Below are 144,179 nucleotides of genomic sequence, written 5' to 3'. Positions count from 1 at the left end.
CATCAAACCAACTGCAAACTACCACAACTTCTCTTACGCAAAACCGGTCCCCCTGACTCCCACCCCACTGCTCCCTCTCTCTGGAGCACTGTGGAATGCCCGCTCTGTCTGCAACAAGCTCTATTTTATCCACGAACGCTTTACCTCTCGTCATCTCTCCTTCCTGGGCATCACAGAGACATGGCTAACACCCCCTGACACTGCCTCCCCTGCTGCGCTGTGTTACGGTGGCCTCCACTTCACCCACACTCCTCACCCTGGAAACAGACATGGTGGAGGAGTGGGTCTTCTCCTCTCTAACAACTGCACCTTTAGCCCTACTCCTCCTCTTCCCTCCCTTCTTTTGAAGTCCACTCTGTCCGCATTTACTCTCCCTCCAACCTCCAAGTGGCTGCGATATACCGACCTCTGGGCCCGATCACCGCCTTTATTGACCAATTCTCCACCTGGCTCCTTTACTTTCTCTCTGCTGACATTCCCACAATCATCATGGGCGATTTCAACATCCCCACTGACACTCGCCAGTCAACAGCATCCAAACTCCTGTCGCTTACTTCATCCTTTGGACTTACTCAGTGGTCCTCCTCAGCCACCCACACAGACGGACACACACTAGACCTGATCTTCACCCGACTCTGCTCCCTATCTAACCTCACAACCTCCCCCCTACCCCTATCTGACCACCATCTACTCACATTTTCATCCCTGTCCTCCCCACCTGTCACCCATGTCCATCAACTAGCACACCCCCGCAGAAACCTTGCACATCTAGAAACTCACACACTCTCTGACTCTGCTCTACCACTGACATCCATATCCTTACTCCATGACACAGACAGCGCCACCGCTTTCTACAATGCCACGCTCGCATCAGCAATTGACTCGGTCGCCCCTCTTGTGCATGGCAGAGCGCGACGAGTCAACAGGCAACCCTGGCACAACAACCTCACTAAACAGCTTCGACAAGCGTGCAGGGTTGCGGAGCGGCGTTGGAAGAAAACACATACTCAAGATGACTTCACTCTATTCAAACAAGCAACATTTGTATTCAAGTCAGCACTCACCTCTGATAAACAGGCCTACTTCACAACCCTCATATCCTCTGACTCGCCCCCTGGGCCGTGGGGCACTCGGATCCAGGCAATAGGGAAACGGTGGGAGTAGTAGTGGCAACCCGGATCCGTGGCTCAGGGTGGTCAGGCCAGTGGTAGTCCGTTATGTGCTGATGTTTATGTCCTACTACGCCACCCGTGGATTGCGGTTATTAGGAACCGCCGCTGCATGCAGACCGCTGGGGCTGATGAGGTGTGCAGCTAGGGTAGCGTGACTCCCCACGGGAAGAGTGCGGCCCCAGGGCAGTATAATGGATGTTGGGAGTGATGGTAGTGAGAGTCCCAGTGCTGGTAGTGCTGGAGGAGCAAGGAGCACACAGACAACAGGTTGCAGTCCAGGGTCTTTACTAAAACAGGTAAATTGACCCACAAACAGTCCCGGCTAGGAGGGGACCTGGATGTCTGAGAGCAACGGGGAAATTGGCCCTGGTCAGGGTGAGGGTGTAGGCCTACCGTGCTTTCTGTGCTCCTTCTGGCTATCTCCTCGTTATAGGGTAACAGCCCACGGTTCCAAGCTTTCCGTGTATTCTCGCCTGTATGGCCTGCGACGTGGGTTCCTTTCTGCTCCCAGCCTTGTATGGCTTTACTGGTCCCTTCGGTTGTGGCAGGGCCTCCAGGCTTCTTAGGCCAAGGAATATACAGTCCCTTGCGGACTGGTTCTCTGCTGGGGGATGTGGAATCCTTCCAGCCTCAGACACCAAAGTCTGGTAGATTAAGTCTGTTATCTGCCAAGACAAGCTCTCTTCGCCTCTTTTCTCTGGCTTGTGGCTCTCCTCCTGCCACACTTCCTCTTAGGTGCAATACAAAACTGTCTGTCCCTGCTCTGCTGAGACACGTCTCAGTCCTGAGACAGGTCATCTGGTCCTCCCTAACCCTGCCCTCAGTACCAGCTTTTATAGGGGCAGCCAGCTCCCCCTACTGGCCTGAGACAGGAGGCATTGCATGCTAATGTTCCCCTGACTAGAGAACCTCCCCCTTGCTCTCAGACACAGCTTTATTACACTTTGTGGCATCCAGGCCAGGGTGACACATTCCCCCCTAGTGAAATTTAGTACTCCGGGACTAAACAGTAAACAAAGACAATATGCATAACAATAAAATATTAATAGACAGATAACGCACAAATTGAGTTCTTAAGGTCACAGTGTGGTCTGTGACCGGGTGTCCATATCACCAGCACAACGGGAAGCCTTAACCAGGTGGGGGTCTGTCCTACCCCAAGTCCTTCACAGTCTTAGTTCATTCCTGGGTTAAGCTCCGAACGCAGTCCATACAAGGTCCCGGTTATAAAAAATGTCCATACCTGTGAGTCCTTACGGTAGCTGCAAGAAACTGAAACACACTATTAATAAACATGCAGGTAACTTGGCAAACATGTCAACATTTTGCAACAGGGTTATTTACAATTTTAGTACACTCTATATTCTCCAGCGAGTGGGTATCTGCCCCTTTGTGCTATTGGTTGACCTACGTAGCCCACTGTCTGGTGGTGGACCAACCTGGCATTCCCCACTAGCGTTAGGGGTACAGCTACCAGCTGGGTGTACAGGTAGGGCAGGCAGCTGTCTGCGGGTCCTTTGGCTTACCGCAGGCATGGCAGGCTCACTGTCAGCAGAGGGTTGACTCTCCTGGGCTGCTGGTACAGGCTCTTCTGCCTCTGGAACTGCTTGCTCCTCTTCACCTTCCGGCTCTGGTGTTGGTTGTTGCTGTGCCGGTTGCAGGAAATGCAGGACGGGTACCACTATGGCATCATTTATGCGAGTCCAGGACTGAGGGAACTCTCCAAGAACGATGCTGATCATTTCTTCCTTGTACTCTGCGGGTTCAAGGTCACTCTGATCCTCTTCTGCACTACGGAGTTGCTCGGGGCACCTTTTGAGGTGGTCTCTGGAGACGACACTAGTGGTTTCTCCTCCGTCCTTGGTGATTACGCACACCTTTGGGTTGTGGTGGTCAGACTGCAGTACGGTGTAGGGTTCCCTTTCCCACTGGTCGTCCAACTTATGTAGCCTTCTTTTTCGCTTTAGGACTTGCTCACCAGGTTCTAGGGGACCAGCAGGGGCGTGTTGATTGAAGAGTTTTTCTTGCCTCTCTCTCACCTGGGCCAGGCTCTTCTCCACACTCTCCTGTACCTTCTTGTACTGCAGTTGCCTTTCCGTATCCCAGTCCGCATCCGGGGAGGTGTCCTCAGGTATTAGGACTCCCATGTCCAGGTCTACGGGCAGCTTACCTGGTCTAGCTCGCATCAGATAAGCCGGGGTGCAGTTTGTAGCATTCACCGGGATATTGTTGCATAGGTCTATCAGGTCTGGCAGTTTTTCTGGCCACAGGCTGCGTTCCTCCAGGGGCAACGTCTTCAGGAGATCAATAACTATATTGTTCATCTTCTCACACATCCCGTTGGTTTGGGGGTGGTAAGGCGTTGTACGAATCTTCTTACAGCCATAGAGGTTGCAGAACTCCTGGAAGATTTCAGCCTCGAACGCTGGACCCTGGTCTGTCAGGACCTGTTCCGGATACCCGTGTGGATGGCAGAAATATTGCTGGAAGGCTCTGGCCGCTGTTTGGGCTGTCAAGTCCTTTACCGGGACCACCACTAGAAAACGGGAATAGTGGTCCACGATTGTCAGGGCATAGATGTATCCTGACCGACTGGGAGCCAATTTGACATGGTCCAGAGCTACCAGCTCAAGAGGCTGCATGGTGACGATGGGCCTCAAGGGTGTCTTCTGGCTGGTGCGGTCCTTCCTCCTCAGGTGACAAGGGCCACAGTCTCTGCACCACTTTTCTACAGCTCCTCTCATGCCGACCCAAAAGAACCTTCCTCTTAGCAGGAACTCCAGTTTCTTCCAACCGAAGTGCCCCGCTCTGTCATGGTAAGCCCCCAGGACCATAGCTGCATCCCGCCTTGGGACCACGACTTGCCAGGTCAGCTCGTGCGTCCGGTGGTTGACAATCCTTCTGCACAACTTGCCTTCGTAGAGGAACAGCTTGCTCTTCTCTTTCCATAGCTGCTTGGCTTCCTCTGGGGCATCCGGATCCATGCGGGCGTCTTCCTGGGTCAGCAGATCTTTCACCAGGCGGATGGCAGGGTCACTATCTTGGGTCTCGGCCCAGCTGTGGTGAGGTAGGGGATTGATCATCACGGTTGTTAGATCCTCCTCCTTCACGCGGTGGGCGTATTGAGCGGCTCCATACCGGTGAAACGCGGGGAGTTCTACCTCCTCCAGCTCTTCTGGGTCTTCGTCACCTTCAGGTAAGTGAGGCATCCTCGATAGGGCATCAGCGTTGGCATTGGTTTTGCCGGCCCGGTACTTGATCACGAAGTCATAGTTGGAGAGACGGGCCATCCACCGCTGTTCTAGGGCACCCAGTCTTGCATTGTCCAGGTGTGTCAACGGGTTGTTGTCCGTGTACACGGTGAACTATGCGGAGGCCAGGTAATGCTTGAAGCGTTCCGTCACGGCCCACACCACCGCCAAGAATTCTAGCTTGAAGGAGCTGTAATTCTCCGGGTTCCTCTCGGTGGGCCTCAGCTTCCGGCTGGCGTACGCGATCACCCTTTCTCTGCCCTGTTGGTTTTGGGACAGTACGGCTCCCAGTCCCACATTACTGGCATCTGTGTGGAGAATGAAAGGCTGGCCATAATCAGGGTAGGCCAAGATCTCGTCCCCTGTGAGGGCCATCTTTAGCTGGCGGAAGGACTCCTCTTCCGCTTTATCCCACTTGAAGGGCGGCTTTTGGCTCCTGGACTTAGACTGTCCGATCAGGAGGTCCTGAATAGGAGCTGCCATCTTGGTGAACCCGGGGATGAACCTTCGGTAGTAGCCTACCAACCCGAGAAACTGTCTCACCTCTTTGATGTTCGAGGGGCTTGGCCAGCTCTTGATTGCCGTGACCTTGTCAGGGTCGGAGGCCACTCCTTCCGCGCTTACCACGTGCCCTTGGTACTGGACCTTTGGTTTCAGCAGGTGACACTTCGATGGTTTTACCTTCAGGCCATAGCCTGCCAGGGCTTCGAACACCTCGGCCAGGTGCTTTAGATGGTCCTCGTAGGTTTTCGAATAGACGATCACGTCGTCCAGGTAAAGGAGGACCGTCTCGAAGTTTCGGTGCCCTAGACAGCATTCCATCAGCCGCTGGAAGGTCCCTGGTGCGTTGCAGAGCCCGAAAGGCATACAGTTGAACTCACTCAGTCCCATCGGGTGGTGAAGGCGGTCTTCTCCTTGTCAGCCTCTGCCACAGGAACCTGCCAGTACCCGCTAGTAAGGTCCAAAGTAGAAAAGAAGTTAGCTGATTTTAGTGCGGCTAAAGACTCCTCTATTCTAGGCAGCGGATATGCATCTTTGTGGGTGATATGGTTGATTTGTCTATAGTCCACGCACATTCTCATGGTGCCGTCCTTCTTTTTCACCAGAACCAAGGGGGCTGCCCAGGGGCTACAGCTGTCTCTAATGACCCCAGCTTCTTTCATCTCTCTTAGCATGCCCTTTGCGTTCTGATAAAGTGCAGGGGGTACAGGTCTGTGCCTCTCTTTTATTGGTGGGTGGCTCCCTGTGGGGATGTGGTGTTCTATCCCCTTTAATCTGCCGAAGTCTAGCGGGTGCTTACTAAAGACTCTCTCATACTCCTGTACCACCCGGTAGACTCCTTGTTTTTGGTGCAGGGGAGTGGAGTCAGCACCCACGTGGAGTTTCTGGCACCAGTCCTCCTTTTGTTTCTGGGAGCCATTACCCTCCACCTGTGGAGATGGAGGCAAGGGTTCCACGGCCCTGATAGCTTTGTGTTCGACAACAAACAGTTTGGCGAGTGTAGCGTACCTGGGTAAGTGTACTTCCCTCTCCCCAACGTTGAGTATGCGGACGGGCACCCTCCCATGACGGACATCAACCACCCCCCGGGCTGTCAAAATGGTGGGCCTGCTGTCTGAGTATACGGGTTCTACCATGGCTTGGTAGTCTCTACCTCTCAACCCGATTGCAGTCCGACACCAGATCATCATTTAACTTTTGGGAGGCAATTTTCAATTACGTTAGTACCCACAGTTATTTTAGGGTGACTTTCACGACGGTCAATGTCCACAATAATCACTCCCTGTGCCGGCAGTTCAACTTTACCAATTTTAATGGTCATCTCCTTGAACCCCATCTGCGGCACGGGTAAGCCATTACTGGCGATGATGCTCAAGTTACTGTCTGGATACCGTGTGATATCAGCATCAGTCCAATACTGCTTAAAAAGTACATAAGGGATAGTGGTTACTTGTGACCCAGTATCCAGCAAGGCGCTCATGGGGATACCATCCAGCACCACGGGTAAAACCGGGCGCCCCCCAACGTACTTATTGCGCCAATTGTAAGGGCCTGGTGATCTTATGCCTGGGGGTTGGCCCTCTGCCCCAGGTTGGACCCGTTTAAATTACAGTACCTCAAAATGTGTCCGGGCTGGTTGCATCGACGGCAAATGGGCTGTCCATCCTCTGCGTAGCGGTCTGTGGGCCTCCCTCGGAATGACGAGATCCTCCTCTGTCGACGCCACGGGACATCCTCCGGACTTGAAGCCAGCTCGATGGGTCTTGACGGGTCCACTTGCAACGCCTGGACGGTCCTGGTCAACGCCGCGATGTTCCTGGTCAGCTCCTGGACTTGGTGGTGCAGGTCTTTCGACGGGGCTTGGTTCAGGGCCTGTGCATCAGCCCCCACGGGGTCCATAGAGGAGGGCGCCGCCTCCTGGTGGTAGGTGAGAGCAGGGCGCCGGGGGTTTATAGCGCCACTGGTTGCAGATTCACGGAGCACCCTTATGGCCCTGTCCTTAAATTGGGCAAAGGTCAGGTCGGGGTTCTGAAAGAACATGAGGCGCAGTTGGGCCCTGTGGGCGCTAGACAGCAGACCTTCTATGAATTGTTCTGTTAGCAGCTTATCCGTTTCCTGCACACTGCCAGGGTCAGTTTGTTGAATAGCCCTCAAGGCTTCCTGCAGATTTAGGGCATAGTCTCTGATGCTGTCCTGTGCCCGCTGCTTACATCCATAGAACCTCATTTTAATCTCGGCGGAGGTACGTGTGTCAAAGGTACCCCGCAGCCGGGCCAGAATACCCTTCACAGTCCTTTTCTCCTCAGTGGGCCATGATTTTACCTCCCTCTGGGCTGCGCCAGTTAACTGCCCTTTTAATATGCTGACCTTCTGTTCCTCTGTCAGGGGGTAAACGTGGAACAAACTGTATAGTCTTTCCTTGAAGTCAGTTAGGGCATGGGGCTCCCCTAAGTATTTGGGCAGCCAGGCCGCTCCAGGGATGTAGGGCAGGGAAAAGGGCATCACCGCTGCTGCAGCTGCGTTGGTGGTAGTGGGCGCCTCTGTGTCCGACATCTTCCTCCCCCCTAGTTAAGCGTGGCCTACCTTCCGACGATCCTCTTCTGTAGGCCGCGGCTCCGCTACTGTTGCTCTGGACGAGGACCTGGCGTCGCATCCTGATGATGTCAGCGTCGCTCTCTCTCCCTTCCAGGACCTTGCGCAGCGTCGGTGCGTGGGGCGGAGCTTCGGATCTCGCGCGGTTTTGACGTCCACGCCCCTCTTCTTCCCGCGCGGCGTCCTGAAGATGGCATCCGATGGTGGGAAGCAGCTGCGGATGGCGGGAAGATGGCAGAAGACGGCGGGAAACGGTCCAAGATGGCGTCTGATGGCGGGAATCGGCTCCGGATGGCGGGAATCGGCTCCGGATGGCGGGAAACTTCGCTACAGGTAAGTTACAAAAGTCTTTTTCAGGCACGAAGTACCCGGTGGTTGCGGGCACGAAATCCTGCCGACTACGCCAAAGCTGACTCGCCCCCTGGGCCGTGGGGCACTCGGATCCAGGCAATAGGGAAACGGTGGGAGTAGTAGTGGCAACCCGGATCCGTGGCTCAGGGTGGTCAGGCCAGTGGTAGTCCGTTATGTGCTGATGTTTATGTCCGACTACGCCACCCGTGGATTGCGGTTATTAGGAACCGCCGCTGCATGCAGACCGCTGGGGCTGATGAGGTGTGCAGCTAGGGCAGTGTGACTCCCCACGGGAAGAGTGCGGCCCCAGGGCAGTATAATGGATGTTGGGAGTGATTGTAGTGAGAGTCCCAGTGCTGGTAGTTCTGGAGGAGCAAGGAGCACACAGACAACAGGTTGCAGTCCAGGGTCTTTACTAAAACAGGTAAATTGACCCACAAACAGTCCCGGCTAGGAGGCGACCTGGAGGTCTGAGAGCAACGGGGAAATTGGCCCTGGTCAGGGTGAGGGTGTAGGCCTACCGTGCTTTCTGTGCTCCTTCTGGCTATCTCCTCGTTATAGGGTAGCATTGTAAGAAACTCATTGATGGTTACAGGAAGCGGCTGTTCGCAGTTATTTTGGCTAAAGGTTGTGTAACCAAGTATTAGGCTGAGGGTGCCAATACTTTTGTCCGGCCAATTTTTGGAGTTTTGTGTGAAATGATCAATGATTTCATTTTTGCTTCATTCTCTTTTGTGTTTTTTCCTTGCAAGAAAATTAAATGAAGATAATAAGACCAAAGAATTTGTGATTGCAATCATTTTCAGGAAGAAACTGAGTATTATCTGACAGAATTGCAGGGGTGTCAATACTTTTGGCCAGCACTGTATGTATGCTAATGCCAGCACATATGTAGCGATAAGCTGAGCCAATTTTATTGTGATAAAGTATGAATATTAGAAACCCATGTAAGATGATGTGATGAGGTAATAAAGAGAAATCTGCTTTGATGCTCAATATATCAGCATGGCTCTTCCGTGCACATATTTGGATTTTGCAATTTAATTTGGAACAGACACAACGTCTCAGAACATCCCACATTATCTGGAGACAGCAGCGCCCTATGATGGTCCGATGGGAAGTGTGTAATTCTTTTATTTGTCTTGATCTGGCTCCTTTCAGCTGATTTATGACTGAAGACCACATCAAAGTTGAGCGTGAAAAGAAACAAAGAGCCCGTAAAAGCCTAACCGGTGCAAAAATTTGATAAAATCCAATTGTAAAAATTATTTTTAGCACCAAATACATGCATTTAAGTTAAAAAAATGGCCAGAAAGGTGAACAGCCCCTTTAAAGAGTCTAAATTTAAGACTGGTCCAAATAGTTATTTGTGAGTCAAAAAGTTCCTAGTAATAGATAAATATTTCCAAGGTCCCGCCCAGTTGTCTTTTGCTGGACTTTTGGGGCGTATTTGTGTCAAAACCTAGACCATCGAAGAATCCTCTGTTTCTCTATAACTTGGATATTTTGAGACCTTTTGTCCTCAGTAGGATTCCTTGTTGTGCGTTGGTTATCAGGCCAGGATCTTGGCCCACCGGAGGACCTTCCGATTTAGATTACCCTAATAATATCCTACTGTATTTTTAGCATTTGCTGCTTTTTACCAGACACTTTGTTGTATTATTTTATCTGCTGGTAGCCAAGGTTTACTTGCTACATTACTCTCAATATCTCATCCTCCTAAATAATAATGCCCCATGGGGCCAGCACACAATATGGCGTCTCCTACGCTATCAAATGCAAAGGTCTTTTTATTATTTAGCCGCCACCTCTAGAGGAGATTGTTTGTTTAAGTTGTTATGGGATTTGTAGGCATTTTGACTTTGAAGTGTCACACATCTGTCAGAATCAATTTCTCGGCCCGCGCTAACCTTTTTCCTTTGAGTTTTGTTTCCTGTGAATATTCTAACAAAACATTATAAGATTAAAAGGTAATGATGAGTCGTCAGAGAGAAAAATCAGTGTTACCTGGAGCAGAGGAGACAGCATGTCAAATATGACACTTAAAGGGAAAATGAACCTTATTTCTAAAATCAAATATCCATATTACTCATCTTTCCTCAACCAGGCAGCCATTTCCCACTGACGGCTGCAGCTTTCCTGCTTCCAGTCTCTGATCTCCGACCAAAGCAAGTTACAATAACAACTGGTGCTCTGAAGTTGGGAACACAGGTTTTTTTCTGGAAGGACACAATTTGACACTTTTGTCATTATTTTTGACCTTTGCTTTGACCTTAAGTCTGCCTGTGCATTTCTTCATTGTGTCCCTTTGGATTTATCACCTGGCACTTGCACTCTGACATCCTTGTTTTGCCCACTGGCCGACCCTCTGATCATAGTACATCTTTCAATCAATTTCTTACTAATCACTCTCTTGCAGACAACCCTTGCCTTCGTTCATGACTTTGCTTCTTCAACTTTAGATATTCACATAACCATTACACCACCAATTGGTGACTACTGTTGGCAGGGCCGCCATCAGGACATTGCTGCCCTTACTGGTGTTTGGGGCCCTGTAAGCAGAAGTAAAGAGGGGAGCCCAAACCCCCCCTTTCTTGCTTCTGCTCACGGGGCCCCAGGGTATAATAAAGCATCATGCACCGGCGTGCCGCCACCATCAGCGCACATTTCGGTGCAGGGAGCTTTCCTTGAGTTCTACGCCCATCAAAACTGAATGGCTGCTCCAGGTTAGTCCCTCCGCCTCTTCTGTGATGTGCTGCTGACTGCGCTTGTATGCGATGATGTCATTGCATACACATCAGTATGTACGCGCGCCACTCGCCAGGATACAAGAAGTGGAACTGTGCATGCAGGGGATCGTATGAGAGGTAAGTATGAAAAACATTTTATTTTATTAAATTAATTAAATGAGTGTGGGAGGAGCAAATGATGATGAATTGAGCATGTGGGACGGGGACAGGGGATGGTCATTGATAATGTATTGATGTGGGGGAGCATAAATAATAACAAATTGGTGGTGGGGGACAGGGGACAGCAAATGAGAAATTGAAGGTGGGGGTGAGGAAAGCAAATGAGGAATTGAAGATGGGGAGAGCAAATGATGAATTGAAGGTGGGGGTGGGGAGAGCAAATAATGATGAATTGAGGGTGGGGGACAGCAAATGATGAGGAATTGAGGGTGGTGTAGTGAAAATAATGGTTTATTGAGGGTGGGGGTATTAAACCATGATACATTGAGTCTTGAGGATGGAGACAGTAAATGATAATAAATGGAGGGTGGGGGGGCAACAAATGATGATGAATTGGGAGTGGGGTGCAGCAAATAATGATAAATTGAGGGTGGGGAAGAGTAAATGATGTATTGAGTGTGGGGGAGACCAAATAATGATGAATTGAGGGTGAGGGAGAGCAGTTAATAATTAATAGAGGGTGTGGGTAAGAGAGAGAGAGGACATGACATAATGAATTTGGGAGGATGTGGGCATGTAAATATAATGAATCGGGGGAGCAGGAGGTACACAGTAGGGGGCGTTGAGGATGCTGGAGTGTGACTGGTATTGAATTGGAGAAAAGAGTTCAGGTTCTAATTAATTTATTTATTTATTGGGTGGGGAAAATGGCTATTTATAGTTAGTCGGGGCACAGTGATGGATTACAATTTATATTTGGAATGGTGGGTTGCATAATAACTAATTATATATTAATGGTGGGTGCACAACTGTATTCAGCTGCGTAGTGTAGCAGTTGAGAAAAAAAGTGGGCAATATGCTCTAGAAGTAGTGCTCTAGATAACTGTGTTATTTTCTGTAGAAACTAGTCCTGGCTGGAAAAAGTGATAGCGGTCTGTGTTGGATGAAGAATAAAAGTGAAGATGAAGGACTTCAACTAGAAATGTCACCAGTGAGTCAGTGTGTTACCTGTACACTGACACTATATACTGTATACTATATACAGAGCACTTGTTTATAATGTCACTGGAGATCATTGTATTAACTGTACACTATACACTCCATATAGAGCTTCTGTGTATAATGTCACTGATGATCACTGAATTACCTGTACACTATACACTATATTCAGAGCTTCTGTGTATAATGTCACTGTTGATCCCTGTATTACCTGTACACTGACACTATATACAGAGCTCCTGTGTATAATGTCAGTGGTGATCACTATATTACCTGTACACTGACTCTATATACAGAGCTCCTGTGCATAATGTCACCGGTGATCACTGTATTATCTGTACAATGACACTATATACAGAGCTCCTGTGTATAATGTCACTGTTGATCCCTGCATTACCTGTACACTATACACTATATACAGAGCTCCTGTGTATAATGGCACTGGTGATCACTGTATTACCTGTACACTGACACTATATACAGAGCTCCTGTGTATAATGTCACTGTTGATCCCTGCATTACCTGTACACTGACACTATATATAGAGCTCCTGTGTATAATGTCACTGTTGATCCCTGCATTACCTGTACACTATACACTATATACAGAGCTCCTGTGTATAATGTCACTGGTGAACACTGTATTACCTGTACACTGACACTGTATACAGAGCTCCTGTGTATAATGTCACTGTTGATCCCTGCATTACCTGTACACTATACACTATATACAGACCTCCTGTGTATAATGTCACTGGTGATCACTTTATTACCTGTTCACTGACACTATATACAGTATAGAGCTCCTTTGTATAATAGCACTGGTGATCCCTATTTTACTGTACACTATACAATATATGCAGAGATCCTGTGTATAATGTCACTAGTGATCACTGTATTACCTGTACAATATACACTATATGCAGAGCTCCTGTGTATAATGCCTCTGGTGATCGCTGTATTACCTGAACTCTGACACTATATACAGAGCTTTTGTGTATAATGTCACTGGTGATCACTGTATTACTTGTACACTGACACTATTTACAGAGCTCCTGTGTATAATAGCACTGGTGATCCCTATTTTACTGTATACTCTACAATATATACAGAGGTCCTGTGTATAATGGCACTGGTGATCCTTGCATTACCTGTACACTGACATGATATACAGAGCTCCTGTGTATAATGTTTCTGGTGATCGCTGTATTACCTGAACTCTGACACTATATACAGAGCTTTTGTGTATAATGTCACCGGTGATCACTGTATTACTTGTACACTGACACTATTTACAGAGCTCCTGTGTATAATAGCACTGGTAATCCCTGTATTACCTGTACACTATACAGTGTATATTATGAACGGAGCTACTGTGTATAATGGCACTTAATATTGTTGTTTTTTTTATTAATGATCAATATTGTAGTATTCGGTCACTGTGTGGTGCTAATATGTGGTCTGGTTATGGTGTGGCAGTATTTTTTCTTTCTATGCGGCATTATTTGGTCATTATGTGGTGGTAATATGTGGTCTGGTCACGGTGTGGTGGTATTTCTCCTTTGTATGTGGTATTATTCGTTCACTATGTGGTGGTAATATGTGGTCTGGTCATGGTGTGTCTGTATTTATCCCTTGTATGTAATATTATTTGGTCACTATGTGGTGGTAATAAAAAATCTGTTAGCCAAAACAAAAGCTGATGGCTATGTATGTGATATGATGTTTGATGGAAACTGTTAATGTGTGATTGGTGAGAACATGGCGCAGAAGTGGAGTTTTTCCAAGAGTGTGTGGTGGGACTGTGGAAGGTTTGAGGGGTGGAGGCAGAGCTGGGGTGGAGCCTGGGTGGAGTCTCAAGGGGGACAAAAATTTTGCCAGTATTGAGCCCTGATATTCTTGATGGCAGCCATGATTGTTGGGACCAGTACATCGGAATCCATCTCATAAAATGATGGCATCACATATCACTCAAATACAGTCAAGGCCGAAATTGCTGGCGCCCTTGACATTTTTCCAGAAAATTAAGTATTTTTCCCAGAAAATCATTGCAATTTCACATGTTTTGTTATACACATGCTTATTTATTTTGTGTGTATTGAAACAACACAAAAAAACTGAGAAAAAAAGGCAAATAAACATGTGTATAGCAAAACATACAGTACAGACCAAAAGTTTGGACACACCTTCTCATTTAAAGATTTTTCTGTATTTTCATGACTATGAAAATTGTACATTCACACTGAAGGCATCAAAACTATGAATTAACACATGTGGAATTATATACTTAACAAAAAAGTGTGAAACAACTGAAAATATGTCTTATATTCTAGGTTCTTCAAAGTAGCCACCTTTTGCTTTGATGACTGCTTTGCACACTCATGGCATTCTCTTGATGAGTTTCAAGAGGTAGTCACCGGAAATGGTCTTCCAACAATCTTGAAGGAGTTCCCAGAGATGCTTAGCACTTGTTGGCCCTTTTGCCTTCACTCTGCGGTCCAGCTCACTCCAAACCATCTCGATTGGGTTCAGGTCTGGTGACTGTGGAGGCCAGGTCATCTGGCGTAGCACCCCATCACTCTCCTTCTTGGTCAAATAGCCCTTACACAGCCTGGAGGTGTGTTTGGGGTCATTGTCCTGTTGAAAAATAAATGATGGTCCAACTAAACGCAAACTGGATGGAATAGCATGCCGCTGCAAGATGCTGTGGAAGCCATGCTGGTTCAGTATGCCTTCAATTTTGAATAAATCCCCAACAGTGTCACCAGAAAAGCACCCCCACACCATCACACCTCCTCCTCCATGCTTCACGGTGGGAACCAGGCATGTAGAGTCCATCCGTTCACCTTTTCTGCGTCGCACAAAGACACGGTGGTTGGAACCAAAGATCTCAAATTTGGACTCATCAGACCAAAGCACCGATTTCCACTGGTCTAATGTCCATTCCTTGTGTTCTTTAGCCCAAACAAGTCTCTTCTGTTTGTTGCCTGTCCTTAGCAGTGATTTCCTAGCAGCTATTTTACCATGAAGGCCTGCTGCACAAAGTCTCCTCTTAAAAGTTGTTGTAGAGATGTGTCTGCTGCTAGAACTCTGTGTGGCATTGACCTGGTCTCTAATATGAGCTGCTGTTAACCTGCGATTTCTGAGGCTGGTGACTCGGATAAACTTATCCTCAGAAGCAGAGGTGACTATTGGTCTTCCTTTCCTGGGGCGGTCCTCATGTGAGCCAGTTTCTTTGTAGCGCTTGATGGTTTTGGCAACTGCACTTGGGGACACTTTCAAAGTTTTCCCAATTTTTCGGACTGACAGACCTTCATTTCTTAAAGTAATGATGGCCACTCGTTTTTCTTTACTTAGCTGCTTTTTTCTTGCCATAATACAAATTCTAACAGTCTATTCAGTAGGACTATCAGCTGTGTATCCACCTGACTTCTGCACAACACAACTGATGGTCCCAACCCCATTTATAAGGCAAGAAATTCCACTTATTAAACCTGACAGGGCACACCTGTGAAGTGAAAACCATTTCCAGTGACTACCTCTTGAAGCTCATCAAGAGAATGCCAAGAGTGTGCAAAGCAGCCATCAAAGCAAAAGGTTGCTACTTTGAAGAACCTAGAATATAAGACATATTTTCAGCTGTTTCACACTTTTTTGTTAAGTATATAATTCCACATGTGTTAATTCATAGTTTTGATGCCTTCAGTGTGAATGTACAATTTTCAAAGTCATGAAAATACAGAAAAATTTTTAAATGAGAAGGTGTGTCCAAACTTTTGGTCTGTACTGTATGTCAGTGCTATAATTTTCTGGGAGAAATACTTCATTTTCTGGAACAATTCCAAGAGTACCAAAACTTTCGACCATGACTGTAACACTGTATATGGGGGCTGTGGGAGAATCATATTGTGTGTGGGAGCTGTGAGGACATAATACTGTATGTGAGGGCTGTTGGAACATGATACTGTTTGTGGGGGCTGTGGGGACATAATTCTGCATGTAAGGGCTGTGGGGACATCATAATGTGTGTGGGGGCTGTTGGGACATAATACTGTATGTGGGGGCTGTGAGAGAATCATGCTGTGCATGGGTGACTGTGGGGACATAATATTGTATGTGGGGGCTGTGTAAGAATCATACAGTGCATGGGGCACTTTAAGGGCATTATTCTGTGTTGGAAGATATGTTAGGTATTATACTGTGTTTGGGAACTATGAGGAGTATGGTGTTGGGTTGGAGGTTACTGTTGGGGCATTAACTGTGATGGCATCATTGTGGCATTATCATAATGTGTGGGCATCATACTGTGCATGTGGGGTGTTTTGAGGGCAATCCATAATCAGGGCTTTACTGTTAGAGTATCATGCTGTGTACGGGGGTATTTTTGGGGCATCATGTTTGGGGACAATACAAGGGGTGAGAACACTAAGGGGCTTGAATAGGGGATGTATTTTTGTGTATATGCAATATATGTCCCTCTTTCTGTTGTTAAATTGTTAAAGGGTGTGAAGTATGCCCTACTGTGACTGTACCTATGCACCATGAATCCTCCTATGCTATCAAATATTTATATATTTTTTTGGGGGGGAGGGATGGGGCAATGAGTTTTATGTACGCCCAGGGCCGCCATCAGGGCATTACTGCCATTACTGCTGTATGGGGCCCTCTCTTTGTTTCTGCTTACTGAGCCGCTTAAGGTCAACAGTTTGGCGCATGATGCACCCGGCAGACGGAAATGAGCGCTGTACCTTTAATCCGCTGCCAGATCATGTCACATGCTACATGCTCATCTTCAATCCGGAGCAGAGCAGCAGCGTGCCACATGTGTTGTGGGGACGGCGGCGGGCGGTCAGGTAAGGCAGTGTGCGTGTGTTGTGCTGTGCTGCTGAAGGGATGCTGTCAAGGGAGGGGAGGCTGATGAGGGGACGCTGATGAGGGAGGGGAGGCTGATGAGGGGATGCTGATGAGGGAGGGGGGCTGCTGAGGGGATGCTGATGAAGGAGGGGGGCTGCTGAGGGGACGCTGATGAAGGAGGGCAGGCTGCTGAGGGTACGCTGATGAGGGAGGGCAGGCTGCTGAGTGGACACTGAAGAGGGAGAGCAGGCTGCTGGGTGGACGCTAAAGAGGGAGGGGAGGCTGATGAGGGGATGCTGATGAGGGAGGGGGGCTGCTGAGGGGACACTGATGAGGGAGGGCAGGCTGCTGAGGGTATGCTGATGAGGGAGGGCAGGCTGCTGAGTGGACGCTGAAGAGGGAGGGGAGGCTGATGAGGGGATGCTGATGAGGGAGGGCAGGCTGCTGGGTGGACGCTAAAGAGGGAGGGGAGACTGATGAGGGGATGCTGATGAGGGAGGGGGGGGCTGCTGAGGGGACACTGATGAGGGAGGGCAGGCTGCTGAGGGTATGCTGATGAGGGAGGGCAGGCTGCTGAGTGGACGCTGAAGAGGGAGGGGAGGCTGATGAGGGGATGCTGATGAGGGAGGGGAGGCTGATGAGGGGATGCTGATGAGGGAGGGGGGCTGCTGGGGGGATGCTGATGAGGGAGGGCAGGCTGCTGAGGGGATGCTGATGAGGGAGGGCAGGCTGCTGAAGGGACGCTGATGAGGCAGGGCAGGCTGCTGAGGGGATGCTGTCGAGGGAGGGGAGGCTGATGAGGGAACGCTGATGAGGGAGGGGAGGCTGATGAGGGGATGCTGATGAGGGAGGGGAGGCTGATGAGGGATGCTGATGAGGGAGGGGGGCTGCTGAGGGGATGCTGATGAGGGAGGGCAGGCTGCTGAGGGGATGCTGATGAGGAAGGGCAGGCTGCTGAAGGGACGCTGACGAGGGAGGGAAGGCTGCTGAGGGGATGCTGTCGAGGGAGGGGAGGCTGCTGAGTGGACGCTGATGAGGGAGGGGAGGCTGATGATGGGACACTGATGAGGGAGGGGAGGCTGATGAGGGGATGCTGATGAGGGAGTGGAGGCTGATGAGGGAAGCTGATGAAGGTAGGCTGATGAGGGGACACTGATGAGCTGTACCTATGCACCATGAATCCTCCTATGCTATCAAATATTTATATATTTTTTGGGGGGGGAGGGATGGGGCAATGAGTTTTATGTACGCCCAGGGCCGCCATCAGGGCATTACTGCCATAACTGCTGTATGGGGCCCTCTCTTTGCTTCTGCTTACTGAGCCTCTTAAGGTCAACAGTTCGGCGCCTGATGCACCCGGCGGACGGAATTGAGCGCTGTACCTTTAATCCGCTGCCGGATCATGAGACATGCTGCATGCTCATCTTCAATCTGGAGCAGAGCAGCAGCGTGCCACATGTGTTGTGGGGACGGCGGTGGGTGGTCAGGTAAGGAAGTGTGTGTGTGTTGTGCTGTGCTGCTGAAGGGATGCTGTCAAGGGAGGGGAGGCTGATGAGGGAGGGGATGCTGATGAGAGGATGCTGATGAGGGAGAAGAGGCTGATGAAGGGACACTGATGAGGGAGGGGGGCTGATGAGGGGACCCTGATGAGGGGAGGGGGGCTGATGAGGGGACCCTGATGAGGGGACGCTGATGAGGGATGGGAGGCTGCTGAAGGGACGCGATGAAGGAGGGGAGGCTGCTGAGGGGACGCTGATGAGGGAGTGGAAGTTGCTGATGGGACACTGATGAGGGAGGGGAGGCTGATGAGGGGACGCTGATGAGAGAGGGGAGGCTGATGAGGGTATGCTGATGAAGGAGGGGGGCTGCTGAGAGGACACTGATGAGGGAGGGCAGGTTGCTGAGGGGACGCTGATGAGGGAGGGCAGGCTGCTGAGGATACTGATGAGGGAGGGGACACTGATGAGACAGCGGACGCTGGTGAGGGAGGGGAGGCTGCTGGGGGAATGCTGGTGAGGGAGGGGAGGCTGCTGAGGGGACGCTGGTGAGGTAGGGGAGGCTGTTTAGGGGATGCTGATGAGGGAGGGGAGGCTGCTGAGGGGACGCTGGTGAGGGAGGGGAGGCTGGTGAGGGAGGGGACGCTGGCAAAGGGGAGGCTGCAGAGGGGATGCAGAGCGGGGGTGTCAATTTTGTTTCAAGAGGTAATCAACCTCTGCAGACAGGTAGGCATGAGTAGTTGAGGGGGCCCACCCCCTCCCCACTCCCTCCCCCCTTGAATACTTGATAAATGAATACTTGATAATTCTTTTATATTATCACTTTTTGAGTTATCATGTTTTGAGGTGTATTTGTATTTATATTCTAGAATTTATAGGTTTTTAATGAATACCAATAAAGATATTTTTAGTAGTGTATAATTGGTGAATATACATATGCAATAATATAGCCTGTTTACATTTATTAATTTGGTGATCGCAGGCTGCGGTGGCGGTGGGCAGGCTGAGGTGGCGGCGGTGGGCAGGTGGCAGCGGTGGGCAAGCTGAGGCGACTATTAGATTCTTCTTGACTGGGCAGCGGGTGCGGCGGCACTACTGGCTATATGAGTTGCTAATAGTGTTGAGTGAGCACTAAAATGCTCGGATGCTCGAAGCTCGGGCCGAGCTCACTGTGATACTCGGGTGCTCGACCCGAGCAACGAGCCCAATGTTAGTCTATGGGAGACCCGAGCATTTTTGCGGCAGCACCCCCGGCAGTCTTTTAAAAGCCTAACAAGTGCCCAAAACGATAGTGGCAGTGCTCAAATTACATGGGGACAGCATGCGGATCGCCCCAGGAAGCATTTCTGACTCCCAATTCACTGTTGTCAACAACGTGGTCAGAGGTATTAAGCCACTGTTAAGGGCTCACAATAAAACGTTCGAAAACTAAACTGAAACTGCTTTCCTGTGAAATATGTTAAGGAAGTTCATTTCCAGGGTAAAGACTTGTGTATAAGGTAAAATAAATAACCCCCAAAAAAATACTCCTCCACACCTTGGGCTATGTTCACAAGTAGCATTTTTTATGCGTTTTTGCACTTTTGTATTGCTTTCAACGGTGACAAATGCATTCACCGGGAAATGTCATTTTAACGTTTTACAACCTTATCTGGCTATGTGCTGTGTGAAACATGCATACAGTGCTGAAAAGACATGGGAACAGCATGGGGAAGACCCCTGGAAGCATCTCTGACACCCAGGTCACTGCCTAAAAGTGTGCCCATCAGAAGTCATCCTTGCCGCATCAGAAGATGCAGACTTGCAACTATCCCCCTGCAAGTTCTTATCCCAGGGCAGTGTTCAATTGTACCTCCCACATTCCTTGCAATGCAAGCGCAAATATGCAGCCAACCACCCACCCACCCCCAGGCTGCAATACCATACTGCTTGCTTGCTTGCACTTGAAATTGGGCCTTTTAGGCATGTGGAGGCGGAATCTGGCCACCACGTCATGGCTGCGTTGGCGGCCTGGTATCCATACTCAGTCCCCAGCCGCCCGGCGGCTGGGTGTCCACACTCGGTCCCCAGCAACCTGGGGGCAGCCGGGTGTCCATAAATGGTCCCCAGCCACCCCTATTTCTCCATGGAACATCCCCCCACACACTTTTCTTAGCCCGGCCTGCTTTAGGGCAGCATTGGACGAGCCCACCAGAGAACCAGACTCCTCCGGTGGGCCCTGGCTTCTCCATCAGGGGAGTTGAGAGTGCCAAGGTGAGGACCATGATGATGATAGAAGTTAGCATCTGCTTTGTTTTCTTGGAATGCAAGCGCATGTATGTAGTAGCAGCTAGGACTGAGGTGGTCGGCGTTTTGGCGCATATCCTTCCTCCTCCGAGGATTGCTGGATGTTTTCCTGCTACTATCCCAGTTCTATGACTCCCGTTAAAACAAAGCCTCAGGTGATAAATGATGGATGAGGTAGTGGCAAAGGAGAAAGAGCAGGAGGAACAGGGACCATTCACATCAATATCAGGCTAGTCAACCACATATGTCTTGTAGGATATGTTTCTGTAAAAAAAGGAGCTGTTCGGCTACACAGTTATAGGGCATACAGTGAGTGCAATGCCTACCAAAAATTTTGAGGCACTCCAATGCCCCTTGGTAATGACATGGAGGTCAGAGGGCCTTAACTAAACCGTTTTTTCCATTTATAGCAACTGGGTCTCCTGTGCACTGCTGGCCTAAGCAGTGAATGGAAGGCTTACCAAAAATTATGAGGAACTGCAATGCCCCTTGAAACAGACGTGGATTACAGCGTACTAAAAACCTTCTACCCATTATTGGGGAGTGGGTCTCCCTTAGTTTTCGCCTTTGCATTGAAAAGCAAAAGCTGACTAAAATTAGGAGGAAATGCAATGCTCGTTGGAGGAGTCATGGAGGTTAGAGATAATTAAAAACAACATTTCAATGCCCCTTGGAAGGGCTGTGGAGTTCAGAGTGGCTTAAGAAGACGCTTTTAATGTCCCTTTGAAGATACGTGGAGGTCACAGCAGCTTAACAAGATGGTTTTAATGCCCCTCGGAAAAGACATGCAGGTCCCAGTAGCTTAACAAGACGGTTTGAATGCCCCTTGGAAGAGACGTGGAGGTCACAGTAGCTTAACAAGACGGTTTAAATGCCCCTTACAAGAGCCATACAGTGCAGCATCTTAAAAACATTATTCCCATTATTGGGGAGTGTGTCTCCCATAGTGTTTACTTATGCCTTCCAAGCAAAACCTGCCAAAATTTAGGACGGAGGAACTTGCAATGCCCCTTACAAGAGCCATGCAGTACAGCATATTACAAACATTATTCCCATTATTGGGGAGTGTGTCTCCCATAGTCTTTGCTTATGCATTCCAAGCAAAAGCTGCCAAAAATTAGGAGGAAATGCAATGCCCGTTCGAAGAGTCGTGGAGGTTAGAGTTAATTAAAAACAACATTTCAGTGCCCCTTGGAAGAGCCGTGGAGTCCAGAGTGGTTTAACAAGACGCTTTTAATGCCCCTCAGAAGAGACGTGGAGGTCCCAGTAGCTTAACAAGACAGTTTTAATGCCCCTCGGAAAAATGGTGGAGGTCCCAGTAGCTTAAAAAGACGCTTTTAATGCCCCTCAGAAGAGAAGTGGAGGTCCCAGTTGCTTAACAAGACACTTTTAATGCCCCTCGGAAAAGTGTTGGAGGTCGCAGTAGCTTAACAGGATGCTTTTAATGCCCCTCAGAAGAGACGTGGAGGTCCCAGTAGCTTAACAAGACTCTTTTAATGCCCCTTGGAAAAGTGGTGGAGGTCGCAGTAGCTTAACAAGACGCTTTTAATGCCCCTCAGAAGAGACGTGGAGGCCCCAGTAGCTTAACAAGACCCTTTTAATGCCACTCAGAAGAGACGTGGAGGTCCCAGTAGCTTAACAAGATGCTTTTAATGTCCCTCAGAAGAGACGTGGAGGTCCCAGTAGCTTAACAAGATGCTTTTAATGCCACTCAGAAGAGACGTGGAGGTCCCAGTAGCTTAACAAGACGCTTTTAATGCCCCTCAGAAGAGACGTGAAGGTCGCAGTAGCTTAACAAGACGATTTTAATGCCCCTCAGAAGAGACGTGGAGATCCCAGTAGCTTAACTAGACACTTTTAATGCCCCTTGGAAAAGTGGTGGAGGTCGCAGTAGCTTAACAAGACGCTTTTAATGCCCCTCAAAAGAGACATGGAGGTCCCAGTAGCTTAACAAGATGCTTTTAATGCCCCTAGGAAAAGTGGTGGAGGTCGCAGTAGCTTAACAAGACGCTTTTAATGCCCCTCAGAAGAGACGTGGAGGTCCCAGTAGCTTAACAAGACACTTTTAATGCCCCTCAGAAGAGACGTGGAGGTCCCAGTAGCTTAACAAGACGCTTTTAATGCCCCTCAGAAGAGACGTGGAGGTCGCAGTAGCTTAACAAGACGGTATTAATGCCCTTCAGAAGAGACGTGGAGGTCGCAGTAGCTTAGCAAGATGGTTTTAATGCCCCTCAGAAGAGATGTGGATGTCCCAGTAGCTTAACAAGACGCTTTTAATGCCCCTGGGAAAAGTGGTGGAGGTCGCAGTAGCTTAACAAGGCGGTATTAATGCCCCTCAGAAGAGACGTGGAGGTCCCAGTAGCTTAACAAGACGGTATTAATACCCCTCAGGAGAGACGTGGAGGTCACAGTAGCTTAACAAGACGGTTTTAATGCCCCTCGGAAAAGTGGTGGATGTCCCAGTAGCTTAACAAGACGCTTTTTATGCCCCTCAGAAGAGACGTGGCGGTCCCAGTAGCTTAACAAGACGCTTTTAATGCCCCTCAGAAGAGACGTGGAGGTCGCAGTAGCTTAACAAGACGGTATTAATGCCCTTCAGAAGAGATGTGGAGGTCGCAGTAGCTTAGCAAGATGGTTTTAATGCCCCTCAGAAGAGATGTGGAGGTCCCAGTAGCTTAACAAGACGCTTTTAATGCCCCTCGGAAAAGTGGTGGAGGTCGCAGTAGCTTAACAAGGCGGTATTAATGCACCTCAGAAGAGACGTGGAGGTCCCAGTTGCTTAACAAGACGGTATTAATGCCCCTCAGGAGAGACGTGGAGGTCACAGTAGCTTAACAAGACGGTTTTAATGCCCCTCGGAAAAGTGGTGGATGTCCCAGTAGCTTAACAAGACGCTTTTAATGCCCCTCAGAAGAGACGTGGAGGTCCCAGTAGCTTAACAAGACGCTTTTAATGCCGCTCAGAAGAGACGTGGAGGTTGCAGTAGCTTAATAAGACGGTTGTAATGCCCCTCAGAAGAGACGTGGAGGTCCCAGCAGCTTAACAAGACGCTTTTAATGCCCCTCGGAAAAGTGGTTGAGGTCGCAGTAGCTTAACAAGACGCTTTTCATGCCTCTCAGAAGAGACGTGGAGGTCCCAGTAGCTTAACAAGACGGTTTTAATGCCCCTCGGAAAAGTGATAGAGGTCCCAGTAGCTTAACAAGACGCTTTTAATGCCCCTCAGAAGAGACGTGGAGGTCCCAGTAGCTTAACAATATGTTTTTAATGCCCCTCGGTAAAGTGGTGGAGGTCGCAGTAGCTTTACAAGACGCTTTTAATGCCCCTCGGAAAAGTGGTGGAGGTAGCAGTAACTTAACAAGATGCTTTTAATGCCCCTTACAAGAGCTATACAGTACAGCATCTTAAAAATATTATTCCCATTATTGGGGAGTGGGTCTCCCACAGTCTTTGCTTATGCCTTCCAAGCAAAAGCTGACAAAAATAAGGACGGAGGAACTTTCAATAATGGCAACACGGACCACTGTCACCCTGGTGGTATAGTGGTGGTGGAGGCTGAGGATAAGGAGAAGAACATAAAACAGCCGAAATGAGGAAGCGTATACCCATGTGTCGGTGTGAAGAGGTGCATGTGAATACACCTCCCGAAAAAACACAGTGGATTTGACTTTATGTTACTCTGCTGTCATTTGGTGGTGATGAGAAGTCTGGCCCAATCCGGCCCTTGTTCATTTTGATAAGGGTCAGCTTGTCAGCATTGTCAGTTGACAGGCGAGTGCACTTATCAGTTATAATTCCCCCAGCGGCACTAAAAACAAGCTCCGATAACACGCTAGCGGCAGGGCAGGCCAGGACCTCCAAGGCGCACAGAGCGAGTTCATTCCAAGTGTCCAGCTTGGGATACCCAATAATTAAATGGCACAGAGGAATCACGGAGGATGCTGGTACGGTCGGCAAGGTACTCCCTCACCATCTTTTGAAACTTTCCACTCCTTGTGAGAGTACCCCGCGCCTCAGGGCCTGTAAACTGGGCGTGTCTCAGAAAACTGTCCCAGAACATTGACAGTGTTCCCCTGCCTCTGCTGGATTGGAGTTGCCTCTCTCTCGCTTGTACGCCTTGGTTGGTCAACTAACTGTGACCTCTGCCGCTAGCGTGTTCAGATGGGAACTTTTTTAACAGTTCTGCAGCAAGGGCCTTCTAGTACTGCCCCAATTTTGTAGACCTCTCCACCTCAGAGTGAAAATTCTCCTTGTAGCGGGGGTCTAAAAGTGTCACCAACCAGTAATGACTGTCACCCAACATTTTGACAACGCGAGGGTCACGGTTAAGGCAGCGTAACATAAAGTCAGCCATGCGTGCCAGACTGGTAACGGGCTAGACTTCCGTGTCCTCACCAAGATGATGACTGACCATGCTCTCCTTCTCCTCCTCCTCCCCCCTGTCATCAGGCCACCCACGCTGAACCGACGGTATGACAGTTGTACAGATACTACCGTCTACAACGCATGATACAAGCTCCTGTTCTTCCTCCTCCTCCTCCTCTCCCTCATTGTCCCCCAATGCACGTTGGGATGAGATGAGGCAGGGCTGTGTGTAATCGACCGCTACGGCTTCTTGATCCATCTCATCATACTCTGGATGCAATGCCTCCTCTTTAATTCTCTGCAGATAGCGTTGCAAAAGACAGACAAGTGGAATGCTGACGCTAATGATGGCGTCATCGCCACTCACCATCTGGGTGGACTCCTCAAAGTTTGTCAAGATGGTACAGATGTCAGACATCCAGGTCCACTCCTGAGGTCTTATGTGTGGAGTCTGACCTGAATATCGACGGCCTTGTTGCAGCTGGTACTCCACAACTGCTCTCTTCTGCTCACAAATCCTTTGCAACATGTGAAGGGTAGAGTTCCAATGTGTGGGGACATCACACACCAGTCGGTGTGACGGAAGCTGCAAACGTTGCTGCAACACAGCAAGGGCGGCGGAAGCTGTAGCCAACTTCCGAAAATGAGCTGACAGGCGGCGTACTTTGACGAGCAGATCTGGCAACTCGGGGTACGATTTAAGAAACCGCTGAACCACGAGGTTAAGCACATGAGCCAGGCATGGTACGTGTGTGATCTCGCCTCGCCTCAGAGCCGCCACCAGGTTACGGCCATTGTTACACACGACCATTCCTGGATGTAGGTTCAGCGCTCTCAGCCACAGATCTGCCTGCTCTTTCACAGCTGTCCACAACTCACAAGCAGTGTGAGGTTTCTCACCTTAGCTTATGAGTTTCAGCACAGCCTGTTGCTGCTTGGCTGAGGCAGTACTGCAGTGCTTCCAGCTTGTAACTGATGTGGTGATATCTGAGATGGAGGCTGAACATGAGGAGGAGGAGGAGGATGATGCGCAGGAGCTGTACGCTGTGGGGGCAACTTTGACTGACATAGGGCCCGCAATCCTCAGTGTGGGGAGGATGTGTTCCGTCCCAAGGTCCGACTGGGTCCCGGCTTCCGCTATGTTTACCCAGTGTGCCGTCAGGGAGATGTACCGTCCCTGGCCACAAGCACTTGTCCACATGTCCGTTGTCAGGTGGACTCTCCTACTAACTGCGTTGTTGAGAGCACAGCAGATGTTTTGGGACACGTGCTTGTGTAGTGCGGGGATGGCACACCGGGCAAAATAGTGTCGGCTGGGGACCGAGTACCGAGGGACGGCCAACGCCATAAGGTTGCGGAAGGATTCCGTCTCCACCAGCCTAAAAGGCAGCATTTCCAACGCAAGCAGTCGTGAAATGTGCGAATTTAGGACTGTGGCCTGTGGGGCGTTAGCTGCGAATTTGCTCTTTCGTTCAAAGGTCTGGGATATGGACAATTGAACGCTGCGGTGGGACGTGGACGTTGATGCAGTTTCTTGAGAAACTGCCATAACAAGTGAAGACTGAGAGGAGGGGGCATCTTTGCGTGCAGTATGGACAGGGGATTGCCTTGCACACACAACACAGGGTTCTATTGCACGCACAACAGCGGAAGAAGTAGTGGTGACACCCGCTGACACTGGTCGTGGACCCTGGGTTCGCCCCACACAGTCGGGTGCTTTGCTGGTGGTCAGGCTGGTAGTTTTGTCACCCCTGCTGATGCTGGCATGGCAGGTGGTACAAATGGCCTTTTTGGGGTTATCAGCAGAGTCTTTAAAAAAATTCCAGACTCTGGAAGACCTACCGCTTGTACTGGCAACATCCCTCGTGTTAGTGTTATGTTGAATGGTTGCCTGCCTTCTGTGTGCGGCCACCACACTGCTTCTTCCTGCCTGTTGGGGTACTCTGCCTCCCTCCCCCTGTGTGCTGCTGGCCTCACTCTGCATGTCCTCCTGCTACGTTGGGTCAGTTACTAGATCATCCACCACCTCCTCCTCTTCCATTTACGCACCACGATCCTCCTCCTCACTTCCTGGCAATTGCGTCTCGTCATCGTCCACCTCTTGTGACAAATTGCCAGCGTCGACTTCCTGTGGCCGTGGCTCTTCAAATATTTGGGCATCGCTACATGGGATCTCCTCTTCCACCACTTCAAGCGGAGCAGGCGAGGGGCGCAAATCTGGAAATGGACCAGTGAACAGCTCTTCAGAGTGTCCAAGTGTGGGATCAGTTGCTGTCTGACGACACTCGGCATGGTGGGAGGAAAGAGCATCAAGGTGAGGAGGAGTATGCGGTCGAGACTCACGGCTACTAATAGTCGTCCGTGTGGAAGACAGGCCAGAGGTGGTGGTGCCCAGGTGACTGGAAGTATTATCTGCTATCCAATTAATAATCTGTTCACACTGATCAGTTCGCAATACTGGTGTTGTTCTGTGCTTTCCTAGTAATTCGGTCAAGAAGTGGGAGCGAGAAGATGTGGTTGTTGGTTGTGGCACATTTTCACCGTGGCCACGGCCCCGTCCTCTGCACGCACCATCACCAGAACGTCCACTTCCACGTCCCTTGCCACGCGCCTTGCCCATTGTAAAGGAAGTAAAATAGCTTACATTCACACTATCAATGGAAAAAGGGTAATAAAAAGTAGATTAGAACCATGGAAGAGGAAAACCACAGTTCTATTTCTCTGGCCTACACCCGACTCTTTTAAACGAACTGAACAATCAGGGAGAAACTATCACTGTTTTTCTTTATGGAAAAAAATACCAAAAGCTGAATAATAGAGATTTCTTACCGTGAAACAGCAAAACTACAGTTATAATTTTCTGGTGTATACCAGACTTTTTTAACCCCTTTACAGCCCATGACGTATTAATACGCGTCAGTGCCCTGGGCTTTAAGAGCCTGACCTGTATTAGTACGTCATCGCGATCGAGCTCGCACACAGGCTGTGCGGGCGCGATCACCGCCAGGTGTCAGCTGATTGTCACAGCTGACACCCGGTACTATGTGCAGGGAGCGGTCCCACACCGCTCACAGCACATTAACCCCCGCAATGCTGCGATCGAAGTCGATCGCAGCATTGCGGCGGCAAGGGGAGGTGATCGGTATACTCACCTCCTCTTCCGGCCTCCAGCGCTGTCTGCCACGGCTTCCCGGGTGTTGCCATGATGACCCAATGTCGTCATGACAACATCCGGGTCACCAGACAGCAGGAAGATTGTTTGGACATGCGCAGTGCATCTCCAAACTATCTTCTCCTTGTCCAGCGCTGACTGCCTGCATGGCACAGGGATCAGAATAAAAAAAGTGAAAGTCCCATAGTGGGACAAAGTAAAAAAGTAAAAAAACTCCCAGAAAGTGAAAAAAAAAAAATTGTAAAAATATAAAAAAAAAATAATCCACTAAAAATAAAAATATAATGTACCCATCAATAAATATTATTAAGAAAAAACAAACAAACAATAAAAGTACACATATTTGGTATTGCCGCGTCCGTAACGACCGGGCCTATAAAACTGTTCCACTAGTTAACCCCTTCAGTGAACATGGTAAAAAAATAAAAAAAAAACCCAAAGCAAAAAACAATGCTTTATCATCATACTGCCAAACAAAAAATGGAATAACACGCGATTAAAAAGACGAATATAAATAAAAATGGTATCGCTGAAAACGTCATCTCTTTCCGCAAAAAACAAGCCACCATACTGCTCCATCATCCGAAAAATCAAAAAGTTACAGCTCTCAGAATAAAGCGATGCAAAAAAATAATTTTTTCTATAAAATAGTTTTTATTGTGTAAAAGCGCCAAAACATAAAAAACGATATAAATGTGGTACCGCTGTAAACGTACTGACCTGAAGAATAAAGCTGCCTTATCAATTTTACCACACCCAGAGCAGAATAAAAAAATGTAAAAAAACACAATTCCTGAATTGTTGGTTTTTGTTTATTCTGCCTCCCAAAAGCTGGAATAGAAAGCGATCAAAAAATGTCACATGCCTGAAAATGGCACCAATAAAAACGTCAACTCATCCCGCAAAAAACAAGCCATCACATGACTCTGTCGTCCAAAATATGGCGATGCAAAAACTAGATTTTACAAAATATGTGTCTTTTAGTGTGTGACAGCTGTCAATCATAAAAACCCGATATGATTCTGGTATCGCTGTAATCGCACCGACCCGAAGAATAAAGTAATCTCATCACTTATACTGCACGAGGAACGGCGTAAAAAATAAACGCTAGGGCTGGGGTTGGGGTTGTGCTAATGTTAGGGTTGGGGTTGTTGTTTTTTTTCAAAAGTAAAAAAAAAAAAAAAAGATGACGATATGGCAACTAGTGTTGAACGCAAGTGCTCGCTACTTGAGTTTGCATCGGGTGCTCGGGTATGCACTGAGTATCGCGGGTGCTCGAGTCTCCACCCCATATGCTTCGCGGCCAAAAAAACCTCGCTGGGATTGCCTGCCATGCACGAGCAATCCCAGCATGTTTTTTTGGGGGTGAAACATGCGGGCGGGGACTCGAGCATTTCACTTGAGCATCCGTGATACATGGTGCATACCTGAGTACCCGATGCAAACTCAAGTAGCGAGCACTTGCGCTCAAAAGTAATGACAACTTATTCAATATGATGACCAAATGTTATCAAATTCTGTGTCGTACCTCTGGCTTCAAAATGTTCACTATACCCCTTAATAAATTCCTTGAGGGGTATAGTTTCCAAAATGGGGTCCCTTGTGGGGGAGCTCCACTGTTTAGGCACATCAGGGGCTCTCCAAACGCGACATGGTGTCCGCTAACAAATTTAATGGAAAATCGGCTCAAATTGTTAGCGGACACCATGTTGTGTTTGGAGAGCCCCTGTGTGCCTAAACATTGGAGCTCCCCCACAAGTGACCCCATTTTGGAAACTAGACCACCCAAGGCACCTATCTAGATGCATAGTGCGCACTTGGAACCCCCAGGTGCTTCATAAATTGATTCGTAAAAATGAAAAAGTGTTTTTTTTTCCACTTACCCCTGCGAAAATAAAAAAAATTGGGTCTAAAGTAACATTTTTGTGAAAAAAGTTAAATGTTCATTTTTTTCTCCCTCATTCCAAAAATTCCTGTGAAGCACCTGAAGGGTTAATAAAGTTCTTGAATGTGGTTTTGAGCACCTTGACGGGTACAGTTTTTAGAATGGTGTCACTTTTGGGTATTTTCTGTCATAAAGACCTCTCAAAGTGACTTCAAATGTGATGTGGTCCCTAAAAAAATGTTTTTGTAAATTTTGTTGGAAAAATGAGAAATCGCTGGTCAACTTTTAACCCTTATAGCTCCGTAACAAAAAAAAATGTTGGTTCCAAAATTGTGCTGATGTAAAGTAGACATGTGGGAAATGTTATTTATTAACTCTTTTGTGTGACATATCTCTCTTATTTAAGGGCATAAAAATTCTAATTTTGAAAATTGCTAAATTTTCTAAAATTTCGACAAATTTCTGTTTTTTTCACAAATAAACACAAGTGATATCGTAGAAATTTTACCACAATCATGAAGTACAATATGTCACGAAAAAACAGTCTCAGAATCAGGGGGATCCGTTGAAGCGTTCCAGAGTAATTACCTCATAAATTGACAGTGGTCAGAATTGTAAAAATTGGCCTGGTCATTAACGTGCAAACCACCCTCGGGGGTAAAGGGGTTAAATATATATATTTGCGGCTGAACAGTGAGCGACACACTCAAACTGTTTTTTTTAGATACAAATGGCCCAAAAGTGGATAATACAGAGGTTTGACCAGTGGAACTGCAAAACCACACTTGTATTTCTCGTGTCTACACCAGACTATTTTCAACAGATATATTTGTGTCTGAACAATCAGGAGACACTATTATTTATTTTTTAAAGCAAAAAATGCCAAAAGCAGGATAATAGAGATTTTTTACCGTGGAACAGCAAAACCACAGTTATAATTTACTGGTGTATACCAGACTTTTTTAAATATATATATTTGCAGCTGAACAGTAAGCGACACACTCAAACTGTTTTTTTTAGATACAAATGGCCCAAAAGTGGATAATACAGAGGTTTGACCAGTGGAACTGCAAAACCACACTTGTATTTCTCGTGCCTACACCAGACTATTTTCAACAGATATATTTGTGTCTGAACAATCAGGAGACACTATTATTTATTTTTTAAAGCAAAAAATGCCAAAAGCAGGATAATAGAGATTTTTTACCGTGGAACAGCAAAACCACAGTTATAATTTACTGGTGTATACCAGACTTTTTTAAATATATATATTTGCAGCTGAACAGTAAGCGACACACTCAAACTGTTTTTTTTAGATACAAATGGCCCAAAAGTGGATAATACAGAGGTTTGAACCGTGGAACTGCAAAACCACACTTGTGTTTCTCGGGCCTACACCAGACTATTTTCAACAGATATATTTGTGTCTGAATAATCAGGAGACACTATTATTTATTTTTTGCGGCAAAAAATGCCAAAAGCAGGATAATAGAGATTTTTTACCATGGAACAGCAAAACCACACTTCTGTCTCTCTGGCCTACACCAGACTATTTTCAACAGATATATTTGTGCCTGAAAAATCAGAGACACGCTTTTTTGGGGGGGGGGGGGGGGCACCAAAAGGTTAATAAGACGGGTATTTGTACATTGTAAAGGAGGAAAAAAAAAGAGGATTTAGATGAAAAAAAAAAGATCTTTCCTTGCCCCCGAGACCTGGAGCTAAGTCCAGCAATTTCAGCAACAGGAGCACACAGGACTGTAATGCAGCGTTTTCTGGTATAACCACTGCGTCTCCTATACAGCCTGCCTGCCTGGTATCTGGGATGGATATTAGTCCTGAGAAGGACTGTTTGTTTGATCTGGCAGCCTTTACAGACCCTACACTAACTATTTCGCAGGATATATCTCTCCCTAAATTAGCAGCGCTGTCCCTACACTGTCTGATCCGGAGCGACTGTGTCCAAGGAAAGACATATTGGAGCTAGAGAGGGTACAAAGGAGGACGACTAAGGTAATAAAGGGAATGGAGGGACTAGAATACCCAGAGAGGTTGTCAAAATTAGGCCTATTTACGTTGGAAAAGAGAAGGCTTAGGGGAGACCTCATAAACATGTATAAATACATCAGGGGGCAGTACAGAGATCTCTCCCATGACCTGTTTATACCAAGGATCGTGACAAAGACGAGGGGGCACACTATGCGTCTGGAGGAAAGGAGGTTCCTGCACCAGCATAGAAGGGGATTCTTTACGGTCAGAGCCGTGAGACTCTGGAACTCTCTGGGAGAGGAAGTGGTGATGTCCAACTCACTTAATGAGTTCAAGAGAGGCCTGGACGCCTTTCTTGAGAACAATAAAATTACATCTTATGCTTAGTGATAGTTAATTAATAAAGGGATTTAATCTGACTGCCAGATTGGTGTCGGGAAGTGAATTTTTCCTCAATGATGTAAATTGGCCTATACCGCATGTTTTTTTTTTGCCTTAACCTGGATCAACGCTGCGGATTAGCTGCAGTGCACAAGAAATAGGCTGAACTGGATGGACGCTTGTCTTTTTTCGGCCTTATAAACTATGTAAGATGGCGGCACCCGGTTTTAAATACTCGAGGTGACGCTGTGCGGCCAGCCAATCACTGTAATGCCCACAAACAACATGGCTGCGGCATTACAGTGACTGGCTGGCAATCCCTGAATGTTCATTGGCTCTGTAAAGAGCGCCAAACATGCAGGGTGGAGACCCGAGCTCCCACCCGAGTAACCCGGAAATGCTCGGTGCTCGCTCAACACTAGTTGCTAACATAAGTCCATGTATTAATTTATCCACCATTTCAGTACATGATTGTATGATACAATCATGCCCTCCCCTTCCCCCTTTCAACCCCCAAATGTCACGCTGTCTCTGTATACTGGAGGTAGGGGGCCTAAGCTGACCCTAAGCTGGGGCCCTGACTAATCCCTCAACCTGGAGGTACTGTTAAAGGTACAGAGGTCCAGGCCGCCAGCGTAACCCCTACCTCCTGAAGATCCCTGCACCTCAGTAATCTAGTCCTGAGAAGGACCCCGATCACAACCAAAGGGAACAAGAAATAATATGCCCAAACAAAGTATTTAGACGAACGAGACAGTACAAGGGAAAAACCAAAACCACCTTGCATACAAACAACTTCTCAACTACAACAGAGGGAAAACCAACGGGAAAGGAGATAAATGATAAAGCGAGGAAAGGGAAAAAACACTTCCAAATACACTTATCTCAGCAACTCCAAACACCACGATCCGCTCTGTCAGTCTGAATGAAATGCTTTCACCGACACCTCCCAAACAGACCAGCAGGTATATGAAGGAGTCTCACTACAGAAGTATTGATTGCAGCTGGGCGAGGCTGGACCTCATCTAGCCCAGAGAGAGAGAGAGAATTAACTCCCTCACTGCCGAGAAACACAAAGCACCAACAAGTCAGCTGCGAGAAGTCAGGCTGTGTACTCGTGACGATCTTCGTGGCAACACACCCGTGACAGTACCCCCCCTTCTACGAGGGGCCTCCGGACCCTCAGGGCCAGGTTTATCCGGGTGAGTCGTGTGGAAGGCCCGAACTAATCGGTCTGCGTTAATATCCGACGCAGGAACCCACATCCTCTCCTCAGGACCATACCCCTTCCAATGAACCAGGTACTGAAGGGACCGGCGATTAAAGCGTGAATCAATGACCCTCGATACCTGGAACTCCAAGTTACCATTGACAACCACTGGAGGGGGAGGTAAAGGTGACGGTACCACCGGCGCCACATACCTCTTAAGCAATGATCTGTGAAACACGTTGTGAATTTTAAACGTAGTGGGGAGGTCAAGACGGAATGCCACCGGATTAATAATAGAACTGATTCTGTACGGCCCGATGAACCTGGGACCCAGTTTCCAGGAGGGAACCTTAAGTTTTATATTCCTGGTAGACAACCATACCCGATCGTTCACACTTAGGTCCGGACCAGACACTCTCCTCCTATCAGCCATACGTTTGTATCGGTTCCCCATAGTATTCAGATTCTTCAGCACCCCTCTCCATACTGAAGCGAGTGATGAGGAAAATCGTTCCTCCTCAGGAACCCCCGAAGAGCCCCCCCCACTGAAAGTACAAAACTGGGGGTGAAAACCATATGCCCCAAAAAACGGGGACTTACCAGTGGACTCGCTCCGCCTATTATTAAGAGCAAACTCTGCCAGAGGTAAGAAAGAAGCCCAGTCCTCCTGGTTCTCTGACACAAAACACCGGAGATATGTCTCCAAGCTCTGGTTCATACGTTCCGTCTGACCATTGGTCTGAGGATGAAAAGCCGATGAGAATGACAACTGCATCCCCCGCCGTGCACAAAACGCCTTCCAGAACTTAGACACAAACTGAGACCCCCGATCAGACACCACCTCGGAGGGTACCCCATGAAGCCTCACAATCTCCCCAATGAACACCTGCGCAAGAGTTTTAGCATTAGGGAGAGCCGGAAGAGCGATAAAATGTGCCATCTTGCTGAACCTGTCCACTACAACGAGTATGACCGTTTTACCCGAAGACGGAGGGAGGTCCGTAATAAAGTCCATAGACAGATGAGTCCAAGGACGCTCCGGGATCTTCAAAGGTAAGAGGGCCCCAGACGGACGGGTATGTGAGGTCTTAGAGCGCGCACAAACCCCACAGGACGCGACAAAAGTTACCACCTCCTTATGTAAATTAGGCCACCAAAACCGACACGAGAGGAGATCCACAGTTGCTTTACTCCCCGGGTGTCCTGCAAAAACTGAGTTATGGTGTGCCTCGATCACCTTTTGTCGCAACTGATCTGGAACAAACAATCTCCCTGGAGGTCCAACAGGGGCGTCCCCCTGAGCCTCCAATACCTCCTCCTCCAGCTCAGAGCATACTGCCGAAACCACCACCCCCGTCCTGAAGGATAGGAATCGGGTCGTCCGTATTCCCGGCCCCCGGGAAACTACGAGATAAGGCATCCGCCTTTACATTTTTTGACCCAGGACGATATGTAACGACAAAATTAAACCTGGTAAAAAACAATGACCACCTAGCTTGTCTGGGATTCAGACGTTTCGCGGACTCCAGATATAGCAGGTTCTTGTGATCGGTGATGACGGTGACCGGATGAACTGCCCCCTCCAGAAAATGGCGCCACTCCTCAAAAGCTAACTTAATGGCCAAGAGTTCCCTATTGCCGACATCGTAATTCCTCTCAGCGGACGACAATTTTTTAGAGAAAAAGGCGCACGGATGCCACTTACCAGGGGACGAACCCTGTGACAATACTGCTCCCACCCCTACCTCGGAAGCGTCTACCACTACAATGAATGGCTGAGACGCATCAGGTTGAATGAGTATGGGCGCCGAGGCAAAACATTTTTTCAAAGAGGAGAATGCTTGACAAGCCTTGTCAGACCACCTAGAAAAATCCGTCCCCTTTTTAGTCATGTCAGTGAGAGGCTTAACCATGGACGAGAAATTACGAATGAACTTTCGGTAATAATTAGCAAACCCCAGGAAACGTTGTAGTGCCTTAAGATTCTCTGGCCGATCCCACTCAAGAACTGCCCGCACTTTCCCAGGGTCCATACGAAAACCGGACGCTGAAACCAGGAAGCCTAAAAACTGGAGTTCCTGTACGGCGAACACACACTTTTCCCACTTGGCATACAGTTTATTATCCCGCAAGATCTGTAACACCTGCCTAACGTGCTCCTGATGAGACACCAGATCCGGCGAGTAAATTAGGATATCATCCAGATATATGACAACAAACTGTCCCACCAAGCGGCGAAAAATGTCATTAACAAAGTGTTGGAACACCGCCGGGGCATTAGTCAGACCGAATGGCATGACAAGGTTCTCATAATGCCCCTCCGGAGTGTTAAACGCCGTCTTCCACTCATCCCCCTCCTTCATCCTAATCAGATTGTACGCCCCCCTGAGATCCAACTTAGAAAACCATTTGGCGCCCACGATCTGATTAAAGAGATCGGGAATAAGTGGGAGCGGATACGGATCTCGGACCGTAATCCGATTAAGTTCATGGAAATCCAGGCAAGGGCGTAGGCCTCCATCTTTCTTCTTAACAAAGAAGAACCCCGCAGCCACCGGTGAAGATGAAGGTCTAATATGCCCCTTAGCCAGACTTTCTGAGATATAATCCTTCATGGCCTGCCTCTCAGGACCAGAAAGGTTATACAACCTAGCTTTAGGTAACTTGGCCTCAGGGAGCAGTTTTACAGAACAGTCATACACGCGATGAGGAGGTAGTTCCTGACACCCTTTCTCCGAGAATACATCCTCAAAGTCCGCCAGAAATGGAGGTAAGACCCAAGGAGTAACCGCACCAATGACCGTGTTCATGCAGTTTTTATTACAGAATTTACTCCATTGGCTTATCTCCCTGGTTTGCCAATTAATAACCGGGTTATGCTTAGCTAACCAAGGAAGGCCCAACACAATAGGAGTGGGAAGACCCTCCAACACGTAGCAAGACAACAGTTCTTTATGTATTGCCCCCACTTGAAGTTTTACGTCATGCACAACTTGCAAAAAACTTCCCTGCCCGAGAGGCCTGGCATCGATCGAGAATATGGGGATGGGTTTAGCCAACTCACTCAACCGCATACCTTGAACCCGGGCAAACCGAGCATCAACCAGATTAGCCCCGGCCCCACTATCCAGAAGAACAGATATCCTCTCAGTTCTTGTACCCACCACCACCTCCGCCGGTACGAGAAACTGAGACGAACCTAGGGACGAAATACCTACTCCCAGATTGCCGTCCACCACACAACCTGGGATCAACAGTTTTCCGACGACTCTTCACTCTGCAAGGGACGGGATGGACACCCCCCAATAAAATGTCCCTTTCTGCCGCAGAAGAAACACCTTCCTGCCTTATGGCGCACCACCGGTCCCCTCCCCCGAAATGATGTCCCTCCTAATTGCATAGGCTCCTCTGGACTGACCAGGGGAACCACCATATGAGGGGACCTTGTAGGAGGTGGAGTCATCACAGGGGGTAGAGTTATCCCGCACCTCTCCCGAAGCCGTCTGTCCACGCGAATAGCGAGGGCCATAGCGGCTTCCAGAGACACGGGAGAGTCATACTGTGCCAACACATCCTGTAATTTGTCGGATAAACCATGACAAAACTGGCTCCTAAGAGCCGGGTCATTCCACTGGGTGTCCGTGGCCCACCTACGGAACTCCGAACAGAATTCCTTCGCTGGACGATCTCCCTGCTGGATCCTAAGTAACTTAGACTCAGCAAGGGAGATCCGATCTGGGTCATCATATACGAGTCCCAGGGCAGCGAAATACCTATCCACTGACTGGAGAGCCGGGGAACCCGGGGGAAGAGAGAACGCCCAAGATTGTGGGTCCCCTTGTAGGAGCGAGATGACAATTCCCACCCTTTGTTCTTCACTCCCCGATGACCGAGGCCGCAGCTGAAAGTACAATTTACATGCCTCCCGGAAAACAAAAACTTGTCCCGCCCCCCAGTGAACCTATCAGGGAGAGCTACTTTAGGTTCTGGTCCGGCTTGCTCCTGAGGATGCCAAACCTTGGACCTAACGTCCGCCAGCTCCATGGACAAACTCTGCAATTGCCGAGCTAGACCGGCTACTGGATCCATAGTAGCTGGAGAAAAACTAAGGGGTCGGTGAAAATGTCACGCTGTCTCTGTATACTGGAGGTAGGGGGCCTAAGCTGACCCTAAGCTGGGGCCCTGACTAATCCCTCAACCTGGAGGTACTGTTAAAGGTACAGAGGTCCAGGCCGCCAGCGTAACCCCTACCTCCTGAAGATCCCTGCACCTCAGTAATCTAGTCCTGAGAAGGACCCCGATCACAACCAAAGGGAACAAGAAATAATATGCCCAAACACAGTATTTAGACGAACGAGACAGTACAAGGGAAAAACCAAAACCACCTTGCATACAAACAACTTCTCAACTACAACAGAGGGAAAACCAACGGGAAAGGAGATAAATGATAAAGCGAGGAAAGGGAAAAAACACTTCCAAATACACTTATCTCAGCAACTCCAAACACCACGATCCGCTCTGTCAGTCTGAATGAAATGCTTTCACCGACACCTCCCAAACAGACCAGCAGGTATATGAAGGAGTCTCACTACAGAAGTATTGATTGCAGCTGGGCGAGGCTGGACCTCATCTAGCCCAGAGAGAGAGAGAGAATTAACTCCCTCACTGCCGAGAAACACAAAGCACCAACAAGTCAGCTGCGAGAAGTCAGGCTGTGTACTCGTGACGATCTTCGTGGCAACACACCCGTGACACCAAATCAAAATGTATAACCTACTGGATGACCCTGAGCGATGCTGAACAACCCAATGCCGAATTACAACATCAGGCGGCAGCGCTCAGAATTTTCCAGTAGCTTATACATTCTGGTTGGGGAGGGAATGATTGATGGAATCTGCAATCAGAAATACAGATTATAAAAAAAAAATATCACAATCTGGTTACAATTAGTTTAAAAAATGTATGTGACACATTCCCTTAAATAAATAAATAAAGTATACCTAAAAAAAGAGTATTGGATATTTTTAAGAAATGTTTATTAGGTTAGAGTAAAGTAGGGCCAGGCAAGAAGAGTCTCCTTGTCCTGGTTGCGGCTTAAAAAAATCTTTTGGCCAAAATAAAAGCTGCTGGCTATGTGTGTGATCTGGTGTTCGATGGGAACTGTTAATGTGTGATTGGTGAGGACGTGGTGCAGAGGTGGAGTTTTTCCAAGCGTATGTGGTGGGACTGTAGAAGGTTAAAGGGATGGAGGTGGAGCTGGGGTGGAGCCTGGGCAGAGTTTCAAGGGGTCTCAGACATTTTGACAGTATTGTGCCCTGAAATTCCTAGTGGCAGCCCTGTGTATGCCCCTGATGTTGGCCCCCAATGTTCTGAGGCATTGGGCAATGCCTAATTGTTTAAAATGTCAGCCCACTCCTGCCATATCCCTTTTTACTAGTTATGAGCGAGCACTAAAATGCTCGGGTACTCGTTGTTCGAGTCAAGCAAATTGGAATACTCGGGTGCTCGGTCCGAGCAACGAGCCCAAAGTAAGTCTATGGGAAACTCGAGCATTTTTCCGGTGGTTTCCCCCGGTGGTCTGCAGAGGGCCTAAAAATTGCCCAAATCGATGGGAACAGTGCTCAAATGACATGGGAACAGCATGGGGAAGACGCCTGGAAGCATTTCTGACTCCCAGGTCACTGCTGTCAACAACGCTGTCAGAGGTATTATTCCACTTTTACGGACTCACAATAAAACAAAATACAAAAACAAAATCAAAATGGATTTTCCTGGGAAATATGTTAAGGAACATCCTTTCCAGGATAATGACTTGTATGTAAGGCAAAATAAATAGCCAAAAACAAAAATGCTCCTCCACACCTTGGACTATGTTCACACTTAGCGTTTTTGATGCATTTTTGCACTTTTGCATTGCTTTCAACCAAGACAAATGCATTCACTGGGAAATGTCATTTTAACATTTTACAACCTTATCTGGCCATGTGGTGTGTGACACATCATCAGACACATCCTGTTTCATTTATGAAGGAGTGATTGTGAAAGTCACAAACACTATTTTTACAGCTTTACTATTCTTAAAAAAACAGCAGTTGGCTATGCTTTGTTGTTCCCATTTTTAACGAGTGGGTCTCCTATACTGTTACTGCGTATGAAGTAACTGCAAGGGCTGCCAAAAATTTGGAAGCAACCCAATACCTCTTTGAAGGGACATGAAGTAAGGTCTCAGTAAAAAAAAATTCCCAATATAAGGGAGTAGGTCTCCTATAGTGGTAATGCCCATGCTGTGACTGCAAGGGCTGCCAAAATTTGAGACACAAACGCAATCCAGCAGAGGCAGAATAACACTGTCAAAGTTCTGGGACAGTTTTCTCAGACCCTCCCATCGCACAAGCCCTGATGCATGGGTTACTCTCCCAAGGAGGGAGAAGTTGCGGAAGATGCTGAAGGAGTACCTTTGCAACCGTATCAACGTCCTCCGTGAGTCCTCTGTGCCTTATAATTATTATACTCCTTGGTTGTCCAATGAACTGTGACTTCTGCTGCCAGTGTTTTCAGATGGGAATTTTTTTAATAATTTCGCAACAAGTGCCTTCTCATAGAATCATAGAATCATAGAATGGTGGAGTTGGAAGGGACCTCCGGGGTCATCTAGTCCAACCCCCTGCTCAAAGCAGGATTCACTAAATCATCTCAGACAGATGTCTGTCCAGCCTCTGTTTGAAGACATCCATTGAAGGGGAGCTCACGACCTCTCGTGGCCGCCTGTTCCACTTATTTATCACTCTAACTGTCAAAAAGTTTTTTCTAATATCTAATCTGTGTCTCCTCCCATTCAGTTTCATCCCATTGCTTCTAGTCTTTCCTTGTGCAAATGAGAATAAAGATGATCCTTCTACAATGTGACAGCCCTTGAGATATTTGTAGACAGCTATTAAGTCTCCTCTCAGTCTTCTTTTTTGCAAGCTAAACATTCCCAAATCCTGTAACCGTTCCTTATAGGACATGGTTTGCAGACCGGTCATCATTCTGGTCGCTCTTCTCTGAACTTGCTCCAGTTTGTCGATGTCTTTTTTAAAATGTGGTGCCCAAAACTGGACACAGTATTCCAGATGAGGTCTGACCAAAGATGAGTAAAGTGCAATAATGACTTCACATGATCTAGACTGTATGCTTCTGTTAATACATCCCAGAATTGTATTTGCCTTTTTTGCTGCTGCATCACACTGTTGACTCATGTTCCTTCTGTGATCTATTAGTATACCTAAGTCTTTTTCACATGTACTGTTGCTCAGCTCTATTCCTCCCATTCTGTATATGCTTTTTACATTTTTAATGCCCAGATGTAGTACTTTGCATTTTCCCTGTTAAAAAACATTCTGTTAGTTGTTGCCCACTGCTCCATTTTATTTAGGTCTTTTTTAGTGATGAGCGAGCATGCTCGCTACTGCTTGGTGTTCGCCAAAGCATCTCACTGCTCAAGATGCTCGGCGCTTTCCGAGTATTTCCGGGGTTGCTCGGCGGGAGCTCGGGGCCCTCCCTGCATGTTTGGCGCTCTTTAGAGTGCCAATCAACATGCAGGGATTGCCTGCCACTCATTGTAATGCCGCAGCCATGGTGGTTGTGGCATTACAGTGATTGGATGGCCGCACAGCATCATCAGGTCTATATCAGACCTGGCGCCGCTGTGCTCGTCACAGTCACTCTGGAGTCAGGCACAGTAGGGAGAGGTGCTGCTGCATCAGGGAGAGATTTATTAGGTAGTGTAGGGAGAAAAACCGTACATTACACATATCCATCTCAACAAACAGTCCTTTTGAGGACTAACTAATCCATCTGCGGAGATATCAGGCAAACAGTGTATATAGGCAGGCAGGCAGGGTATATAGCAGACTGCAGTGCATATAGCACAAGAGGCTCCATTCCAATTCTGCCTTCTGCTGCTGTTAGATATTTCTATACAAAAGGCCCAGGTCTCAGGGGCCAGGAATACTTTTCTTTGGATCTTAATCCTCATTATTTGATTAAAAAGCAATCCAGAGAACACCATTTTTTCTGCGCCATTTGCTTGTTGGCACTGCAGAATACAGCCAGGTCCTTTCCATATTACAGTGCTAAAAATCCAGCTATTTAAACTGTGTCACACAGATCACATATACATTTTCAGAAATACTGCCATTTGTGGCCTCCATTCCAATTTTTTTTCACTGTGTCAGTGACATTTTTGACACTGGTTTGCTGTTCAAACTACTTACATACAGGCCAGGTATTTAAAACTCTGTTTTCTCCGTCACACGGATCACATATAAGTTCGCTTCAAACTCAGTCATTTGTAGTGAGCGTGGTAGATACTGTCCTCCATTTAAAATGGGCAAGGCACGTGGCAAGGGATGGGGAACTGGACGTGATGGTGATGGTGCATTCAGAGGCCGAGGACAAGGCTGTGGACAAGCTGAAATTGTGCCACAACAAACACCCACATCTTCTCGCCCGACCTTCCTGTCCCAATTCCTTAGGGGACCGCAGCACACCAGTAATGAACCCAGAGCAGTGTCAAAAGGTTGTTGGTTGGATAGCGGATAATTCTTCCAGTCACTTAGCTACCACCACCACCACCACCACCCTGTCTTCCACACGGTCAAGTCTCAGTAGCCATGAGTCTGGACCGCACAATTGCCAGAAAGTAAGGAGGAGGACCAGGGTGCGGAAGTGGAAGATGAGGTGGTGGATGATATAGTAACTGACCCAACCTGGCAGGAGGACATGCAGAGCGAGGACAGCAGCACACAGGGGGAGGAAGGCAGAGCACCCCAACAGGCAGGAAGAAGCAGTGTGGTAGCCACAGACAGAAGGCAGGCAACCGTTCCCCGTAACACCAACACAAAGGAAGTTGCCAGTACAACTGTTAGGTCTTCCTGAGTCTGGTTGTTTTTCAAAGACTGCCGATAACCCCAAAAAGGCTATTTGCACCACCTGCCAGGCCAGCATCAGCAGGGGTGGCAAAACAACCAGCCTGACCACCACCAGCATGATCAGGCACATGGTAGCAAAGCACCCGACTTTGTGGGCCGAACCCCAGGGTCCAGGAACAGTGTCTGCATGTGGCACCATTGCTTCTTCCACTGTTGTGCATGCAAGCCAATCCCCTGTCCATGGTGCATGCGAAGATGCCTCCTGCCCTGCACCTGTCGTTGAGCACTCTCAAGTAGCAGCATCAGGAAGCACGTCCATGTCCTTGTCCCAGCACAGAGTTCAGTTGTCCATACCCCAGTCCTTGGAACGCAAGCGCAAATATGCAACCAATGCCCCACAGGCCACACTACTAAATTCCCACATTTCACGACTGCATGGGCTCGAAATGTTGCCTTTTAGGCTCGTGGAGACGGAAGCATTTCACAACCTGATGGCGGAGGCTCTCCCTTGGTACTCGGTCCCCAGCCACCACTATTACTCCAGGAGTGCCGTCCCCGAATTACACAAGCACGTGTCCCAAAACATTAGCCGTGCCCACAACAACGCAGTTACCTGGAAAGTCCACCTAACCACGAACACGTGGACAAGTGCTTGTGGGCAGGAACGGTACATCTCGCTGATGGTACACTGGGTTAACATAGTGGAAGCCGGGACCCAGTCGGATCTTGGGACGGAACACGTCTGTAACATCCCTGGCGGCATGCTTGCATAGTGCACCATGCAACCAATGCCCCACAGGCCACACTACTAAATTCCCACATTTCACGACTGCATGGGCTCGAAATGTTGCCTTTTAGGCTCGTGGAGACGGAAGCATTTCACAACCTGATGGCGGAGGCTCTCCCTTGGTACTCGGTCCCCAGCCACCACTATTACTCCAGGAGTGCCGTCCCCGAATTACACAAGCACGTGTCCCAAAACATTAGCCGTGCCCACAACAACGCAGTTACCTGGAAAGTCCACCTAACCACGAACACGTGGACAAGTGCTTGTGGGCAGGAACGGTACATCTCGCTGATGGTACACTGGGTTAACATAGTGGAAGCCGGGACCCAGTCGGATCTTAGGACGGAACACGTCTGTAACATCCCTGGCGGCATGCTTGCATAGTGCATCATCTCCCACTATGCAAGATCACAATCTTACCGTTCAGTCCAGCTTGCAAATCTTGCTCCTGTTCATATTGTGTGCATGCCTCTGTTCTGACTGCCTAGGGCAGCGGCCCGGTTACTTCCTGATTCTTGTAGCTGCTGTGGGCACACCCCTAATGCGTCCCCAGCCTATTGCTGTGGGTCACTGGATATTTAAACCTCCTTCTCCCAGAAGAAGGTGCTTGAGCAACTCTTACCTTCAGAGGGCTCCTTGCCTCTGATGTGCCAGGTCCCGTTTTGTTTCTTGCCTGTCCGCCAACCTGGGGGCTGTATTCCCAGGCCTGTCTGAACACTCTCCTAGCCCGTTTGTCCGCCTCTCTGGGGGCCGTATACCCAGACTCGCTCCTGTATCTTGTTGCAGTGTCAGTTCCTGTATGAACACTCTCCTAGCCTGTGTGACCGCCTTTCTGGGGGCCGTATACCCAGACTCGCTCCTGCATCTTGTTGCAGTGTCAGTTCCTGTCTGAACACTCCTCTAGCCTGTTTGTCTCTGTGTCCGTACCTTCCCTTTTCCTGCAGTCTCTGAACCTGCACCTAACTCCTACTCGTTGTCTCTGTACTTCTGTTGTGAGTTTAGAGTCCACTCGCTACTTCATTGCATGTACCTTGTGTGTATCTGGTTCTGCTTGTCCCTTCCAGTCTGTTCAGTGTGAACAGAGCCCTGTCCTCTCTGCTGTGCCTTGTTCACCGCTCCGGCAGTTTCGCTCTGCTCTGCCTTGCTCACCGCTCCGGCGGTTCCTCTCTGCTCTGCCTTGCTCACCGCTCCGGCGGTATCTCTCTGCTCTGCTTTACCCACCGCTCCCGCGATTCCTCTCTGCTCTGCTTGTCTACCGCATCTGCGGTTCTGTTCCTGAATTCCAGTCTGTACTGCACCCTATCCTGCCTGTGCTCCAACCTGCTAGTACCTCCCTGTCGGCACTCCAGCCGTGCTTGCCAGTACCCCCCTGTCTACATACCAGACGTGCTTGCCAGTATCCTCCTGTCCGCACTCCAGCCGTGCCTGCCAATACCCACCTGTCTGTGTGCCAGCCTAACCTGCCTGTTCCTGTATTCCCTGGTGTGGGTCAACAGCCGTGTCAGGGGTCTGACCTGGAGTAGCACCTGGTCCCTCTGCCTGGTTCCTCCTTGGTGCAAGGAGTCGATTGAGCCGCCGTGCGACATTGGTCGGATCGGGTTGATACTTAATTATGCCCCTCCCGGCACTCCTCGGTTCATGGTACAGTGGGATCACTAATCACGTACACGCCAGTCAGTCCGGGCGTGTGCATAACAGTTTGCTCAGGCCATGGTTCCCGTTGAGTGCCACGGCCCTTCGCCCTCAAAGACTTTTGAATCCATGTCCGGCAATTATGTGCATAGAGAAATTTTTTTTTCGCAAGCTGAGGTCCAGGCGATTTACGCACCAGCCCCAATGGAGCTATCAGCACCCGTTCCTGCGGATCCGCCACGGTACTATGGGGATCCAAAACAAAGCCGTGCGTTTGTATGGCAATGCCTGCAGCAGTTCCGGTTCTATGGTCACTATTTTCCTACCGATCGGGTTAAAGTGGGATTTATGATGTCCTACCTAGAGGGTGATGCCTTGGAATGTATCACCCCCTATGGGAAGCAAGGGATCCTATCGTCTCTGACCTGCAGGCCTTCCTAGAGGCCTTTCTAATGGTCTTCGATGACCCTAATCCTGAAGCCTCTGCTAAAGCTTCCTTCCCAATATCCCGGAGCAGCGCCGATGGGTAATGTGTGGGTAGCTCACCAGTTCTCCAGCCTGAAGAGACTGCTGCTCACCCAGAATTCACACAGGATGACTACGCTCCGCAGAATACTTCTCTTCCCAACCTCAAGAGGCAGTCCAGACGTGCAAGGCGTAGAGGCAAACCAGCACGCCAGGTTCTGTCCTCCCAAAGACCTCCTGTTTCCCAGCCTGTAAAAGCAGCTACCCGCACTGAATCCATGAACGTTGACCATGTTCGTCAGGTGAAGCAGAGGCCGGAACTCAGTCACAAAATTGGATTGCGGTCCCGCTGCGGTTGTTTGGGACCCCCTGATGGTGTTTGTCCAGAGAGGGTTGGATAATCCCAAGACATTAGGCCTGTAGAAGAGGCTGCCCTTGGCCTTAGTGTTTCGTCTCCACAGATGACCATGACTGTCTCCGTGGCAAGTAAAAGCCTCGGATTAACCAGAAGTTTCGGGCTTAAAGCCTTGAAAAGTCAGTGTTTGATTCCCGTCCGAAAACTCCAGAAGCTGGTTTGGGCATTGTCAGCGGAAGGACGAGCCCTACTCAGAAACAGTCAAAATATGTCTGTACAAATTAAGCTCCAGATTGGAGCATTACACATGAAGAAGCTAACATTCCAGGTGATGACTGGTTTACCCACAAGTCGTCCAGAGCCGAGAGATCTAGTGCCCGCTCAGGTCTGGAGACCCTGTATGATGTATCCTGGGGGACTGCTAAGGTACAAGGGGTGTCCAGTCAACATATCTTCAGGACAGTCAGCAGTTTCTTCTTCTTCTTCACCAGATCTGCTAGTCGCTGACTCACTGTGCGCTTAAGTCTCCGAAGGAAGAGAAGCGGAGGCAATGTCCCCACACAGTCTCGACGATTGTACCAATGATCTGGCTTCAGGTACCGTCCCACCTCACAGACATGTCATCTCTGAAACCAGACTTAAGATGGTCCCAAAGCAAGGACCCTCCATCTCTAATACATCTGGCCTTACGTCCATCAAGGCGGTGGATACCTCCAAGTCTCTGCGCTCCTCCAACCAGGCGGAGTACCTCCAGTTGCATCTTGAATCCTCCGGGGTGCTACCTGATAACAAATGGAGAGAGACTTTCCTACACCCTGTACCTGATACCTCGCCCACTTCATCCAGTGAGCTTGACAAAGTGGACTCCGAAGCAGTGGTTACCCCCGAGTCTCTGCACTCCTCCAACCAGGCGGAGGACCTCCAGTTGTCTCCTGAATCCTCCGGGGTGCTACCTGATAACAAAGGAAGAGAGACTTTCCTACACCCTGTACTTGGTACGCCGCCCACTTCATCCAGTAAGCTTGGCAAAGTGTACGTCAAGGCGGTGGTTAACCCCGAGTCTCTGCACCCCTCCAACCAGGCGAAGGACCTCCAGTTGTCTCCTGAAACCACCGGGGTGCTATCTGATAACAAATGGAGAGAGACTTTCCTGTGTGCTGTCCCTTGTACTTCACCCACTTCATCTGTTGCTGAGGATGGCTTGATGGGAGGAAGCATCATAATTACCAATATGATGAGACCAGTTTCGTTACCTCTAGTGGACAGAAGAGGTAATCCTCTTGAAGAGGAGGATTGGCCTCCAAATTCTCTGCGGAAGACCCTTGCAGGCTTGAAGAAGAGGGGGCGTAAAGGGGGGGTACTGTAACATCCCTGGCGGCAAGCTTGCATAGTGCACCATCTCCCACTATGCAAGATCACAATATTACCTTTCAGTCCAGCTTGCAAATCTTGCTCCTGTTCATACTGTGTGCATGCCTCTGTTATGACTGCTTAGGCCGGCGGCCCGGTTACTTCCTGATTCTTGTAGCTGCTGTGGGCACACCCCTAATGCGTCCCCAGCCTATTGCTGTGGGTCACTGGATATTTAAACCTCCTTCTCCTAGAAGAAGGTGCCTGAGCAACTCTTACCTTCAGAGGGCTCCTTGCCTCTGATGTGCCAGGTCCCGTTTTGTTTCTTGCCTGTCCGCCAACCTGGGGGCTGTATTCCCAGGCCTGTCTGAACACTCTCCTAGCCTGTTTGTCCGCCTCTCTGGGTCCCGTATACCCAGACTCACTCCTGTATCTTGTTGCAGTGTCAGTTCCTGTCTGAACACTCTCCTAGCCTGTTTGTCCGCCTTTCTGGGGGCCGTATACCCAGACTCGCTCCTGTATCTTGTTGCAGTGTCAGTTCCTGTCTGAACACTCCCTTTTCCTGCAGTCTCTGAACCTGCACCTAACTCCTACTCGTTGTCTCTGTACTTCTGTTGTGAGTTTAGAGTCCACTCGCTACTTCATTGCAAGTACCTTGCATGTATCTGGTTCTGCTTGTCCCTTCCAGTCTGTTCAGTGTGAACAGAGCCCTGTCCTCTCTGCTCTGCCTTGTTCACCGCTCCGGCGGTTTCACTCTGTTCTGCCTTGCTCACTGCTCTGGCGATTCCTCTCTGCTCTGCTTTGCTCACTGCTCCGGCGGTTTCGCTCCGCTCTGCCTTGCTCACTGCTCAGGCGGTTCCTCTCTGCTCTGCTTTGCTCACCACTCCGGCGGTTTCTCTCTGCTCTGCCTTGCTCACTGCTCCGGCGGTTCCTCTCTGCTCTGCTTGTCTACCGCATCTGCGGTTCTGTTCCTGAATCCCAGTCTGTACTAGACCCTATCCAGCCTGCTCTCCAACTTGCTAGTGCCTCCCTGTCGGCACTCCAGCCGTGCTTGCCAGTACCCCCCTTTCTACATACCAGCCGTGCTTGCCAGTATCCTCCTGTCTGTACTCCTGCCGTGCTTGTCAATACCCACCTGTCTGTGTGCCAGCCTAACCTGCCTGTTCCTGTATTCCCCGGTGTGGGTCAACAGCCGTGTCCGGGGTCTGACCTGGAGTAGCACCTGGTCCCTCTGCCCGGTTCCTCCTTGGTGCACGGAGTCGATTGAGCCGCCGTGCTACCTTGGTCGGATCTTAGTTACGCCCCTCCAGGCACTCCTCGGTTCCTGGTACAGTGGGATCACTGATCACTAATCACGCACAAGCCAGTCAGTCCGGGCGTGTACATAACAACGTCCTCCCAACGCCAAGGATTTCGGGCCCTAGGTCAATCAGGGTTGCCCCCACGATCTACAGCTCCTGCACCTCATCCTCCTCAGTCTTCTCTTCCTCTTCAGCCTCCATCTCCGAAATGACCACATCAGTCACAAGCTGGAAGCACTGCAGCACTGCCTTGGCCAAGCGGCAACAGGTTGTGCTGAAGCTAATATGCTTAGGTGACAAACTGCACAAGGCTGAAGAGTTGTGGACAGCTCTGAAAGAGCAGGCAGATCTGTGGCTCAAACCGCTGAACCTACAGTCAGGCATGGTCGTGTGTGACAATGGCCGGAACTTGGTGGTGGCTCTGAGGTGAGGCGAGCTCACACACATACCATGCCTGGCCCATGTGCTTAACCTTGTGGTTCAGCGGTTTCTCAAATCCTACCCGGAGCAGCCGGATCTGCTTGTTAAAGTACGCCACCTGTGTGCCCATTTTAGAAAGTCAGCTACAGGTTCCGCCGCACTTGCCATGTTTCAGCAGCGTTTGCAGCTTCCGGCTCACAGACTGGTGTGTGATGTCCCCACGAGTTGAAACTCTACATTGCAGATGTTGGGAAGGATTTGAGAGCAGAAGAGGGCAGTTGTTGACTACCAGCATCAACAAGGCCGTCGATATTCAGTTCAGACTCCACACATAAGACCTCAGGAGTGGACATGGATGTCAGACATATGTACCATCCTCCAAAACTTTGAGGACTCCACTAAGATGGTGAGCGGTGATGACGCCATAATTAGCGTCACCATCCCGCTTCTCTGTCTTCTGAAACGCTGTCTGCTCACAATCAAAGAGGATGCATTGCAGGCGGAGCACGATGAGATGGAGCAAGGAACCAAACAGGGTGATGACACACAGCCCAGCCTCATCTCATCCCAACGCGGATTGGGTGACAATGAGGAAGAGGAGGAGGAGGAAGGACAGGAGCTTGTTTCATGCACTATAGACGGTACTACCTGCACAGCTGTCATACCGTCTGTTCAGCATGGATGGCCAGGGGACATAGAGGAGGAGGAGGAGAGCACGGTCAGTCATCCTCTTGGTGAGGACACAGAAGTCTTGCCTGCTAGTAGTCTGGCACGCATGGCTGAGTTTATGTTACGCTGCCTTTCCCATGACCCTCGCGTTCTCAAAATTTTGTGTGAAAGTCATTACTGGTTGGTGACACTTCTAGACCCACGCTACAAGGAGAACTTTATATCTCTTATTCCTGAGACGGACAGGTCTACAAAAATGGGGCTGTACCAGAAGGCCCTTGTTGCGGAACTATTAAAAAATTTCCCATCTGAAAGCGCTGGCGACAGAGGGCACACTTCGTTGGACAACCAAGGAGTACAGGCGAGAGAGAAACAGCTTCAATCCAGCAGAGGCAGGGGAACACTGTCAAAGTTCTGGGACAGTTTTCTCAGACACTCCCATCGCACAGGCCCTGAGGCGCGGGGTACTCTCACAAGGAGTGCAAAAATTGGGAAGATGCTGAGGGAGTACCTTGCCGACCACACCAACGTCCTCCGTGATTCCTCTGTGCCTTATAATTATTTTGTATCCAAGCTGGATACGTGGAATGAACTGGCTCTCTATTAGTGTTGAGCCACCCCCGTAGTGTTCGAGTTCGGTTCGGTTCGTCGAACACCCGTGTGTTCGCCGAACTGTTCGTCGAACTGTTCGTCGAACACCTTCGAACACCGTTAAAACCAATGGCAGGCAAACAAAAACACATAGAAACACATAGAAAACACCTTCAAAGGTGTCCAAAAGCTGACAAACTGCTCAGAAGACACAACTAACACATGGAAAAGTGACAAGTACATATAGTCATGCGAAAAGAAAAGAGGTGGAGGAGTAAAAGGAGGGGGAGACACAGATATAGGCATGTCATGCCCTTCTAAAATCCAAAAAGTGAGAAGCCGAGACGGCCAGTCCGCTCCTGCCCGTGCCACCTCCGTGTCGCCGGGTTTGTGCCAGAGCCGCGGTGAACCCTGACGGCCAGCCCCCCTCTCCCAATACTGGTGCCTGTCCGCTGGTGGGTCGAGAGAGCCCCCCTGTGGTGGAGGCAGCTCTAAGCTTTTTAATTTAAATTGTCCCTCTAATTTGAATGAATACACTTTAAATCCATTTACAAGGATCTATTGGAGGGCAAGTCTCATGCCAGCAGCCGCGTAATTCCAGCTCCAGTAGCGTCCACTAAAGCTGCTGCAGTTAAAAAGCTTTTATAAGGATCGAGCTCGGCTGTCCACCGCAAGGCATCCTAGTGCCAGTCCCAGCCCCTATGCCTTGGGGTGCCTCCTGATGCTCTTCACTAAGTATCCCGTGGTCCCGAAGCATTTCCTTTGAAAAAATTAAGTGTCCAAACTACAGGTGGTGTAGCTTGCTTAACAGCCGGGATAATCCGCTGACTAGCAGACACTGCTACTAGGCACAAAGTATTTCCTGGGCTAGATGCAGTTAAAAATTTGTAAGTAGATACTCTCGTTGGATGCTGAGAAAGCATTCCATAGAGTCTCCTGGCACGCCATATATGATTCTCTTAAAAAGCTTGGGGTAGGGGTCTAGGGGACCCTTTTATAGCCAAAATCACGGCCCTGTATCACAATACGTCACCTAGGCTGAAGATAAATGGAACTGTAGCACCGAGGGCTCGGTTGCTACAGACGTATTGCACCTCACCCAGAGGTGTGATATCTCACTCTCAGATAAGGATGGAGTGTGGATCAGGACCCGACACCTGCATGCATTACACCACATTGCCGTGGGGCAGGGCGACCAATATGCCCCTGAGATGGGCACGACAGTCCCTGTCCCTGGCTGGAGTGGGGGGAGGGAACACTGAGGAAGGGGAACCCTGCAGTGCAGGAGCAGGGAGGAAGCAGTTCCTGGGTGCATTGAGAAGGGAGTATAAAAGGTGGGCACCATCTTAGTTCAGTGCAGAGAAGTCTGAGCAGAAGTGGCAGGGAGCAGGGGCTCTGCATGAGCTCTGCTCCGGAGGCGGGCCTAGTAACAGAGGCCCAGGCCTGCAAGAGGGAGAAGGAAGGAAGAGGAGCGGAGAAGGCTCCAGGAACGAGGAATGAAGGGATCCCAGGGGTGCGGACGGGCGAGTCGCCACCGCACGCCCGAATCCACCTGCGTGGAGGGGTCAGGCCAAAGGGGGAGACCGGTCCCCGAACTAGTGGAGGCAGGAAACGACCCTCAGCTAGAAACCGGAGGCTCTGACATTTTATGTGGCGCAGCCCCTTGCTCCACCCGCTAGGAAGGCACCACATAGGGTCAGGGAAACTGGTGCCAAGTTTACCAAGAGGAGGCCCGAGGCAGCCGGACAGAAGTGTTGGTAAGAAAGGCCAGACAAAGGACACACAAAGGGGGTCCTGTGAAGCGCTCCAAAGTTATCTGGGAGTTGTCTGAGCCCCTCACCTGGTGAGCACAGTACGACGTGGGCAGCCGTTACCTGCAGACGTGGTCTGGATAATAAGAACTGTGAGTAAAGGCCCTGAACTGCATCACTGACTCCGTGTCGTTACTGCTGCTGCCCTGCACCATCACCCCCATCCTCCGCATACACTGCCCTGAGGCTATACTCCTCCCGTGGGGAGTTATGCTACGCTCTGATGCACCCACAACACCAGCCTTAGCGGTCTGCCCTGTAGCGGCGGTTCACTCTGACCGCAATCCACGGGTGGCGTAGTCGGACATTTAAACATCAAAACCACATAAATAGTTCCGCCACTGGTTTGACCGCCCTGAGCCACGGAACCGGATCGCCGCCACGAAGACTACAACCACCAGCATCCACCAAAAAGGGTCCGGCTCCGGGTGTCCCAAGGCCCAGGGGGTGCGTCAGAACATTTTCATCACCTTTCACAATCACCAATGGGACAAGGCAGGGATGTCCTCTGTCCCCTCTCTTATACATCCTAGTGATGGAGCACCTGCTCTCATCAATTCGCCATAACCCCAATATTAGGTGGATTGAGGTGGGAGTCACCGAGTACAAGTGCTCTCTATTTGCTGATGATGTCCTAGTATATATCACTCAATCACATATATCCATCCCTGCTGTTATGGCTGAAATAGATCACTTTGTTACATGGTAAAATTTTAAAATCAATGCAGCGAAGTCTGAGGCCCTCGATGTCTCCCTCCCTAAATCCATATAGGATTCCATCCAGTCCAACTTTCCCTTTGCCTGGCCCTCACAGGGTATCAAATACTTAGGAATTCCTATTCATAGAGACCTCTCCCATCTATGTTATCTTAATTTTGGGCCCTTTATTGAACAATTCCATACAGACCACGGTTGGCAAGTTAGAACTGTAAGATTCACTACGTGAACCACTGGTGTTTTGTGGAAAAGCACATGTACACCGCGTTCCAAATTATTATGCAAAAAGTGTTTAGGAGTGATAAGTAGTGTTGAGCCACCCCCGTAGTGTTCGAGTTCGGTTCGGTTCGTCGAACACCCGTGTGTTCGCCGAACTGTTCGTCGAACTGTTCGTCGAACACCTTCGAACACCGTTAAAACCAATGGCAGGCAAACAAAAACACATAGAAACACATAGAAAACACCTTCAAAGGTGTCCAAAAGCTGACAAACTGCTCAGAAGACACAACTAACACATGGAAAAGTGACAAGTACATATAGTCATGCGAAAAGAAAAGAGGTGGAGGAGTAAAAGGAGGGGGAGACACAGATATAGGCATGTCATGCCCTTCTAAAATCCAAAAAGTGAGAAGCCGAGACGGCCAGTCCGCTCCTGCCCGTGCCACCTCCGTGTCGCCGGGTTTGTGCCAGAGCCGCGGTGAACCCTGACGGCCAGCCCCCCTCTCCCAATACTGGTGCCTGTCCGCTGGTGGGTCGAGAGAGCCCCCCTGTGGTGGAGGCAGCTCTAAGCTTTTTAATTTAAATTGTCCCTCTAATTTGAATGAATACACTTTAAATCCATTTACAAGGATCTATTGGAGGGCAAGTCTCATGCCAGCAGCCGCGTAATTCCAGCTCCAGTAGCGTCCACTAAAGCTGCTGCAGTTAAAAAGCTTTTATAAGGATCGAGCTCGGCTGTCCACCGCAAGGCATCCTAGTGCCAGTCCCAGCCCCTATCATAGAATCATAGAATGGTAGAGTTGGAAGGGACCTCCTGGGTCATCTGGTCCAACCCCCTGCTCAAAGCAGGATTCACTAGATCATCTCAGACAGATGTCTGTCCAGCCTCTGTTTGAAGACGTCCATTGAAGGGGAACTCACCACCTCTCGTGGCAGCCTGTTCCACTCATTAATCACCCTAACTGTCAAAAAGTTTTTTCTAATATCTAATCTGTGTCTCCTCCCATTTAGTTTCATCCCATTGCTTCTAGTCTTTCCTTGTGCAAATGAGAATAAAGATGATCCTTCTACAATGTGACAGCCCTTGACATATTTGTAGACAGCTATTAAGTCTCCTCTCAGTCTTCTTTTTTGCAAGCTAAACATTCCCAAATCCTGCAACCGTTCCTCATAGGACATGGTTTGCAGACCAGTCACCATTCTGGTCGCTCTTCTCTGAACTTGCTCCAGTTTGTCTATGTCTTTTTTAAAATGTGGTGCCCAAAACTGTACACAGTATTCCAGATGAGGTCTGACCAAAGAGGAGTAAAGACCGATAATGACTTCACGTGATCTAGACTGTATGCTTCTGTTAATACATCCCAGAATTGTATTTGCCTTTTTTGCTGCTGCATCACACTGTTGACTCATGTTCAGTCTATGATCTATTAGTATACCTAAGTCTTTTTCACATGTACTGTTGCTTAGCTCTATTCCTCCCATTCTGTATATGCTTTTTTCATTTTTATTGCCCAGATGTAGTACTTTGCATTTTTCCCTGTTAAAAACCATTCTGTTGGTTGCTGCCCACTGCTCCAGTTTATTTAGGTCTTTTTGAATCCTCTCTCTCTCTTCTCTAGTATTAGCTATCCCTCCTAGCTTTGTGTCATCAGCAAATTTAATCAGTTTACCCTCAATTCCTTCATCTAAATCATTGATAAAGATGTTGAACAATACAGGTCCCAGGACGGAGCCCTGTGGTACCCCACTTGAGACATTCATCCAGCTGGATGTGAAGCCATTTACAACCACCCTTTGAGTCCGATCACTAAGCCAGTTATGAATCCACCTAACAGTTGCCTGGTCCATTGCATACTTGGTCATTTTTTCAATAAGGATGATGTGAGATACTTTGTCAAATGCTTTGCTGAAGTCAAGATATACTATATCTACAGCATTTCCCTGATCCACCCAGTCAGTGATTCTGTCATAGAAGGAAATTAAGTTAGTCTGACATGACTTGTTAGTTACAAACCCATGCTGACTCTGGTTAATCACTTCATTCTTATCCATGTACTTACATACATGTTGTTTAATAATTTGTTCAAAGATCTTTCCTGGTATAGAAGTCAGACTCACCGGCCTATAGTTCCCTGGGTCCACCTTCTTCCCCTTTTTGAAGATAGGAACAACATTTGCTCTTCTCCAGTCTTCTGGGACTTCTCCTGTTCTCCAGGAATTTTCAAAGATTATGGAGAGTGGTTCTAAAATTTCTTCTACAATCTCCTTCAGTACTCTGGGGTGTAATTCATCTGGACCTGGAGACTTGAACTCATTTATGTTAGCTAAATATTCCCTCACAATCTTTCTGTTTACTGATAACTTGGATTCCTCTATTCCTTTAAAAGGACAGTGAACATCAGTTGATGTTACATTTTCTTTCTGAGAGAAAACAGATGCAAAATAGGAATTAAAAAGTTCGGCCTTCTCAACATCCTCTCTTACCATTTCTCCATTTTCATCCTGTAAAAATCCTATAGCATCTTTGACTTTTCTTTTACTTTTGACATACCCCCAAAATCCTTTTTTATTGCTTTTGACATCTCTTGCAAGCCTTAATTCATTGTCAGCTTTAGCTAACCTGATACGTGCCCTGCAGGATCTGCAGACTGCATTATAATCTTCTTTAGATATGCCTCCCTCTTTCCATTTAATAAACATTTCTTTCTTTCTTTTTAGCATGTGTTTAAGTTCTGTGTTCATCCATCCTGGTTTCCTTAAATGCTTCCCATTCTTCCTACTTTTCGGGATTGTTAACGATTGTGCTTTGAGAATCTCATTTTTAAAAAGTTCCCATCCTTCCTGGACATTTTTGTCCTTAAGGACATCCAGCCATTGGATCCCTCCTATTCTCTTTCTGAGTCTCTTAAAATCTGCCTTTCTAAAATCTAACCTTGAAGTTTGAGTCTTCACATGTCTTCCTCCTCTAGTTATCCAAAATTCTATAATAGCATGATCGCTGCCTCCTAGGGTCCCAGCCACCTTTACCTCCTCAACCATTTCCTCCCTGTTTATAAGAATTAGATCCAAAGTAGCAGATCCCCTTGTTTTCTCCCCTACCTTTTGGAAGATAAAGTTGTCAGCAAGAGAGGATAAGAATTTGCTTGACCTGTTAGTTTTACTTGAGAGAGATTCCCAACAAATGTCTGGATAGTTGAAATCTCCCATGACCACTACGTCACATTTTTTGGAGAACTTGGTCATTTGATACATAAAGAGTTCATCCATATATTCAGCTTGCCCAGGTGGCCTGTAGTAAATGCCTACAATGGTGTCCTTTCCGTTGTTCTCTCCTTGTATTCTTACCCAAACAGTTTCCACAGAACTCCCAGTCTCTGAAGCTTCAATCTCTGTGCAGATATACGCTTTTCTAACATACAATGCAACACCTCCTCATCGTTTATCAAGTCTGTTTCTTGCAAATAAGTTGTATCCTTTTAGCCTTTTATTCCAATCATGTGTATCGTCCCACCAAGTTTCAGTGATTCCAATGACATCATATTCCTTTTCCTGCATTAGTAGTTCCAATTCTCCTTGTTTGTTGCCCATGCTTTGTGCATTTGTATAAAAACATTTTAGTTTGTGATTGGTTTCTCTTCCTCCCATATTTTTATTATTTAGATTTTTTTGTCTTTGTTCTTCTTTTCCACTTCCAGTAGCAGAGATCTCAATAGTATTTGTCAGCTGTATGGCTTTTTCTGGCCTTTTGCTTCCCTTCCCACATTGTTCTAGTTTAAAGCTCTTCTGATGAGTGTAGCAAGGCGATTTCCAAATACATGTTTTCCAGTCTTCGTAAGGTGCACCCCATCTCTAGCAAGTAGTCCATCGTATAGGTAATTCATTCCGTGATCCAGAAATCCAAATCCTTGTTGACGGCACCATCGACGTAGCCAGTTGTTCACCTGTAGAATCTTATTCCACCTCATTGTTCCATGGCCATCCACTGGGAGGATGGATGAGAAGACCACCTGCGCTCCCAATTCTTTCACTTTCTTGCCTAAGTCTTCAAAGTCACTGCAGATGGTTTCCAGGTCCTTTCTTGCGGTGTCATTTGTCCCCACATGTATTAGCAGGAATGGGTAGTGATCTGTAGGTCTGAAGAGTCTTGATATCCTGTCAGACACATCTTTAATTTTTGCTCCTGGAAGACAGCACATTTCTCTTGAGGTTATGTCTGGTCTGCAGATAGCGGCCTCTGTTCCTCTTAACAGGGAATCCCCCATGACCACCACTCTCCGTTTTTTCTTCACAACATTCTTCTTTCTCCATCCAGGAGGATTCTGAGGGCTTACAAGGTTATTCATTGCTGGCAAAGTCTTATCTTGCTGTATTTCTTCATGGTTCTCCTGTGTGAGAGCCTGGTACTGGTTCCTGAGCAGTATGGGTGCTGACTGCCTCTCGATCCTCCTGCTTCTGTGGGTCACATGCTTCCATTCCTCTGTTTCGTCCGGTGCAGTTCGAATTTCTTCTCTTTCTGAATCATGAAGAGATAATTCTGCTCTGTCTAAGAACTCTTTACCTTCCTTAATGATTTTCAAGGTAGTTAACCTCTCTTCTAGATTTCGCAACTTTTCCTCCAACAGGGACACAAGCTTGCATTTCTGGCATGTGAAGTCTGGCTTTTCCACTGGCAAGTCTGTGAACATGTAGCAGGATATGCAGCTCACCAAATGGCTCCTGGACTCTTCCATGTTCTTATTGTTAATGTTCTGAAAACAGTGAAAAAAGCTTAAAAAAAAAAGCTTCAAAATGCGCGCGCCGGTAGGCGCGCGGTTTATCGATGTCCTCTTTTCAGCTCCAACAGCCAAAATCCAGTGTTCTTTGAGCTCGCGGAGACTCTTCACTTACCCCAAAATGCAGTGGGAATATGCAAATTATCTCCTCAGGATTCCTCCCCTGGTTTACCGATGTCCTCTTTTCAGCTCCAACAGCCAAAATCCAGTGTTCTTTGAGCTCGCGGAGACTCTTCACTTACCCCAAAATGCAGTGGGAATATGCAAATTATCTCCTCAGGATTCCTCCCCTGGTTTACCGATGTCCTCTTTTCAGCTCCAACAGCCAAAATCCAGTGTTCTTTGAGCTCGCGGAGACTCTTCACTTACCCCAAAATGCAGTGGGAATATGCAAATTATCTCCTCAGGACTCCTCCCCTATGCCTTGGGGTGCCTCCTGATGCTCTTCACTAAGTATCCCGTGGTCCCGAAGCATTTCGTTTGAAAAAATTAAGTGTCCAAACTACAGGTGGTGTAGCTTGCTTAACAGCCGGGATAATCCGCTGACTAGCAGACACTGCTACTAGGCACAAAGTTTTTCCTGGGCTAGATGCAGTTAAAAATTTGTAAGTAGATACTCTCGTTGGATGCTGAGAAAGCATTCCATAGAGTCTCCTGGCACGCCATATATGATTCTCTTAAAAAGCTTGGGGTAGGGGTCTAGGGGACCCTTTTATAGCCAAAATCACGGCCCTGTATCACAATACGTCACCTAGGCTGAAGATAAATGGAACTGTAGCACCGAGGGCTCGGTTGCTACAGACGTATTGCACCTCACCCAGAGGTGTGATATCTCACTCTCAGATAAGGATGGAGTGTGGATCAGGACCCGACACCTGCATGCATTACACCACATTGCCGTGGGGCAGGGCGACCAATATGCCCCTGAGATGGGCACGACAGTCCCTGTCCCTGGCTGGAGTGGGGGGAGGGAACACTGAGGAAGGGGAACCCTGCAGTGCAGGAGCAGGGAGGAAACAGTTCCTGGGTGCATTGAGAAGGGAGTATAAAAGGTGGGCACCATCTTAGTTCAGTGCAGAGAAGTCTGAGCAGAAGTGGCAGGGAGCAGGGGCTCTGCATGAGCTCTGCTCCGGAGGCGGGCCTAGTAACAGAGGCCCAGGCCTGCAAGAGGGAGAAGGAAGGAAGAGGAGCGGAGAAGGCTCCAGGAACAAGGAATGAAGGGATCCCAGGGGTGCGGACGGGCGAGTCGCCACCGCACGCCCGAATCCACCTGCGTGGAGGGGTCAGGCCAAAGGGGGAGACCGGTCCCCGAACTAGTGGAGGCAGGAAACGACCCTCAGCTAGAAACCGGAGGCTCTGACATTTTATGTGGCGCAGCCCCTTGCTCCACCCACTAGGAAGGCACCACATAGGGTCAGGGAAACTGGCGCCAAGTTTACCAAGAGGAGGCCCGAGGCAGCCGGACAGAAGTGTTGGTAAGAAAGGCCAGACAAAGGACACACAAAGGGGGTCCTGTGAAGCGCTCCAAAGTTATCTGGGAGTTGTCTGAGCCCCTCACCTGGTGAGCACAGTACGACGTGGGCAGCCGTTACCTGCAGACGTGGTCTGGATAATAAGAACTGTGAGTAAAGGCCCTGAACTGCATCACTGACTCCGTGTCGTTACTGCTGCTGCCCTGCACCATCACCCCCATCCTCCGCATACACTGCCCTGAGGCTATACTTCTCCCGTGGGGAGTTATGCTACGCTCTGCTGCACCCACAACACCAGCCTTAGCGGTCTGCCCTGTAGCGGCGGTTCACTCTGACCGCAATCCACGGGTGGCGTAGTCGGACATTTAAATATCAAAACCACATAAAAAGTTCCGCCACTGGTTTGACCGCCCTGAGCCACGGAACCGGATCGCCGCCACGAAGACTACAACCACCAGCATCCACCAAAAAGTGTCCGGCTCCGGGTGTCCCAAGGCCCAGGGGGTGCGTCAGAACATTTTCATCACCTTTCACAATCACCAATGGGACAAGGCAGGGATGTCCTCTGTCCCCTCTCTTATACATCCTAGTGACGGAGCACCTGCTCTCATCAATTCGCCATAACCCCAATATTAGGTGGATTGAGGTGGGAGGCACCGAGTACAAGTGCTCTCTATTTGCTGATGATGTCCTAGTATATATCACTCAATCACATATATCCATCCCTGCTGTTATGGCTGAAATAGATCACTTTGTTACATGGTAAAATTTTAAAATCAATGCAGCGAAGTCTGAGGCCCTCGATGTCTCCCTCCCTAAATCCATATAGGATTCCATCCAGTCCAACTTTCCCTTTGCCTGGCCCTCACAGGGTATCAAATACTTAGGAATTCCTATTCATAGAGACCTCTCCCATCTATGTTATCTTAATTTTGGGCCCTTTATTGAACAATTCCATACAGACCACGGTTGGCAAGTTAGAACTGTAAGATTCACTACGTGAACCACTGGTGTTTTGTGGAAAAGCACATGTACACCGCGTTCCAAATTATTATGCAAAAAGTGTTTAGGAGTGATAAGGGAAGAATTTGTTTGTTTGTCAGTTAAACTCATTGATGGTGATGTGTGTCAGGGCTCTTTATATCACTGTAAGCAATTGCAGACACCTGTGCTAATTAGTTTGGCAGGTGTGTCCAATGAAAGGCAAGACTACTTAAGAAGGCTCTCTCACATTATTAAGCAGCCTACATTTTCTGCCAAAATGGGAAAGAAAAAGGATGTGTCGGCTGCTGAGAAGCAACAAATTGTGGAGTGTTTAGGTCAAGGCATGACTACAATCAACATTGTGCGATGATCAGGATGAAGTGTCTTGGCAATCAAGAAGTATGTAGCTGATTCACAGTACACACGTGTGCGTGCTGATAAGGGCAAATTGAGGACTCTTTCCTACAGGCAATTACGTCAGGTTGAAACAGCAGCGGCAAAAAAGCCTTGTCATAGCAGCAGACAAGTTTTTGAAGCTGCTTGTGCCTCCAACGTCCCCCGAACAACAAGATGCAGGGTCCTTCAGAGGTTTGCAGCTGTGCATATGCCATCCTGTCGACCTCCTCTATCCACTTCACACAAGCAGAAACGGCTCCAGTGGGCCAAACATTACATGAAGACTGATTTCAAAACTGTTTTGTTCACGGATGAGTGCCGTGCAGCGCTCGATGGTCCAGATGAATGGAGTGGAGGATGGCTGGTTGATGGACACCCCACGCAAACACGGCTACAGCGCCAACAAGGAGGAGGTGGAGTAATGTTTTGGGCTGGAATCATGGGGAGAGAGATTGTCGGCCCCTTTAGGATCCCTGAAGGCGCTAAAGATGAACTCCATAATGTATGTGGATTTTCTCAAACAGCACTTCCTGCCATGGTTCAAGAAGAAGAACCGTGTATTTCACAGCAAGATCATTTTTCTGCATGATAATGCACCATCTCATGCTGCACATAAAACATCTGCATCTCTGGCTGATATGGGCATAAAAGGGGACAAACTTATGGTGTGACCCCCATGCTCCCCTGACCTCTACCCCATTCAGAACCTTTGGAGCATCATTAAAAGGAGTGTCTATGATGGCGGGAGGCAGTTCACATCTAAGCAACAGCTCTGGGAGGGTATTCTGTCCTCATGCAAAACAATTGAAGCAGAAACCATCCAAAACCTGACAAATTCAATGGACGAGAGAGTTCAGAAGCTCCTTTCGAACAAGGGGTCCTATGTGAAAATGTAACATCACCTAGAATAAAGTTTTGAGTTGAAAACTGTTTGATTTCAGTTTCTAACAACCTGCTAATGCTTATAATTTCAAAAATGACCATTTTTTTGGTCTTTATTAAAATGAAAAGGTTGATCGAAAAGTTTGGGGGATCTAAGAGTGTGGCAACCCAGTAGTCATGATTACTTCGAATTCTGACAATATGAGGGTCATGCTGCAGGTAGTGCAGCAAGAAGGCACTTATGTGTCTTGCGCATCTCGGAGCCCCAAAATTATTTTCCGGGCTAGATGCAGCTAAAAATTATTTTTAATTTTAAATCTGGTGAAGCTTATTATAGATGGCCTAATAGGATCAGTGCTGCACACTGCTACAAAGCCCAAATTATTTTCCAGTCAAGATACAGATAAACATGATTAGTAATTTGAAAGCTTAAAACGGTTGGTAGGGTGATTTTAACCAATCATCAAGCTTTTACTCTCCCCAGGATGACACAGGGGTAGAAAAGTCGTTTCGGATCCATGATTTGTTCATCTTTATGAACGTGAGTCTGTCTACATTATCAGTGGAGAGCCGCGTGCGCTTATCTGTCAGCACACCACCAGCAGCGCTGAACACACGTTCAGACAGAACGCTGGCTGCGGGGCATGACAAGATCTCCAAGGCGTAAGTGGCTAGCTCCGGCCATTTATCCAGATTGGAAGCCCAAAAAGAGCAAGGGTCCAGTGACACAGTCGTGGCTTCAATGTTTACTTGGAGATACTCCTGTACCATCGTCTCTAGGAGTTGACTATGTGTCAGACTTCTTGTCTCCTGTGGCCTTGCAAAGGATGGGCTAAAAAAGTGGTGAAATGATTCCGCAAAATTGATGTTACCAGCAGATACTGTGGTTCTGTTACGGTTTGAGTGCTGAACACTTGACGGTCCCACGGTTGGCAAGTTGGAACTGTGAGATTCACTACGTGCACCACTGGTATTTTGTGGAAAAGCACATGTAAGATTCTGCAACAGTCTCTGCTGATACTCCTGCATGCGTGCATCCCTTTCTATGGCAGGAATAATTTCTGCAAATTTACTTTTGTACCGGGGATCTAACAGTGTGGCAACCCAGTAGTCAGGATTATTTCTAATTCTCACAATTCGAGGGTCATGTTGCAGGTAGTGCAGCAAGAAGGCACTCATGTGTGTTGCGCATCCAGGAGCACCAAGTCCCTGTTGTGTTGGTGGCGAGGTAACAATCATGCTTCCTTCCTCTGTCCTCTCCCCCCAACCTCGCACAACAGAAATGTGATCAAGGTCTCCCTCATCTGATGAGTCTTCCATCAGTTCGTCCTCCACTTCTTCCTGGGCTCCTGCACCTTCCTCACTAGTTTGGCTGCTACCATGCGCCCTGGTAAAACCATCTCCCCCACCCTCACATGCCTGCCGCCTTGGTGCTGCCGACCGTCTGGACCTTGCAGATGTTAGCCCTTCCGCATACAACTTCTCCTCCTCTACTTCCTCCACCTCCTCTTGTGCCACCACCTGACTCCGAATTCTGTTTAACATGTGCTCCAGCATGTAAATCACCGGAATAGTCATGCTGATAATGGCATCGTCAGCACTAAACATCTTCGTCGCCATTTCAAAATTGTGCAGAAGGGTGCATAGGTTCCTGATCTGAGACCACTCCTCCAGCGTGATTTGCCCCACCTCTGAATCTCGTTGGCCCAGGCTATACGTCAGAACGTATTGCACCAGGGCTTGTCGGTGCTGCCACAGTCGCTGCAACATGTGCAGAGTTGAATTCCACCGGGTAGGCACATCGCATTTTAGCCGGTGAAGTGGCAGGCCCAACGACTTCTGTAGAGATGTAAGTCGCTGAACTGCGGGATGCGAACGGCGGAAGTGAGCACACAGCGACCGTGCCCACTGCAGAAGGCCATCTAGTCTGGGATAGTGGGCTAAAAATTGCTGGACAACCAGGTTCAACACGTGAGCCATACAAGGCACGTGTGTGACATTGCCCCGGCGAAGGGCCGCACCCAGGTTTGCAGCATTGTCGCACACGGCCTTCCCTGGTTTCAGGTCCAGTGGAGACAACCATTCATGAAATTGGTTCTCCAGAGCTGACCACAACTCCTCAGCTGTGTGACTCACATTTCCCAGACATTTCAATGTAAAAACCGCCTGATGACGTTGAGCCCTACTGCCAGCATAGTAAGGAGGTGTGCAGGATCCCTTCTGCGCAGTTAGAAAGCTTGTGGCATGACCAGACAGGCTTTGGGTGCAGGTGGAAGACCGAGAGGAGGTTGAGGAGGCAGAAGCAGTGGAGGAACTTTGACATAAAGAGGATTGACGCACAACTCGTGGGGACGGCAAGACTTGGACAGCAGCCCCTTGTCCTGCTGTCACCATAGTTACCCAGTGCCCAGTCAGCGACATGTAACGCCCCTGTCCATGCCTACTCGTCCAAGTGTCTGTGGTGAAATGCACCCTGTCACACACAGAGTTTCTCAAAGAAGCGGTGATGTTGTGTGCGACATGCTGGTGGAGCGCAGGCACACCTTTCTTTGAGAAGTAGTGCCGACTGGGCATCTGGTACTGGGGCACTGCGACGGACATAAGGTCTCGAAAATCCTCTGTGTCCACCAGGCGGAAAGGCAGCATTTCTGTAGCCAAGAGCTTGCAGATGGTGAAATTCAACCTCTTAGCTTTCTCATGGCTAGGAGGAAATGGTCTTTTACTTGTCCACATCTGAGGGACCGAGGGCTGGCTATTGTGCTTAGACGGGGTTGATAAGGGTGTCCCCGGCAAACTGCCGGTCTGTGAGGAAGATGCAGGCGGACATGTTAGGTTGCCTTGATCCAAAGGTGGTGCTATCGATGTCGGACAGCGCTCAACACCAGCTGGTGTTACCACCTCCAAAGAAAATGATGACCTGCCAATCACGCTGGCTGTTGCGGGTAAAGAGGTGGCAGGTCTGCGCCCCAAAACAGGTGTGACTGCTGTCCCCCCAGTCACAGAGGATGAAGAGGCCGCGGATGCACAAGATATGGCAGACGGTGATTGGCCCGGCCGGCTAGGCCGCATTGTAGCACACTGAGCTTCCCACTGCAACTTATGCTTCATGTCCATGTGCCGGTTCATGCATGAAGTACTCAAACTATGTATTTTTTGGCCTCTACTTAGCTTTTGCTGACAAATGTTACAGATAACACGAGTTGGGTCATCTTTATCGATCTGAAAAAATGCCCAGGCTATGCAAGGCTTAGCACCCATGCGACCTGAAGAGCCACCACGACTTGTGGTGAGAGGCAGAGTTGTGTTTGAGGATGCAGTTGTTGACGTGCTTCCAGTACTACGTCTCTGTCCAGGAAGGCGCAACCTGACCTCGTCGTCACTAGCATCTTCCTCCACCTCCTCTGCTGACCTCATCTCTTGGCTGACTGTGGGTTGACAGTAAGTGGGATCTCCGACCTCATCATCATCACCCTGTGCGTTATCACACCCGTCTTCCTCAGAGCCAACCTGTTCCTGCCCTGACAAAAAACTAAAGTTGTCGCTCCAATCAGGTATTTGAGTCTTATCATCGTCTTCCTCATTGTCTCCACCAACAGGAGTTACAGTTTGGGAATGAGGGTCTACATTATGGTCAGAACCTTCTGCGTCTGGTCCTGGATCCGACTCATAAAGATTCTGGGCATCAGTGCAGATCATTTCCTCGTCTGGATTCACAGAAGCGCTGGAGTCGACCTCTGATTCCCAGGCTATAGTATGAGTAAACAGCTCTGCAGACTCAACCATCTGTTCTACCTCATACTCAGACGGGCAGCTGGAGATTTGGGAGCTGTGAGGAAGCAAGTGCGATTTGGGTGACACCTTTGAGGACTGGAGTATTTGTGATGTTGAAGTTGATGTGGAGGAGAGCCCACTTAAAGGAGCACTTGATATCCGTTGAAGCACCTGCTGTTTTTGTGCCTCATCTGGAATTTGTAGCGATTGGCGTGGCCGTAAGAAAGGGATCTTATCACATTGTCCGCTAAAAGAAGTAGACATTTTAGTTTGGCTGGAAGATGGTCTTTCTTCTGCACCTACCCCACGGACACAACCTTTTTTCCCCTTCCCAACACGCCTATTCCCCTTTCCACCAGCAGCAGGCCTTTTTCCACTCATTTTGGTGGTTAACTAATTCACAACTCTGGAGTTGTTTGCACAAAAAAATAATAGATGGTAACCGAGCAGAGCTGAGTGGCCAAACTGTGGTATTAGGCCAAAACTATTGGCTGGGCTAGATGCAGAAAAAAATTATTTTTAATTTGCAACCTGATGGAGGTCAGTATAGATGGACTAATAGAACAAGTCCCACACGCTGCTAGAAGCCCAAATATTTTTTCAGAGATAAATGAAGAAAAAAATTATTTTTAATTTGCAACCTGATGGAGGTCAGTATAGATGGACTAATAGACCAAGTCCCACACACTGCTAGAAGCCCAAATATTTTTTCAGAGCTAGATGCAGAAAAAAATTATTTTTAATTTGCAACCTGATGGAGGTCAGTATAGATGGACTAATAGACCAAGTCCCACACACTGCTAGAAGCCAAAATATTTTTTCAGAGCTAGATGCAGAAAACAATTATTTTTAATTTGCAACCTGATGGAGGTCAGTATAGATGGACTAATAGACCAAGTCCCACACACCGCTAGAAGCCCAAATATTTTTTCAGAGCTAGATGCAGAAAAAAATTATTTTTAATTTGCAACCTGATGGAGGTCAGTATAGATGGACTAATAGACCAAGTCCCACACACTGCTAGAAGCCCAAATATTTTTTCAGAGCTAGATGCAGAAAAAAATTATTTTTAATTTGCAACCTGATGGAGGTCAGTATAGATGGACTAATAGAACAAGTCCCACACGCTGCTAGAAGCCCAAATATTTTTTCAGAGATAAATGAAGAAAAAAATTATTTTTAATTTGCAACCTGATGGAGGTCAGTATAGATGGACTAATAGACCAAGTCCCACACACTGCTAGAAGCCCAAATATTTTTTCAGAGCTAGATGCAGAAAAAAATTATTTTTAATTTGCAACCTGATGGAGGTCAGTATAGATGGACTAATAGAACAAGTCCCACACACTGCTAGAAGCCCAAATATTTTTTCAGAGCTAGATGCAGAAAAAAATTATTTTTAATTTGCAACCTGATGGAGGTCAGTATAGATGGACTAATAGACCAAGTCCCACACACCGCTAGAAGCCCAAATATTTTTTCAGAGTAGGATGCAGAAAATTTTTTTATTCAATTTGCAACCTGATGGAGGTCAGTATAGATGGACTAATAGACCAAGTCCCACACACTGCTAGAAGCCCAAATATTTTTTCAGAGCTAGATGCAGAAAATTTTTTTATTCAATTTGCAACCTGATGGAGGTCAGTATAGATGGACTAATAGACCAAGTCCCACACACTGCTAGAAGCCCAAATATTTTTTCAGAGCTAGATGCAGAAAAAAATTATTTTTAATTTGCAACCTGATGGAGGTCAGTATAGATGGACTAATAGACCACGTCCCACACACTGCTAGAAGCCCAAATATTTTTTCAGAGCTACATGCAGAAAAAAATTATTTTTAATTTGCAACCTGATGTAGGTCAGTATAGATGGACTAATAGAACAAGTCCCACACGCTGCTAGAAGCCCAAATATTTTTTCAGAGATAAATGAAGAAAAAAATTATTTTTAATTTGCAACCTGATGGAGGTCAGTATAGATGGACTAATAGACCAAGTCCCACACACTGCTAGAAGCCCAAATATTTTTTCAGAGCTAGATGCAGAAAAAAATTATTTTTAATTTGCAACCTGATGGAGGTCAGTATAGATGGACTAATAGACCAAGTCCCACACACTGCTAGAAGCCCAAATATTTTTTCAGAGCTAGATGCAGAAAAAAATTATTTTTAATTTGCAACCTGATGGAGGTCAGTATAGATGGACTAATAGAACAAGTCCCACACGCTGCTAGAAGCCCAAAGATTTTTTCAGAGATAAATGAAGAAAAAAATTATTTTTAATTTGCAACCTGATGGAGGTCAGTATAGATGGACTAATAGACCAAGTCCCACACACCGCTAGAAGCCCAAATATTTTTTCAGAGCTAGATGCAGAAAATTTTTTTATTCAATTTGCAACCTGATGGAGGTCAGTATAGATGGACTAATAGACCAAGTCCCACACACTGCTAGAAGCCCAAATATTTTTTCAGAGCTAGATGCAGAAAATTTTTTTATTCAATTTGCAACCTGATGGAGGTCAGTATAGATGGACTAATAGACCAAGTCCCACACACTGCTAGAAGCCCAAATATTTTTTCAGAGCTAGATGCAGAAAAAAATTATTTTTAATTTGCAACCTGATGGAGGTCAGTATAGATGGACTAATAGACCACGTCCCACACACTGCTAGAAGCCCAAATATTTTTTCAGAGCTACATGCAGAAAAAAATTATTTTTAATTTGCAACCTGATGGAGGTCAGTATAGATGGACTAATAGAACAAGTCCCACACGCTGCTAGAAGCCCAAATATTTTTTCAGAGATAAATGAAGAAAAAAATTATTTTTAATTTGCAACCTGATTGAGGTCAGTATAGATGGACTAATAGACCAAGTCCCACACACTGCTAGAAGCCCAAATATTTTTTCAGAGCTAGATGCAGAAAAAAATTATTTTTAATTTGCAACCTGATGGAGGTCAGTATAGATGGACTAATAGACCAAGTCCCACACACTGCTAGAAGCCCAAATATTTTTTCAGAGCTAGATGCAGAAAAAAATTATTTTTAATTTGCAACCTGATGGAGGTCAGTATAGATGGACTAATAGACCAAGTCCCACACACCGCTAGAAGCCCAAATATTTTTTCAGAGCTAGATGCAGAAAAAAATTATATTCAGTTTGCAACCTGATGGAGGTCAGTATAGATGGACTAATAGAATGATGCTATGCCCAAAAGATTTTACTTCACTAGGTGCAGTAAAAAAATTGGTATTCTATACACAGGTGGTATATCTTGCAACAGAGATAGGCTACTCCACTGACTAACACACTCTGCAATAGGCCAAAAAGGATTAGCTTTGCTAGATTCAGCCAAATGCTGTGAAAAAAACTTGCACAGCACTGGCACAGACCTGCCTGGCAAAAACTGATAGGAACTGATGTAACCTAGTCCTGAAAAGGACTCCAATTACAATTAGTCTTTACTCCCGCAATCTATCTATTTAAGAGCACAGACCTGCCTGATAAAAGTCGTAGGAAATGCTGTAACCTAGTCCTTAAAAGGACTGCAATCACAACTATTCCCTACTCCCAAGCTATCTGTATATTTGTGCGAAAATTGGCTTGAAATTAACAAGGTATAGCGCACACAGCAACAGCGGTGCCGTCTAACACGCAGCTGCAGCAGTGAGAAAATGGTGGCGACGGGGAAAATGGCTTGGTCTTATAGGGCAAGGACATGTGACATACACTGCCAATCACACATGCCCTTGCTTGTGTGAAAAAAAGCACTTCGCTCCGTGTGTGCGCTGCTGATAGGCTGACAGATTGAACCTCCCCACTGCAAATGCGGGAAAGAGAAAAAAAAATGGAGATCTTCATTGTTCCTGCAGAGATCCATCCCCTGCCCCTCCCCCCGCCCCGCTGTACACTCAAACTGCGTATTAACATTAATTTTCATCATTACTGAGAAAAAAACCAGTTATGATTTTGGTGCACGAACAGTTATCGAACATAACCTCGAACAGCCGAATTTTTCTCAAATTGTTCGTGTTCGCCGACCGGCTCGAACACCGCCCAAAACAGCTCGAATTTGAGATTGGCGAACAGTTCGAGTAGAGCAACGCTCATCTATAGTGATAAGGGAAGAATTTGTTTGTTTGTCAGTTAAACTCATTGATGGTGATGTGTGTCAGGGCTCTTTATATCACTGTAAGCAATTGCAGACACCTGTGCTAATTAGTTTGGCAGGTGTGTCCAATGAAAGGCAAGACTACTTAAGAAGGCTCTCTCACATTATTAAGCAGCCTACATTTTCTGCCAAAATGGGAAAGAAAAAGGATGTGTCGGCTGCTGAGAAGCAACAAATTGTGGAGTGTTTAGGTCAAGGCATGACTACAATCAACATTGTGCGATGATCAGGATGAAGTGTCTTGGCAATCAAGAAGTATGTAGCTGATTCACAGTACACACGTGTGCGTGCTGATAAGGGCAAATTGAGGACTCTTTCCTACAGGCAATTACGTCAGGTTGAAACAGCAGCGGCAAAAAAGCCTTGTCATAGCAGCAGACAAGTTTTTGAAGCTGCTTGTGCCTCCAACGTCCCCCGAACAACAAGATGCAGGGTCCTTCAGAGGTTTGCAGCTGTGCATACGCCATCCTGTCGACCTCCTCTATCCACTTCACACAAGCAGAAACGGCTCCAGTGGGCCAAACATTACATGAAGACTGATTTCAAAACTGTTTTGTTCACGGATGAGTGCCGTGCAGCGCTCGATGGTCCAGATGAATGGAGTGGAGGATGGCTGGTTGATGGACACCCCACGCAAACACGGCTACAGCGCCAACAAGGAGGAGGTGGAGTAATGTTTTGGGCTGGAATCATGGGGAGAGAGATTGTCGGCCCCTTTAGGATCCCTGAAGGCGCTAAAGATGAACTCCATAATGTATGTGGATTTTCTCAAACAGCACTTCCTGCCATGGTTCAAGAAGAAGAACCGTGTATTTCACAGCAAGATCATTTTTCTGCATGATAATGCACCATCTCATGCTGCACATAAAACATCTGCATCTCTGGCTGATATGGGCATAAAAGGGGACAAACTTATGGTGTGACCCCCATGCTCCCCTGACCTCTACCCCATTCAGAACCTTTGGAGCATCATTAAAAGGAGTGTCTATGATGGCGGGAGGCAGTTCACATCTAAGCAACAGCTCTGGGAGGGTATTCTGTCCTCATGCAAAACAATTGAAGCAGAAACCATCCAAAACCTGACAAATTCAATGGACGAGAGAGTTCAGAAGCTCCTTTCGAACAAGGGGTCCTATGTGAAAATGTAACATCACCTAGAATAAAGTTTTGAGTTGAAAACTGTTTGATTTCAGTTTCTAACAACCTGCTAATGCTTATAATTTCAAAAATGACCATTTTTTTGGTCTTTATTAAAATGAAAAGGTTGATCGAAAAGTTTGGGGGATCTAAGAGTGTGGCAACCCAGTAGTCATGATTACTTCGAATTCTGACAATATGAGGGTCATGCTGCAGGTAGTGCAGCAAGAAGGCACTTATGTGTCTTGCGCATCTCGGAGCCCCAAAATTATTTTCCGGGCTAGATGCAGCTAAAAATTATTTTTAATTTTAAATCTGGTGAAGCTTATTATAGATGGCCTAATAGGATCAGTGCTGCACACTGCTACAAAGCCCAAATTATTTTCCAGTCAAGATACAGATAAACATGATTAGTAATTTGAAAGCTTAAAACGGTTGGTAGGGTGATTTTAACCAATCATCAAGCTTTTACTCTCCCCAGGATGACACAGGGGTAGAAAAGTCGTTTCGGATCCATGATTTGTTCATCTTTATGAACGTGAGTCTGTCTACATTATCAGTGGAGAGCCGCGTGCGCTTATCTGTCAGCACACCACCAGCAGCGCTGAACACACGTTCAGACAGAACGCTGGCTGCGGGGCATGACAAGATCTCCAAGGCGTAAGTGGCTAGCTCCGGCCATTTATCCAGATTGGAAGCCCAAAAAGAGCAAGGGTCCAGTGACACAGTCGTGGCTTCAATGTTTACTTGGAGATACTCCTGTACCATCGTCTCTAGGCGTTGACTATGTGTCAGACTTCTTGTCTCCTGTGGCCTTGCAAAGGATGGGCTAAAAAAGTGGTGAAATGATTCCGCAAAATTGATGTTACCAGCAGATACTGTGGTTCTGTTACGGTTTGAGTGCTGAACACTTGACGGTCCCACGGTTGGCAAGTTGGAACTGTGAGATTCACTACGTGCACCACTGGTATTTTGTGGAAAAGCACATGTAAGATTCTGCAACAGTCTCTGCTGATACTCCTGCATGCGTGCATCCCTTTCTATGGCAGGAATAATTTCTGCAAATTTACTTTTGTACCGGGGATCTAACAGTGTGGCAACCCAGTAGTCAGGATTATTTCTAATTCTCACAATTCGAGGGTCATGTTGCAGGTAGTGCAGCAAGAAGGCACTCATGTGTGTTGCGCATCCAGGAGCACCAAGTCCCTGTTGTGTTGGTGGCGAGGTAACAATCATGCTTCCTTCCTCTGTCCTCTCCCCCCAACCTCGCACAACAGAAATGTGATCAAGGTCTCCCTCATCTGATGAGTCTTCCATCAGTTCGTCCTCCACTTCTTCCTGGGCTCCTGCACCTTCCTCACTAGTTTGGCTGCTACCATGCGCCCTGGTAAAATCATCTCCCCCACCCTCACATGCCTGCCGCCCTGGTGCTGCCGACCGTCTGGACCTTGCAGATGTTAGCCCTTCCGCATACAACTCCTCCTCCTCTACTTCCTCCACCTCCTCTTGTGCCACCACCTGACTCCGAATTCTGTTTAACATGTGCTCCAGCATGTAAATCACCGGAATAGTCATGCTGATAATGGCATCGTCAGCACTAAACATCTTCGTCGCCATTTCAAAACTGTGCAGAAGGGTGCATAGGTCCCTGATCTGAGACCACTCCTCCAGCGTGATTTGCCCCACCTCTGAATCTCGTTGGCCCAGGCTATACGTCAGAACGTATTGCACCAGGGCTTGTCGGTGCTGCCACAGTCGCTGCAACATGTGCAGAGTTGAATTCCACCGGGTAGGCACATCGCATTTTAGCCGGTGAAGTGGCAGGCCCAACGACTTCTGTAGAGATGTAAGTCGCTGAGCTGCGGGATGCGAACGGCGGAAGTGAGCACACAGCGACCGTGCCCTCTGCAGAAGGCCATCTAGTCTGGGATAGTGGGCTAAAAATTGCTGGACAACCACGTTCAACACGTGAGCCATACAAGGCACGTGTGTGACATTGCCCCGGCGAAGGGCCGCACCCAGGTTTGCAGCATTGTCGCACACGGCCTTCCCTGGTTTCAGGTCCAGTGGAGACAACCATTCATGAAATTGGTTCTCCAGAGCTGACCACAACTCCTCAGCTGTGTGACTCACATTTCCCAGACATTTCAATGTAAAAACCGCCTGATGACGTTGAGCCCTACTGCCAGCATAGTAAGGAGGTGTGCAGGATCCCTTCTGCGCAGTTAGAAAGCTTGTGGCATGACCAGACAGGCTTTGGGTGCAGGTGGAAGACCGAGAGGAGGTTGAGGAGGCAGAAGCAGTGGAGGAACTTTGACATAAAGAGGATTGACGCACAACTCGTGGGGACGGCAAGACTTGGACAGCAGCCCCTTGTCCTGCTGTCACCATAGTTACCCAGTGCCCAGTCAGCGACATGTAACGCCCCTGTCCATGCCTACTCGTCCAAGTGTCTGTGGTGAAATGCACCCTGTCACACACAGAGTTTCTCAAAGAAGCGGTGATGTTGTGTGCGACATGCTGGTGGAGCGCAGGCACACCTTTCTTTGAGAAGTAGTGCCGACTGGGCATCTGGTACTGGGGCACTGCGACGGACATAAGGTCTCGAAAATCCTCTGTGTCCACCAGGCGGAAAGGCAGCATTTCTGTAGCCAAGAGCTTGCAGATGGTGAAATTCAACCTCTTAGCTTTCTCATGGCTAGGAGGAAATGGTCTTTTACTTGTCCACATCTGAGGGACCGAGGGCTGGCTATTGTGCTTAGACGGGGTTGATAAGGGTGTCCCCGGCAAACTGCCGGTCTGTGAGGAAGATGCAGGCGGACATGTTAGGTTGCCTTGATCCAAAGGTGGTGCTATCGATGTCGGACAGCGCTCAAGACCAGCTGGTGTTACCACCTCCAAAGAAAATGATGACCTGCCAATCACGCTGGCTGTTGCGGGTAAAGAGGTGGCAGGTCTGCGCCCCAAAACAGGTGTGACTGTTGTCCCCCCAGTCACAGAGGATGAAGAGGCCGCGGATGCACAAGATATGGCAGACGGTGGTTGGCCCGGCCGGCTAGACCGCATTGTAGCACACTGAGCTTCCCACTGCAACTTATGCTTCATGTCCATGTGCCGGTTCATGCATGAAGTACTCAAACTATGTATTTTTTGGCCTCTACTTAGCTTTTGCTGACAAATGTTACAGATAACACGAGTTGGGTCATCTTTATCGATCTGAAAAAATGCCCAGGCTATGCAAGGCTTAGCACCCATGCGACCTGAAGAGCCACCACGACTTGTGGTGAGAGGCAGAGTTGTGTTTGAGGATGCAGTTGTTGACGTGCTTCCAGTACTACGTCTCTGTCCAGGAAGGCGCAACCTGACCTCGTCGTCACTAGCATCTTCCTCCACCTCCTCTGCTGACCTCATCTCTTGGCTGACTGTGGGTTGACAGTAAGTGGGATCTCCGACCTCATCATCATCACCCTGTGCGTTATCACACCCGTCGTCCTCAGAGCCAACCTGTTCCTGCCCTGACAAAAAACTAAAGTTGTCTCTCCAATCAGGTATTTGAGTCTTATCATCGTCTTCCTCATTGTCTCCACCAACAGGAGTTACAGTTTGGGAATGAGGGTCTACATTATGGTCAGAACCTTCTGCGTCTGGTCCTGGATCCGACTCATAAAGATTCTGGGCATCAGTGCAGATCATTTCCTCGTCTGGATTCACAGAAGCGCTGGAGTCGACCTCTGATTCCCAGGCTATAGTATGAGTAAACAGCTCTGCAGACTCAACCATCTGTTCTACCTCATACTCAGACGGGCAGCTGGAGATTTGGGAGCTGTGAGGAAGCAAGTGCGATTTGGGTGACACCTTTGAGGACTGGAGTATTTGTGATGTTGAAGTTGATGTGGAGGAGAGCCCACTTAAAGGAGCACTTGATATCCGTTGAAGCACCTACTGTTTTTGTGCCTCATCTGGAATTTGTAGCGATTGGCGTGGCCGTAAGAAAGGGATCTTATCACATTGTCCGCTAAAAGAAGTAGACATTTTAGTTTGGCTGGAAGATGGTCTTTCTTCTGCACCTACCCCACGGACACAACCTTTTTTCCCCTTCCCAACACGCCTATTCCCCTTTCCACCAGCAGCAGGCCTTTTTCCACTCATTTTGGTGGTTAACTAATTCACAACTCTGGAGTTGTTTGCACAAAAAAACAATGGATGGTAACCGAGCAGAGCTGAGTGGCCAAACTGTGGTATTAGGCCAAAACTATTGGCTGGGTTAGATGCAGAAAAAAATTATTTTTAATTTGCAACCTGATGGAGGTCAGTATAGATGGACTAATAGACCAAGTCCCACACACCGCTAGAAGCCCAAATATTTTTTCAGAGCTAGATGCAGAAATTTTTTTTATTCAATTTGCAACCTGATGGAGGTCAGTATAGATTGACTAATAGACCAAGTCCCACACACTGCTAGAAGCCCAAATATTTTTTCAGAGCTAGATGCAGAAAAAAATTATTTTTAATTTGCAACCTGATGGAGGTCAGTATAGATGGACTAATAGACCAAGTCCCACACACCGCTAGAAGCCCAAATATTTTTTCAGAGCTAGATGCAGAAAAAAATTATTTTTAATTTGCAACCTGATGGAGGTCAGTATAGATGGACTAATAGACCAAGTCCCACACACCGCTAGAAGCCCAAATATTTTTTCAGAGCTAGATGCAGAAAAAAATTATTTTTAATTTGCAACCTGATGGAGGTCAGTATAGATGGACTAATAGACCAAGTCCCACACACCGCTAGAAGCCCAAATATTTTTTCAGAGCTAGATGCAGAAAAAAATTATATTCAATTTGCAACCTGCTGGAGGTCAGTATAGAAGGACTAATAGAACAAGTCCCACACACTGCTAGAAGCCCAAATATTTTTTCAGAGCTAAATGAAGAAAAAAATTATTTTTAATTTGCAACCTGATGGAGGTCAGTATAGATGGACTAATAGACCAAGTCCCACACACTGCTAGAAGCCCAAATATTTTTTCAGAGCTAGATGCAGAAAAAAATTATTTTTAATTTGCAACCTGATGGAGGTCAGTATAGATGGACTAATAGAACAAGTCCCACACGCTGCTAGAAGCCCAAATATTTTTTCAGAGATAAATGAAGAAAAAAATTATTTTTAATTTGCAACCTGATGCAGGTCAGTATAGATGGACTAATAGACCAAGTCCCACACACTGCTAGAAGCCCAAATATTTTTTCAGAGCTAGATGCAGAAAAAAATTATTTTTAATTTGCAACCTGATGGAGGTCAGTATAGATGGACTAATAGACCAAGTCCCACACACCGCTAGAAGCCCAAATATTTTTTCAGAGCTAGATGCAGAAAAAAATTATATTCAATTTGCAACCTGCTGGAGGTCAGTATAGAAGGACTAATAGAACAAGTCCCACACACTGCTAGAAGCCCAAATATTTTTTCAGAGCTAAATGAAGAAAAAAATTATTTTTAATTTGCAACCTGATGGAGGTCAGTATAGATGGACTAATAGACCAAGTCCCACACACTGCTAGAAGCCCAAATATTTTTTCAGAGCTAGATGCAGAAAAAAATTATATTCAGTTTGCAACCTGATGGAGGTCAGTATAGATGGAGTAATAGAATGATGCTATGCCCAAAAGATTTTACTTCACTAGGTGCAGTAAAAAAATTGGTATTCTATACACAGGTGGTATATCTTGCAACACAGATAGGCTACTCCACTGACTAACACACTCTGCAATAGGCCAAAAAGGATTAGCTTTGCTAGATTCAGCCAAATGCTGTGAAAAAAACTTGCACAGCACTGGCACAGACCTGCCTGGCAAAAACTGATAGGAACTGATGTAACCTAGTCCTGAAAAGGACTCCAATTACAATTAGTCTTTACTCCCACAATCTATCTATTTAAGAGCACAGACCTGCCTGATAAAAGTCGTAGGAAATGCTGTAACCTAGTCCTTAAAAGGACTGCAATCACAACTATTCCCTACTCCCAAGCTATCTGTATATTTGTGCGAAAATTGGCTTGAAATTAACAAGGTATAGCGCACACAGCAACAGCGGTGCCGTCTAACACGCAGCTGCAGCAGTGAGAAAATGGTGGCGACGGGGAAAATGGCTTGGTCTTATAGGGCAAGGACATGTGACATACACTGCCAATCACACATGCCCTTGCTTGTGTGAAAAAAAGCACTTCGCTCCGTGTGTGCGCTGCTGATAGGCTGACAGATTGCACCTCCCCACTGCAAATGCGGGAAAGAGAAAAAAAAATGGAGATCTTCATTGTTCCTGCAGAGATCCATCCCCTGCCCCTCCCCCCGCCCCGCTGTACACTCAAACTGCGTATTAACATTAATTTTCATCATTACTGAGAAAAAATCCAGTTATGATTTTGGTGCACGAACAGTTATCGAACATAACCTCGAACAGCCGAATTTTTCTCAAATTGTTCATGTTCGCCGACCGGCTCGAACACCGCCCAAAACAGCTCGAATTTGAGATTGGCGAACAGTTCGAGTAGAACAACGCTCATCTCTACTCTCTATGCTTTGGAGGTCCTGGCCTGCCCTGCCGCCAGTGTTTTATCAGAGCGGGTTTTTAGTGCCGCTGGTGGAATTATAACTGATAAGCGCATCCGCCTGTCAACTGAAAATGCTGACATGCTGACTCTTATTAAAATGAACAAGGGCTGGATTGGGCCAGACTTCACAACACCACCGAATGATAGCATAAACTCAAATCCAGTGTCTTATCTTGGGAGGTGTATTCCCATGCACCTTTTCACACCCACACATGGGTATACGCTTCCTGATTTTGGCTATTTGCTCTTGTTCTCCTCCTTCTCCTCATCCTCCACCACGATATCACCAGGGAGACCGTGGTCCGTGATGCAACACACACATAATTTTTTTAAAGGGTATTTATGATGCCCGTAAAAAAAAAAAATTATACAGTATGTTCATGTATACCCCCCAGGGGTAAATGTTTGTCAGCCCATACACTTAGTGCATGGGCATTAAAAGTATAGGAGGCCAGCTCCTTTCTAGCGGGAACATTTTATTATAAGGCCCTCCTCCACGTCTCTTCAAAGGGGCATTGAAATGCCTCCAAATTTTTGGCAGCCCTTGCATTCACTGCATAGGTCAACACTATGGGAGACTCTCTCCTTTATAATGGGAATTTGTCGTTACTGTGGCCCTGCTCTATGTCTCTTTAAATAGTTAATGGTGTTTTTCCTAAATTTGGTCAGCCGTTTGACTCACTGCATACCCTATAACTGTATAGCAGACTTTCTCCTTTCTAATGGGAATTTGTCGTTACTGTGGCCCTGCTCTGTCTCTTTAAATTTTTAGTGGGGTTTTTCCTAAATTTGGTCAGCCGTTGGACTCACTGCATACCCTATAACTGTATAGCAGACCCTCTCCTTTCTAATGGGAACATGTCGTACTTGCTACTGTGGCCCTGCTATATGTGTCTTCAAATTCTTAGTGGGGTTTTTCCTAAATTTGGTCAGCCGTTGGACTCACTGCATACCCTATAACTGTATAGCAGACTCTCTCCTTTCTAATGGGAATTTATCGTTACTGTGGCCCTGCTCTATGTGTCTTTAATGTCTTAGTGGGGTTTTTCCTAAATTTGGTCAGCGGTTGGACTCACTGCATACCCTATAACTGTATAGCAGACTCTCTCCTTTCTAATGGGAACATGTCATACTCGTTACTGTGGCCCTGCTCTATGTGTCTTTCAGAGTCCCTCCATCATCAATGAAACAGAATATGTCTGATGATGTGTCACACACCACATTGCCAGATAAGGTTGTAAAATGTTAAAATGACATTTACTGGTGAATGCATTTGCCTTAAACAATAAAGTAAAAAAAAAACAGTAGGATCTTTCTTTTGTATAAAAACAGAGTTGCCAATGTAACCTCAATGTAATCACATTGTTCAGCTCCTGCACCTCCTCCTCCATCTCCGAAATTACCACATCAGTCACAAGCTGAAAGCACTGCCGCACTGCCTTGGCCAAGCGGCAACAGGCTGTGCTGAAGATAACATGCTTAATGCTTAGGTGACAAACCGCCCAGCGCTGCAGAGTTGTTGAAAGCTGTAACACAGCAGCTTGATCTGTGGCTCTCACCGCTGAACATACAGCCAGGCATGGTCGTGTGTGACAATGGGCGGAACCTGGTGACACAGAAATGACAGCCGGAGTAGATACGGTTTCCCTCTGTGTCAGTCCTTTCACCGAGCTAAAGAATATGGCTGTGGTGAAATACAACTACCACTGAGAAGCTGTTTCAGATTGAAAAACATTGTGCCCACCAGAGGATTTGATTCTGAGGGCTAACCTTTCTCCCTCAGCTCAAGAGCCCCATAGCAGCTGCAAAGTTAGCACTATCATGAACTCTCCTGATGTAGAAGCCAGGGCACACCAGAGAATTCTCTGGTGGGACCGTCCAACCCTGCCGAGAAGCAGTCCTGGCTAAGAAAAGTGTGTGGGAAGGTTTCCGGACACTCTATGGCTGCATTTTTACTGAGGTGGAAACCCATGCAAACATGGGAAGAGCAAACAAATTCTATGAAGATGTTGTCCTTGCTGGGATTTGAACCCAGGATCCCAGCGCTGCAAGGCTTTAGTGCTAACCACTGATCCAATGGGCTGCCGCTCACCCTCTAATATCTAACAGGCTGGAGAAACTCGCACCTACTGCCACTCCATCTTCAGCTCCTTTATGAGAAAATAATGTATTTGGCAGCCACTCAGTCTACTAAATAAAATTCCTGAGAAGGAAATTGGGGATGGCTTCGGTACTGTTACTGGGGGCAGTGCTAATACCATGGCGTCATACCATAGTTTACTGGAAATATTCCAGGCTGGTAGGAGGCAAGCAAATTCCCACAGAAAAGTACCAGCAGTAATGCTCAGGGACCCGCGCTTGTTGAAGGTGGAGACAACAGCGGGAGAAATAGTGATGGCTGGGGACAGAGTATGGACACGAGGCATGAGTTTGTGAAAAGCTTCCGCCTCCACGAGCCTAAAAGGCCACATTTCAAGTGCAAGCAGCTGCTCAGAAATCTGGCAGTTTAGTATTGTAGCCTGTGGGTGGGTGGCTGGCTGCATACTTGCGCTTGCTTTCCAAGTAACAAAAAACTAAGCAGATGGTGGCCTCTATCATCATCATGGCCTCACCTCGGCACTATGAACTCTCCTGAATGAGAAGCCAGGTCCCTCCGGAGCAGTCTCCGGTTTTCTGGTGGGTCCGTCCAACCCTGCCGAGAAGCAGCCCTGGCTAAGAAAAGTGTGGGGGAAGGTTTCCGGATACTCTATGGTTGTTTTTTTAATGTGGATCGGACATGCTTATGCATACTATTTCTCAAACCGGATTGCAGATCAGGCCATTGCCCAACTGTAGTCATGAAATGAATTGCCCAAAGAAAGATGTTTGTGCGTCAAAGCACCACCGAGAAGTGCGAGTTGATGTTGGACGGGCTGCCATTGCTTCTGCAAAAGCTGCTTTAGAGGACTTCCTGGGAGAAATGACACCCAGAGTAGATACGGTTTCTCTCTATGCCAGTCCTTTCACCGAGCTAAAGAATATGGCTGTGGTGAAATACAACTCTCAGCAAAAAAAGTTGTGGACTGGCTCTGTACCATCCCTGGCCAAATTCACCTGTCCACGTGTTTGTGGTTAGGCGGTCCTTCCCAGTAAGTGCACTGGGGAGGGAATGGGTAATGTTGTGGAACCCGTGCTTGTGGAAGGTGGAGACGACACCGGGAGAAACAGTGGCGGCTGGGGACCGAGTATGGACACCCGGCCCCGGCATGAGGTTATGAAAAGCTTCCGCCTCCACGAGCCTAAAAGGCCACATTTCAAGTTAAAGCAGCTTTAGAGGACTTCCTGGGAGAAATGACAGCTGGTAGATATGGTTTCCCAAGTCATTTCACCAAGCTAAAGAATATGGCTGTGGTGAAATACAACTGAGCAAAAAAAGCTGTGGACTGGCTCCGTACCGTCCCTGGCCACATTCACCTATCCACGTGTTTGTGGTTAGGCGGTCCTTCCCAGTAAGTGCACTGGGGAGGGCACGGGTAATGTTGTGGGACCCGTGCTTATGGAAGGCGGAGACGACACCGGGACAAATAGTGGCGGCTGGGGACCGAGTATGGATAGCCGGTCGCCGCCGCCATAAGATTGTGGACAGCATCCGCCTCCACGGGTCTAAAAGTACACATTTCAATTGCAAGCAGCTGTCAAAAATTTGGCAGTATAGTATTGCAGCCTGTGGGTTGGTGGGTGGCTGGCTGCATACTTGCGCTTGCATTCCAAGGAATGGGGTAGGGACAACTGAACGCTGCACTGGGACAAGGACGTGGATGGTGATTGCTGCAAGTCTGCAATGACAGGTGCATGGCGGGAGGCATCTTCGCATGCGCCAAGGATCACTTATGATGGGCACACTTTTAGGCAGTGACCTGTGAGTCAGAGATGCTTCCAAAGGTCTATCCCATGTTGTTCCCATGTCTTTTCAGCACTGTAGGCATGTGTCTGATGATGTGCCACACAACACATGGCCAGATAAGGTTGTAAAATGTTAAAATGACATTTCCTGGTGAATGCATTTGCCTTGGTGGAAAGCAATGCAGAAGTGCAAAAACGCATCAAAAACGCTACGTGTGAACATAGCCCAAGGTGTGGAGGAGCATTTTTGGTTTTGGTTATTTATTTTGCCTTATATACAAGTCATTATTCTGGAAAGGATGTTCCTTAACATATTTCCCAAGAAAATCCATTTTGTTTTTGTTTTTGTATGTTTTATTGTGAGTCCGTAAAAGTGGCGTAATACTTTGACAACGTTGTTGACAGCAGTGATCTGGGAGTCAGAGAGGCTTCCAGGGGTCTTCCCCATGCTGTTTCCATGTCATTTGAGCACTGTTCCCATCGATTTGGGCAATTTTTGGGCCCTCTGTAGACTGCCGGGGGGAGCCGCCTGAAAAATGCTCGCGTTTCCCATAGACTTACATTGGGCTCGTTGCTCGGGTCAAGAACCCGAGTATTCCAAAGTGCTCAAACTGAGCAATGAGTACCCGAGCATTTTAGTGCTCGCTCATCACTAGTCTATTTGAATCCTCTCTCTCTCTTCTCTAGTATTAGCTATCCCTCCTAGCTTTGTGTCATCAGCAAATTTAATCAGTTTACCCTCAATTCCTTCATCGAAATCATTGATAAAGATGTTGAACAATACAGGTCCCAGGATAGAGCCCTGTGTTACCCCACTTGACACATTCATCCAACTGGATGTGAAGCCATTAACGACCACTCTTTGAGTCCGATCACTAAGCCAGTTATGAATCCACCTAACAGTTGCCTTTTCCATTCCATACTTGGTCATTTTTTCAATAAGGATGGTGTGAGATACTTTGTCAAATGCTTTGAAGTCAAGATATACTATTTCTACAGCATTTCCCTGATCCACCCAGTCAGTGATTCTGTCATAGAAGGAAATTAAGTTAGCCTGACATGACTTGTTAGTTACAAAACCCATGCTGACTCTGGTTAATCACATCATTCTTATCCAGGTACTTACATATATGTTGTTTAATAATTTGTTCAAAGATCTTTCCTGGTATAGAAGTCAGACTCACCGGCCTATAGTTCCCTGGGTCCACCTTCTTCCCCTTTTTGAAGATAGGAACAACATTTGCTCTTCTCCAGTCTTCTGGGACTTCTCCTGTTCTCCAAGAATTTTCAAAGATTATGGAGAGTGGTTCTAAAATTTCTTCTACGATCTCCTTCAGTACTCAGGGGTGTAATTTATCTGGACCTGGAGAATTTAACTAATTTATGTTAGCTAAATATTCCTCACAATCTTTCGGTTTACAGATAACCAGGATTCTTCTATTCCTTTAATAGGACAGTGAAGATCAGTTGATGTTACATTTTCTTTCTGAGAGAAAACATGCAAAATAGGAATTAAAAAGTTCGGCCTTCTCAACATCCTTTCTTACCATTTCACCATTTTCATCCTGTTAAATTCCTATAGCATCTTTGACTTTTGTTTTACTTTTGACATACCCCCAAAATCCTTTTTTATTGCTTTTGACATCTCTTGCAAGCCTTAATTCATTGTTAGCTTTAGCTAACCTGATACGTGCCCTACAGGTTCTGCAGACTGCATTATAAGTTTCTCTAGATATGTCTCCCTCTTTCCATTTGATAAACATTTCTTTCTTTCTTTTTAGCATGTGTTTAAGTTCTATGTTCATCCATCCTGGTTTCCTTAAATGCTTTCCATTCTATCTACTTTTTGGGATTGTTAACGATTGTGCTTTGAGAATCTCATTTTTAAAAATTTCCCATCCTTCCTGGACATTTTTGTCCATAAGGACATCCAGCCATTGGATCCCTCCTATTCTCTTTCTGAGTCGCTTAAAATCTGCCTTTCTGAAATCTAACCTTAAAGCTTGAGTCTTCACATGTCTTCCTCCTCTAGTTATCCAAAATTCTATAATAGCATGATCGCTGCCTCCTAGGGTCCCAGCCACTTTAACCTCCTCAACCTCTCATACTGCCCCATTTTATTAGGCCTGTCCTGCAAGAGAATAAGAGACAGAAAGTTCTCCTTGTAGCGTGGGTCTAGAAGTGTCACCAACCAGTAATGACTGTCACTCAAAATTTGGACAACGCGAGGGTCACAGGAAAGGCAGCGTAACATAAACTCAGCTATGTGTGCCAGACTGTAAAGAGGCAAGACTTCCATGTCCTCACCAAAAGGATAACTGTCCATGCTCTCCTCCTCATCCACCTCTTCTTCCTCCTCCCTGTCCTCAGGCCATCCACACTGAACAGATGATATGACAGTTGCGCAGGTAGTACCGTCTATTGCGCAGGAAACTAGCTCCTGTTTTTCCTCCTCCTCCTCCTCATTGTCACCTAATCCACATTGTGATGAGATGAGGCTGGGCTGCATGGAATCACCCTGTATGGTTCCTTGCTCCATCTCATTGTGCTTCGCCTGCAATGCCTCCTCTTTAATTGTGAGCAGAGAGCGTTTCAGAAGACAGATAAACGGGATGGTGATGCTAATTATGGCAGCATCTCCATTCACCATCTTGGTAGAGTTCTCAAAGTTTTGGAGGATGGTACATATGACTGACATCCATGTCCACTCCAGGGGTCTTGTGTGTGGAGTCTGAACTGAATACTGACAACCTTGTTGATGCTGGTAGTCAACAACTGCCCTCTTCTGCTCACAAATCCTTCCCAACATCTGCAATGTAGAGTTCCAAAGCGTGGGCACATCGCAGATCTGTTGGTGAGCTGGAAGCTGCAAAAGCAGCTGAAGCACGGCAAGGGCAGCGGAAGCTGTAGCTGACTTTCTAAAATGTGCACACAGGCGGCGTACTTTGACAAGCAGATCCGGCAGCGCCGGGTAGGTTTTGAGAAACCGCTGAACCACGAGGTTAAGCACATGGACCAGGCATGGTATGTGTGTGAGCACGCCTCGCCTCAGAGCCACCACCAGGTTCCGGCTATTGTCACACATGACCATGCCTGACTGTAGGATCAGCAGTGTCAGCCACAGATCTGCCTGCTCTTTCAGAGCTGTCCACAACTCTTCAGTATTGTTCAGTTTGTCATCTAAGCATATTAGCTTCAGCACAGCCTGTTGCCGCTTGGCCGAGGCAATGCTGCAGTGCTTCCAGCTTGTGACTGATGTGGTCATTTTCAAGATAAAGGCTGAAGAGGAGGAGGAGGATGTGCAGGAGCTGTAGAATGTGGTTGGTAACTATGATTGACCTAGGGCCCGCAATCCTCGGCGTCGGGAGGACGTCTTCCATCCCAAGGTCCAACTGGGTCCTGGCTTCCACTATATTAACCCAGTGTGTCCTCAGTGAGATGTACCGTCCCAGCCCACAAGCACTTGTCCATGTGTCCATGGTTAGGTGGACTTTTCCAGTAACTGCGTTGTTGAGGGCACATCTAATGTTGTTGGACATGTGCTTGTGTAATGCGGGAAGGCACACCAGGAGAAATAGTGGTGGCTGGGGCCTAAGCACTGAGGGACGGTCACCACCATCAGGTTGCGGAAAGATTCTGTCTCCATGAGCCTAAAAGGCAACATTTCAAGAGCAAGCATTCGCAAAATGTGTGGAGTTAGTACTGTGGCCTGTGGGGCGTTAGCTGCGTATTTGTGCTTGCATTCCAAGGACTGAGGTAGGGACAACTGAATGGTGCGCTGGGACAAGGACGTGGACGTGCTTGCTGATGGTGCTAGTTGAGAGGGTTCAACGACAGGTTCAGGGTGGGAGGCATCTTGGCATGCGCCATGGACAGGGGATTGGCATGCATGCACAGCAGCGGAACAAGCAGTGGTGTCACCCGCAGAAACTGTTGCAGGATCCTGGGGTTCGGCCAGGATCTGGTGCTGGTGGTGGTCAGGCTTCTAGTTTTGCTACCCCTGCTGATGCTGGCCAGGCAGGTGGTGAAAATGGCCTTTTTTGGGTTATCTGCAGAGTCTTTAAAAAATAACCAGACTCGGGAAGACCTAACAGTTGTACTGGCAACTTCCGTAGTGTTGGCGTTACAAGGAATGCATTCCCGCCTTGTGTCTGCGGCCACCACACTGCTTCTTCCTGCCTGTTGTGGTGTTACGCCTCCCTCCCCCTGTGTGCTGGGGGGAGAACTCATAATGGTTTGTAGGGGATCAAATACTTATTTCTCACTGCAAAATGCAAAAAAAGTATCTAATTTATACAATGTGATTTTCTTGATTTTTTTGGATATTCTATTTCTCAATGTTAAAATTAACCTACCCTTAAAATTATAGACTGTTCATGTCTTTGTCAGTGGGCAAACTTATAAAAACAGCAAGGGATCAAATACTTATTTCCCCCACTGTATGTCTGACAGAGAACCACGGTTTTAAATAGCAGGCCTGTAATATGCTAATTAGTGTTGTGCGAGCACTAAAATGCTCGAGTGCTCGAAGCTCGGGCCGAGCTCACTGTGATACTCGGGTGCTCCACCCGAGCAACGAGCCCAATGTTAGTCTATGAGAGACCCGAGCATTTTTGCGGCAGCACCCCCGGCAGTCTGTAGAAAGCCTAAAAAGTGCCCAAAACGATAGTGACAGTGCTCAAAAGACATGGGGGCAGCATGGGGATCGCCCCTGGAAGCATTTCTGACCCCCAGGTCACTGCTGTCAACAACATGGTCAGAGGTATTAAGCCACTTTTACGGGCTCAAAATAAAACATTCTAAAACGAAACTGAAATTGCTTTCCTGTGAAATATGTTAAGGAATTTCCTTTCCAGGGTAAAAACTTGTGTATAAGGTAAAATAAATAACCAAAAACAAAAATACTCCTCCACACCTTGGGCTATGTTCACAAGTAGCATTTTTCATGCGTTTTTGCACTTTTGTATTGCTTTCAACCGTGACAAATGCGTTCAGCGGGAAATGTCATTTTAACATTTTACAACCTTATCTGGCCATGTGCTGTGTGACACATGCATACAAGGGATCAGCATGGGGAAGACCCCTGGAAGCATCTCTGACCCCCAGGTCACTGTCTAAAAGTGTGCCCATCAGAAGTGATCCTTGCCGCATCAGAAGATGCAGACTTGCAACTATCCCCGTGCAAGTCCTTGTCCCAGGGCAGTGTTCAATTGTACCTCCCCCATTCCTTGCAATGCAAGCGAAAATATGCAGCCACCCACCCACTAAAACTGACCTGCCATCATTATTTTCCAGGTCGTTACGAGTTCATAGACACCAAACATGTATAGGTTCTTTTTTATTTAAGTGGTGAAAAAAAAATCCAAAGCTTGCTAAAAAAAACAAAAAAAATGACGCCATTTTCCGAGACCCTTTGCTTCTCCATTTTTCGGGATCTGGGGCCAGGTGAGGGCTTATTTTTTGCGTGCCGGGCTGACGTTTTTATTGATACCATTTTGGGGTAGATCCGATGTTTTGATCGCCCGTTATTGCATTTTATTGCAAAGTTGTAGCGACCAAAAAAACGTAATTCTGGCGTTTAAAAATTTTTTCTCGTTACGCCGTTTACTGATTGTATTAATTATTCTTTTATATTGATAGATCGGGCGATTCTGAACGCGGCGATACCAAATATGTGTATGTGGTTTTTTTTTATATATATATATTTTATTTTGAATGGGGCGAAAGGGGGGTGACAAACTTTTATATATTTTTTATTTTTTTAATATTTTTAAAAACTTTTTTTTTACACTTTCTGCTTGCTTCTATAGTCTCCAGAGGAGACTAGAAGCAGCAGTTGTCTGATTGCTTCTACTGCATACAAGCGATGAGCAGATCGCTTGTATGCAGGAGAAATGCTCACTTGCTATGAGCGCTGACCACTAGGTGGCGCTCATAGCAATTGAGACATGACAACCACAGGCGTCTGCTGCAGACCCTGAGTTGTCATGCCCACCCATTGGTGACCCGCGATCACGTGACGGGGTCACTGATGGGCGGGGCTTAGGACTCCCGGAAGCGCGAGTTAAATGCCACTGTCAGAGATTTAACATGTTAACAGCTGCGGGTGGATTGCGATTCCAATAATCAGCTGACATGTGCTCGCTTCAGTGCGGGCTCACCGCCGGAGCCCCCGCTGAACCGGCCTTCCAGACCTGGTGCGTACTATTACTGACCAGGTCGGAAAGGGGTTAAGGAACATCCTTTCCAGGGTAAAGACTTGTGTATAAGGTAAAATAAATAACCAAAAACAAAAATACTCCTCCACACCTTGGGCTATGTTCACAAGTAGCATTTTTTATGCGTTTTTGCACGTTTGTATTGCTTTCAACCGTGACAAATGCATTCACCGGGAAATGTCATTTTAACATTTTACAACCTTATCTGGCCATGTGCTGTGTGACACATGCATACAGTGCTAAAAAGACATGGGAACAGCATGGGGAAGACCCCTGGAAGCATCTCTGACACCCAGGTCACTGCCTAAAAGTGTGCCCATCAGAAGTGATCCTTGCCGCATCAGAAGATGCAGACTTGCAACTATCCCCGTGCAAGTCCTTGTCCCAGGGCAGTGTTCAATTGTACCTCCCCCATAACTTGCAATACAAGCGCAAGTATGCAGCCTGCCACCCACCCACCCCCAGGCTGCAATACCATACTGCTAGCTTGCTTGCACTTGAAATTGGGCCTTTTAGGCATGTGGAGGTGGAATCTGGCCACCACGTCATGGCTGCGTCGGTAGCCTGGTTTTCATACTCAGTCCCCAGGCGCCCCGCGGCCGGGTGCCCACACACAGTCCCCAGCCGCGTGGGGGTGGCCGGGTGTCCATAAACGGTCCCCAGCCGCCCCTATTTGTCCCGGTGCGCATTATACACAAGCGCGCATACCAAAACATTACCTGTGCCCTCCCCAGTGCATTTAGTGGGAAGGACAGCCTAACCACAAACACGTGGACAAGTGAATGTGGCCAGGAATGGTCCATCTCACTGACGCCTTCACACTGGGTTAATATTGTGGAAGCCGGGACACAGTTGGACACTGGGATGCAACACGTCCTCCAGACATAGAGGATTGCGGGTCCTGGGTCAATCAGGCTTCAACACAAAGTTCAGAAGGTAGACAGCAGCAGTGGTCGGCCTCCTACACAATGAGTAAATTATTCATGATCATGAGGCCATCCACCTCCTTAGCTTTCTGTTCCGTGGAATGCAAGCGCATGTATGTAGTAGCAGCTAGGCCTGAGGTGGTCAGCATTTTGGCGCATATTCTACCTCCTTCAAGCATTGCTGGATGTTTTCATGCTACTATCCCAGTTCTATGACTCCCGTTAAAACAAAGCTTCAGGTGATGAATGATGGATGAGATGGTGGCAAAGGAGAAAGAGCAGGAGGAACAGGGACCGTTCACATCAATATCAGGCCAGTCAACCAGATATGTCTTGTAGGATATGTTTCTGTAACAAAAGGAGCGGTTCGGCTACACAGTTATAGGTCATACAGTGAGTGCAATGCCTACCAAAAATTTCGAGCCACTCCAATGCCCCTTGGAAATGACATGGAGGTCAGAGGGCGTTAACTAAACCTTTTTTTTCGATTTATAGCAACTGGGTCTCCTGTGCACTGTTGGCCTAAGCAGTGAATGGAAGGCTTTCCAAAAATTTTGAGGAACTGCAATGCCCCTTACAAGAGCCATGTGTGGCACCCTAGGGGTCTGGTCACCACAGTAATAGAGATATTACGTCGGAGAGCAAGTGGGAGGTTTCCTGGTCAGGATCCCTTAAACATGCAACATCCTCCTGCCCCAGTCTTGGGAGGGGAGAATTCTGCCCTTATAAACTTGATCTGGGGCGGGGTTGAGTGAGTCAGAGAACAGTCAGAGTCAGAGTGAGAGCAAGGGAAAGTAACAGCAAGGAGCTCTGTAGGAGCTAGGAGCTAAAGACCAGGGGCTGGAAGATGAGCAGAGCTCGCCCTGGAAGAATACAATAGGAACCGGACACAGGAGTCCGAAGCTGTGAGGACTTATATATCCAGCAGCAGAAACCAGCTGGCAGGGGATTTCAGGTCCTCTGGCCATAGAAGCCCGGAGGCTCAGTCAGAAGCAAGGGACCAGCACCGCCGTCGTGGAGCGGAGGCTAACAGAAGGCCCCAAGTCACCAGCCATACGGGTGAGCACTACACGGTACACTCAGGGACGTGGGCTACTTCTACCCGCTTACAGCAAGGTAGCCAGGAAGAGTGCAGACAGACGGGGAGGCCTACAACTCGACCTGGCCAGGGGAACTCCTGCTTGCTCACAGACTGACCCGGCCTCTTATGCTAGCCAGTACTCCCGGGAGGGTCTACCTTATAATCATCAGTAAAGACCCTGAACTGCACTGCAAAGACTCTGAGTCGTTCCTGCTGCGCTCGTGCACCATCACCCCCATCATCCACACTCACTGCCCTGAGGCTATACTCCTCCCGAGGGGAGTTATCCCATTCTATGCTGCGCACACAACACCAGCCTCAGCGGTCTGCCTCGCAGCGGTGGTACTCTCTGACCGCAATCCACGGGTGGCGCAGTCGGACAATTAACTTCAAAACCTAAGAAAGACTGCCACTGGTTTGACCAGCCTGAGCCACGGGACCGGGTCACCGCCACGGAGACTACAGACCCCAGAGACCCGGCACCGGGTATCCCACACACGTGTACACACGGCTCAGGGGGCGCGTCACATGCAGTACAGCATATTACAAACATAAGTCCCATTATTGGGGAGTGGGTGTCCCATAGTATTTGCTTATGCTTTCCCAGCAAAAGCTGCCAAAAATTAGGATGGAGCAACTTGCAATGCCCCTTACAAGAGCCATGCAGTACAGCATATTATAAACATAAGTCCCATTATTGGGGAATGGGTCTCCCATAGTATTTGCTTATGCTTTCCCAGCAAAAGCTGCCAAAAATTAGGACGGAGCAACTTGCAATGCCCCTTACAAGAGCCATGCAGTACAGCATGTTACAAACATAAGTCCCATTATTGGGGAGTGGGTGTCCCATGGTATTTGCTTATGCTTTCCCAGCAAAAGCTGCCAATAATTAGGACGGAGGAACTTGCAATGCTGGCACCCTGGTGGTTTAGTGGTGGTGGAGGCTGAGGATAAGGAGAAGAAGATTAAACAGCCGAAACGAGGAAGCATATACCCATGTGTGGGTGTGAAGCGGTGCACGTGAATACACCTCCCGAAATAACAGTGGATTTAACTTTATGTTACTCTGCTGTTATTTGGTGGTGATGAGACGTCTGGCCCAATCCAGCCCTTGTTCATTTTGATAAGGGTCAGCTTGTCAGCATTGTCAGTTGACAGGCGAGTGCGCTTATCAGTTATAATTCCCCCAGCGGCACTAAAAACACGCTCCGATAACACGCTAGCGGCAGGGCAGGCCAGGACCTCAAAGGCGTACAGAGCGAGTTCATTCCAAGTGTCCAGCTTGGATACCCAATAATTAAAAGGCACAGAGGAATCATGGAGGATGCTGGTACGATCGGCAAGGTACTCCCTCACCATCTTTTGAAACTTTCCACTCCTTGTGAGAGTACCCCGCGCCTCAGGGCCTGTAAGCTGGGCGGGTGTCAGAAAACTGTCCCAGAACGTTGACAGTGTTCCCCTGCCTCTGCTGGATTGGAGTTGCATCTCTCTCGCCTGTACGCCTTGGTTGGGCAACGAACTGTGACCTCTGCCGCTAGCGTGTTCAGATGGGAATTTTTTTGAGAGGTCTGCAGCAAGGGCCTTCTGGTATTGCCCCATTTTTGTAGACCTCTCCACCTCAGGAATAAGAGAGTGAAAGTTCTCCTTGTAGCGGGGGTCTACAAGTGTCACCAACCAGTAATGACTGTCACCCAACATTTTGACAACGCGAGGGTCACGGTTAAGGCAGCGTAACATAAAGTTAGCCATGCGTGCCAGACTGGTAACGGGCAAGATTTCTGTGTCCTCACCAAGATGACGACTGACCATGCTCTCCTCCTCCTCTTCCTCCTCCCCCCTGTCCTCAGGCCACCCACGCTGAACCGATGGCATGATACTTGTACAGGTACTACCTTCTAAAACGCATGATAGCAGCTCCTGTTCTTCCTCCTCCTCCTCCTCTCCCTCATTGTCCCCCAATGCACGTTGGGATGAGATGAGGCTGGGCTGTGTGTAATCGCCCACTACGGCTTCTTGATCCATCTCATCATACTCTGGATGCAATGCCTCCTCTTTAATTCTCTGCAGAGAGCGTTGCAAAAGACAGACAAGTGGGATGCTGACACTAATGATGGCGTCATCGCCACTCACCATCTTGATGGCTTCCTCAAAGTTTGTCAGGATGGTACATATGTCAGACATCCAGGTCCACTCCTGAGGTCTTATGTGTGGAGTCTGACCTGAATATCGACGGCCTTGTTGCAGCTGGTACTCCACAACTGCTCTCTTCTGCTCACAAATCCTTTGCAACATGTGGAGGGTAGAGTTCCAACTTGTGGGGAAATCACACACCAGTCGGTGTGCCGGAAGCTGCAAACGCTGCTGCAACACAGCAAGGGCGGCGGAAGCTGTGGCCGACTTGCGAAAATGAGCTGACAGGCCACGTACTTTCACGAGCAGATCTGGCAACTTGGGGTACGATTTAAGAAACCGCTGAACCACGAGGTTAAGCACATGAGCCAGGCATGGTACGTGTGTGATCTCACCTAGCCTCAGAGCCGCCACCACGTTACGGCCATTGTCACACACGACCATGCCGGGATGTAGGTTCAGCGGTCTCAGCCACAGATCTGCCTGCTCTTTCACAGCTGTCCACAACTCACAAGCAGTGTGAGGTTTATCACCTAAGCTTATGAGTTTCAGCACAGCCTGTTGCCGCGTGGCGGAGGCAGTACTGCAATGCTTCCAGCTTGTAACTGATGTGGTGATATCTGAGATGGAGGCTGAACATGAGGAGGAGGAGGAGGATGCGCAGGAGCTGTACACTGTGGGGGTAACTCTGACTGACATAGGGCCCGCAATCCTCGGTGTGGGGAGGATGTGTTCCGTCCCAAGGTCCGACTGGGTCCCGGCTTCCACTATGTTTACCCAGTGTGCCGTCAGAGAGATGTACCGTCCCTGGCCACAAGCACTTGTCCACGTGTCCGTTGTCAGGTGGACTCTCCCAGTAACTGCGTTGTTGAGGGCACGGCAGATGCTTTGGGACACGTGCTTGTGTAGTGCGGGGATGGCACACCTGGCAAAATAGTGTCGGCTGGGGACCGAGTACCGAGGGACGGCCACCGCCATAAGATTGCGGAAGGATTCCGTCTCCACCAGCCTAAAAGGCAGCATTTCCAATGCAAGCAGTCGTGAAATGTGCAAATTTAGGACTGTGGCCTGTGAGGCGTTAGCTGCGAATTTCCGCTTTCGTTCAAAGGTCTGTGATATGGACAATTGAACGCTGCGGTGGGACGTGGACGTGGATGTTGATGCTGTTTCTTGAGAAACTGCCATAACAAGTGAAGACTGAGAGGAGGGGGCATCTTTACATGCAGTATGGACAGGGGATTGCCTTGCACACACAACAGGGGGTTCTATTGCACGCACAACAGTGGAAGAAGCAGTGATGACACCCGTTGACACTGGTCGTGGACCCTGGGTTTCGCCCCACAAAGTCGGGTGCTTTGCTGCCATGTGCCTGATCATGCTGGTGGTGGTCAGGCTGGTAGTTTTGTCACCCCTGCTGATGTTGGCATGGCAGGTGGAACATATGGTCTTTTTGGGGTTATCAGCAGAGTCTTTAAAAAAATTCCAGACTCTGGAAGACCTACCGCTTGTACTGGCAACGTCCCTCGTGTTGGTGTTACGGGGAACGGTTGCCTGCCTTCTGTCTGCAGCCACCACACTGCTTCTTCCTGCCTGTTGGGGTACTCTGCCTCCCTCCCCCTGTGTGCTGCTGGCCTCACTCTGCATGTCCTCCTTCCATGTTGGGTCAGTTACTAGATCATCCACCACCTCCTCCTCTTCCACTTGCGCACCACGATCCTCCTCCTCACTTCCTGGCAATTGTGTCTCGTCATCGTCCACCTCTTGTGACAGATTGCCAACGTCGACTTCCTGTGGCCGTGGCTGTTCAAATATTTGGGCATCGCAACATGGGATCTCCTCTTCCACCACTTCAAGCGTATCAGGCGAGGGGCCCATATATGGAAATGGACCAGTGAACAGCTCTTCAGAGTGTCCAAGTGTGGGATCACTTGCTGTCTGACAACACTCGGCATGGTGGGAGGAAGGAGCATCAGGGTGAGGAGGAGTATGCGGTCGAGACTCACGGCTACTAAGAGTTGACCGTGTGGAAGACAGACCGGAGGTGGTGGTGCCCAGGTAACTGGAAGTATTGTCTGCTATCCAATTAATAACCTGTTCACACTGATCAGTTCTCAATACTGGTGTTGTTCTGTGCTTCCCTAGTAATTCGGTCAAGAAGTGGGAGCGAGAAGATGTGGCTGTTGGTTGTGGCACATTTTGACCTTGGCCACGGCCCCGTCCTCTGCACGAACCATCACCAGAACGTCCACTTCCACGTCACTTGCCACGCGCCTTGCCCATTGTAAATGAAGTAAAATAGCTTACACTTGCACTATCAATGGAAAAAGGGTAATAAAGAGTAGATTAGAACCGTGGAAGAGGAAAACCACAGTTATTGTTTACTGGGGTATACCACACTTTTTTAAATAGAGATATTTGCGGCTGAACAGTGAGCGACACACTCAAACTGCTCTTTTTTTAGATACCAAAGGCCCAAAACTGGATAGTACAGCGATTTGACCTGTGGAACTGCGAAACCACACTGGGATGTCGGGCCTACACAAGACTATTTTCAACAGATATTTTTTTGTGTCACAACAGTCAGGAGACACTACTGTTTTTCTTTACGGAAAAAACTACCAAAACCTGAATAATAGAGATTTTTTACCGTGGAACAGCAAAACCACAGTTATTGTTTACTGGTGTATACCAGGCTTTTTAAAATATATATATATTTGCGGCTGAACAGTGAGCGACACACTCAAACTGTTTTTTTTAGATACAAATGGCCCAAAAGTGAATAATACAGAGGTTTGTACCGTGGAACTGCAAAACCACACTTGTATTTCTCGGGCCTACACCAGACTATTTTCAACAGATATATTTGTGTCTGAAAAATCAGGGAGACACTATTTTTTTTTTTTTTACAGCAAAAAATGCAAAAAGCAGGATAATAGAGATTTTTTACCGTGGAACAGCAAAAGCACACTTCTGTCTCTCTGGCCTACACCAGACTATTTTCAACAGATATATTTGTGTCTGAAAAATCAGGGAGACACTATTATTATTTTTATACAGCAAAAAATGCCAAAAACAGATTAATAGAAATGTTTTACCGTGGAACATCAAAACCACAGTAATAATTTACTGGTGTATACCAGGCTTTTTAAAATATATATGTATTTGCGGCTGAACAGTGAGCGACACACTCAAACTGTTTTTTTTAGATACAAATGGCCCATAGAACTGCAAAACCACACTTCTATTTCTCTGGCCTACACCAGACTATTTTCAACAGATATATTTGTGTCTGAAAAATCAGAGGCACACTTTTTTTTTGGGGGGGGGAGGGGGCACCAAAAGGTTAATAAGATGGGTATTTGTACATTGTGAAGGAGGAAAAAAAAAGAGGATTTAGATAAAAAAAAAGGATTTTTCCTGGCCCCCGGGACCTGGAGCTAAGTCCAGCAATTTCAGCAACAGGAGCAGCACACAGGACTGTAATGCAGCGTTTGCTGGTATAACCACTGCGTCTCCTATACAGCCTGCCTGCCTGCCTGATATACCTGGGATGGATATTAGTCCTGAGAAGGACTGTTTGTTTGATCTGGCAGCCTTTACAGACCCTACACTAACTATTTTGCAGGATATATCTCTCCCTAAATCAGCAGCGCTGTCCCTACACTGTCTGATCCGGAGCGACTGTGTCCAAGATGGCGGCGCCTGGTTTTTAATATTCGAGGTGACGCTGTGCGGCCAGCCAATCACTGTAATGCCCACAAACAACATGGCTGCGGCTTTACAGTGACTGGCTGGCAATCCCTGCATGTTCATTGGCTCTGTAAAGAGCGCCAAACATGCAGGGCGGAGACCCGAGCTCCCGCCCGAGTAACCCGGAAATGCTCGGTGCTCGCCGAACATCCCGAGTAGCGTGATGCTCGGGCGAGTACCGAGCAGTGTCGAGCATGTTCGCTCAACACTAATGCTAATACTATTCTTCACAGACACCTAGTGTGAATAGCTTGACTGACACACTGCAACAGAATGGAAAAGGAGGCCAATATTTTCCATGGAACAGACCTGGCTTTATTCTGCTGTGCTAACAAGCAAATGGAGTAGAAAAACTGTGTACTCTGGATTGCTTTTTAAGCAAATAACCAGGATTAAGATAAAATAAAAAATTGCCCTGGCCCCTGATATCTGGGGCTATGTCTACAAATATCTGTAATTATTACAGCAGCAGCAGACAGGACGTTCAATGGACCCTCTTACTATATGCACTGCAGTCTGCCACATACACTGTCTGCCAGCCTAACTCCTGCCTAGCACTGATTATATGCAGCTGGATTAGTCCTCAGAAGGACTATTAGTTCAGATGGATATATATATATATATATATATATATATATATATATATATATATATATATATATAGGGTATATACAGTGCCTACAAGTAGTATTCAACCCCCTGCAGATTTAGCTGGTTTGATAAGATGCAAATAAGTTAGAGCCTTCAAACTGCAAACGAGAGTAGGTTTTATGAACAGAAGCATAAATCTTACAAACCAAAAAGTTATGTTGCTCAGTTGAATTTTATTAAATTTTAAACATAAAAGTGTGGGTCAATTATTATACAACCCCTATGTTTAATATTTTGTGGAATAACCCTTGTTTGCAATTACAGCTAATAATCATCTTTTATAAGACCTGATCAGGCCGGCACAGGTCTGTGGAGTTATCTTGGCCCACTCCTCCATGCAGATCTTCTCCAAGTTATCTAGGTTCTTTGGGTGTCTCATGTGGACTTTATTCTTGATCTCCTTCCACAAGTTTTCAATTGGGTTAAGGTCAGGAGACTGACTAGGCCACTCCAACACCTTGACTTTTTCCCTCTTGAACCAGGCCTTGGTTTTCTTGGCTGTGTGCTTTGGGTCGTTGTCTTGTTGGAAGATGAAATTACGACTCATCTTAAGATCCTTGATGGAGGAGCGGAGGTTCTTGGCCAAAATCTCCAGGTAGGCCGCGCTATCCATCTTCCCATGGATGCGGACCAGATGGCCAGGCCCCTTGGCTGAGAAACAGCCCCACAGCATGATGCTGCCACCACCATGCTTCACTGTAGGGATGGTATTCTTGGGGTCGTATGCAGTGCCATCCAGTCTCCAAACGTCACATGTGTGGTTGACACCAAAGATCTCGATCTTGGTCTCATCAGACCATAGAACCTTGAACCAGTCTGTCTCAGAGTCCTCCAAGTGATCATGAGCAAACTGTAGACGATCCTTGACATGACGCTTTGAAAGTAAAGGTACCATACAGGCTCGTCTGGAACGGAGACCATTGCGGTGGAGTACGTTACTTATGGTATTGACTGAAACCAATGTCCCCACTGCCATGAGATCTTCCCGGAGCTCCTTCCTTGTTGTCCTTGGGTTAGCCTTGACTCTTCGGACAAGCCTGGCCTCGGCACGGGAGGACACTTTCAAAGGCTGTCCAGGCCGTGGAAGGCTAACAGTAGTTCCATAAGCCTTCCACTTACGGATGATGCTCCCAACAGTGGAGACAGGTAGGCCCAACTCCTTGGAAAGGGTTTTATACCCCTTGCCAGCCTTGTGACCCTCCACGATCTTGTCTCTGATGGCCTTGGAATGCTCCTTTGTCTTTCCCATGTTGACCATGTCTGAGTGCTGTTCACAAGTTTGGGGAGGGTCTTAAATAGTCAGAAAAGGCTGGCAAAAGAGATCTTTAATCCACAAATGTGAAGCTCATTATTCTTGATGCCTGAACTACTTCTTAATACTTTAGGGAGACCAAACAGAATTCTTGTGGTTTGAGGGGTTGAATAATAAATGACACTCTCAATTAACTTTTAATGTTTAAAAAAAAAATAAAAATTGCTGCAGTGCATTTCCCACTTCCAGGCTGATCTACAGTACAAATGTCACAATGCCAAGTTAATTCCGCAAGTGTCAACCAGCTAAATCTGCAGGGGGTTGAATACTACTTGTAGGCACTGTATATGTATGTTGTGGGATACCTATACTAACAGGAGACATTCAATGGATCCTCTTGTGCTGTATCATGCACTGCAGTCTGCCACATACCCTGCCTGCCTGCCTAACTCCTGCTGTCACCACTGAATGTATGCACCTGGATTAGTCCTCAGAAGGACTGTTAGTTCAGATGGATATATACTGTGTATATGTTGTGGAATACCTATCTATATATATAATCGTCTTATCCCGTCTGTCTGTCTGTCTTTCTGTCTGTCTGTCTGTCTGTCCAGGAAATCCCGCGTCGCTCATTGGTCCGGCTGCGGCCAATCAGCGACGCGGGATTTGAGAAAAAGATGGCGGCCGTTAGCGGCTCATCTGCCGGACGGAGGTCAGCGGCGATGCATCCGGGAGATGAGGCGGCACGAGGCGCTCATCTCCAGGCTGCTAGCAGCAGAAGTATCCCGTCCGGCGGCGGCGCCGCTGACCTCCATGCGGCTAGGTTGTCAAGGGAGGACCGGGGAGCGGCGCTGCCGGTCGGGATACTTCTGCTGCAAGCAGCCGCTCATCTCCCGGCTTCTCGCAGCGGAAGTAGCCGCACAGGCAGCGACGCTCCCCGGTCCTCACCAATACGATTCGCTGATTCGCCAGAGGCCGCGACCAGTCAGTGATCTTGGCGCAAAATTCAAACACAGCTGTGCTGATTGGCCGCGGCCGCTGCCCGCGACCAATCAGCGATTTTGGTGCCACATTTAAACAGCGGCCGCGACCAATCAGCGATCTTGGCGCCACATTTAAACACTGCTGTGCTGATTGGTGGCGGACGCTGCCCGCGACCAATCAGCGATTTTACCTCAAAATTTAAACAGCGGCAGCGACCAATCAGTGATCTTGGCGCAAAATTTAAACACCACTGTGCTGATTGGTCGCGGACGCTGCCCGCGACCAATCGGCGATTTTACCGCAAAATTTAAACAGCGGCCGCGACCAATCAGGCATTTTATCGACAAATTTAAACAACGCTCTGCTGATTACTCACGGCCGCCAGCCGCGACCAATCAGCGAGATTTGCGCCAAATTTAAGCAACGCTCGGCTGATTGGTCGAGGCCGACAGCCGCGACCAATCAGCGAGATTGGCGGCAAATTTAAACAACGCTCTGTTGACTGGTCGCGGCTGCCAGCCGACCGTGACCAACCAGCGAGATTGGCGCCAAATTTAAACAACGCTCTGCTGATATGTCGCGGCCGCCGGACGCTACCAATCAGCGAGATTGGCGGCAAATTTAAACAACGCTCTGCTGATTGGTCGCAGCCGCCGGCCGGCCGCGTCTAATCAGCGAATCAGAAAGTTTGGCACCAAATTTAAACAACGCTCTGCTGATTGGTCGCTGCCGCCAGCCGCGACCGATCAGCGAGATTGGCGCCAAATTTAAACAACGCTCTGCGGACTGGTCAAGGCCGCCAGCTGACCGCGACCAATTAGCGATATTGACGCCAAATTTAAACAACGCTCTGCTGATTGGTCGCGGCTGACGGCAGGCCGCTACCAATCAGCAAATCAGCGAGATTGGCGCCAAATTTAAACAACGCTCTGCTAATTGGTCGCTGCCGCCAGACGCTACCAATCAGCGATAATGGCGCCAAATTTAAACAACGCTCTGCTGACTGGTCGCGGCCGCCAGCCGACCACGACCAATCAGCGAGATTGGCGCCAGATGTAAACAACGCTCTGCTGACTGGTCGCGGCCGCCAGCCGACCACGACCAATCAGCGAGATTGGCGCCAGATGTAAACAACGCTCTGCTGATTGGTCACGGCAGCCAGCCGACTGCGACCAATCAGCGAAATTGACGCCAAATTTAAACAACGCTCTGCTGATTGGTCGCGGCCGCCTGCCGACAGCGACCGATCAGCGAGATTGGCGCCAAATTTAAACAACGCTCTGCTGATTGGTCGCAGCCGCCAGCCGACAGCGACAAATCAGCAAGATTGGCGCCAGATGTAAACAACGCTCTGCTGATTGGTCAAGGCCGCCAGGCGACTGCGACCAATCAGAGAAATTGACGCCAAATTTAAACAACGCTCTGCTGATTGGTCGCGGCAGCCAGCCGACCGCGACCAATCAGCGAGATTGGCGCCAAATTTAAACAACGCTCTGCTGATTGGTCGCGGCCGCCAGCCGACCGCGACCAATCAGCGAGATTGGCGCCAAATTTAAACAACACTCTGCTGATTGGTCGCGGCCGCCGGCCGGTCGCGACCAATCAGCGAACTAGTAAGATTGGCGCCAAATTTAAACAATGCTCTGCTGATTGGTCGCGGCCACCAGCTGACCGCGACCAATCAGCGATATTGACGCCAAATTTAAACAACGCTCTGCTGATTGGTCACTGCCGCCGGCCGAATGCAACCAATCAGCGAGATTGGCGCCAAATTTAAACAACGCTCTGCTGATTGGTCGCGGCCGCCGGCTGGCCGTGACCAATCAGCAAATCAGTGAAATTGGCGCCAAATTTAAACAATGCTCTGCTGATTGGTCGCGGCCACCAGCTGACCGCGACCAATCAGCGATATTGACGCCAAATTTAAACAACGCTCTGCTGATTGGTCGCGGCTGCCGGCTGGCAGCTACCAATCAGCAAATCAGCGAGATTGGCGCCAAATTTAAACAACGCTCTGCTGACTGGTCGCGGCGGACAGCTGACCGTGACAAATCAGCGAGATTGGCGCCAGATGTAAACAACGCTCTGTTGATTGGTCGCGGCCACCAGCCGCGACCAATCAGCGAGATGGGCGCCAAATTTAAACAACGCTCTGCTGATTGGTCACAGCCGCCGGACGCGACCAATCAGCGAGATTGGCGCCAAATTTAAACAACTCTCTGCTGATTGGTCGAGTCCGCCAGCCGCGACCAATCATCGAGATTGGCGCCAAATTTAAACAACGCTCTGCTGATTGGTCACAGCCGCCGGACGCGACCAATCAGCGAGATTGGCGCCAAATTTAAACAATGCTCTGCTGATTGGTCGCAGCCGCCGGCTGGCTGCGACCAATCAGCAAACCATCGAGATTGGCGGCAAATTTAAACAATGCTCTGCTGATTGGTCGCGGCCGCCAGCCGACCGCGACCAATCAGCAAGATTAGCGCCAAATTTAACCAACACTCTGCTGATTGGTCGCGGTGGCCAGCTGACGTGACCAATCAGCGAGATTGGCGCCAGATGTAAACAACGCTCTGCTGATTGGTTGTGGCCGCCAGCCATGACCAATCAGCGAGATTGGCGCCAAATTTAAACAACGCTCTGCTGATTGGTGCCAAATTTAAACAATGCTCTGCTGATTGGTCGCAGCCGTCGGCCGGCCGCGACCAATCAGCGAATCAGCAAGATTGGCGACAAATTTAAACAATGCACTGCTGATTGGTCGCTGCCGCCAGCAGCGACCGATCAGCGAGATTGACGCCAAATTTAAACAACACTCTGCTGATTGGTCGCGGCCGCCGGCCGACCGCAATCAATCAGCGAGATTGGCGCCAAATTTAAACAATGCTCTACTGATTGGTCGCAGCCGCCGGCCGCGACCAATCAGCGAATCAGCAAGATTGGCGCCAAATTTAAACAACACTCTGCTGATTGGTCGCGGCCCCTGGCCGACAGCGACCAATCAGCGAGATTGGCGTCAAATTTAAACAACGCTCTGCTGATTGGTCGCGGCCGCCGGCTGGCCGCGACCAATCAGCGAATCAGCAAGATTGGCGCCAAATTTAAACAATGCTCTGCTGATTGGTCGCGGCGGCCAGCTGACCGTGACCAATCAGCGAGATTGGCGCCAGATGTAAACAACACTCTGCTGATTGGTCACTGCCGCCGGCCGACCGCGACCAATCAGCGAGATTTGCGCCAAATTTAAACAACGCTCTGCTGACTGGTCAAGGCCGCCAGCTGACCGCGACCAATTAGTGATATTGATGCCAAATTTAAATAACGCTCAGCTGACTGGTCGCGGCTGCCGGCAGGGCGCTACCAATCAGCAAATCAGCGAGATTGGCGCCAAATTTAAACAACGCTCTGCTGATTGGTCGCTGCCGCCAGACGCGACCAATCAGCGAGATTGGCGCCAAATTTAAACAACGCTCTGCTGTCTGGTCGCGGCCTCCAGCCGACCACGACCAATCAGCGAGATTAGAGCCAAATTTAAACAACACTCTGCTGATTGGTCGCAGCGGCCAGCTGACAGTGACAAATCAGCGAGATTGGCGCCAGATGTAAACAACGCTCTGCTGATTGGTCGCGGTGGCCAGCCGCGACCAATCAGCGAGATTGGCGCCAAATTTAAACAACGCTCTGCTGATTGGTCACGGCCGCCAGCCGACCGCGACCAATCAGCGAGATTGGCGCCAAATTTAAACAACGCTCTGCTGATTGGTCGCGGCCGCCAGCCGACTGCGACCAATCAGCGAGATTGGCGCCAAATTTAAACAACACTCTGCTGATTTGTCGTGGCCGCCGGCCGACCGCGACCAATCAGCGAGATAATCGCCAAATTTAAACAACGCTCTGCTGATTGGTCGCAGCGGCCAGCTGACAGTGACAAATCAGCGAGATTGGCGCCAGATGTAATCAACGCTCTGCTGATTTGTCACGGCCGCCAGCCGCGACCAATCAGCGAGATTGGCGCCAAATTTAAACAACGCTCTGCTGATTGGTCACGGCCGCCAGCCGACTGCGACCAATTAGCGAAATTGACGCCAAATTTAAACAACGCTCTGCTGATTGGTTGCGGCCGCCAGCCGACCGCGACCAATCAGCGAGATTGGCACCAAATTTAAACAACGCTCTGCTGATTGGTCGCGGCCGCCGGACGTGACCAATCAGCGAGATTGGCGCCAAATTTAAACAATGCTCTGCTGATTGGTCGCGGCCGCCGGACGCGACCAATCAGCGATATTGACGCCAAATTTAAACAATTCTCTGCTGATTGTTCGCTGCCGCCAGCAGCGACCGATCAGCGAGATTGGCGCCAAATTTAAACAACAATCTGCTGATTGGTCGCGGCCGCTGGCCGACCGCGACCAATCAGCGAGATTGGCGCCAAGTTTAAACAACGCTCTGCCGATTGGTCGCGGCCGCAGGACCCGACCAATTAGTGAGATTAGCGCTAAATTTAAACAATGCTCTGCTGATTCGTCGCAGCCGCCGGCCGCGACCAATCAGCGAATCAGCAAGATTGGCGCCAAATTTAAACAATGCTCCGCTGATCGGTCGCTGCCGCCAGCAGCGACCGATCAGCGAGATTGGCGCCAAATTTAAACAACGCTCTGCTGATTGGTCGCCGCCTCCGGCTGGCCACGAACAATCAGCAAATCAGCGAGATTGGCGCCAAATTTAAACAACGCTCTGCTGATTGGTCGCGGCCGCCAGCTGACCGCGACCAATCAGCGATATTGACGCCAAATTTAAACAATGCTCTGCTGATTGGTCGCTGCCGCCAGCAGCGACCGATCAGCGAGATAGGCGCCAAATTTAAACAACACTCTGCTGATTGGTCACTGCCGCCGGCCGACCTCGACCAATCAGCGAGATTGGCGCCAAATTTAAACAACGCTCTGCTGACTGGTCAAGGCCGCCAGCTGACCACGACCAATTAGCGATATTGCGCCAAATTTAAACAACGCTCTGCTGATTGGCCGCGGCTGCCGGCAGGCCGCTACCAATCAGCAAATCAGCGAGATTTGCGCCAAATTTAAACAACACTCTGCTGATTGGTCGCAGCGGCCAGCTGACAGTGACAAATCAGCGAGATTGGCGCCAAATTTAAACAACGCTCTGCTGATTGGTCACGGCCGCCAGCCGACTGCGACCAATCAGCGAGATTGGTGCCAAATTTAAACAACGCTCTGCTGACTGGTCGCGGCCGCCAGCCGACCACGACCAATCAGCGAGATTAGAGCCAAATTTAAACAACGCTCTGCTGACTGGTCAAGGCCGCCAGCTGACCGCGACCAATTAGCGATATTGCCGCCAAATTTAAACAACACTCTGCTGATTGGTCGCGGCTGCCGACAGGCCGCTACCAAACAGCAAATCAGCGAGATTGGCGCCAAATTAAAACAACGCTCTGCTGATTGGTCGCTGCCGCCAGACGCGACCAATCAGCGAGATTGGCGCCAAATTTAAACAACGCTCTGCTGTCTGGTCGCGGCCTCCAGCCGACCACGACCAATCAGCGAGATTAGAGCCAAATTTAAACAACACTCTGCTGATTGGTAGCAGCGGCCAGCTGACAGTGACAAATCAGCGAGATTGGCGCCAAATTTAAACAATGCTCTGCTGATTGGTCACGGCCGCCAGCCGACCGCGACCAATCAGCGAGATTGGCGCCAAATTTAAACAACGCTCTGCTGATTGGTCGCGGCCGCCAGCCGACCATGACCAAACAGCGAGATTAGCGCCAAATTTAAACAACGCTCTGCTGATTGGTCGCGGCCGACAGCTGACCGCGACTAATCAGCGATATTGACGCCAAATTTAAACAATGCTCTGCTGATTGTTCGCTGCCGCCAGCAGCGACCGATCAGCGAGATTGGCGCCAAATTTAAACAACAATCTGCTGATTGTTCGCGGCCGCTGGCCGACCGCGACCAATCAGCGAGATTGGCGCCTACTTTAAAAAACGCTCTGCCGATTGGTCGCGGCCGCAGGACCCGACCAATTAGCGAGATTAGCGCTAAATTTAAACAATGCTCTGCTGATTTGTCGCAGCCGCCGGCCGCGACCAATCAGCGAATCAGCAAGATTGGCGCCAAATTTAAACAATGCTCCGCTGATCGGTCGCTGCCGCCAGCAGCGACCGATCAGCGAGATTGGCGCCAAATTTAAACAACGCTCTGCTGATTGGTCGCCGCCTCCGGCTGGCCGCGAACAATCAGCAAATCAGCGAGATTGGCGCCAAATTTAAACAACGCTCTGCTGATTGGTCGCGGCCGCCAGCTGACCGCGACCAATCAGCGATATTGATGCCAAATTTAAACAATGCTCTGCTGATTGGTCGCTGCTGCCAGCAGCGACCGATCAGCGAGATAGGCGCCAAATTTAAACAACACTCTGCTGATTGGTCACTGCCGCCGGCCGACCTCGACCAATCAGCGAGATTGGCGCCAAATTTAAACAACGCTCTGCTGACTGGTCAAGGCCGCCAGCTGACCGCGACCAATTAGCGATATTGACGCCAAATTTAAACAACGCTCTGCTGATTGGCCACGGCTGCCGGCAGGCCGCTACCAATCAGCAAATCAGCGAGATTTGCGCCAAATTTAAACAACACTCTGCTGATTGGTCGCTGCCGCCAGACGCGACCAATCAGCGAGATTGGCGCCAAATTTAAACAACGCTCTCCTGACTGGTCGCGGCCGCCAGCCGACCACGACCAATCAGCGAGATTAGAGCCAAATTTAAACAACACTCTGCTGATTGGTCGCAGCGGCCAGCTGACAGTGGCAAATCAGCAAGATTGGCGTCAAATTTAAACAACGCTCTGCTGATTGGTCACGGCCGCCAGCCGACCGCGACCAATCAGCGAGACTGGCGCCAAATTTAAACAATGCTCCGCTGATTGGTCGCAGCCGCCGGCCGGCCGCGACCAATCAGCGAATCAGTAAGATTGGCGCCAAATTTAAACAATGCTCTGCTGATCGGTCGCTGCCGCCAGCAGCGACCGATCAGCGAGATTGGCGCCAAATTTATACAACACTCTGCTGATTGGTCGCGGCCGCCGGCCGACCGCGCCCAATCAGCGAGATAGGCGCCAAATTTAATTAACGCTCTGCTGATTGGTCGCGGCCGACAGCTGACCGCGACCAATCAGCAATATTGACGCCAAATTTAAACAATGCTCTGCTTATTGTTCGCTGCCGCCAGCAGCGACCGATCAGCGAGATTGGCGCCAAATTTAAACAACGCTCTGCTGACTGGTCAAGGCCGCCAGCTGACCGCGACCAATTAGCGATATTGACGCCAAATTTAAACAACGCTCTGCTGATTGGTCGCGGCTGCCGGCAGGCCGCTACCAATCAGCAAATCAGCGAGATTGGCGCCAAATTTAAACAACGCTCTGCTGATTGGTCGCTGCCGCCAGACGCGACCAATCAGCGAGATTGGCGCCAAATTTAAACAACGCTCTGCTGACTGGTCGTGGCCGCCAGCCGACCACGACCAATCAGCGAGATTAGATCCAAATTTAAACAACACTCTGCTGATTGGTCGCAGCGGCCAGCTGACAGTGGCAAATCAGCGAGATTGGCGCCAAATTTAAACAACGCTCTGCTGATTGGTCACGGCCGCCAGCCGACTGCGACCAATCAGCGAGATTGGCGCCAAATTTAAACAACGCTCTGATGACTGGTCGCGGCCGCCAGCCGACCACGACCAATCAGCGAGATTAGAGCCAAATTTAAACAACGCTCTGCTGACTGGTCAAGGCCGCCAGCTGACCGCGACCAATTAGCGATATTGACGCCAAATTTAAACAACGCTCTGCTGATTGGTCGCGGCTGCCGGCAGGCCGCTACCAATCAGCAAATCAGCGAGATTGGCGCCAAATTTAAACAACGCTCTGCTGATTGGTCGCTGCCGCCAGACGCGACCAATCAGCAAGATTGGCGCCAAATTTAAACAACGCTCTGCTGACTGGTCGCGGCCGCCAGCCGACCACGATCAATCAGCGAGATTAGAGACAAATTTAAACAACACTCTGCTGATTGGTCGCAGCGGTCAGCTGACAGTGACAAATCAGCGAGATTAGCGTCAAATTTAAACAACGCTCTGCTGATTGGTCACATCCGCCTGCCGACTGCGACCAATCAGCGAAATTGACGCCAAATTTAAACAACGCTCTGCTGATTGGTCGCGGCCACCAGCCGACCGCGACCAATCAGCGAGATTGGCGCCAAATTTAAACAACGCTCTGCTGATTGGTTGCGGCCGCCGGACGCGACCAATCAGCGAGATTGGCGCCAAATTTAAACAATGCTCCGCTGATCGGTCGCAGCCGCCGGCCGGCCGCGACCAAACAGCGAATCAGTAAGATTGGCGCCAAATTTAAACAATGCTCTGCTGATTGTTCGCTGCCGCCAGCAGCGACCGATCAGCGAGATTGGCGCCAAATTTAAACAACATTCTGCTGATTGGTCGCGGCCGACAGCTGACCGCGACCAATCAGCGATATTGACGCCAAATTTAAACAATGCTCTGCTTATTGTTCGCTGCCGCCAGCAGTGACCGATCAGCGAGATTGGCGCCAAATTTAAACAACAATCTGCTGATTGGTCGCGGCCGCTGGCCGACCGCGACCAATCAGCGAGATTGGCGCCAAATTTAAACAACGCTCTGCCGATTGGTCACGGCCGCAGGACCAGACCAATCAGCGAGATTGGCGCCAAATTTAAACAATGCTCTGCTGATTGGTCGCGGCCGGCGGCTGCGACCAATCAGCAAATCAGCAAGATTGGCGCCAAATTTAAACAATGCTCTGCTGATTGGTCGCTGCCGCCAGCAGCGACCGATCAGCGAGATTGGCGCCAAATTTAAACAACGCTCTGCCGATTGGTCGCCGCCGCCGGCTGGCCGCGACCAATCAGCAAATCAGCGAGATTGGCGCCAAATTTAAACAACGCTCTGCTGATTGGTCGCGGCCGCCAGCTGACCGCGACCAATCAGCGATATTGACGCCAAATTTAAACAATGCTCTGCTGATTGGTCGCTGCCGCCAGCAGCGACCGATCAGCGAGATAGGCGCCAAATTTAAACAACACTCTGCTGATTGGTCACTGCCGCCGGCCGACCTCGACCGATCAGCGAGATTGGCGCCAAATTTAAACAACGCTCTGCTGACTGGTCAAGGCCGCCAGCTGACCGCGACCAATTAGCGATATTGACACCAAATTTAAACAACGCTCTGCTGATTGGTCGCGGCTGCCGGCAGGCCGCAACCAATCAGCAAATCAGCGAGATATGCGCCAAATTTAAACAATGCTCTGCTGATTGGTCGCTGCCGCCAGACGCGACCAATCAGCGAGATTGGCGCCAAATTTAAACAACACTCTGCTGACTGGTCGCGGCCGCCAGCCGACCACGACCAATCAGCGAGATTAGAGCCAAATTTAAACAACACTCTGCTGATTGGTCGCAGCGGCCAGCTGACAGTGACAAATCAGCGAGATTGGCGCCAAATTTAAACAACGCTCTGCTGATTGGTCGCGGCCGCCAGCCGACCACGACCAATCAGCGAGATTACAGCCAAATTTAAACAACGCTCTGCTGACTGGTCAAGGCCGCCAGCAGACCGCGACCAATTAGAGATATTGCTGCCAAATTTAAACAACGCTCTGTTGATTGGTCGCGGCTGCCGGCAGGCCGCTACCAATCAGCAAATCAGCGAGATTAGCGCCAAATTTAAACAACGCTGTGCTGATTGGTCGCTGCCGCCAGACGCGACCAATCAGCGAGATTGGCGCCAAATTTAAACAACGCTCTCCTGACTGGTCGCGGCCGCCAGCCGACCACGACCAATCAGCGAGATTAGAGCCAAATTTAAACAACACTCTGCTGATTGGTCGCAGCGGCCAGCTGACAGTGGCAAATCAGCGAGATTGGCGCCAAATTTAAACAACGCTCTGCTGATTGGTCACGGCCGCCAGCTGACCGCGACCAATCAGCGTTATTGACGCCAAATTTAAACAATGCTCTGCTTATTGTTCGCTGCCACCAGCAGAGACCGATCAGCGAGATTGGCGCCAAATTTAAACAACAATGTGCTGATTGGTCGCGGCCGCTGGCCGACCGCGACCAATCGGCGAGATTGGCGCCAAATTTAAACAACGCTCTGCCGATTGGTCGCGGCCGCAGGACCAGACCAATCAGCGAGATTGGCGCCAAATTTAAACAACGCTCTGCTGATTGGTCGCCGCCGCCGGCTGGCCGCGACCAATCAGCAAATCAGCGAGATTGGCGCCAAATTTAAACAACGCTCTGCTGATTGGTCGCGGCCGCCAGCTGACCGCGACCAATCAGCGATATTGACGCCAAATTTAAACAATGCTCTGCTGATTGGTCGCTGCTGGCGGCAGCGACCAATCAGCGAGATAGGCGCCAAATTTAAACAACACTCTGCTGATTGGTCGCTGCCGCCAGACGCGACCAATCAGCGAGATTGGCGCCAAATTTAAACAACGCTCTCCTGACTGGTCGCGGCCGCCAGCCGACCACGACCAATCAGCGAGATTAGAGCCAAATTTAAACAACGCTCTGCTGACTGGTCAAGGCCGCCAGCTGACCGCGACCAATTAGCGATATTGACGCCAAATTTAAACAACGCTCTGCTGATTGGTCGCGGCTGCCGGCAGGCCGCTACCAATCAGCAAATCAGCGAGATTGGCGCCAAATTTAAACAACGCTCTGCTGATTGGTCGCTGCCGCCAGACGCGACCAATCAGCGAGATTGGCGCCAAATTTAAACATCGCTCTGCTGACTGTTCGCGGCCGCCAGCCGACCACGACCAATCAGCGAGATTAGAGCCAAATTTAAACAACACTCTGCTGATTGGTCGCAGCGGCCAGCTGACAGTGACAAATCAGCGAGATTAGCGCCAAATTTAAACAACGCTCTGCTGATTGGTCACAGCCGCCAGCCGACTGAGACCAATCAGCGAAATTGACGCCAAATTTAAATAACGCTCTGCTGATTGGTCGCGGCCACCAGCCGACCGCGACCAATCAGCGAGATTGGCGCCAAATTTAAACAACGCTCTGCTGATTGGTCGCGGCCACCTGACGCGACCAATCAGCGAGATTGGCGCCAAATTTAAACAATGCTCCGCTGATTGGTCGCAGCCGCCGGCCGGCCGCGACCAATCAGCGAAGCAGTAAGATTGGCGCCAAATTTAAACAATGCTCTGTTGATTGGTCAAGGCCGCCAGCTGACCGCGACCAATTAGCGAGATTGGCGCCAAATTTAAACAACGCTCTGCTGACTGGTCAAGGCCGCCAGCTGACCGCGACCAATTAGCGATATTGACGCCAAATTTAAACAACGCTCTGCTGATTGGTCGCGGCTGCCGGCAGGCCGCTACCAATCAGCAAATCAGCGAGATTGGCGTGAAATTTAAACAACGCTCTGCTGATTGGTCGCTGCCGCCAGACGCGACCGATCAGCGAGATTGGCGACAAATTTAAACAACGCTCTGCTGATTGGTCGCGGCCGCCGGCCGACCGCAACCAATCATCGAGATAGGCGCCAAATTTAAACAATGCTCTGCTGATTGGTCGCTGCCGCCAGCAGCGACCGATCAGCGAGATTGGCACCAAATTTAATCAACTCTGCTGATTGGTCGCGGCCGCCGGCCGACCGCGACCAATCAGCGAGATAGGCGCCAAATTTAAACAACGCTCTGCTGATTGGTCGCAGCGGCCAGCTGACAGTGACAAATCAGCGAGATTGGCGCCAGATGTAAACAATGCTCTGCTGATTGGTCGCGGCTGCCAGTTGCGACCAATCAGCGAGATTGGCGCCAAATTTAATCAACGCTCTGCTGATTGGTTACGGCCGCCAGCCAACTGCGACCAATCAGCGAAATTGACGCCAAATTTAAACAACGCTCTGATGATTGGTCGCGGCCGCCAGCCGACTGCGACCAATCAGCGAAATTGGCGCCAAATTTAGACAACGATCTGCTGATTTGTCGCGGCCGCCAGCCGACAGTGACCAATCAGCGAGATTGGCGCCAAATTTAAAGAACGCTCTGCTGATTGGTCGTGGCCGCCGGACGCGACCAATCAGCGAGATTGGCGCCAAATTTAAACAATGCTCTGCTGATTGGTCGCAGAAGCCGGCCGGCCGCAACCAATCAGCGAATCAGTAAGATTGGCGCCAAATTTAAACAATGCTCTGCTGATTGGTCGCTGCTGCCAGCAGCGACCGATCAGCGAGATTGGCGCCAAATTTAAACAACACTCTGCTGATTGGTCGCAGCGGCCAGCTGACAGTGACAATTCAGCGAGATTGGCGCCAGATGTAAACAACGCTCAGCTGATTGGTCGCGGCCGCCAGCCGACCGCGACCAATCAGCGAGATTGGTGCCAAATTTAAACAACGCTCTGCTGATTGGTCGCGGCCGCCAGCCGACAGCGACCAATCAGCGAGATTGGCGCCAAATTTAAACAACGCTCTGCTGATTGGTCACGGCCGCCAGCCGACTGCGAACAATCAGCGAAATTGACGCCAAATTTAAACAACTCTCTGCTGATTGGTCGCGGCCGCCAGCCGACCGCGACCAATCAGCGATATTGACGCCAAATTTAAACAATGCTCTGCTGATTGGTCGCTGCCGCCAGACGCGACCGATCAGCGAAATTGACGCCAAATTTAATCAATGCTCTGCTGACTGGTGGCGGCCGCCAGCCGAACGCGACCAATCAGCGAGATTGGCGCCAAATTTAAACAACGCTCTGCTGATTGGTCGCGGCCGCCAGCCGACAGCGACCAATCAGCGAGATTGACGCCAAATTTAATCAACGCTCTGCTGATTGGTCACAGCCGCCGGACGCGACCAATCAGCGAGATTGGTGCCAAATTTAAACAATGCTCTGCTGATTGGTCGCAGCCGCCGGCTGGCCGCGACCAATCAGCGAATCAGGAAGATTGGCGCCAAATTTAAACAATGCTCTGCTGATTGGTCGCTGCCGCCAGCAGCGACCGATCAGCGAGATTGGCGCCAAATTTAAACAACGCTCTGCTGACTGGTCGCGGCCGTCAGCCGACCGCGACCAATCAGCGAGATTAGCGCCAAATTTAAACAACACTCTGCTGATTGGTCGCGGCGGCCAGCTGACCGTGACCATTCAGGGAGATTGGCGCCAGATGTAAACAATGCTCTGCTGATTGGTTGTGGCCGCCAGCCATGACCAATCAGCGAGATTGGCGCCAAATTTAAACAACACTCTGCTGATTGGTCCGCCAGCCGACCGCGACCAATCAGCGAAATTGACGCCAAATTTAATCAATGCTCTGCTGACTGGTCGCGGCCGCCAGACGAACGCGACCAATCAGCGAGATTGGCGCCAAATTTAAACAACGCTCTGCTGATTGGTCGCGGCCGCCAGCCGACAGCGACCAATCAGCGAGATTGGCGCCAAATTTAATCAACGCTCTGCTGATTGGTTGAGTTCGCCACCCGCGACCAATCATCGAGATTGGCGCCAAATTTAAACAACGCTCTGCTGATTGGTCACAGCCGCCGGACGCGACCAATCAGCGAGATTGGTGCCAAATTTAAACAATGCTCTGCTGATTGGTCGCAGCCGCCGGCTGGCCGCGACCAATCAGCGAATCAGCAAGATTGGCGCCAAATTTAAACAATGCTCTGCTGATTGGTCGCTGCCTCCAGCAGCGACCGATCAGCGAGATTAGCGCCAAATGTAAACAACGCTCTGCTGATTGGTTGTGGCCGCCAGCCATGACCAATCAGCGAGATTGGCGCCAAATTTAAACAACGCTCCGCTGATTGGTCGCAGCGGCCAGCTGACCGTGACAAATCAGCGAGATTGGCGCCAAATGTAAACAACGCTCTGCTGATTGGTTGTGGCTGCCAGCCGCGACCAATCAGCGAGATTGACGCCAAATTTAAACAACGCTCTGCTGATTGGTCGCGGCCGACAGCCGACCGCGACCAATCAGCGATATTGATTCCAAATTTAAACAATGCTCTGCTGATTGGTCGCTGCCGCCAGCAGCGACCGATCAGCGAGATAGGCGCCAAATTTAAACAACACTCTGCTGATTGGTCAAGGACGCCAGCTGACCGCGACCAATTAGCGAGATTGGCGCCAAATTTAAACAACGCTCTGCTGACTGGTCAAGGCCGCCAGCTGACCGCGACCAATTAGCGATATTGACGCCAAATTTAAACAACGCTCTGCTGATTGGTCGCGGCTGCCGGCAGGCCGCTACCAATCAGCAAATCAGCGAGATTGGCGCCAAATTTAAACAACGCTCTGCTGATTGGTCGCTGCCGCCAGACGCGACCGATCAGCGAGATTGGCGCTAAATTTAAACAACACTCTGCTGACTGGTCCGCCAGCCGACCGCGACCAATCAGCGAAATTGACGCCAAATTTCATCAATGCTCTGCTGACTGGTTGCGGCCGCCAGCCGAACGCGACCAATCAGCGAGATTGGCGCCAAATTTAAACAACGCTCTGCTGATTGGTCGCGGCCGCCAGCCGACAGCGACCAATCAGCGAGATTGGCGCCAAATTTAATCAACGCTCTGCTGATTGGTCGAGTTCGCCAGCCGCGACCAATCATCGAGATTGGCGCCAAATTTAAACAACGCTCTGCTGATTGGTCACAGCCGCCGGACGCGACCAAACAGCGAGATTGGTGCCAAATTTAAACAATGCTCTGCTGATTGGTCGCAGCCGCCGGCTGGCCGCGACCAATCAGCGAATCAGCAAGATTGGCGCTAAATTTAAACAATGCTCTGCTGATTGGTCGCTGCCGCCAGCAGCGACCGATCAGCGAGATTGGCGCCAAATTTAAACAACGCTCTGCTGATTGGTCGCGGCGGCCAGCTGACAGTGACAATTCAGCGAGATTGGCGCCAGATGTAAACAACGCTCAGCTGATTGGTCGCGGCCGCCAGCCGACCGCGACCAATCAGCGAGATTGGTGCCAAATTTAAACAACGCTCTGCTGATTGGTCGCGGCCGCCAGCCGACAGCGACCAATCAGCGAGATTGGCGCCAAATTTAAACAACGCTCTGCTGATTGGTCACGGCCGCCAGCCGACTGCGAACAATCAGCGAAATTGACGCCAAATTTAAACAACGCTCTGCTGATTGGTCGCGGCCGCCAGCCGACCGCGACCAATCAGCGATATTGACGCCAAATTTAAACAATGCTCTGCTGATTGGTCGCTGCCGCCAGCAGCGACCGATCAGCGAGATAGGCGCCAAATTTAAACAACACTCTGCTGATTGGTGAAGGACGCCAGCTGACCGCGACCAATTAGCGAGATTGGCCCCAAATTTAAACAACGCTCTGCTGACTGGTCAAGGCCGCCAGCTGACCGCGACCAATTAGCGATATTGACGCCAAATTTAAACAAAGCTCTGCTGATTGGTCGCGGCTGCCGGCAGGCCGCTACCAATCAGCAAATCAGCGAGATTGGCGCCAAATTTAAACAACGCTCTGCTGATTGGTCGCTGCCGCCAGACGCGACCGATCAGCGAAATTGACGCCAAATTTAATCAATGCTCTGCTGACTGGTGGCGGCCGCCAGCCGAACGCGACCAATCAGCGAGATTGGCGCCAAATTTAAACAACGCTCTGCTGATTGGTCGCGGCCGCCAGCCGACAGCGACCAATCAGCGAGATTGACGCCAAATTTAATCAACGCTCTGCTGAATGGTCACAGCCGCCGGACGCGACCAATCAGCGAGATTGGTGCCAAATTTAAACAATGCTCTGCTGATTGGTCGCAGCCGCCGGCTGGCCGCGACCAATCAGCGAATCAGGAAGATTGGCGCCAAATTTAAACAATGCTCTGCTGATTGGTCGCTGCCGCCAGCAGCGAGCGATCAGCGAGATTGGCGCCAAATTTAAACAACGCTCTGCTGACTGGTCGCGGCCGTCAGCCGACCGCGACCAATCAGCGAGATTAGCGCCAAATTTAAACAACACTCTGCTGATTGGTCGCGGCGGCCAGCTGACCGTGACCATTCAGGGAGATTGGCGCCAGATGTAAACAATGCTCTGCTGATTGGTTGTGGCCGCCAGCCATGACCAATCAGCGAGATTGGCGCCAAATTTAAACAACACTCTGCTGATTGGTCCGCCAGCCGACCGCGACCAATCAGCGAAATTGACGCCAAATTTAATCAATGCTCTGCTGACTGGTCGCGGCCGCCAGACGAACGCGACCAATCAGCGAGATTGGCGCCAAATTTAAACAACGCTCTGCTGATTGGTCGCGGCCGCCAGCCGACAGCGACCAATCAGCGAGATTGGCGCCAAATTTAATCAACGCTCTGCTGATTGGTTGAGTTCGCCACCCGCGACCAATCATCGAGATTGGCGCCAAATTTAAACAACGCTCTGCTGATTGGTCACAGCCGCCGGACGCGACCAATCAGCGAGATTGGTGCCAAATTTAAACAATGCTCTGCTGATTGGTCGCAGCCGCCGGCTGGCCGCGACCAATCAGCGAATCAGCAAGATTGGCGCCAAATTTAAACAATGCTCTGCTGATTGGTCGCTGCCTCCAGCAGCGACCGATCAGCGAGATTAGCGCCAAATGTAAACAACGCTCTGCTGATTGGTTGTGGCCGCCAGCCATGACCAATCAGCGAGATTGGCGCCAAATTTAAACAACGCTCCGCTGATTGGTCGCAGCGGCCAGCTGACCGTGACAAATCAGCGAGATTGGCGCCAAATGTAAACAACGCTCTGCTGATTGGTTGTGGCTGCCAGCCGCGACCAATCAGCGAGATTGACGCCAAATTTAAACAACGCTCTGCTGATTGGTCGCGGCCGACAGCCGACCGCGACCAATCAGCGATATTGATTCCAAATTTAAACAATGCTCTGCTGATTGGTCGCTGCCGCCAGCAGCGACCGATCAGCGAGATAGGCGCCAAATTTAAACAACACTCTGCTGATTGGTCAAGGACGCCAGCTGACCACGACCAATTAGCGAGATTGGCGCCAAATTTAAACAACGCTCTGCTGACTGGTCAAGGCCGCCAGCTGACCGCGACCAATTAGCGTTATTGACGCCAAATTTAAACAACGCTCTGCTGATTGGTCGCGGCTGCCGGCAGGCCGCTACCAATCAGCAAATCAGCGAGATTGGCGCCAAATTTAAACAACGCTCTGCTGATTGGTCGCTGCCGCCAGACGCGACCGATCAGCGAGATTGGCGCTAAATTTAAACAACACTCTGCTGACTGGTCCGCCAGCCGACCGCGACCAATCAGCGAAATTGACGCCAAATTTCATCAATGCTCTGCTGACTGGTTGCGGCCGCCAGCCGAACGCGACCAATCAGCGAGATTGGCGCCAAATTTAAACAACGCTCTGCTGATTGGTCGCGGCCGCCAGCGACCAATCAGCGAGATTGGCGCCAAATTTAATCAACGCTCTGCTGATTGGTCGAGTTCACCAGCCGCGACCAATCATCGAGATTGGCGCCAAATTTAAACAACGCTCTGCTGATTGGTCACAGCCGCCGGACGCGACCAAACAGCGAGATTGGTGCCAAATTTAAACAATGCTTTGCTGATTGGTCGCAGCCGCCGGCTGGCCGCGACCAATCAGCGAATCAGCAAGATTGGCGCCAAATTTAAACAATGCTCTGCTGATTGGTCGCTGCCGCCAGCAGCGACCGATCAGCGAGATTGGCGCCAAATTTAAACAACGCTCTGCTGATTGGTCGCGGCGGTCAGCTGACAGTGACAATTCAGCGAGATTGGCGCCAGATGTAAACAACGCTCAGCTGATTGGTCGCGGCCGCCAGCCGACCGCGACCAATCAGCGAGATTGGTGCCAAATTTAAACAACGCTCTGCTGATTGGTCGCGGCCGCCAGCCGACAGCGACCAATCAGCGAGATTGGCGCCAAATTTAAACAACGCTCTGCTGATTGGTCACGGCCGCCAGCCGACTGCGAACAATCAGCGAAATTGACGCCAAATTTAAACAACGCTCTGCTGATTGGTCGCGGCCGCCAGCCGACCGCGACCAATCAGCGATATTGACGCCAAATTTAAACAATGCTCTGCTGATTGGTCGCTGCCGCCAGCAGCGACCGATCAGCGAGATAGGCGCCAAATTTAAACAACACTCTGCTGATTGGTCAGGGACGCCAGCTGACCGCGACCAATTAGCGAGATTGGCGCCAAATTTACACAACGCTCTGCTGACTGGTCAAGGCCGCCAGCTGACCGCGACCAATTAGCGATATTGACGCCAAATTTAAACAAAGCTCTGCCGATTGGTCGCGGCTGCCGGCAGGCCGCTACCAATCAGCAAATCAGCGAGATTGGCGCCAAATTTAAACAACGCTCTGCTGATTGGTCGCTGCCGCCAGACGCGACCGATCAGCGAAATTGACGCCAAATTTAATCAATGCTCTGCTGACTGGTGGCGGCCGCCAGGCGAACGCGACCAATCAGCGAGATTGGCGCCAAATTTAAACAACGCTCTGCTGATTGGTCGCGGCCGCCAGCCGACAGCGACCAATCAGCGAGATTGACGCCAAATTTAATCAACGCTCTGCTGATTGGTCACAGCCGCCGGACGCGACCAATCAGCGAGATTGGTGCCAAATTTAAACAATGCTCTGCTGATTGGTCGCAGCCGCCGGCTGGCCGCGACCAATCAGCGAATCAGGAAGATTGGCGCCAAATTTAACCAATGCTCTGCTGATTGGTCGCTGCCGCCAGCAGCGACCGATCAGCGAGATTGGCGCCAAATTTAAACAACGCTCTGCTGACTGGTCGCGGCCGTCAGCCGACCGCGACCAATCAGCGAGATTAGCGCCAAATTTAAACAACACTCTGCTGATTGGTCGCGGCGGCCAGCTGACCGTGACCATTCAGGGAGATTGGCGCCAGATGTAAACAATGCTCTGCTGATTGGTTGTGGCCGCCAGCCATGACCAATCAGCGAGATTGGCGCCAAATTTAAACAACACTCTGCTGATTGGTCCGCCAGCCGACCGCGACCAATCAGCGAAATTGACGCCAAATTTAATCAATGCTCTGCTGACTGGTCGCGGCCGCCAGACGAACGCGACCAATCAGCGAGATTGGCGCCAAATTTAAACAACGCTCTGCTGATTGGTCGCGGCCGCCAGCCGACAGCGACCAATCAGCGAGATTGGCGCCAAATTTAATCAACGCTCTGCTGATTGGTTGAGTTCGCCACCCGCGACCAATCATCGAGATTGGCGCCAAATTTAAACAACGCTCTGCTGATTGGTCACAGCCGCCGGACGCGACCAATCAGCGAGATTGGTGCCAAATTTAAACAATGCTCTGCTGATTGGTCGCAGCCGCCGGCTGGCCGCGACCAATCAGCGAATCAGCAAGATTGGCGCCAAATTTAAACAATGCTCTGCTGATTGGTCGCTGCCTCCAGCAGCGACCGATCAGCGAGATTAGCGCCAAATGTAAACAACGCTCTGCTGATTGGTTGTGGCCGCCAGCCATGACCAATCAGCGAGATTGGTGCCAAATTTAAACAACGCTCCGCTGATTGGTCGCAGCGGCCAGCTGACCGTGACAAATCAGCGAGATTGGCGCCAAATGTAAACAACGCTCTGCTGATTGGTTGTGGCTGCCAGCCGCGACCAATCAGCGAGATTGACGCCAAATTTAAACAACGCTCTGCTGATTGGTCGCGGCCGACAGCCGACCGCGACCAATCAGCGATATTGATTCCAAATTTAAACAATGCTCTGCTGATTGGTCGCTGCCGCCAGCAGCGACCGATCAGCGAGATAGGCGCCAAATTTAAACAACACTCTGCTGATTGGTCAAGGACGCCAGCTGACCGCGACCAATTAGCGAGATTGGCGCCAAATTTAAACAACGCTCTGCTGACTGGTCAAGGCCGCCAGCTGACCGCGACCAATTAGCGATATTGACGCCAAATTTAAACAACGCTCTGCTGATTGGTCGCGGCTGCCGGCAGGCCGCTACCAATCAGCAAATCAGCGAGATTGGCGGCAAATTTAAACAACGCTCTGCTGATTGGTCGCTGCCGCCAGACGCGACCGATCAGCGAGATTGGCGCTAAATTTAAACAACACTCTGCTGACTGGTCCGCCAGCCGACCGCGACCAATCAGCGAAATTGACGCCAAATTTCATCAATGCTCTGCTGACTGGTTGCGGCCGCCAGCCGAACGCGACCAATCAGCGAGATTGGCGCCAAATTTAAACAACGCTCTGCTGATTGGTCGTGGCCGCCAGCCGACAGCGACCAATCAGCGAGATTGGCGCCAAATTTAATCAACGCTCTGCTGATTGGTCGAGTTCGCCAGCCGCGACCAATCATCGAGATTGGCGCCAAATTTAAACAACGCTCTGCTGATTGGTCACAGCCGCCGGACGCGACCAAACAGCGAGATTGGTGCCAAATTTAAACAATGCTCTGCTGATTGGTCGCAGCCGCCGGCTGGCCGCGACCAATCAGCGAATCAGCAAGATTGGCGCCAAATTTAAACAATGCTCTGCTGATTGGTCGCTGCCGCCAGCAGCGACCGATCAGCGAGATTGGCGCCAAATTTAAACAACGCTCTGCTGACTGGTCGCGGCCGCCAGCCAACCGCGACCAATCAGCGAGATTAGCGCCAGATGTAAACAACGCTCTGCTGATTGGTTGTGGCCGCCAGCCATGACCAATCAGCGAGATTGGCGCCAAATTTAAACAACGCTCCGCTGATTGGTCGCAGCGGCCAGCTGACCGTGACAAATCAGCGAGATTGGCGCCAAATGTAAACAACGCTCTGCTGATTGGTTGTGGCTGCCAGCCGCGACCAATCAGCGAGATTGGCGCCAAATTTAAACAACGCTCTGCTGATTGGTCGCGGCCACCAGCCGACCGCGACCAATCAGCGAGATTGGCGCCAAATTTAAACAATACTCTGCTGATCGGTCGCGGCCGCCAGCCGACCACGACCAATCAGCGAGGTTGGCGCCAAATTTAAACCACACTCTGCTGATTGGTCGCGGCCGCCAGCCGACCGCGACCAATTAGCGAAATTGACGCCAAATTTAAACAACGCTCTGCTGATTGGTCGCGGCCGTCAGCCGAACGCGACCAGTCAGCGAGATTGGCGCCAAATTTAAACAACGCTCTGCTGATTGGTCGCGGCCGCCAGCCGACAGCTACCAATCAGCGAGATTAGAGCCAAATTTAAACAACGCTCTGCTGATTGGTCACAGCCGCCGGACGCGACCAATCAGCGAGAATGGCGCCAAATTTAAACAACGCTCTGCTGATTGGTCGCGGCCGCCAGCCGACCACGACCAATCAGCGAGGTTGGCGCCAAATTTAAACAACGCTCTGCTGATTGGTCGCAGCTGCCGGCCGGCTGCGTCCAATCAGCGAATCAGCAAGCTTGGCGCCAAATTTAAACCACACTCTGCTGATTGGTCGCGGCCGCCAGCCGACCGCGACCAATCAGCGAAATTGACGCCAAATTTAAACAACGCTCTGCTGTTTGGTCGCGGCCGTCAGCCGAACGCGACCAGTCAGCGAGATTGGCGCCAAATTTAAACAACGCTCTGCTGATTGGTCGCGGCCGCCAGCCGACAGCTACCAATCAGCGAGATTAGAGCCAAATTTAAACAACGCTCTGCTGATTGGTCACAGCCGCCGGACGCGACCAATCAGCGAGAATGGCGCCAAATTTAAACAATTCTCTGCTGATTGGTCGTAGCCGCCGGCTGGCCGCAACCAATCAGCGAATCAGCAAGATTGGCGCCAAATTGAAACAATACTCTGCTGATTCGTCGCTGCCGCCAGCAGCGACCGATCAGCGCCAAATTTAACAACGCTCTGCTGATTGGTCGCCGCCGCCGGCTGGCAGCGACCAATCAGCAAATCAGCGAGATTGGCGCCAAATTTAAACAACACACTGCTGATTGGTCGCGGCCGCCAGCCGACCACGACTAATCAGCGAGGTTGGCGCCAAATTTAAACAACGGTCTGCTGATTGGTCGCAGCCGCCGGCTGGCCGCGACCAATCAGCAAATCAGCGAGATTGGCGCCAAATTTAAAAAACGCTCTGCTGATTGGTTGCGGCCGCCAGCTGACCGCGACCAATCAGCGATATTGACGCCAAATTTAAACAATGCTCTGCTGATTGGTCGCTGCCGCCAGCAGCGACCGATCAGCGAGATAGGCGCCAAATTTAAACAACACTTTGCTGATTGTTCGCGGCCGCCGGCCGATCGCGACCAATCAGCGAGATTGGCGCCAAATTTCAACAACGTTCTGCTGATTGGTCGCGGCCGCCGGCTGGCTGCGACCAATCAGCAAATCAGCGAGATTGGCGGCAAATTTTAACAACGCTCTGCTGACTGGTCGCGGCCTCCAGCCGACCGCGACCAATCAGCGAGATTAGCGCCAAATTTAAACAACACTCTGTTGATTGGTCGAGGCGGCCAGCTGACCGTGACCAATCAGCGAGATTGGCGCCAGATGTAAACAACGCTCTGCTGATTGGTTGTGGCCGCCAGCCGACCGCGACCAATCAGCGAAATTGGCGCCAAATTTAAACAATGCTCTGCTGATTGGTCGCGGCCGCCAGCCGAACGCGACCAATCAGCAAGATTGGCGCCAAATTTAAACAACGCTCTGCTGATTGGTCGAGTCCGCCAGCCGCGACCAATCATCGAGACTGGCGTCAAATTTAAACAACGCTCTTCTGATTGGTCACAGCCGCCGGATGCGACCAATCAGCGAGATTGGCGCCAAATTTAAACAATGCTCTGCTGATTGGTCGCAGCTGCCGGCTGGCCGCGACCAATCAGCGAATCAGCAAGATTGGCGCCAAATTTAAACAATGCTCTGCTGATTGGTCGCTGCCGCCAGCAGCGACTGATCAGCGAGATTGGCGCCAAATTTAAACAACGCTCTGCTGATTGGTCGCGACCGCCTACCGCGACCAATCAGCGAGATTAGAGACAAATTTAAACAACACTCTGCTGATTGGTCGAGGCGGCCAGCTGACCGTGACCAATCAGCGAGATTGGCGCCAGATGTAAACAACGCTCTGCTGATTGGTCGCGTCCGCAGTCTGGCCGCGACCAATGAGCAAAACAGCGAGATTGGCGCCAAATTTAAACAACGCTCTGCTGATTTGTCGCGGCCGCCTGCCGCGACCAATCAGCGAGATTAGAGACAAATTTAAACAACACTCTGCTGATTGGTCGTGGCGGCCAGCTGACCGTGACCAATCAGCGAGATTGGCGCCAGATGTAAACAACGCTCTGCTGATTGGTCGCGGCCGCCGGCTGGCCGCGACCAATGAGCAAATCAGCGAGATTGGCGCCAAATGTAAACAACGCTCTGCTGACTGGTCGCAGCGGCCAGCTGACCGTGACAAATCAGCGAGATTGGCGCCAAATGTAAACAACGCTCTGCTGATTGGTCGCGGCTGACAGCTGACCGCGACCAATCAGCGATATTGACGCCAAATTTAAACAACGCTCTGCTGATTGGTCGCGGCCGCCGGCTCGCCGCGACCAATCAGCAAATCAGCGAGATTGGCGCCAAATTTAAACAACGCTCTGCTGATTGGTCGCTGCCACCAGCCGCGACCAATCAGCGAGATTAGAGCCAAATTGAAACAACACTCCGCTGATTGGTCGCAGCCGCCAGCCGACCACGACCAATCAGCGAGATTAGCGCCAAATTTAAACAACACTCTGCTGATTGGTCGCGGCGGCCAGCTGACCGTGACCAATCAGCGAGATTGGCGCCAAATTTAAACAACGCTCTGCTGATTGGTTGTGGCCGACCGCAACCAATCAGCGAGATTGGCGCCAAATTTAAACAATGCTCTGCTGATTGGTAGTGGCAGCCACCTGCGACAACAGCGAGATTGGCGCTAAATTTAAACAACGCTCTGCTGATTGGTCGCAGCCGACGGCCACAACTGATTAGCATTATTGGCGCCAAATTTAAACACCGCTCTGCTGATTGTTCTCGGCTGGTGGTCGCGACCAATCAGCAACATTGGCGCCAAATTTAAACACCGCTTAGCTGATTGGTCGCCGGCCGCGACCAATCAGCATTATTGGCGCGAAATTTAAACACCGCTTTGCAGATTGGTCGCGGTTGCCGGCCGCGACCAATCAGCGATATTGGCGCCAAATTTAAACACCCCACTGCTGATTGGTTGCGACTGCCGGCTGCGACCAATCTGCATTATTGGCGCCAAATTTAAACACCGCTCTGCTGATAGGTCGCGACCGCCAGCCGAGACCAATCAGCGAGATTGGCACCAGATTTAAACAAGGCTCTGCTAATCGGTTGCGACCGCCAGCCGAGACCAATCAGCGACATTGGCGCCAAATTTAAACACAGCTCTGCTGATTGGTCGCGGCCGTTAGCAGCGACGAATCAGCGAGATTGGTGCCAAATTTAAACAACGCTCTGCTGATTGGTCGCGGTCGCCAGCCTCGACCAATCAGCGAGATTGGCGCCAAATTTAAACAACACTCTGCTGATTGGTCGCGGCTGCCAGCCGACCGCGAACAATCAGCGAGATTGGCGCCAAATTTAAACACCGCTCTGCTTAATTGGTCGAGGCCACCAGCCACGACGAATCAGCGAGATTGGCGCCAAATTTAAACACTGCTTTGCTGGTTGGTCGCGGTCGCCGGCCGCGACCAATCAGCATTATTGGCGCTAAATTTAAACACCACTTTGCTGATTGATCGTGGTTGCCGGCCGCGACTGCTCTGCTGATTGGTCGTGGTCGCCGGCCGCGACCAATCAGCATTATTGGCGCCAAATTTAAACACCCCTCTGCTGATTGGTCGCCGTCGCCTGCCGCGACCAATCAGCGATATTGGCGTCAAATTTAAATACCCCTCTGCTGATTGGTCGCGGTTGCCGGCCGCGACCAATCAGCGAGATTGGCGTCAAATTTAAACAACGCTCTGCTGATTGGTCGCGGCCGCCAGCCGATCGCGACCAATCAGCGAGATTGGCGCCAAATTTAAACACAGCTCTGCTGATTGGTTGCGGCCGACAGTGACCAATCAGCTTGATTGGCGCCAAATTTAAACAACGCTCTGCTGATTAGTTGCGGCTGACAGCGACCAATCAGCGAGATTGGCACCAAATTTAAACAATGCTTTGCTGATTGGTTGCGGTCGCCGGCCGCGACCAATCTGCATTATTGGCGCCAAATTTAAACACCGCTCTGCTGATTGGTCTCAGCTGGCGGTCGTGACCAATCAGTGATATTGGCGCCAAATTTAAACAACGCTCTGCTGATCGGTCGCGGCCGCTGGCCGACCGCGACCAATCAGCGACATTGGCGCCAAATTTAAACACCGCTTAGCTGATTGGTCGCGGTTGCCGGCCGCGACCAATCAGCATTATTGGCGCGAAATTTAAATACCGCTTTGCTGATTGGTCGCGGTTGCCGGCCGCGACCAATTAGCGATATTGATGCCAAATTTAAACACCCCGCTGCTGATGGGTCGCGACTGCCGGCCGCGACCAATCTACATTATTGGCGCCAAATTTAAACACTGCTTAGCTGATTGGTCGCGGTCGCCGGCCGCGACCAATCAGCATTATGTGCGCCAAATTTAAACACTGCTTTGCTGATTGGTCGCGGTCGCCGGCCACGACCAATTAGCATTATTGTCGCAAAATTTAAACACCGCTTTGCTGATTGGTCGCGACCGCCAGCCTCAACCAATCAGCGATATTGGCGCCAAATTTAAACACCGCTCTGCTGATTGGTCGCGACCGCCAGCCGCGACCAATCAGCGATATCGGCGCCAAATTTAAACACCACTCTGCTGATTAGTCGCGGACGCCGGCCACGACCAATCAGCATTATTGGCGCCAAATTTAAACACCGCTGTGCTGATTGGTCGCAACCGCCAGCCGCGACCAATCAGCGTTATTGGCGCCAAATTTAAACACTGCTCTGCTGATTGGCTGTGGCCGGCGACCGCAACCAATCAGCATTATTGGCGCCAAATTTAAACACCGTTTTTCTGATTGGTCGCGGTTGCCGGCCGCAACCAATCAGCGATTTTGGCGCAAAATTTAAACAACGTTCTGCTGATTGTGCCCGGTCGGCTGCATATATATTCTAGAATACCCGAAGCATTACAATCGGGCCACCATCTAGTACTAACTATAAAGAAGCAAATCTCTCCCTAGCTCAGCAGCACCTCTCCCTACACTGTCTGATTCCGGAGTAGACTGTGAAGAGCACAGCGGCGCCAGGTCTTATTTAGACCTGATGACGCTGTGCAGCCAGCCAATCACTGTAATGCCACAACCAACATGGCTACGGCATTACAGTGAGTGGCAGACAATCCCTGCATGTTCATTGGCTCTCTAAAGAGCGCCAAAACATGCAGGGAGGGGACCCGAGTTCCCGCCCGAGCAACCCAGACATACTCGCCGAGTACCGAGCAGTGGCGAGCACGTTCGCTCATCACTACTTTTTACATATTGCAGTACATGGCAGGGAGTAACAAAACACAGGAAAATATACAGAGAATATCTCTACGTCAATGTAAGACGGGAGGGACTTTCAAAAATTAAAAAAGACAAAAATCTTCCGTATTACTTTTTTCCAAAACAGCTGAACGACTTAACCATTAGACTCGGCACTGAGCCACTGAAGTTCCTATTCGCTGTGACTGGAATGACACTTAAGGGTCTTTATGTAAAGTTTCTGCCACATTTCTTACTGTTTTTTTTATTTTTGCTTTCATCTCAACTTTTTTTTTTCTCTGCTCATTTAATCGTTACTTCAAGGAAATTGCTTTAATCTCTTGTGAAGTTCACTTCATTCGATTACATCCTCCATTAATGGTAGTTATACATTTTGTTACACAACCCCCCCCCCCCCCCCGGAGCATCTTCATTTCCTTCATTCAACTTTAACCTTTCTTGTATAGGAACTGATCAAAGTTTCCCCATAATCAGCTTTTCTAAACTCTTCACATGAAGGAATTTTTGCAGAACTTTGCCTCTCAGATGAAGTGTCATATCAATGAGAACTCTGAGGCTTACAAGTTGGCCGGTATTGATGTATTTTAATGGAGGCGCATTTACCAAAGTAAATTCGGTGTCTACTCTATTTATTAATGTCACAGATGAAGCGGTGGGAACATTATTAGCATATTGTGGGATCTATCAGCCTGGCAGGTGTTCCTCCATTGCACAATAAATCAGAATATTTATGTACGTGAGGCGGATTTGGATGGAAACTTTTACATTTGTCCCGCAGTTAAGTCAGATTGGTTCCAGAACTTGGACATTACTTGGCTCAGACTTAATATTTGTCATTGACCAGAAAAATGTTCTGTGATAGGTGTGTTTGACTCGAAAATTGATCTCTGTGGAGCGTGAGAAGTTATGAACTGACAACACAAAAATTAAAAGTGAAAATGTTGTCACTGTTGGTCATAGTCCATTAATAAAGTGTTAAAAAAAGAAAAAAAAAACAAAAACAAATGTTTTCTCCACTGCTGCACCTCCTCCCTCCTCTCTTGCAGCATGCAGTACGATGCACACACTGAGGACAATTTTCTGCAGCTGCTTGCCCCACATTTCATTATTACTCAGTCTTTTCGTTAAAGGGTTATTCTAAAAAATAGTATGTTATCTCCTATTGATTATAGGGGATAATTTACTGCTCGCTAGGGGTCTGACTGGCCTGGGAGACCCCCCCAGCAATACCAAGAATGGTGTTTTAGAACTGGGCTCTACAGAACACTGTCTTGAATGCACATGGTCAACATCAGCTCGATTCCACGTTTATGAGATTGCCAGAGAAAGTAGAGCACAAATTCCAGAGTCCTATTCTTTGGATTGCTGTGGGTCCTACAACTCTGATCCCCAGCAGCAAACAGTAAGTTATCCCCTATTCTGGTCCCAGCGATCGGACCCCCAGCGATCAGTAAGTTATCCCCTACCTGGTCATGGAAGTGGTTAGTAAGTTATCCCCTATACTGGTCTTAGCAGTCAGACCCCTAGCAATCAGTAAGTTATCCCGTATCCGCGTCGTAGTGGTCGGACCCCTAGCGATCAGTAAGTTATCCCCTATCCTGGTCCCAGCAGCCAGATTCCCAGTGATCAGTAAGTTATTCCCTATCCTGGTCCCAGCAGTCGGACCCTCAGTGATCAGTAAGTTATCCTCTATCTTGGTCCTAGTAGTCAGACCCCTAGCAATCAGTAAGTTTTCCCCTATCGTGGTCCCAGTGGTCAGACTCCCATCGATCATTAAGTTATCCCCTATCTTGGTCCTAGTAGTCGGATGCCTAGCAATCAGTAAGTTATCCTCTATACTTGTTGTAGCGGTGGGACCCCCAGTGATCAGTAAGTTATCCCCTATCTTGGTCCTAGTAGTCAGACCCCTAGCAATCAGTAAGTTTTCCCCTATCCTGGTCCCAGTAGTCAGACTCCCAATGATCAGTAAGTTATCCCATATCTTGGTCCCAGTAGTCGGACCCCTAGCAATCAGTAAGTTATCCTCTATACTGTAAAATATATACTGCGCTGGTGCACTGAGTTTAGGAAGGATACGAGAGGATTGGTAGTAAAAACAGTTTATTAATTCAAGGATAAAAAGTTGAAGTTAAAATACAAAGGTTAAAATTCATAGGAAGAGTGGTGGGTATAGGTTTGGGATTCCTTGGACGTTGAGGGGTGTATTTGGAAGTCGGGGTTCTCCTTAATGACTCTTCTTGAGTAGTCCAGGACGTGTGACTACCTGTAAAGGGTATATATATTTTTGCTATAATAAGCTGTATTAACCAAGTTATCAGATTACCTTTTTAGGAGGTGGTCCTTATTACCTGGAGCGTAGTTGGGTGGTGTATGGATACTATTCGGGGGTATTTAATCGTCTCTGACCAGTCATGCAAAGAGCGGACAGCTATAAGGGGAAAAGGCCAACGATGAGGGGACGTTCTGTGGCCACGCTTTTACATTAGATTAGATAATTACCTGTTTTAGCTGGTAGAAGTGTGGATTGGGTTATTGATCCTATTGTTCCGAGGAGCCACTGGTGTTAGTATGTCTAGAGGACTATATGGTGATATTAGATAAGAACTAGGTAAATAAACAAATAAATAATATACATTTGACGCACCCCTGGGCCTGTGTCGCGCAGCGTTGCGCACGCGGGAGCTTACCCGGAGCCGGATCTGTTGAGGGTTGTAGTCTCGTGGCGGTGACCCGGTCCGTGCCCAGGGAGTCAGACTAAGTGGCGCTGTATTAGCGGTAGATGTTGGACGACTACGCCACCCGTTGAATGCAGCGAAGGAGCTGCCGCTGCAGGGCAGACCGCTGAGGCCGGTGGTAGGATTGTGCAGCGTGATAGTATCACCCCCAACGGGAGGGGTATGGCCTCAGGGCAGCCGACGTGGATGATGGGGTAGCAGGAATCACTCAGAGACGATGCGGTGTAATTCAGGGTCTTTACTGGTGATAAAGATAGACCCTCCCGGAGTACTGGCTAGCGATCGGGGCCTGGTCAGTCCTTGAGCAGATGGGATCTCCCCTGGCCAGGCGGAGTTGTAGGCCTCCCAAACTGACTGTACTCTTCTGGCTACCTTGCTAGAGGCGGGTATAAGTAGCCCACGTCCCTGAGTGTACCGTGTGGTGCTCACCCGTGTGGCCGGTAACTCGGGGCCTTCTAGTGGCGTCCGCTCCACGACGGCGGTGCTGGTCCCACGTGTGTGACCGTGCCTTCGGGTTTCTTGGCCAGAGGACCGGAAATCCCCTGCCGGGCGGTTTCTGCTGCTGGGTAAAGATTAGTCCCCACAGCCTCGGACTCCGGGTCCGGTGATAGCTTCTCAGTCAGGGCGAGCTCTGCAGCTGCCAGCCCCTGACTCCTTATAGCACTGCTCCCACAGAGCTCCTGATGTTCTTTTCCTATATCTGCTTCTCTTCTCTGTCTCTACTTCTTCTCTACTCACTAACCCTGCCTCAGCCCTAGGTTTATATAGGGGAAGTCCTTCCCCTCCCAGGACTGGGCAGGAGGTGTGGCATGCATAGGATTCCTGACCAAGAGACCTCCCACCTGCTCTCAGACATAACATTGCTGTTACTGTGGAAACCAGACCCCTGGGGTGCCACATTCCCCCCTAGTGAAATTTAGTACTCCGGGACTAAACATATTTTTAAACATAACAAGGTATAAACAATAATAGTACAATAAGAAAAACATATAAAGATGGTCACGGCGTGTCCGCAATCGGGTGCAGTTTTTAAAGAAAAGCAAGGTGTCCATTTCACCAAAACAGGGAGACGTAACCAGGTAGGTGTCTGTCCTGCCCCGAGTCCTTAACAGTCTTTAGTCCATTCCTAGGTTACGCTCCAACCATGTACAAGGATTCCCGGTAAATCCACCAAGGACTCCTATAAATAACTAGAAACACATAATTATACACAAGCAACAAGAAAAACAGGTAACCACAAATAAAACAGTTTATACACTTCAAATCCTCCAACGTGCGGGTAACTGGCCTCTAGTGGCCCTAGTGGACCTACGGAGCTGACTGTCTAGCCCTGAACTACAGGGTGTAGGAGCTGTCAAGGGTAAACTGGGCAGCTGTCTACCGGCTCTTTGGCTCACTAGGGGTACGGCAGGCTCACTATAAGCAGAGGGTTGATCCTCCTGTTCTGCTTGTGTGGAGTCTTCTGCCTCCTGGACCGGCTGCTCTTCCAGCTCTACCTGTTGCTCCGTAGGCACTTGGGATGCTGGTTGGAGGAACGTGAGGACGGGTACCACAACTGCACCATTGACTTGAGTCCAGGACCGAGGGAAGTCTCCGAGCACAATACTAACCATATCTTCCCTTTCCTCTACGGGTCGATGGTCTTCTTGTTCCTCTTCAGGGTTCCGTAGCTGTTCAGGACACTTCTTCAGGTGATCCCGGGATACAATGGCTATGGTCTCCCCTCCGTCTTTACTGATGGTACAGACTTTCGGGTTCTCGTGGCTTGAGGGCAGTACGGTGTACGGGTCCTTCTCCCACTGGTCGTCCAACTTGTGGAGCCGTCTTTTCCTCTTCAAGACCTGCTCTCCGGGTACCAGGGGAACAGCGGGAGCATACTGGTTGTAAGTTTTCTCTTGTCTTTCCCTAGCCTGACAGAGACTTCGCTCCACGCTCTCCTGTACTTTCCGGTACTGCTGCTGCCTCTCTGTGTCCCAGTCTGCCTCTGGTGAAGTGTCCTCGGGTGTCAGGACTCCCATTTCCAGGTCAACAGGTAACTTACCAGGTCTCGCCCTCATTAGGTAAGCCGGGGTACAGTTGGTGGAACCTACCGGGATGTGGTTGTATAGGTCCACCAGATCGGGCAGCTTCTCAGGCCACAGACTGCGTTCTTCCAGGGGCAACGTTTTCAGGAGATCCATTACCACCTGGTTCATTTTCTCACAAAGTCCATTAGTTTGCGGATGATAGGGTGTCGTCCTTATCTTCCGGCAGCCATACAGATTGCAGAATTCCTGGAAGACCTCCGCTTCAAAGGCAGGTCCCTGGTCCGTCAGCACTTGGTCCGGGTACCCGTGTGGGCGGCAGAAGTGCTGCTGGAAGGCTCTAGCTGATGTTTGAGCCGTTAAGTCCTTAACGGGGACGACAACCAAGAACCGGGAGTAATGATCCACAATGGTTAACGCGTAGACGTAGCCACTTCTGCTTGGGGTCAGTTTTACATGATCCAAGGCTACCAGTTCCAACGGCTGCCGGGTGACGATGGACTGCAGGGGAGTCTTCTGGCTGGCACGGTCCTTCCTTCTTAGGTTGCACGGGCCACAGTCTCTGCACCACCTCTCGATGGTTCCCCTCATGCCTACCCAGTGGAACCGCCCACGCAGCAGGAACTCCAGCTTCTTCCATCCGAAGTGTCCAGCCCCGTCGTGGTATGCTTCCATCACCATGGCTGCGTCTCTCCGTGGCACCACTACTTGCCAGATTAGTTCATGCGTCCGGGAGTTAACCATTCTGCGGCACAACTTCCCCTTGTAAAGGAACAGTCGACTCTTCTCAGCCCACAGTTGCTTGGCTTACTCCGGAGCGTCTGGGTCAAGGCGAGCCTCTGGCCGAGTCAGCATCTCCTTCACCAGCCGGACGGCAGGGTCACTGTCTTGCGTTTCCTCCCAGTTGTAGTGAGGCAAGGGGTTAAACGTAGCGGCTTGCTTACTCCTTACCCGATGGGAATACTGGATAGTCCCATGACGGTGGAACGCGGGGAGTTCGACTTCTTCCAGTCCCTCTGGATCTTCTCCTACGTCCGGTAGGTTTGGCATCCTGGACAGGGCGTCCGCGTTGGTATTGGAGCGTCCTGCCCGGTATTTGATTGTGAACTCGTAGTTGGACAGACGGGCCATCCATCTCTGCTCTAGGGCACCGAGTCTTGCCGTGTCCAGGTGGGTCAACGGGTTGTTATCCGTGTACACGGTGAACCGGGAAGAAGCGAGGTAGTGCTTAAAGCGTTCGGTGACTGCCCACACCACTGCCAGGAACTCTAGCTTAAATGAGCTGTAATTCTCAGGGTTTCTTTCGGTGGATCGCAGTTTTCGGCTAGCGTAAGCGATTACTCGTTCTTTCCCCTGCTGGATCTGGGACAGTACGGCTCCTAGCCCGATGTTACTTGCGTCGGTGTAGAGGATAAAGGGCTGGCTGTAATCAGGGTACGCCAGGATTTCATCCCCCGTGAGGGCCATCTTCAGCTGGCGGAAGGACTCTTCTTCTAACTTCTCCCATTTGAAGGGCGGCTTCTGGTTCTTGGCCTTCCGGGACTGGCCTATCAGGAGGTCCTGCATAGGAGCTGCCTTTTTGGTGAAACCGGGGATGAATCTGCGGTAATAGCCTACCAACCCGAGGAACTGCCGCACTTCCTTTACACTGGAGGGACTTGGCCATTCCTTAATTGCGGTGATCTTATCAGGGTCGGGAGCCACTCCGTCAGCGCTCACCACGTGTCCCAGGTACTGCACCTTTGGTTTCAAGAGGTGACACTTGGAGGGTTTTACCTTTAAGCCGTAGCTTGCCAGAGCTTCGAACACTTCCGCCAGGTGTTTCAGGTGGTCCTCATAAGTCTTGGAATATACGATGACATCGTCCAGGTACAACAGGACCGTCTCGAAGTTTCTGTGGCCCAGACAGCACTCCATTAATCGTTGGAAGGTTCCCGGTGCGTTGCAGAGTCCGAACGGCATACAGGTAAACTCGCTAAGTCCCATCGGGGTGGTGAATGCGGTCTTCTCCCGGTCCGCCTCTGCTACAGGAACCTGCCAGTACCCGCTAGTGAGATCCAAGGTAGAGAAGAAGTTAGCAGATCTTAAAGCAGCCAAAGACTCCTCTATCCTTGGTAAGGGGTACGCATCCTTGTGTGTGATACGGTTAATTTTCCGGTAATCTATACACATCCTCATGGTGTTGTCTTTCTTTTTGACTAAGACTAGTGGAGCTGCCCAGGGGCTACAGCTATCCCTGATCACCCCAGCCTCCTTCATGTCCCTAAGCATCCCCTTGGCGTGTTGGTAGTGTGCAGGGGGTACGGGTCGATACCTCTCTTTTATAGGAAGATGGTCTACCGTGGGGATGTGGTGTTCTACCCCCTTGACTCGCCCGAAGTCTAACGGGTGTTTACTAAACACTCTCTCGTACTCTTGAACCACCCGATAGACTCCCTGTTTCTGGTGTGAGGGAGTGGAGTCAGTACCCAAATGTAGTTGCTGACACCAGTCCTCCATTGTTTCCTTAGAGCCGTTACCTTCCTCCGGGGAAGATGGAGGCAAGGGTTCTACGGACTGTATGGAATTTTGATTGATGGTATACAATTTGGCTAGTGTGGCATACCGGGGCAGGTACACTTCCCTCTTCCCGATATTTATTATGCGAACGGGCACCCTCCCATGGCGTACATTGACCACCCCCCGTGCTGTCAAAATGGTGGGCCTACTGTCTGAGTAAACTGGTTCTACCATTGCCTGGTAATCTCTACCTCTCAGACCAATAGCTGCCCGGCACCAAATCATCATTTCACTTTTTGGGGGCATGGCAATAGGAAAAGGGTCACACATTCTTACGCTACCAATCTCACCACCGGAGAGTTCTATCTGTTGCCGTCGCATCAGTGCCCGGATCTCTTTCTGGAGCACTCGCTGCTGGCCGGAGCTGGCGTTCTTGGCAACCTGCTGTAAAAGGAAAATCACCTCTGCAAGACAATTTTCAATTACATTAGTTCCTAGAGTTTTCTTTGGGTGTTTCTCGCGCTTGTCAATGTCTACAATGATCAGTCCCTGTGCCGCCAATTCGACTCTACCGATTTTAATGGTCACCTCTTTAAATCCAATCTGTGGCACGGGCTGACCATTGCTGGCGATGATACTCAAGTCGTCGTCAGGGTAGTGGGTGATATCCGAGTCATTCCAGTACTGCTTGAAGAGCACGTACGGGATAGTGGTAACCTGTGACCCGGTGTCCAGTAGGGCACTCATGGGGATGCCATCCAGTACCACGGGCAAGACTGGACGTCCTCCCACATATTTGTCGCGCCAGTTCGATGGGCCTGATGATCTTTTTCCTGGGGTTTGGCCCTCTACCCCAGGTTGTGCCAGTTTAAAGGACAGTACCTTGCCATATGTCCGGGTTGATTGCAGCGGCGGCAGATGGGTTGTCCGTCCTCGTTGTATCGGTCGCTGGGTCTTCCTCTGGCCGGTGGGGTCCTCCTTGGTCGACGCCACGGGATGTCCTCCGGTCCGGATGCCAGCTGGATCTTCCCTGGAGTGGAAACCTGTAAAGACTGCACAGTTCGGGTTAGCGCGGCAACGCTTTTAGCTAGCTCTTGGACCTGATGGTGCAGGTCTGGAGCCGGGTCATTGTTCAAAGCCTGCGCATCAGCTCCCACAGGCCCTGCCGACAAGGGTGCCGCCTCCTGGTGGTAAGTGGTAGTGGGGCGTCTGTGGGTCACAACGCCACCTGGTGCCGGTTCTCGGAGCACCCGGATGGCTCTGTCCTTGAACTGTGCAAATCCCAGATGAGGGTCCTGTAAGGCCATTGCCCGCAACTGGGTTCGGTGGGCATTGCAATATAAACCCTCTATAAATTGTTCAGTCAACAGCCTGTCCTCGTCTCCCACGCCGTCAGGGTCGGTCTGCTTAATGGCTCTCAGGGCCTCTTGTAGGTTCAGGGCATAGTCCCTTATACTCTCATGTGCCCGCTGTTTGCACCCGTAGAATCTAAGCTTGATCTCGGCTGAGGTGCGGGTATCAAAGGTGTCCCTCAGCCGGGTTAGTATCTCTGCGACAGTCCTCCTCCCAGGTGGCCAGGACTTTACCTCCCTTTGGGCTGCCCCGGTTAATTGGGCCACCAGGATGCTCACTTTTTGCTCCTCTGTGAGGGGATACACCTGGAAGAGGCTATCAGGCTTTTCTCTAAAGTCATGCAGGGTATGTGACTCCCCTGAGTACTGGGGTAGCCAGGCTGCCCCCGGGATATAGGGCATGGTGAAAGGCATGACCGCAACAGCGGTGGCGCTGGCGGGGGTTGAAGCGGTGAAGCTCTCCTCCGTATCCGACATCCTTCTCCCCCCTAGTGGACCGTGGCCTACCTTGCGATGATCCTCTTCCATAGGCCGCGGCTCCGCAGTGGATCGTCAGGGTTGAGGACCTTCCGTCGCGCTCCTGTGACGTCGGCGTCTGCTGGGCTCCTTCCAGGACCTTACGCAATGTCCGGACGTGAGGCGGGGCTTCAGTTCTCACGCGCTTTCGTAGTCCACGCCCCTCTTCTTCCCGCGCGGCGTCTTCAAGATGGTGTCCAACGGCGGGAAAACTCCACGGATGGCGGGAAGAAGGCAGAAGATGGCGCCGGATGGCGGGAAAACTTCGCGGATGGCGGGAAGAAGACAGAAGATGGCGCCGGATGGCGGGAATCTTCACCACTGGTAAGTTTGAACAGTCTTTTTCAGGCACGCAGTACCCGGTGGTTGCGGGCACGAGATCCTGCCGACTACGCCAAAAGTTGACGCACCCCTGGGCCTGTGTCGCGCAGCGTTGCGCACGCGGGAGCTTACCCGGAGCCGGATCTGTTGAGGGTTGTAGTCTCGTGGCGGTGACCCGGTCCGTGCCCAGGGAGTCAGACTAAGTGGCGCTGTATTAGCGGTAGATGTTGGACGACTACGCCACCCGTTGAATGCAGCGAAGGAGCTGCCGCTGCAGGGCAGACCGCTGAGGCCGGTGGTAGGATTGTGCAGCGTGATAGTATCACCCCCAACGGGAGGGGTATGGCCTCAGGGCAGCCGACGTGGATGATGGGGTAGCAGGAATCACTCAGAGACGATGCGGTGTAATTCAGGGTCTTTACTGGTGATAAAGATAGACCCTCCCGGAGTACTGGCTAGCGATCGGGGCCTGGTCAGTCCTTGAGCAGATGGGATCTCCCCTGGCCAGGCGGAGTTGTAGGCCTCCCAAACTGACTGTACTCTTCTGGCTACCTTGCTAGAGGCGGGTATAAGTAGCCCACGTCCCTGAGTGTACCGTGTGGTGCTCACCCGTATGGCCGGTGACTCGGGGCCTTCTAGTGGCGTCCGCTCCACGACGGCGGTGCTGGTCCCACGCGTGTGACCGTGCCTTCGGGTTTCTTGGCCAGAGGACCGGAAATCCCCTGCCGGGCGGTTTCTGCTGCTGGGTAAAGATTAGTCCCCACAGCCTCGGACTCCGGGTCCGGTGATAGCTTCTCAGTCAGGGCGAGCTCTGCAGCTGCCAGCCCCTGACTCCTTATAGCACTGCTCCCACAGAGCTCCTGATGTTCTTTTCCTATATCTGCTTCTCTTCTCTGTCTCTACTTCTTCTCTACTCACTAACCCTGCCTCAGCCCTAGGTTTATATAGGGGAAGTCCTTCCCCTCCCAGGACTGGGCAGGAGGTGTGGCATGCATAGGATTCCTGACCAAGAGACCTCCCACCTGCTCTCAGACATAACATTGCTGTTACTGTGGAAACCAGACCCCTGGGGTGCCACACATTTTTAAAATGCCTTACCAGTAGGGGGTGGCTGATTGGATCAACTCTAAGGATTTCTTTATATCCAGTGGTTTGTTCTGTGGCGAGTGTGGCTATTCTGGTCACGGTTTGGCCCTCAGAATTTCCTGTACAAACCTGGAGACACTTTATGTGGACAGTTTAAAAATAATAAATTAGTAAAAAGGATTTAGTCTTATATTGCTATTAATAATGTATAAATTATATGGTTATAGGATAAAGATAAGAGATAGTATTACCACTGGCGGGTTTGTATGGTAGGTCCAATTATCCCCGGGGGGACCAAAAACCAAATTGAGGCAATCCCACGATCTCAATTACTTACAGACAGAAACCCTAGTAATACAGATCACCCTAAACCAACTAAACCCACACTAGAAGTCCCTATCATCACTACCTACAACTCCAATTCTAATATACTTAAAACCATTATCCAAAAACACTGGAACATTCAAAAGGATGATAAGACAATAGGGGATCTAATATATCCCCACCCTAAATTCATCTTTAGTAACCCTTTAATGTTTTGCACTAGACCAATTAGCAAATCTGACTTACTGCAATTCATTATCATACATGTATACCCTAAAAACGCCATCTATGTCAACGTAACGGCAGCCATATTGGTTGCCACTTGGTTGTTCCAAAACATATAACTAAGCAAGAACAATGTATCAGCACAAGGAAACACAAGAGGTTATATTCAAAGGGGTTGTCCATATTATTATTTTTTTTAATTGCATGTATTTGGGTCTAACAAAAAAATCACTATTGCAATTTGATTTCTTTATAAATTTTGCACCTTTTGGCTTTTGCAGGTTCTTTGAACTTTCAACTTTTACGTGGACTGTGGTCATAAATCATCGGAGAGGAGCTCAGTAAAAGACAGATAAATAAGTTATAAACTCCCTATCATACTGGCACGGCCAGATGACTGACAGCAATAGCAAAAGTAAAAAATCTGAGCTGGACTGTAAGCTGGTATAAGTGCAAACTGTACAAGCACGTTCACATTGTGGCCATTTTATTGCCAAAACCCAAGAAAAATGCAAAAATAAGCAAATACGCTACAGCAAGTAAATCAGTAAATAGTAATAGTACATTTAAATAACATAGGATACTTAGTTAACGCTATTTTGATCAGAAAAGCATAAAAGTCATCCCACCTCGACAAGGTGTACCCATCGGCATGTTCCTAACCTGTGTCTAGTATTAAAACCTTATCATGTGTCAAACAACGTTAATGTGAAACAGGGCAGAGCAGGACAGGACCAGACTGAGACACTCATCCATGGGAAGCTATACAGGTGTTGTGACCGTCCCGGTTGGGTACACCTTGTTGTGGTGGAATGGCTTTTATTCTTTTTTGATCAAAATAGCATTAACTAAGTACCCTATGTTATTAACATGTACCATTACCATTACTATTTACTGATTTACTTACTGTAGGATTCATTCTCATTTTTATTTATTTATTTTTTATTGGGTTTTGCAGCTAGCAAACAACACAAGAGGCTATAAATGGCAAACGATGCAAAATATTAAACCCATTTGCAGAAATAATTTTTCTCAGTTGCATGCACTTAAGTAAAAAAATGACCCCAAAGGTATACAACCACTTTCATTAAAAAAAATAACAATTACAATCAAATGTCTCTTTTTGTGCTGTTCCCTCTCCCCTCTCACAGCATCAAGCAAAACACACACAGCAAGGATGAGTCACTGCAGCTGCATCTCCCTATTTTAACTCTTTTTTTTAATAATTTCTTAATTTTCTTCAGCAATCCTGTTCTGGATACCTAGACCAATTATCACTTGTAATATGGAAAGATAAGTGATTAGTGTTGATGCAGCAATGGCAGCATGTTGGTTGCCACCCAGCTTGCCCAAACATACAACATGAAGAAACTACACGACAAAAAACTCAAGGATTTATATTTAATGTTTATTTTTTATATACTTTAGTAGAAATGTTCTTTAATTGAGTCTCTAGGGAGGCTGAGTCTACCGGCACGCTGTTCCCCACACGCGCTCCTGACCACAATGTAGTTGCCCTCTGCACATTTTCACTGTATTTCATCTTCCATTCTCAGGAGCAAAACTCCAAAGCTTCAATTCTTTACTGAAGGAACAATAACCCCCTTCTTCTAGCAGCATGCAGCCAGCAGTGTGAGAACTATTTTGTCTACTGCATTACATTTTCATTCCAGGTCAGCAAACATGATTTCGCTTAATATTTTATGAACTTTGCAAGCTGCAATGGTTATAAAACGTGCTACATATGGAGCGGGAGCAGAGCGATATTGTCCGTGGCTTTACAGACGAAGCTTCACCTTATTTTATGCTAATGGAATAATAAAGTATTTGTGCATCGTGCACAGATACATCCCATGGTGATCTCCCAGTCAGGGGCAAGTGCAGAATTTCAGAAGCAGAAGAAGAGGAAAGGGGGGATGGATGTGCATGGAATAGAAATTACGACATGAATACTTCCCTTGCTATAATTCTGTTATATGATATTTTAGTATTTGAGAGGATACAGGTAACCGAAAAAGTCCATAATTTTCAAGTTCATACAGGTTGATGCCCAAATAACCATACCATACAATGGCAAAAAAAAGGTTGCCTAAATAACAATGCCAAATAGGAATGGAATGAAGAAGCTGGAAAGCAAAAATAGCTAATAGGATCTTATCCAACACACCTGATTTATGTTGAAACAGGATATGCTAACCTGATGAAGTAAAAAAATACGCTTTTAAAACAGGTAATCAGCTGCTTCAGATCCATGGGTCATCAGACCAGTTAAAGATTTGGGAAGGAAGGATTTGTGGAGTTTTTCCACGCTGCTGAAGGTTGAAGCCAATCCAGTGCCAAGAATATTATAAATGTGGTGTTATTTGACACGTTTCGAAGTAACCTGAAGATAGTGTTACTTCCTGAAGAAGAAGCATGATATACTTCGAAACGCGTTGAATAAAACCACATTTATAATATTCTTGGCATCTCATTGTTTTCAATCTTCAGCAGTGTGGAAAAACTCAACAAATCCTTCCTTCCCAAATAGGAATGGAAGATGGAAACCTGATCAGATGAATTATGTTTTTCATCTGGATGGTCGCGTCATTAATTTGGGGAAAATATGTCACCAGGATGCACTATGGTAAGAAAACAAGATGACAGGGGCAGTGTGATGGGGCAATGTTTTGCTGGGAAACTTTGGGTCCTGGCATCATGTGAATATGGAAAAAGCGAGGAAGGGGATCCAGCAAAAACAAAATGGAGGTAAGTTAAAACATCATGTCTATTGGAACATTAAAACCAAGGAAAATGTAAAAACATGGTGAGTGTAGTGATGGGAGAGCACGAAAATGCTCGGGTGCTCGATGCTCTGGTCAAGCAAATTGGAATGCTCGGGAACTCGTTCCTCGGGTCGAGCACATTGGAATACTCGGGTGCTCAACCTGAGCAACAAGCCCAATGTACGTCTATGGGAAACTCAAGCATTTTTCAGGCGGCTCCCCCCGGCGGTCTGCAGAGGGCCTAAAAATTGCCCAAATCGATGGGAACAGTGCTCAAATGAAATGGGTACAGCATGACCCCTGGAAGCATTTCTGACTCCCAGGTTACTGTTGTGAACAATGTTGTCAGAGGTATTACGCCACTTTTACGGACTCACAATAAAACATACAAAAACAAAATCAAAATGGATTTTCTTGGGAAATATGTTAGGGAACATCCTTTCCAAGGTAATTACTTGTATATAAGGTAAAATAAATAACCAAAAACAAAAATACTTCTGCACACCTTGGCCTATGTTCACATGTAGCATTTTTCATGCATTTTTGCACTTTTGCATTGCTTTCAACCGTGACAAATGCATTCACCGGGAAATGTCATTTTAACATTTTACAGCCTTATCTGGCCATGAGGTGTGTAAGACATGATCAGACATATACTGTTTCATTTATGAAGGAGGGACTCTGAAAGTCACAAAGCCTATTTTTATAGGGCCATCAGACGGCCTTTACTATTCTTAAAGGGCCAGCAGTCGGCCCTCACTATTCTTAGACAGCCATCAGCCGGCTATGCTTTGTTGTTCCCGTTACTAAAGAGTGTGTCTCCTATACTGTAATTGCATATGCAGTGAGTGGCAGGTCTGCCCAAAATTTGGACGCACCCCAATACCCGTTTGAAAATTTGGACACACCCCAATACCCCATTGAAGAGACTTAGAGGAGGGCCTCCTGAAAACAATGTTCCCATTATTAGGAAGTGGGTCTCCCATACTGTTTACCTATGCAGTGAATGCAAGGGCTGCCAAAAATTTGGAGGCACTCCAATGCCCCTTGGAAGAGACGTAGAGGAGGGCCTCCTGAAAACAATGATCCCATTATTAGGAAGTGGGTCTCCCATATTGTTGGCCTATGCAGTAAATGCAAGGGTTGCCAAAAATTTGGAGGCACTCCAATTCCCTTTGGAAGAGATGTGGAGGTCAGAGGGCCTCCTGAAAACAATGTTCTCATTATTAGGAAGTGGGTCTCCCATATTGTTGGCGTATGCAGTAAATGCAAGGGTTGCCAAAAATTTGGAGGCACTCCAATGCCCCTTGGAAGAGACGTGGAGGTCAGAAGGCCTCTTGAAAACAATGTTCCCATTATTTGGAAGTGGGTCTCCCATTGTGTTTGCCTATGCAGTGAATGCAAGGGCTGCCAAAAATTGGGAGGCACTCCAATGCCCCTTGGAAGAGATGTAGAGGGCCTCATGAAAAAATGTTCCCATTATTAGGAAGTGGGTCTCCCATAGTGTTGGCCTATGCAGTGGATGCAAGGGCTGCCAAAAATTTGAAGGCACTCCAATGCACCTTGGAAAAGACGTGGAGGATGACCTCATAAAAAAATGTTCCCATTGGAAAGGAGCGGGTCTCTTATACTTGTAATCCGTCTCAGGAATAAGAGATATAAAGTTATCCTTGTAGCGTGGGTCTAGAAGTGGACAAGAGGACAACTGACCATGCTCTCCTCCTCCTCCTCCTCCCTGTCCTCAGGCCATCCACGCTGAACAGATGGTATGACAGTTGTGCAGGTAGTACAGTCTATAGCGCATGAAACTAGCTCCTGTTCTTCCTCTGCCTCCTCCTCTTCCTCATTGTTACCCAATCCATGTTGGGATGAGATAAGGTTGGGCTGTGTGTAATCACGCTCTATGGTTCCTTGCTCCATCTCATCGTGCTCCGTCTGCAATGCCTCCTTTGATTGTGAACAGAGAGCATTTCAGAAGATAGAGAAGTAGGATGGTGACGCTAATTATGGTGTCATCGCCGCTCACCATCTTGGTGGAGTCTTCAAAGTTTTGAAAGATGGTACAGATGTCTGACATCCATGTCCACTCCTGAGGTCTTATGTGTGGAGTCTGAACTAAATACCGATGGCCTTGTTGATGCTGGTAGTAAACAACTGCCCTCTTCTGCACACAAATCCTTCCCAACATCTGCAGTGTAGAGTTCCAACACGTGGGGACATCACACACCAGTCTGTGAGCTGGAAGCTGCAAACGCTGCTGAAGCACGGCAAGAGCAGCAGACGCTGTAGCTGACTTTCTAAATTGGGCACACAGGCGGCGTACTTTGACAAGCAGATCCGGCAGCTCTGGGTAGGTTTTGAGAAACTGCTGAACCACGAGGTTAAGCACATGGGCCAGGCATGGTACGTGTGTGAGCTGTAACGGGTCTGGGAGGCGGAACCTCTGAGCTACTATACAAGGGGGCGGTCCTTGTAAGGGAGTGGGTGGCAATCAGGGATGACGGGCAGGCAGTCACAGCAGGTGACCGGGACAGTCTCTGAGTGGACGGGCTGGAGGTCACGGCAAGTGACCGGGGCAGTCTCTGGAAGAACGGGCAGGAGGTCACGGCAAGTGACCGGGGCAGTCTCTGGAAGAACGGGCAGGGAGTTACGGCAAGTGACCGGGGCAGTCTCTGGGTAAAGGGTAGGTACGACCTGTGATGGCAGAGCCTCCGGGTAGGCTAGCAGGCAGATGGTAGATGTGTGCTCCCAGGTGAGCAAGCGAGAGTCTCTGGAATGGTAGGTGGTCACAGCATGTGACGGCGAAGCCTCCAGGTAGGCTAGCAGGCAGGTAACAGGTGGGCGCTCCCAGGTGAGCGGGCAGGAGTCTCTGGAAAGGCAGATGGTCACAGCACGTGACGGCGGAGCCTCCAGGTAGGCTAGCAGGCAGGTAACAGGTGTGCGCTCCCAGGTGAGCGGGCAGGAGTCTCTGAAAAGGCAGATGGTCACAGCACGTGACGGCGGAGCCTCCAGGTAGGCTAGCAGGCAGGTAACAGGTGTGCGCTCCCAGGTGAGCGGGCAAGCTGGTCCATAGACAGACTGACAGGAGTTGGAAGGCAGACCGTCGGACCTCAGGCTAGCAGGCAGGTGACTGGATATCAGGCAGGACAAAGGCAGCAAGCTGGCAGGAATCTGGCAGGTAACTGGCAGGTAACTGGCAACGGGACCTGAGGGCTGAAGCACAGGTGAGACACAGGTGCAAACAACATTGCTCGGGCACCTCCATTTTGGAGGAGGTGCCCTTTATATGGGAGGTCCTCCGGCAATTGGCCGGGGACTCCTTAGGACGGCGCGCGCGGTCCCTTTAAGAGAGGGGGAGCGCGCGCGCGCGCGCCCTAAGCACACTGCCGGGGAAGGAGCGCGCGCCGGAAGCAGCGGGGAGAGCAGCGCTGGAGGACGCCGCGCCAGGAGCGGGGAGGTGAGAGGGACGGCGTCTCTGCCTAGAACGGGGCAGAGACGCCGATGCTACAGTACCCCCCCCTTTAGGCCTCCTCTTTTTTAGGCCAGAAAGAAATTTTTCAAGGAGAAGCGGGGTGTTGATGTTCTCCCTGGGTTCCCAAGTTCTCTCCTCAGGACCAAACCCCTTCCAATCTACCAAAAAAAAGGTTTTTCCTCTTACCCTCTTGGAGGCCAGAATACTCTCTACCTCAAAGATGTCATCAGCGGAAACCGAAGCAGGAGGGGCACCTGGATTTTTGGAAAAAGAGTTAAAGACAACGGGTTTGAGGAGAGATACGTGGAAGGAGTTGGGGATCCGTAGGGTGTCCGGGAGTTTTAATTTGTAGGCCACAGGGTTAATTTGCCTGAGGACTTCGAAGGGGCCGATGAATCGAGGACCCAACTTGTAGGAGGGTACTTTGAGCCGCACATGTTTGGATGAGAGCCAAACCTTGTCTCCCGGACGGAATTGGGGCGGATCCAGACGTCTCTTATCAGCATATCTCTTCATCCGCTCAGAGGAGAGAAGAAGAGCGGACCTGGTGCTCTCCCAAATAGTAGAAAATTCGCTGACAAGAGACTCCGCAGCAGGGTTGTCCACAGAAACGGAGACAGGAAGTGGAATCCGGGGATGTTGGCCACCAACTATAAAGAACGGGGATTTGGAAGAGGACTCGCTCTCATGGTTGTTATAAGAGAACTCGGCCCACGGTAGAAGATCCACCCAGTCCGAGTGGTGAGCATCCACGAAGTGCCGGAGGTAGCTGGACAAGATCTGATTGATCCGCTCCACTTGACCATTGGACTGAGGGTGGTAAGCGGAGGAGAAATCCAGGGTAATATCCAGCAGCTTACAAGTGGCTCTCCAGAAACGAGAGGTGAACTGAACCCCACGATCCGACACGATGTGGAGGGGCAGACCATGGAGACGGAAGATGTGGCGGATAAAGTCTTTAGCCAACTCGGGTGCAGGCGGAAGACCAGGCAGGGGAATGAAGTGGGCCATCTTAGAAAAACGGTCAGCGACAACCCAAATGACGGTACAACCGGCAGAAACTGGAAGGTCGGTGATAAAGTCCATAGCGATGTGTTGCCAAGGAGCAGCAGGTACGGGAAGGGGCAGGAGATGGCCGGCAGGTAGATGTCGGGGAACTTTGTTACGAGCACAGGATGAACAGGCCGCGACGAAGTCTACCACGTCCTTACGTAGGGTAGGCCACCAGTAATGCCGGGCAATAAGTTGAAAGGTCTTTTTTTGGCCAGCATGGCCAGCTAGTTTAGAAGAATGTCCCCAGCGAAGAACCCTCTCCCGATCTGGCACAGCTATGAACGTCTTACCGGGTGGAAGACGAGTTAGATCCAAGGGAGCCACATTCATCACCTTGGAGGAGTCGATGATGTGCGTAGGTTCCTCCTCTTGATCGGAGGACAGGAAAGACCGAGACAAGGCATCAGCTTTGACGTTCTTGTCCGCCGGACGGAAATGAAGAGTGAAGTCGAAGCGGGCAAAAAACAACGACCACCGGGCCTGGCGAGGATTGAGCCTCTGGGCATTTTGGAGATATGCCAGGTTTTTGTGATCCGTGTAGATAATTACCGGGTAGAGAGCCCCTTCAAGCAGATAGCGCCACTCTCCTAGTGCCAATTTGATGGCTAGCAATTCCCGGTCTCCAATGGAGTAGTTGCGCTCCGACGAGGAGAAGATTTTGGAGAAGAAGCCGCACGTTACCATTCTCCCGGTAGAAGACTTCTGGGTGAGCACCGCCCCGGCTCCGGAGGAGGAAGCATCAACCTCCAGGTAGAATTGTTTATTACAGTCCGGACGGTGCAGGACGGGAGCAGAGGCAAAGGCTTTCTTTAGGGAAAGGAAGGCCTCCTCGGCTTCAGGCGACCATATCCTGGGGTTAGCCCCCTTACGGGTAAGTGCAGATATGGGAGCAGTCCGAGACGAGAAGTGTGGGATGAAAAGACGATAATAATTAGCGAAGCCCAGGAATCGCTGTATCGCCTTCAAACCTTCAGGACGAGGCCATTTTAGAACGGAAGAGAGCTTCTCGGGATCCATTTGCAGACCTGTTTGGGAGATGACATAGCCCAAGAACGGAAGGGAGGTCTGATCTTAGAGGCACTTCTCGTATTTGGCGTAAAGGTGGTTCTGCCGAAGCCTAAGCAGGACCTGACGAACATCCCTCCGGTGTGTGGGGAGATCCGGAGAGAAGACCAAGATATCGTCCAGGTATACCACTACGCAGGAGTACAGGAGGTCACGGAAGATGTCATTGACTAGTTCCTGAAAGACCGCGGGAGCATTACAGAGACCGAAGGGCATCACAAGGTACTCGTAGTGACCGTCCCGGGTATTGAATGCCGTCTTCCACTCGTCTCCTTGACGGATACGGATCAGATTATACGCTCCTCGAAGATCCAGCTTGGAGAAGATCCTGGCGCCCTTGAGCCGGTCAAACAATTCGGAGATGAGTGGCAGGGGATATTTGTTTTTTACCGTAATGAGATTGAGTCCTCT

Source organism: Phyllobates terribilis, unplaced genomic scaffold (genome assembly GCF_046119375.1).
Source record: "Phyllobates terribilis strain yellow unplaced genomic scaffold, ASM4611937v1 Scaffold_2__4_contigs__length_985480577, whole genome shotgun sequence".
Taxonomy (NCBI): domain Eukaryota; kingdom Metazoa; phylum Chordata; class Amphibia; order Anura; family Dendrobatidae; genus Phyllobates; species Phyllobates terribilis.
Note: the sequence above shows the minus strand (reverse complement) of the source record.